Source organism: Acanthopagrus latus, chromosome 16, assembly GCF_904848185.1.
Source record: "Acanthopagrus latus isolate v.2019 chromosome 16, fAcaLat1.1, whole genome shotgun sequence".
In the NCBI taxonomy this organism is placed as follows: domain Eukaryota; kingdom Metazoa; phylum Chordata; class Actinopteri; order Spariformes; family Sparidae; genus Acanthopagrus; species Acanthopagrus latus.
In genome coordinates this window covers 19236193-19380371 of record NC_051054.1, presented here as the reverse complement: position 1 = coordinate 19380371, position 144179 = coordinate 19236193, and the positions used below count along the sequence as shown (strand labels likewise).

The 144179-nt window shown below is 41.3% G+C and overlaps 3 long non-coding RNA genes across 4 annotated transcripts; 1 reads left to right on the top strand and 2 right to left on the bottom strand.

Moving 5' to 3' along the window:
• Positions 1–51381: 51381 nt before the first annotated feature.
• Positions 51382–122406, top strand: LOC119004325. Of its 2 annotated transcripts, XR_005070180.1 has the most exons (4): positions 51382–51540; positions 52263–52428; positions 121361–121498; positions 121776–122406. It is a non-coding gene; the product is annotated as an uncharacterized LOC119004325 (long non-coding RNA). The 2 variants fall into 2 exon arrangements; XR_005070179.1 differs by lacking the exons at positions 121361–121498; positions 121776–122406 and adding an exon at positions 60140–60267 and having other exon boundaries at positions 51383–51540.
• On the bottom strand, positions 70787–72135 carry LOC119004328. The gene is made up of 3 exons (XR_005070184.1): positions 72093–72135; positions 71882–71931; positions 70787–70870 (listed from the first exon to the last, which is right to left on the bottom strand). It is a non-coding gene; the product is annotated as an uncharacterized LOC119004328 (long non-coding RNA).
• Positions 122407–133818: 11412 nt separating the features above from the next.
• LOC119004324 lies at positions 133819–136003 on the bottom strand. The gene is made up of 3 exons (XR_005070178.1): positions 135876–136003; positions 135321–135419; positions 133819–135194 (listed from the first exon to the last, which is right to left on the bottom strand). It is a non-coding gene; the product is annotated as an uncharacterized LOC119004324 (long non-coding RNA).
• Between the last annotated feature and the right edge of the window lie 8176 nt (positions 136004–144179).

Here is a 144179-nt window from a genome sequence, read left to right as displayed (position 1 = left end):
ATAATGTTTGGCGCCACACCAGGTCTTGCAAAATAATCTGAAGAAATCACCTTGGACTTCAGACTTTCTGACATTTCTGACAATTAGTAACTGAGAACATATTTGTCCAATTAATAGATGATGAGAATACATTTAAGCTGCAGCATTAAATGTGTTATTTCTATGTTTTGAAACACAAACAGTATTTCACAAACCAAACAGCATGAAAACACATCAAGCAGACTGGACCAGACATCACTGTACAAACTGTACAATAAAGATCTTTACATCTTTCCAGGATCTTTGACCTGATTTTCTCTTGTATTATGCACTGCATGCAGTGTTCTTTTCAAGGAACCATGCGCCGTGCCATGAACTTAGCCATGTGTTTGTGTGCTGCAGTCCTCTCTGCTTCACTCCATGTTCTCTTCTCCATTCCCACTGAAAAAAACATCCAGACAAAAAAATCTATGGCTGTCTTAAACTAAATATAAATGAAATTCAAAATCAAATGAAATTAAACATGCAATTATTGATGAGCTCTGTTTTTACAGACACATGCAGACAGGTGAGCTGCAGCCTCTCAGGTGAGCTTTGGTGTCAGAATAAAAGATCTAGCCATAAGATTTTACTGTGACGGAGTGCCATCTCTAAAGTGCAAAACTCGATACTCAAACAGAAGGATGAAATGGTGACATGTATTTTAATTCACACACTTGAGAGTAATGTAGTACTCTTGATCTTGATCTTTTTAACTGATGGGTTAAAGTGTGACAAACAACCAGCAGGGTCCTTTGCCAAGTATTAGTACATTTAATTATACGTTTTTTAATTTACCATCTGTATCTGAACCCCCAAAATAATAGTACAATTAATGGACTACTGTAGCCCTTCTATAGACATGTTTAAAATGGACTCTGTTTTAACTAAACTAAAAACGTTCCTTCATCCACCTTTTCACCTTGTTTCCTCTTTCTCTCTGGGACACAATCAGTGGTTGTCGTGGGACTTTCAACTAGGAAAGATAACAGTCAACTATTAGTGCTCAGTATTAAAAAAATCCTAATGCAGAGACTAGTGTTGTTTAAATCAGCTTCATAAATGAGGTTGTACAAACACTATTCTTGATCTACTTGTGCCATTGATCTCTATGGAACAGATATTAATCTTAGACTATTTTCACCAAACCATGTATCCCAAAGCCAGAGCAATAACGTGCCCAAGGCTTCCTTTGCTCATGCAAACATTTACTTGCCATTTTAATTGCTTTTTTGTTTGTTGTACAACATATTTCACCTCCTTGTTAACTAGCATGAGAAATATGCTTTTTTTTTTCTTTTTTAATCAATATCCCAGTAACGCTCATTTTGTTTGTTTTGTTTTCATTTCATGTGTGAACATCAGCTCTCCATGAATAAAATAAGAAGCTTTGAGTTCTGCCACAGTGGATGCAGGGACCACGATACAGCAGCAGATTTTAGACTTGTGTGTAATATAATAACTGGTTTGGATTTGATGTGAAGGCTGCTGTCCTTGATGGATGGTGCATTTTTGTGTATGTCAACACTGAAGGTTCATATCTCACAAACATCAGCTGAGCTGCTGCTATCGTTGGACTGAGGTGCTTTATTGTGAATTACTGCCGTGCAGAACACTTACTGTAATACACAGTGACAGACAACTCAGATCTGCTGTCAGATTGAGTGTCATTGATTGTTTTCATGCTGTCCTCCCCAACAGTGTATTTCAAAATAAAAACAGATTCTACGTGAATCCCTGCAGGGACACAAGATGCTATTATAAAGTATAAATTGAGGAATGCATTTGCAAATGCTTATTTAATGCTTATTTAAGCCTAAGAGTTAAATGCTGCCATTATTTATGTTTTCTTTTTTTGTGTTTTTTTTATCAAGTGCACTATTCTCTACCAGAACAAAGTAGAAAGAAAGGAGTGAGCACAAGGTTATCAAGCTGATAATAATGGGGGCAATGTACATAACATCATATAAATGAGATTTTAACAGTTTACTACTGGTTCTTCGTTGATTCAGTAACTTAATCATGATAAACTTGGAGCAGGGGAGTTTTAAGTGGAAGTGGGTCCGCTGAGACAGTATGCTTATGTACGCAGTCAAGGGCAGGGTGAGTCATCAGAGCACTTTACAGAAAACTGAGTACAGGGACTTTGGTAAATACTAAGAAATCATATTTGTAATGTATTTGAGAGACCCCCAAGAGAAAGAAGAGGATAACAGCTTGGAAAGCATATATATATATATATATATATATATATATATATATATATATATATATATATATATATATATATATATATATATATATATTTTTTTTTTTTATTATTCAGCTGTTTCCTTAATATGTCAGTCATATTAAATACAACACTCTAACTGAATGAAGATACAACACTCTCTCACATTGCTACATGTCCCTCCTGGCATTGATATAAATAATCAATAGGTGTGTTTGTCTTGGGACGAGGTCTTTTAAGGCCATGCAAAATGCTTTCCTATCTACTGAGAGTCACACTGTAATCTGGGGTCCACTGGGGCATTTAGCTGGGGCAGATAAAAAATGATCACAGAGGGACTGATTTCCTAATGCTGATGTATGGCTGTGACAGGACAGGTGCTGCCTCCACAGCTTCCCAGCACCATGTCAATTAATCTACTCTGTCATGTGATAAAGCAGCCATGAATTACCCGACACTTCCTGTAAAGAACAGCCCATAAACTGCTGATTGGACACACACACACACACACACACACACACACCACTCATGCAGCATGTACTTCTGTCTCCCATTGGCTGGATATCAGTTAATATATGAAATTGGTTTGTTTCAGAAAATGGACAGACCTCTGCCAGAAACGTTTTTCACATCTACACAGTCGGACATTCAGTCAACTCGACTTTACTTCAGGGTTGTTGAATTCCACTTCATTCTAACTTTGATTTACTTGTCATGGAGTGTCCTGGTTGAGATGGATGCCAGGTTCTCTGCAATATCCCTGGTTCTATTCTTTCTGAAAAGCTTTATTTGCATGAATCATCTCAATGTTCTCAGTCCAGGTAACAAGATTTACTGTGTGTATGTGTTTGAATGTGTTTTGCTGCTGTGACACTTAAAGAGCGATGTTTTTTACTTTGGCGTATCTGATATCGCTGTAGTAGTGTTGCTCCTAGAAAATCATAATCAATGTTGTTCCAGGATTCGTCATTTCAACTTACAGTAACGTTACACAGTCTGCTTGAGCCCATTCTTGGTGGATGTCATCCTCTTGTGGCTGTAGTAATTATGACTGCTGCAAAAGAGGAAGTGAGGAGAAGTGGTATAAAGTATAAGGAGAAGGTTGGTGATAGGCGGCCAGGAGACTGCCTGTGTAAAACCAAAAGTCAACAGTGAGTATTTTTAGCTTTCATAAAACACTTAATTAAAGTAAGAACATTCGTAACTGAAGTTATGGTAGTGACATAGTTTTTTGTTGTGCTCTTCAAATCTGTCCTGAACCATTTTTGCAGTGTGTATATCCCACCGCCATTAAGGAATATTGTTTCAATGAGGGGTATAAAGGGCCTGCAACAAGGTTTAGGTAGGTGAAACGTTTCAAAGCAACATCCATATGAATAGCAGGATCCAAGGTTCTCCAGCAGAACATCGCCCAAAGCATCACACTGCATCCACTGGCTGGCAGCCTTCCCATAGTGCATCCTGGTGCCATGTGTTCGCCAGTGACACACAGGCACCTGGCCATCCACATAATGTGAAAGAAAACTTGATTCATCAGACCAGGCCACCTTATTCCATTGCTCCAGTTCTGATGCTCACATGTCCATTGTAACTGCTTTTGGCGAGTCTGCTGCCATGCAGCCTAATATGCAGCACACTGCGATGCATGTGTGTTCTGACACCTTTCTATCTGAACCAGCATTTTGTTCAGGAATCTGTGCTACAGTAGCTCTTCTCTGGGATAAGATGACATGGGCTCGCCTTTGCTCTCTCTCTGGCTGCGGAACACTGCGAGTCGGCAGTGGTGTGTTATCTAAACATTCAGAGTCTGAGCACATTTTTCTTACTTCCAACAAATCAGTTTAGAGGCTGCTTAATATCTGTGCATGTCTGTGGGGGTGGGAGGGTTGGGTTCTTTTAATTTTCTTCTTCTTGATTTTATTTGCTGTTTCTCTTTTTCTGTTGTTGTTTTTAATCTCTGTAAGGCACCTCGAGCTACTTTTCTGTATGAAAATCGCCATACAAATAAAGATTGATTGATTGATTGACCCCACCCACTGACATGAAATAATCAGTGTTATTCACTTCACCTGTGTCAGTGTCGTAATGTCATGACTGATTAGTGTACATGCCTATTTCCTTAGCTAGCAAAATTAGCCTCCAGCTGGACATGTAGGACATCGCAGTATAAATCTTTCAGATTAAAATAATGCAGGAAGTGACCCTTACAAATAATTTTCCAGAATTCTTATCTAATAGATACTTGATATCAATTCTTGCTAATGTTCATTTGTAACCAGCATTCTCCCACCCCGTGACAAACTCATAGAAAAGCACAAACAGGGAGAAAAGACCAAAGTGAGACATCAAGCAGATGGAGGGTCCACTCAGAGATTTTCTGGGCCCCGCCTTGTTCACAGTTTGCAACTTCCAGAAGGAAAAGTTACGGCTTAGCCTCAATACGTCTTGCCTCATTTATGTAAGAGAATACCCCGGGAACTATCCGGCTCTACGCTTCATTTTCCTACACTGTGTTTCTCCTGCATATTTTAGCTCTGCCCTGGGGCTGGAACCCACTTTAAACGGCCTCCCCTGCCAAGACAAGTGGCCAACTGAGAGCAGATCTGCTCACATACTTATCTTGTGCTCATTAGGTGCCTAGTCACTGTACTATCAGAGCAGGTAGTGTGTGTGTGTGTGTGTGTGTGTGTGTGTGTGTGTGTGTGTGTGTGTGTGTGTGTGTGTGTGTGTGTGTGTGTGTGTGTGTGTGTGTGTGTGTGTGTGTGAGAGAGAGAGAGAGAGAGAGAGAGAGAGAGAGAGAGAGAGAGAGAGCTCTCTGGTATGTGATCTTTCCTACAGAATCATGGCAAATCCAGTGTGAAAGGTGATTGACAGGAGGAATGCATCTACAGTGGTTCTCAGATCTCAACACAATGCAAATTAAGAAACTCCCCAAACATAAGATGGCCTGACCTCCAGGCCCCGTGTGCTGATCTGTTGTGTTTCCTTGTTGTTGGGTCAGCTGAAGTTTCTCTTAAGATTTTACCTCATGAAACTTTTACACACATGAGCTGATTTCACATATGAACGCAAGGTTTATATGGAACCAGTCAGATTTTTCTTCAGCCTTGACCAGTGACGGACTGGGAACAAAAAACAGGTCCTGGCATTTTCACCCACCAGCGGCCCATCAGCGGGGAGGAGGGTGGGAGACTCACGTAAAGAGCACACACTTTAGACAGCCTCAAATTGACAATTACATTTGATTTCACTAAACACAACTGCGATGTCACAATGGGCTGCAATTTCCAGTGTTGTTGTATTTCTCCCCTTAATGCTGTGCATATGTTGTCAAATTGATGAAGCTATTTTCTTCATTGGCTGGTGTTTTATCTGTTTGCATGTGTTTTCTTAAACTGCAGTCTACTGAGCTCCCAGAGCAACCATACAAATCTCTCACAGGGTGCGTGGTTGTTCTAATTTACAAAAGGAATTCCCTTCACAAATATCAACTCCAGGACTGACAAACAGTAGCTCTTTTCTGTAATCAGTTGTGACTGCCTGCACGCTCAGTGTCAGACAATTCAGCTGGAGAAAGTTCAGCTTCAAATAAAGAATTTGGTTGTGGCTCGTCATGTAGTGCCTTGCCCAAAAGCACTTCTGAAGTCTTTGGTAAACTTGCCATTGTTCGGTGAACAGAGGCTCTCACATTGGCTTGCATGGCTGAAAATGACAGCCAACATGTTGGACACACTTCACTGCATTTCTGTTTTACTCAACTTAAGCTGAATCTCTAAACGGTTGAGTCATTTCTACAGAGTGCTATGGAGGTCCGTGTTTCATATGTAGGCCTACGTGCCCAATACTTTGATTCAATAAGTGTCGTATGTAAACGAAACCACCAGGTTCAGGTTTAAAGAAGCTGCCAGCAAGATTGAGTGTGTGGTTTCATTCTCACTCCATATTCCTCTCCAACAGGAGAGTAAGGACCCAAAAAATACAGCCTTCCTCCAAATCTTTACACATGTCTCAGCGCTCAAGAGATTCAATGACAGGAGTGGTACAGTAGGAAGCAAGTTTGAGCACTTTATGTCACCAGGCCTACGCAGCAAGTAAGATCCGGCATGGACCTCCACTCACTGATGAGGAGAAGGGGAAGAGCAAGGGTAACACCTGAGTGGAAACACAAAAACACAACACAAACAAGCCCACAACACCAGGGCTATAACACACAGCCAGGACTAGATGAATCAGTTGTGTTCATTAGCTGGAATGGCAACAGTGAAAACAAACTCAGCAGCAAATCAGGACCAAGCACCCAACCAGAATCCAAAGTGGTCTACAGCTGCTGGGTCTTTATCAGTCTTCCTGCTTACAGATGACATGTTATGTAAAATGTGTCCAAGTGTTTTTTATTATCTGAAACATGGTGGCAAAAAAAAAAAAAAAACACAGCACAATGCATGCTGTGTGTGTACTGCTGTATTGACACAGATTCAACCTGTGACAGGTCATACACAAGATACACTCTCAGCTCAGACTCTGTGTCGCTCACAGAGAATATTGTCAGTACAAGCACAAAGGAGGGTTTTGCTCCTTCAGCTGAATGAAATCCCTCTGAAAACTCTGAACACAGCCTCCTCCTGACCAGGGGCCATATTCACAAACATTCAGAGAATCCTGTCAGAGAGCTCCTAACTCAGACTGAAACACGTAGCAAGGACTCCTGACTCAGGAGACATTTAGGAAACTAAGAGTGACGCTGAGCAGCCATTTATAAAGGGAAAGCTGTGACTGAGTGACCTGCCCATCTACTGCAGCTGGCTGTAAAGACAGTGAGAGTGAGGGGTTTCGTTGATGGCTTTAATCACATCCTTCATCCTCTTCTCAGCCAGACAAAATCTCACTTTCCTCGCCAGCTTGTTGAGTCTGCTGGCCTCCACAGCCCAGAGTCAAAAACAGTTCACTGGTTATCACAGGCTTAGTAGGGAAAATTGGACATGGATTCAGATTTTGTTTTTACAAAACAGATATTTTCTGTAGATCCTGTGCAGCAGTGTGCCACAGAGATATATGTACATTTGCAAACCTTAGCATGTGATTATTATTCAGCGTTATTTTAACAGATATCTTTGTTTCTTTACATTGTACAGATGCGATGATCAAACATCAGTAGAGAGAACTGGATGTAACCATCATTAACACAAATACAGGAACATCATTACAATCTCCTGCTGTGGACATTAATCAGGAGGGAAATTATAGAGATTAAAAGTGTATATTGTTTAACTGCAGTGAGATCATACAACTCTCCAGGTAGAATCCAATCTTCATCACTTCACTGTGGGGGGAACGTAGGACAGAGAGGAGAGCCAAAAAATATAGATGGTTCCTGCTCGACAGGACGGTAACAGCAAGAAACACAAACAGGAATCTTCCATAGAAAACAGCCATAAAATCAAAAACAATAAGAAGCCAAATGAGTAAAACAATAAAACCGTAGGTATAAATGAAGAAAACCAAAATGATGACAAAACTACGTGAACAAACAAAAACAGCTGGAGGCCAAATTCTATTAGATTAAAAATGAAAATTCCTTTCTAAAATGAGAACAGCTTTAGATTGTCCTGCATTTTATTTAAGGTTGCAGGGGAACAACCGGAAAAGTTTAGTAAAAACAACACAAATCTGCAACATATTAATTTGAGTGTGTTCACTAAGGGCGCACACAAGAAAGCTCAGAAACAGCTTTTGGGAGCCTTTTATTTGTGGCTGAATTAGACAGGACAGCTGAAGAGTGACAGGAGACTTGATGAGCGAGGGGAGCTGACTCTCAGCGAGGGGCCACAAGTTGGGTTTGACCATCAGGCTACTGCAGAAAAAGCGCAACTTGGACAGTGTGCAGGAGGTTTTTTCCTTATATTGTCAGCCCGTGGTCCTGGCAATCCTGAAGTGTACACAAGCTGCACTCTGTGGAAGATCTAACCAATACCTTGAAAAAATATTAATATTCAATACTATGTTTGATACCCCAAGGCAAATAGACATTACTTGGAGATCATAAGATTAGAAATAGATTCAAAGATAAGAGGCTTGTGTACTGTGCAGGAACATTAGCATAAATTATCTTACTTCTGAGTCAGATGAGTGACTCTGCTCTGTAGTCTGGTGGTGTGGCAGACTACAGAGCAGTGCCACTCATCCACCTGCAGGTGGATCACTGGCTGCCATCATTTTCCAGGATCTGAGGCGGACGCTGAACATCAGCTCTGTCATCAGCAACACCCAGCAGAGGATGGACTTCCTGTGGAAGATGAAAATTTCCAGCCTGCCAAACACGATGATGGTGCATTCCTACACTGCCTTCGAGTCCATCCTCACTTTCTTCCATCACCATCTGGTACGTTGCCGCCAATGCCAGGGACAAGGGCAGACTGCAACGTATCAGTTGCTCTGCTGAAAAGGTCATCGGCTGCAATCTGCCGACCTCTCCCATCCCGGACACAAACTTTCTGAGACTCTCCCCTCTGGCAGGAGGCTGCAATCCATCAGGACCAAAACCTCTCCCCAGAAGAACAGTTTCTTACCATCTGCAACTCGCCTCATCAACAAGGCCTGGGAGCCTGATTCTGATTGGCTACTTTGCTCAGGCTGTGAGACTCCTGAACTCGTCCTCAACACTTAGTCATTAGTTTAGTAGTTAGTAGTAGTAGTTTTTGGACATCGGTGTGGTATGATAACATCATTATTTTTAATCTGATGATCTTGAAGATGAATTAAAACTATGTATTGATGGTAGTTCATGAATTAATTTGTGTTTTTTTAAAGTTGTTCATAGTGAGCTATCACTCGCTAACCAGCTAAAGTGCAGGAGTTTGTTCTTCAGTTGTTTTTGGCTGTTACCAAACAGCTTCCAGTGCACAACCTGCTGGACTGAATTTGTTCTTACCTAGACATGCAGACGGGTGTCAGAAATCAACACTTGCCCTAAAAACTTTCAAGCATACTCACAACTCCTGACACCTCATTCATCTGCCCTTGAGACTTTGTTTAACAAATTCATTTGAGCAGGTACTTAGACTATCAATAGATTTCCTTGTCAATGTCAGGAAACTTCTCGAGAGTCTGCAGGAACAAAACCTGTCCCAGCATCTGTTTAAGCTCTTCCACATCTGATGCTGGAGAATGCAGGGGGACGTTCTCTGAAGTGTGCGTGAGCTGCTTCAGCTATTCATTCAAAGAGCTCAGGAATCCCCCCGCCTCTGTCATGGAGTAGCTCAGACAACAACAGTACAACAGATCTGGCTCACAGGCACGCATAATATTACAGATGATGTAACCTCGCCGGATCAGTGCACCAAGCATGAGAGATGTCATTGGCCTGCAGCATCAGCACACTGGTATGTGGTGTTATTGTTGGTGTGAACTGTGGTCCCCAGCTGGTCACACCCCATCCATTGTAACCCACATGGGGATCTGATATCAGCCCCGCAGCTCCTTTCTGATGGTGTTTTCTCAAATCCAGTAACAGCCCGAGGTCTCGCGTTGGCTGCGCTGCTGAGGAAACTGTGGACTGTGGAGTGGAGGTGGAAGGGTTCCTGAGGAGTCGACTGACATGACATGGATTTTTCAGGGCCAGGATCTGGCCTTGTTCCCTCAAATAGGGCACAGAAGCCTATTCTACAGCTCAATACACAAGAACAACAGTACTTGCGTTCATTCTTTATGAGCTAAGTAAGTTCAGCAGCTTTTAATACCGACATCAACAATATTTTTACTATATTATTTATCATAAGAGACATCTGACCAGTGTGGCATTTGGTAATCTGATATAACACTAATTGATGTCCCATCAGCAGTGGAGTCTGTCTGTCTCTTGGATCCAATCCATCTAGGGCTCAATCTTAAACTTGGCACACTGTCTCAGTCTCATTGCTAGTTTCTGACTGACACAGTTGTAAATGTACCCATGCCCATGTCTGTGCCCCTGGTACTGTTTGTATTAAACTAAGGCGTAGACTGATACATCTTGAGGCCAACAATGTGGACCATGGACCAACAATAAGATAAAGTCAAAGGCGAAGAGTCTAAATACAACCCCTTGGCTCTGTGCGCTTCAATTTGCAACTGTTGAACTTGTTTAACTATCATAATGGACTTGGATACACTCTATATGAACTTGCGCCATGAGCTTTAGACCGGTGGCCATATGTAGTTTAAATAGGGCCCATAGATCTGTGAAATGCAGGAGCTGCTGTTTCTTCCTCAAGAAAGAAGTCACATAAGATAATATATTCATGTTCTGTCAGTGTGAACTTGTACTAACAGCTGCTTAAAAGTAAGCCAACACTGCATCCTGTTAGAGCACACATAGTATCAGCCAGGACAGGCTCCTCTCATACTCACCACAGTATGCCGTTCTAGTTTTGCGAGCACAATGTATAAATGATGTATTTCAAAAAGAAACAAATTCATACGCTTCAGCATATTATTTCAAAGTGCACAGAATCCTGGAAAATGACTACATGCTTCAGGGTGGATAGATGATGTAGAGCTCTACAAAATAGTTTCCTTTGTCTTCCCTGGTGTACTTGCAAAAGGAAGAAAGCAAAAAAAAAGAAAGAAAAAGAAAGAAGAAGAAAAGGTGTGAGAAAAGCAGTTTTGACAACAGAGAATGTATTGAAGCCAAAAGTATGTAAAAAGCAGTGTGTACATATCCTTTCCCAGTACATTGTTTTTGTCCTGTATACTATCTATGTTACATGCTGACTGGGGTCTTTATATATAATATATGTGGTGAATCACCCACCTAGCTGCTCAGTTTTTCCTTCCTTGGAAAATAGGTGATGCCTTAAGAGAGAGAGAGAGAGAGAGAGAGAGAGAGAGAGAGAGAGAGAGAGAGAGAGAGAGAGAGAGAGAGAGAGAGAGCACCAACACCACTCTCTCGGGACATAGAGACGGTCTTTGGTCTTTGGTCTTGATGAATTTTGTCTGACTTGCCTGACCTGGCCTTGGAGCCCTCACCTCTGAAGACTTGAGATAAATGCTGAGAGAGTTCAGAGGCTTTGTGACTGTATATGTACTTACATTACCCAAGATATGATGGAAATCCTGGCAGCGCGGCACTGCAACAACAACGACTATGGAGACTGGTCCAAGCACAGAACCTTGTGGAAGTCCATGACTGACTGATTAGCATTCATGGAGGACTCACTGCTAACCTGTACAAACTGAGATTCATTTGATAAAAAAAAGGCTTATTGCAATTCCTTTAATGCCAATCAGATACTCCAGTACAGAGTACGGGGATAAATCTTTAGTCTGGTGGAATTAGAGGGCTATCACTAAATCAGTAAAATAACCAGGCTACTGAAAAGCTGTGAAATAAGAACAAGATCAACAGCCGTGGGAGTGTTCAGAAGTCCACATGTCCGACTGAGGACAAAGAGGAAAGCCTCAGCTGAGGAGGATGCAGCGTCACAAGATATGCATAGCTAAGCAGCACTCTGGGCTGGAGGAGGAAGTCTGTTATCTCAAACTCGTCCAGGTCTTGTGGGACTAATTAATTAGAGTTGTGCATGTTCTGATACTGACAGAGACAAAGATGTAGGGGAAGACAAGGAGAGAAAAACAGAGGCAAGGCAGAGCGGAATCGAAGGCCGTCTCACGAGAATCCAGGCCGCATAATTACAAGCATTCCTCTTTCTGTTGCTCGCCAGCAACCCCCAGTTGTTTTCCTCAAAGGTGTATGGCACAAGGCAAAGGGAATTATTGATAAAGAGTGGGCCTGTATTGAGTTGTTGTGTTGCCAGAACATGAGCATAGCTCATACCCAGACCGCCCGCTGCCTTCCACACTACCACCATGGGCAGAGTCATTAGCACGACGCCGTTACAAATGAGTGGGCAACAGAATCACAGTCAGGAAGGGATTTCTGGAAACATTACTTATCCAGGGATCAATTTTGTGTGTGATTAAACACAGTTAACTAATTATGGTGACAGCATGAGTTATGATTATGGGGAAATGATATGAATTACAACACGGCAGTGTAAAAACCCCGCCTTTGATTTATCAGGAGCGAGATCATTTGGGGGCCAGATGAGGAAAAATGGCATTAGCAGACGCAAAGCATATTAATGCATGGCTGATGAACATTCTGTTGAAAAGCATCAGTCATCATCAAGTTAATGTTGCATGACAGTCAGTGTATAAGAGAAACACTGGAGAGGAAGAATGGAAATCACAACCACTACTGGTCACGTCTTAGATAAAACTGAAGCTGTTCATTTGATTTGACGGTCGTCGTCGTCGTTTGTCTCACAAACTTTGCCTTTGAGTTAATAATAATCCGCCGTATACACAATTCACATTCACATTAAAGCACTGGTCCATAAAGAAAACCCCGGGGATAACACAACTTCTCATGAATGTACAAATCTGCTTTTACACAGATATACTGAAGTCACCAAATATTAGTACAGTACAATATTAACACAGTTTTACAGTTTTTCTAAACCAGTTTTAAAACCATAAACAATACACTATTTACATTAGCACATTTGTTAATTTACATTACCAAAATGTCATCATCACAGCAAATTTACAGCTTTAATATTACATGACCTGAATGAGCAGCAAGAAACATTCAGATAACCGAACCAACTGAACACCATTCATTTAGCTGATTTAACTGTTAAACTTAACCTTGTCTAAACAACTACAGTAGATGTAAAGCAGCCTCACTGACAAATGACAACAAACTCAAAATAAAGGCCACTATCTTGTTACACTAGCAAAAAGCCATTGCAACAGGCAGAAAACTGAACTAATTTATCAACTAACCTGACTGAACCGACTACTTAATGCATCAAACCTCCTCAGAACATCACAAGGAAGGCTCTTGGTTTTCTTGTGGTCAGATAACACACATAACTTACCTTTTTTGCAAAGGAAAAGCAGAGACAGGATATGTTAGTTGTGTTGGTTCAGCAGCCCTGCTACAACTAGCGCTCTCTGGGGAAGATGTGTTATTTTTGTCTGCATGGGATTAATGACAAATATCATTGTGATAATACCAGGATTGCATCATTGACACAAGGACCACAGCTGAACACAGCATATTCTTTTACACCTCATTGTGTGTTGACAACACTTATCAAAGTCTCCACTTTATTTGTAGAGGATGAAAAGGTGGTGTGAACTTGAGTTGAACCAGAAGATTAATCCTTTGCGGCTTGTGGAGAAATAGGCTGCAATGACTCAACAGCAACACCATACTGGAGATGAAGGTTGCAGCCTTCTGGTTATCCAGCAAATGATGCTTTCTACATCATTTTGCAAACGTCTTCTGACATGTACTGTTGAGTGTTTTTTCCAGTTAACCAGCAGTTGCTTTGGATTTTAATTCACATTAAAAGTGATCATAACCACCCCAAGATCATTTACGTTTTCTATCACTTTAAGATTCCCCTTTAGGACTGCTTGTCGTTCACCAAGCCAGACATAATAAGAGATTTATAACAAATTGAATATAGGAGAAACAGCCACAATCTCCTCAGCTTGTCAGTTTGTTAGGTTTAGAGTTAGGGTTGGGGTTAGTATTATGACAGTGTTGTAATGCTGTTGTCCATGCAATGTTCTTGCTCCGCTGGCAGGTGTACGGTCTGTTATCCTTTCAATGAGAGATGGGAGGCAAAGCCCCGATGGTTGGACGAGTCCCATCAGCTCAGTTACTCAGAGTTTAAGCTTTGTGCAAATGTAGAAGCTCAGTGCTCTCACATGGAGCAGAGGATGAGAGACTGTGTGGCCTGCCTTTGTCTTTGTAAACCTTTGAGTATCACTGTTCTCCTTTGCAAATGATATTTAATGAATGCACTGTCACTTTTTACTGTGATGAATAATTCAGTTTTGTGTTGCTGTAGTTCTCTGAGGCTGAGTGGCAGAACAGTTGCTGGCTGTGGAAGTAAACAACTTGAAACCGAGGCCATAAAAGCCTGTCCCACGAGACACGAGGGTGTTCGGCTGGATGGTGGCCGACTGTTGCCACGATGCGTCGCCTCATAACTCTAACTCCTCATAACATAAGTGTTTACATTGTTGTGAGCTGGAGTCGGAGATGTGAAAGCTGTGAGGCGTTTCAAAGACACATCCAAAGTATGTGTCTCTCTGAAGGCTCTGCTTGTGAGACAAGCTGGAATCTAATAAATACATTATTTGCTGTGAGAGGCAGCACACAGACGCAAAACTGCACAAACCTCCAGAGCCATTAAGCTCCACCTCTCTGGAATTAAACTGGATAACATTATGACAATATTTCTTCCATAGTGTTTGTGTTTGTCTGTGCAGAATGTGTCAAACTAAACACAAAGAAAGTCATTTACTTAAGTCTGTCTTTCTTTATAGACACAAACTGAACACAGTAACACACAGAGGTCATGCTGGTTAATCAGTCTTGGAGGCAGCTGTCAGACTTCAAAGAAAGATACAGTTTGCTGAAACCGGGATTTTATTTTAGAAGCTCCAGCCATTTCTCTGTTAACTATGGTTACATTGTGTTCAGTAAAGTAATTGTTCTGGTGTTGGGACATGGCCGGTGCATCACTTCATCACTACAAGTAGGTCAAACAATGCAATAAGTCACTTTTAAAAATGATTGTGTGAACAGAGTCTGTCTGTGCAGACCTTTTTTTTTTAAATTGTGGCCCATATCGCTCTTTTGCTCAGCAATTTAAAATAGGTCTGATGTTTAAACTGGAACGACAATCAACCAAACGAGACTCTGGCACCACAACACTGGCACTGAGCAACACTGAGCATATCAGTTAAATATTTGTGTTTTGCAACAGCTTCAAAAATCATTGTGATAGTTCTGTCTCTTGTCATAGGGTGAATCACTATCACTTGTTCCTGCACTGGTTCTGCATGTAACGTCAGTGAAGGTAGGATCACAGTGTGTAACTATGACTGTGCTTTTGGTGAAACTGGATCATATTTCACAAAGAAAATGTCTCCTGGTGTTCCCTCTGACGTCCTCTGCTGCCCTGCCTCAACTCTCTGTGATCTACAGAGTTTCCTGAAAGCAACCTGTAACTGCTGATGTTCAAAGAGGATGGTGACACGTTGACAGAGGAAGCTAAAGAAAAACAGACAGTAGTGAGAATGTAATATTAGCTGGTTTGCTAAGTTACAGGTCTTCTGCAGTTGCACTTATTATATGTTGTGGCTGTGTTAGCAAACTCGTTGTTGCGGTTTAGCTGTTAGAATGTTACAGCCGGGTGTTATTGTCTCAGTTCCTGTCAGGTTAGCTCAGTGTGCTGTTAGTGTTCTGTGTGCATTGTGTGCAATACTTGTTAGCATGCATGTTTACTTTAATACATAACACTGTTATGACATGCCGATTCTTGTTTGTAGTTAAATCTGACAAATTGTTAAAGAAACCTGGGACTTCTTGACACTTGTGTAGCATTATCTCACAAAACACAACTACATAATGTTGCTTTAAAGCACATTCTTTGATCCTGAACTTTTGAATGTTGCACTACTACACTGAGGGGGTTTAACTTCAAACCCCAGATTTCTGCTCTCGATGGGCTTTATTAAGAGGTGCATGGTATGAGGACCATGATGCAGGTGCATGTATGGCATGTCCCTTATACCAGTTAAACAGTGAAGTAACTGAATGCATAGTAAAGTGTAAACGGGTGGAACCAATTTAATAATAGTTTTCTTTTTTGTTTTGTTTGTTCGCTTTTTGGCACAACGTGAACTACAAATCAAACAAAACAAATCAGTTTGAAGCTCGATCCCCTTTAAAAGTCAGGGGAGCCTCAACCTGCCCCATTGCAATTGAAACAGCATCTGAGGGACAGGAGTCGTTGGCTGGCAGACCGGCTGTCACCGCCCTCTCCCAATCCCCTGTCCTATCGTCATCTCCATTTGATTCCATATGAGCAAATGTATTTGATATTCATCTGGGGAGGAGGATCGCTGCTATGCGTCCCCATGTGTGTAAAATTGTTGCGCAGATTACCGTCCATGCATGAGGTAAGTATCAATTACCTTACCCTCAGCATGCCCTCAGCAGCAGAAACAATAAGTCTGTTTCTCCATTAGAGCAAAATGATGTAGCTATTTTAAAATAACAGCTTCAGTATCATTTTGGTGGCACACTGACTTGTTATCGGGTACATTGTGTCTTAGCTACTCTGACGCTTACGGTTTAATCCTGGACCTGAAAGACAGAGATGAGGCAGGGCAGTCAGACACATTGTTTTTATTAAAACATGTTATGCGTGTGTTTATTATACAGAGAGAACAGTGATGTTACCGGAGTCAGATATACACAGAGTGGACAGAGTTAGTGTTGGGGATGTTTTTTGTACATGAATACTACACAAAACTGGACTAAACTGCTGAGCCTTTTGACAGCAGGTCAAAGTGAGACATCCATGAACTTTACATGGTCAGTGGTCGTGTATGCATTAACATCAGCTTACACCGCACTAACAGGAAAAACATTTCCATCACACTAACTCTAACAGTTGTGACATGGTTTTATAAGAGGCGAAGGCCCATTCTGGCTGCTACGCGGTGGATATTTCTGCAACACAATATATCTTTGACATCACACCAGAAGTGATGCTTCTTCACACTCTGTTGATAGATTAATTCAACATTTAATCTCAGGATTCACATTAAATCAGTGCACTGATATGCCCCTGAAACAGAAAAATTAGACTTTCTTTGCTTTTGCCAATTCCGTTTAAATGCTGCCAATAAACACAAACATAAGGGCCGTGCTGACTAAGGGGAGAGAGGGAAATGTTCTGTCTGCTCTCAGCATGATCAATTTAGAGGAAGACAAATTTGAGTCATGTTCCCTGTCTCTGATGCAGTGTTAAAACTAAGTGGTAAGAAAAGACTTTTCTCCCCCATTGAGAAATCAGTTTTGTTGTTTTTAACAATAAAGAGAGCAACTGCCAGGATTATGAGTACAGGATATGATAGTCTGCAACTATATTACACGTTGTTGTCTGTAAGTATGTTATGTTATGTGTGAAAAGTGCTTTTGTCAAGACCAAGTAGCTGACCAAGACCAACCGACAGGTGTTGACAAAATGTGAACTCAACTAATCGACTTCGAATATCAATTTCTGGAGCCATGCAATGCATTCTGGTAGGAAGGAGACTAATCTGTAGACACTTACTGTACATAATCAAATCAAATCAAATCAATGTTATTTATATTGCCCAAAATCACAATCACTTTGCCACAATGGGCTTTACAATCTGCACAGTGAACCACATCCTCTGTCCTTCGACCCTCAATTCAAGTGATGGAAAACTTATCATCTTGATGAAAAAAAAAAAAAAAAAAAAAGAGCCACACAACATCCAGTCCACACTGGTGACCTGGAGGAAGACGCACAAGATAATTAGTAACAGACAGAGAGATCATAGTGAAGAGGCTTATGAGGAGAAAACGGAGGAGAACAGGGAACCAGCAGAGCACAAGGTATGACGATCCAGATCCATCAATATGTGAGGCAGCAGGGTCATGAAACTGATCACTCTGATTAATAATGAATTGATAATTGCAAGGGATTTAATGATGATTAATGTTCACTGTTCCTCTACACATCAACAGGTCCCACACACAGTTCACATTCATACAGTAAACTTGCTTTGAATTTTGACCTACTGCACACAATGAAACATTTAAAATGAAGCAAATCATTTCTCAAATCATTACCACAAAATGTACGTGTGTTGTAAACCAGTCTGTATGCAAATCTCACTATCTTAATAATGTGCCTGTTAGATGCAATAAAGTAGACTGCACCTGTGACTATAGACCAGGCTTGTGTTGGTCTATGGTGCAGCAAAACAATGTTCCAGCAATGCAAAGTTCATGGTGTGAAAATGACAAATGCATTAGATGGAAACCAGCAGTGACATGCTTTACATGTGTGGCATATGTGACGGCCCTATATCTCTCACACTACTTGCTCAGGAACAAAGGCAATCACATCAGTATAAGACGTTACAGAGTGTTCTTTTATTTTTCAACACTTTCTGATCCCAAAACCAATGACAAATGACCCATGTCATTTAGTTTGGACAAAATATGTGTCAGCTGTGCCTGAGGAGCACACACATAACAGAAACCAGAGCAGTGCATGAGGTCTGCAGTATATGCAGCACCGGAACAATGTGGGCCTGCTTGACTGCCACCACTGAAGGACCTGTCATCTTAAATGCTCTGCCGTGAGCGCTTCCTGTCAGACTTCCTCCTGACAGTGTCAATGCCAATGTCAAACTCATTAAGCAGACATGTTGATGGCCACCTCTGACAGAAACTGATACCTTTGTTGTGCAGACAGCCTCACATTCAGTCCGCCAGACAGACTGACTTCATCCCAAGGGCAGCCAGTAAGTGGAGAGGGACAGCAGAGGCCTCGCATTGTTCAGGCTTTCGCTCCTCTTTCACACCAAACTGTAATCTCATCTCAGCGGATAATAACACACACACACACACACACACACACACACACACACACACACACACACACACACACACACACACATACACACAGTAAACCTCCACCCACTGAAAAAGGAAATGACCTGGTGACCTGATGAGATTGTGATGACCTTGAATTATTAAGTTTTGTCCTTTCAGAGGCCGGACACACGAGGACGACGACAGCATGCTGACTGACACTGCAGGGTTCTCTGATTGGCTGGAACTCCCTTTCACAAGAGCAATGAGGGCATCTCATTAGATCGCTTCGCTTTTCTGTATTTCAGGGAAGTGTTCACAAATAAGATTCACTTCGACGCTGGCTTTGGGGTTTTCATGTGAGATTGAAACTTAAATCCTCACAGTGGTGAGAGCCGATTTAGTGTTTGGTATTTGAATGGTCTTAAGATGGCTTAGGTCTTCAGCCTGTGCACGCTCAGGGCATCCTGGCATGACAGCAGGAAGATAGCATTTTCTGTAGTCCTGGCTGTGTTCTGGGAGCAAAGGAAACACGGGATGTGTTTAAAAAATCGACTCACGTAAGAATTGCGATTCTTATCTTCCACGATTCAGTATCTATTCACAAATGTCAAAAAAATCCATTTGCTGAATCTTAATTAGTAGCATGTTGTTGACAGAACGAACAGAATAGAACAGAATAGAAAAAACTGCAAGGGAAGTTCAGCTTCACAGAAGGCAGTGTTTTTTTTAATGTAATGACTGGATAATCACTGTTGCAAGACAAACATTAAGCAGTGTGAACTCTTTTGATGCTGTCACAAGACAAACTAGAGCAGCAGACAACTGCAAACAAGCTAACATACACCTCAGCACTCAACACGCTAAACAAACTCTGTGGTGAAGAAGATAATTCTGCCCAGTCTTGTTCTGCTCAGCATCTTGTACAAAGACGGAGCCCCTGGAGCTAACAGTGCAGCAGAGAGGTGATGTTGTTCGCTTACATGCTGCTGTGGTCTTTCCTCTTCAGCACCAGAAGCATCACACTGTCCGTCATGTCATGGTTATACAAGTGTGTTTACTCTGTCTCTTCTTGTCTACCGTGTCACACTGGCACAATAATGTTTCCTTTCCTGTGGAACAGTGAACCTCCCCATGTTCTTATTTCACTTTGGCTCTGAAAAGGCTAATGACTTTGGTATATGCCTCAGCTGTACTTGGTGTTCTTGGTGTTCAGTGCTAAATTGCACGTCAGCTGGTGTCATGCACAAAACAACTACTTTTTTTCATGTCTACTGCTCTGTTAATGGCATGTTGACGAAGGTGGCGTTCAAGCCATGTTTTCCAGGCAGCCATCTCATGTGTGTCAGCAGAACAAATACACTCTTGTAAATGTGATCCAACATGCATTTTTATCCTTCAAGTCCATTTTCTTGTTTTTAACAAGAGTAAGTGACTCTGGGTGCTGCCACAGCAGAGTGATACAGTGATACAGTGTGCCGTAACACCTCCTGTGTGGACACAGATGGTGCACTGAAGCTATTCCGCTTACACTAATACCACTATCACTGCACAGGCTCTGTGGACACTTTCAAAGAATTTTCAAAGAAAATGGAGAGTTGTTGATGAGCTGAGGAGTCTCACAGTCTGAGGTGTGAAGCTGCTGTGCAGTCTGCTGGTACGGCAGCAGATACTTCTGTATCTGTTGTCAGATGGCAGCAGGGTGGATGTCGTCTTTTAGTATCTCTGGACTCTGTGCAGACATCTCACCTTACTGATGTCACTGATGCTCTGTAGATGTTCTGGTGGTTTGGATCAGCCACTGCTGTCCTGGGCCGTGATGCACCAGACAGTTTGAGATGTTTCCAGGCGACGCACTAAAAAAAATGACTTCCTTTTTAACATGCTGCATTACACAAACATGCAAAACATTTTTCTACACAGAGGTTAAAAATGGAACATCAAACAACATGTGCATAAACCGTTCTGATGTATCCAGTACTGTAAAACTAGCACAAACAAATGGGGAACACAATTAAGGTACCCATGTTGAGGCAGTGACATTCTGTCAGGAGCAATAATACTCCACTGGCAGTAAAGGTGACAGGAGCAGCAGAGAGCAGGGAGGGCACGAGCTAACCTGCTAATCCTGTCTGCCCTCTACCTCCCGACATCTGCCTCCACCTCCGTCCAGGAGGCCGCCGCTTCATTTCTCTAATGTGAGCATCACACACTTTGCCAACAACAGTTGGCTGTGCCACGGCCATACAGGGCTGTGACCCACAGCCTACACACACACACACACACACACACTGGCTGAAGGGAACGGAGTGGAAGATATTACAATAGCACTATCCTGGGGTTAAGTAAGGAAACCATGAAGACGTTTCATGTTTCATAACATTTTGCTGACAAAAACATAAACAAGCACACACACACACACACAATGACAGAGATGAGATTCTCAGCAGCAAAATATGCTGTTTGTTTTATGCATTCCCATTTTTGCAACTCTTTCTTCCTGCTGCCGTCTAGAATATACATGCACCCACTTTCTACAAAAAAGGGAACGAAGATGAAAGAGCTCCTAGCAAAAGCCTAAAACTGCAGCAGGCCAATTTGTTTCTCACCGACTGAAGTATGGATTCAGTGTGATGGAGGAAAAAATCCTATTTTTCAGAAAAGAGAAGAAGACAGTCGTCTTTGAGGGGCACAGCACCAACTTTGAACTTTCAACTTTAATCAGTTTCATTTGGAGGAGAACTAAACGATAACTGCACTCGGGCTCTTTTTTTTCTTCTTCTTTTTTTTTTTTTTTCTTTTAGCAAGAAAAACTGATTTCAAATATACTTTGGCTGGTCCTTTCCCCCACCGTAAATCTACCCCATTCATTCATATGTTTATTTGTGCCTCCATCCATGATGTGAAATCTCCCTCAACTAATTAGACTATTCATCTAGATTGTTTGGTGTGAGTGGAACGACTGTGCTTTTTAAAATAAAGCTGACTGTCCACTCCCTCGGAAATTATAATGTGGAACTGCCAGAATTTGTCTTTATTTTTTCCAATTAAGACTTTTCATATTCATAACCCTGGGGCATGAGGATGAAAAAGCGAGGAAATAAAAAGAAAGAAAGAAAGAAAGAAAGAAAGAAAGAAAGAAAGAAAGAAAGAAAGAAAGAAAGAAAGAAAGAAAGAAGAGTTCACAACAGAGCTACACAAGAGGATTTTTAGACTTGCAGCTTTGTGTGCCTGCAGCTCAGAGGAACAGAGAGGCACCAGGGGGAGATGTGCTGGAGCTCAGTCAAAGGCAGATGAGGGCTGCAGGGAGAGCGGAGTCACAGGTGTCCTGGAGGAGGACGCTGTCTCTTTGTCGCAGGGCAGCGGCCTTGAGCACAGTTTACATTTCAGAGTTGAACCCTGAACATCTCCCCTGCTGACATCTCCCTCTATCCACTGCTGGAACTGCAAACCATTATAAAGTTAAGGTTTTTATTCTGTCAGTTCCTGCTCCATCTGGTTTTTGTTCCAAAATGCAGCGATGTATGACTCTACTGGATCAGAAGTGGCTGGCGATCTTGCCCCAAAAAAATCCAGTACCTAATGATTTTAAAGACAATCCCTGATCTGGATTACAGTCATTTTGCTGAGTTTACCATGAATTTCACATTATATGCTGTTAAAACACAAAATTCCATCAAAGATACTACACAGTCACCGAAGGAAGAGCCATGTGAAGTAATTCATCCAATCAGTAGAGCCGTTGGTGACATCACTCTACTGGTTTGTTAACACAGACATGCTTGTCAAAAAGGTTATGTGGAGTTTGGAGAAATAAGTAAAAGTACATTGACTACAGTGCATTGGCTCCCTACTGACCCCCTACTTGTCAGCGTTTTGTAACAGGGGACATTTCCATGCTCGATATTGTTTTGTGCTTCAGACAGAGACACTGTAGCATTACAAGGAATGCAAAGCTGTTGTTTTTTAGGTAACAGGTGGTTATAATAATAATAATGTTGTTTTAATTACGTTTGAAAGAAAACTTTTTTTTTTTAAGTTATGACATGACTACAAAACGATCGTTGAGGTGCCATGATGGTCCTATGGCAACATTAAATGATGTTCAAGGAACATCACTAACAGTATGAGATTGTGCTCTCCGCTAATCCTCTGCTGTAAGGGTTTGGCTTCCACAGCTACTGACTACTGGCAGACTCACCACAGTAGCTACTAAACACAAAAACACATGCTCCATTATTGTGGTTGCAACAAGACATTGCATTGCCTTATCGTGGCTACGCAAAACTTACTCTTGAGCATCAGACATGTTAGGTTCCATCATATCGCCCAGATGCTATGGTGATTGTCCTTGGAAGTGGACGTTCATGAATTTAGGGGACAGAGTTTTCTCACGGAGCACTGCAGGGAGAGCCGTATTTATTTGGTTGGTCATTCTCCAGAATGACTCAGCCCACCTTTAAATGAGGTAATATGAGCTTGTTTGAACTTTAAGCCTGCTTCTCCCTGCAGAGGATGTAAATGCAGCCTCCCTCCATGATTAGAGAATTTACGGTATCAACACTAGCCACCTTTTTCCCTACAGTCTCATTTAGCCCATTAAACAGAACGCGATGAGGTGTAATTCAGCCAGAAATTAGGAATCTTATTTCTAATGACATTGAATTGTTCTGGCCTTAGCTAAACGCCTCGCCCTCAGCACTATCTGCAAGTCTAAGCCCCATTCAAATGATGCCCACATACATTAAGAGGCTTTTAACTGCCCTGCCATCCATGTGGAAGGCCCCGAGCTCCAGGTGAGATTAGATGTGACTGCATGATAATGGAAGCGCTAATGCAATGACAGCCAGATTCACGCCACGCAAAGGTTACAGCCCAGGCAAATTCTTAATCAGCTCAAAATGTCAGAGAGCTAACCTTGGGTCCAAATCAGGGCGTATCCAGGCATTAGGAGGCAGACCACGGCTGCATGCCGATGAGCCAGGAGGCAGGTTGGGGGGGTCAGAGAATCCACCGGCCAAACTTCCCTTTGAAACAGGAGATGTGTGTTAGACAGCATCATCCATGACAAGCATGGCAAAGGCATTTCAGTTTCTATAAAAATTCATGAATCTCACTCAATTTGGCTGATTTAAAAAGACTCTGTATTAAATCTGAATGAATCATTTTCAATTTATCAAACGTGTGAATAACTTATGGAAACTGCTTATGGTGTAATAACTATGTTCTGTCGAATACACATGAATGTTTTTGTCTCAAACACTAGTAGTTGCTAGTAGTTGTTATATAGTAACCCACCTGTCATTGAGACTGTCCGGCACATTTTGGTTATTCACCAGACAGCTCAGCTACTTTCAACTTTATAGCTGAAACACATACTGCCTGTGGCAGAAATACTGGCATCATCACTGGAGAAGGCAGCAGTTGTCTTGGAATACAAGCATCACGGCTGACTGCATCTTTTGACCATCCAAACTGACCCGCTGGACCGGACCAGGGAGAGTCAGAATGAGAGCCATGCTAATCCAACTTAGTCGAAGGCTGCTCCTTGTTGATGTCTGGTCACATGATAGGCACATGGATAAAATGGGACTCAGGTTGCTAAACAACATGACATAACAGAATGTTGTGCTCACTGAGAACTGTCTCCACCACAAGGTTTAATATCGATAGGCGGACCGTGTCCTGAACCAACAGACTGCAGGACTACAGCTGGACTAGAAGAGGTGGATGCTTGGTGCTTACACAAAGTCAGCATTGATGGGCAGTGTTTCCCAGATGCAGAACTTTTGATATGATGAAGCCAACATTATCATCACCATCTCGCTTGTAACGTTCACCATGACGATTCAAAAAGGGGGGAAGACAGCTAATAATTTGAAAAAAAATGTGGGGCCCCACATATAAATAGGACCTTTCAGCTGGGTTTACACTTCAATATGTGAGCCAGTTTCCTAGAGTCCAAGGACATAGCCTGTCATTCACTTTAGTGATTGGAAAGGTGTCTGGGACACTGTGATTTGTGATTTTGGGCTATATAAATATAAATATAACTGACTTGACTTGGATTGACTTGTGTCTGACCTGATTACTGAGTGGACCAAAATTCAGCTTTGGTGGTTGTTGTTTCCTGGCTTCGGATGACATTCTAACCTATGGCTTTGCACATTGATGCAAAAAAAATGAGTCAGTACCTCTTTTTTTGTTTGTTTGTTTTCACTTTACCCGTCTGAAGTTGCAGAAGAGCGTCTTCATGTGTCCTATATGGAGCAGAATATAGAAGCCAGGTTGGTCGAGCTGTAGCAACAGCATAGAGCTTTAATGTTTCCTCCTCCACTTTGTTGATGCTGCTAATCACAAAAGAGATACAATGCACAGTGTTGCCAACTGTCCTCCAATGTAAGTAGCTATAGCAGTAGCTCCAAAAGTCACTCAATGACACCACGCCACGCCATTCATTCATTTACATATTGATGCCATCATCACGCATGCATTTGAATACATTGCAGTGAGGCGAGGTCAGGTGTTACACTTAAACCAACGCTGTAATACTGTCAGTCCCACCATACTAAGTGACACTTGAGGTGCTTTCATCAATCATACTTACACTGACTTGCGCAACTCAACTATTTCATTTATACTGTCTATACTGTAATCATGTGTAACATGTATAAGATATAGTGTGACTTTACAGCTAGAGCAAAGGTACATTTGTTTCAGTCGATGCAGTTCTATCATATCTATGATTTTTTTGGTTCATTTGCAGCTGCACAGAACTTGTTATCTGCTCATTTGTTTCTGAGCAGACAGTATACATTATTATTAGGTTCATGGGGAAAAAAGCTATAGCAAAAATAAAGAAAATCTAAATACTGATGTTGTGAGGATTTACCATCTGCTTTGAGCTGGAGTGGTCGTGTCATTTTGCAGATTTCTTGATGCTACATACAGAAAGGTCAGAGGATCACAAAAGTCAGAAGAACTCATCTTCCGTGGAACACAAATGTCTGTAAGAAATGTCACTCCCTCCAATCGGTGCAGAGATATAGCACCAGGGGCTGTCGAATGTGTGTTGTCCTCACAGAGTGTTGGCAGATGTGAAGGCGTTCTCTCCTGTGGATTGTGGTTTCACCCTGTGGTGATGTTGTCTGACTGCTGCTCTGTTCACCACGCAAGCCTCAGCCTGTCAAACACAACTAGTGGACAGGGTGAGCAGTTTATGAACTCTGAGTGCACCTGAAGACCTTTTGTTTCGTATCACCTCAGTTTTGGCCCTAGGGACCTCTGTCTGCCAATCATCAACTAAAAGGTGAAATTAGGTCATGAAGTGACATAAAAAGATTTGGAGAGATATATTTATAGACAGATAAATTAGTTTACATACATTTTTTTATGTGTTCCAAAATCAAAGATCAAATATAAGATGCCAGCAGCATGTTTCAGACAGGTTGTAAAGTTGTGGACTGCTCTAAAAACACCTGCACTGTGAAAACACCTCTATCCAAACAAAGAGGGGTCAGAATGACCCCGGCTCTTGGGAAGCAACACATGAGTCAAACAACAATAAATGCAGCTAAAGTAAGCTAAAGTAACATTTATTGCACAAAAAAAGACAAACAATGGATGACAAAGAAAACCAAAGGTGGGGGTTGGTGGCCCAAGCTGCAGTGTAAGAGAGAGTGGGTGGAGCTACCCAGAGCTCTTAAAGGCCACCCAGCAGGTGCCAGAGATCACATGAAAAATTGAGAGATTAGCCTTGGACGTAACAGTATCACCAGAGTAACTACGGCTAACTGTATTTCTCTTTAATCACCCATGACTGCTGCTACTGTTAGAAGCCAATCAGTCTGATTTACTGGATGTAGACTGTCGGCATGAGCACCGAGTTCCCTTAACACTATTTTGCATCCTGGGTCGAACACTGCCAAGACAATTGTGAGAAGTTTAAAGACAGTTCTGCTTTTTTCTTGCCCTATACCAGGATGCGAACTGGTGAGAAAGAGGTTTTCAGGCCTGGGGCTAGTTAGCATGCCAACTGCCACAGATGTACCTCTGCAAAACAATACATGCTGGTTGGACAAAGGCCAATCTTTTACTAATCTATGGACTAATCAGTTGTAAAAATAATCATTAATTGAAGCCCTGCATAAGTACCAACAATAGAGTGTTGCGGTGGAGTGTCCATCAACCTATTAGGACTGTAATGGAGCGCAATACACGCAACAAGGTAACATACGACTAGCTTTAGTGAAATTAAGACCTGAAAAGATCAAATCAAGTTGCTTCTCTTCAGGAAGATACCTGAGTGAGTCTTGTTAGTATGGGCTACACTTCAGAGTTTTACTGTCCCGAGCTGCACTAAATGTTTCAGAGGATTTTCCACTCTGACAACAACAATATTCCAAAGAGTCAATCAGAAACTGGTCTTCCCACCAGCTCACACTGTATCTAACCCTAAAATAATGCCGCCTGTCTGCCTGAATGTCTTTATTGTGTGAGGACTGGGTAGGAGGGCTTGACAAGGTTGAAGAGAATCCTCTCTTTATATATCCACCTGAGCTCTGTCAAGGCCCCCCTCCCAGGCTCCTTTGCACCTCCCAGAATAGACCAAGCTGGCAGGCCTGATTACACTCTGCACATTTATCAGTTTCCAAGGCTATCATTATCCCCCCGGGGAAAGTTGTGAATCCGCTGCTGTGGTTGACAGGTGCGGGACAATTCTGAGATTATTTATAATGACAGCTCCACCTCAGAATCCACCATCACTGGCAGCTGTCCTCAGGAATGTTACAGTAACACACAGACAGGCGTAGACTTATAATAGCAGAGCACTTGAAGAAGCAAAAGAGGAGAGCACAAGGCAAAAGCTCTTAAAAGATACATGAGTGGAATAAATAATGTTAATAATCTGGGCCATTTATTTTTCATCCTGCGATGTGCCTGATCCTTAAAAAGAGATGCATCACAGCAAGTTCATCATCAATCGAAGCTTTAAAACGAACTAGTAGAGCAGGACTGTACGGTATAACCACAGCTGTGAACTCAAGTCACGTGACAGGCTACGGCTAGAAAAATGAAAAGTAACAAACATTCTTTGACTTCATGACTTCGACTTGAGCACAGCAGGTCGTATTGCAAGCATATGTGATCTTTTTTCAATTCAGAATGCTTCAAACATTAAGAGCTCTGAGGTATAACAGTCACACATCTTTGAACCTGTGTAAGAGTATAGGCTTCGCTTCAAAGGGATTTTGAAAATTCAAAACAGTAACAGCAGGAGCCAAAAGCAGTGAGATCTGGGTGTATGTGCTGTATGTAACACTGCAAGCTACAAAGATGCATCTGCAAGACACAGAGGATAACACATGTGAATTAAGACAGGAGAGGTGGGTGGCTTCTCCCCGCAACTCTCATCCATACAACTCTTCCATTCCCTTTGAACTACAGCGGCGACACCCGAGGAGGTAGCGGCAGGAATTCCTTTTAAAATTTTCAGAATCAGTATTAGAAAATTTGTAGCATAATACTCCACAATACCAGTTTTGGACATAATCAATTAATCAATCATAATCAATCATGCTGCGCTCAAGACAATGAAGACTTTACCTTGTGTGGTCTGTTACCTTTTCCTCTATAGCACCATCATGAGGATATTGAGGATGAGGAGGAAGTTATTGCTATTAAATACTCAGTGTATACACAATTGTACATATGTAAAGTTGGCTTTACCAACTTGAACTTGCAAGCGGGACTACAGCCATGAAGTATTTATATACGTAGATCGTAACAGCTGATATTGTGAAATGTACCTTAAAGACATGGGTTGTGTACAATGACTGTCTGGTGTGAGTACAACCTTAATGTAAGATGAATGTCAGTATCGATACAAATTTGGTTTATATTGTTCAATAAAGCAGGAGAGGAGGTCTGAACATTTCAACAAGTTTAAACTTTGAACACAGACTCTGCATTTTTTTTCCCCTCTGTCACACAGGAGAGCCTCGTGACAGTGAACTGTTGAGCAATATAGTTGTCCTTGTGTTGGACTACTCAGGGTTTAACTTGTTTCAAAGTGCTTCCGGTACAGGACCAGCAGACCTGAAGCTGGAAAGCACAGCAGCGCTCAGGCCAGCATGGAGAGGAGAGAGGGTGTGTGCAATGGTGATCCCTCCAAAAGGCGAGGATGTCCTCCTGGCATTCGTCCACAGTGAATAAAAGTATGAATACAACTTTCTCACTGTGAGTCTTGTGACAATGAGTCTGCTTGTGTACGCATGGTGTGAGTGTGTGTGTCTGTGTATGATCCAGGCCAACTGTGAACACTTGCTTTGTCAGTCATTGACCCAAAGCTGACCCAAACTCATCTGACCCAAAGGTGTATATTCCAGGTCGATGTGTTAGTAATAAAGGATGCACATTGTGAATGGACTGAAACTGTCACATGAAACAAAGTCAACTCAGGCAAAATTAAAACTGAATCTAAGTAATTGTCTATCAGCGTTTTTCAGGCCAAGGACCACTTTACTGATAAACAGTTGGAGCAGTGACCCCATCATATAAAACTGATTGGATTAGGAAATGTTGGAGCTTCCAACCTACACAGCCTCTCGCTCCCTGCGATCTTCATCAGCAGGTTTACTGGCACCACCAGTCATCAAACTCAGCACAATGGGTGCAAGGGCTTTCTCCCATGTTGCAAGAGATGCAAGATCTTAACCCTTTACCTGGCTCTGCTCTATCAAATGTTTTTTTATTGCTGACTATGCTGCTGTTTTTATCAATGCTTGTTGTTTATTGATTGTTTTTGAACTTGGTGTAGTGAGATTGAATATAATCCAGGTATTATCGGGTTTTTACATCTGAAGTACTTTGAACTTTATGCATGTTGTACTGTGAAACATAGAAGTCTGAGAAGTAATGATCCTGTTATGTGAAAACAACCTCAATCAGACATCCTTTCATGCTAACATTTCCAGCATATCCCCACTGTCTTATCTGTGCAGTATCTATTTCGAGGAGGATAACACCACGCTTTCAGCTGTCACAAAACCATTTCAGCAGTTTATTGCTCTCAGCAATGCCTGTGTTTTTGCAGTCGAGGTGTGAAAATGATCCCTCCATCCTCTGCTGGATTGCCGCTTAAGACAGCATCCTGGTCACGCTGCGTCACACTGCATAGATAAGCCGCTACTTCAATAGAATGTGTCATACTGTACGTCTTACTTTAAAAAGAGGTCAACACAAAACAAGGATTAAGAACACGGTATTTGTCTTTTTAGATAACGTTGCAGCTGTTTTTCTCAGTACAACATGAACAAAAGATAAGAACCTCTGCAGGCCAACAGCTGTCAAACGTAACGTAACCTAATTGATGGTTTTGATTTACATCTCAAAATACTATACGATATTTAAATCCTTTATAAGCACAGTGTTTTTTTTTTCACTTTCTACATGATAACACTGCTCATGAATGTGAATAAAATTGAAGGAGCACAAATCTTCACCAACAGTGACATATATCATGTGCAAGAATTCTGCATACAACTGCACCTTTGTTCTTTATTTTGTTGAGTTGTGTACTTACATGTTCAAACCAGACAAATGCTCAGTCAAGGTAATGGTGCATTTCATTTGGTTGCCTGTCTCTGTTACTGTCGAGAGTCAGAGTGACCAAGGAAAGCAGCAAACGAAACTACACGTAAAATGAATACAACTTGATAACATGACTTAATCCATTAACATTTGTGTCCGAGTCAGATGGATTTGAAGCAGCAGTGGTGGCTGTTTAATGCTGTGCTCACCACAAGCAAAGCAGTTTTTCGTTTTGAGGTACTTTTCACTTTGCGGCACAGCCAGGTTACTTTAAATTATTATTAACTTTAAATTATCTGATTTCCTGTACTCCTCTCTGTAATGTCATGTAATGTAATGTTCCAAGTATATCTGTTCCTGACGATATCTGATGTGAATCTGGTTGTTTATTCCTGCAGAAGATCTGGCTCTGCACCCGGCTCCCCTCCACAGCTAGCTGGCTCTCAGCAGCTACTCTGCTGCCCTGCTCCATCAAGCTGTAACTGCACACCACTCTGCAAATATGTACTATTGGCATTGACAAACCCCTTGCAGCAGAATTACATAAAGTGTGCCTTAGATATCAATCCTATCACTGACTGTTTCTAGATGCTGTATTGTAGGCAACTGGACTTGTCTCAGTTTCATGAAGATGTTTCACCTCATGTCTAAAAGGCTTATATAGTTCTAACTAACTGGAGGGGATGTGTGTGCTTTTAAAGTGTCCTTACAGAGTCATTAAGGACATGTATGAGCTCTGAGTTTCAGAGTCATTAGAGTCGTTGGCTGTGGCTGGTAATCAACAAGATCAGACTTTTTCTTTAGCATCAAAGTAATACAGGCAGACACCACAGAGCTAAATTACCACTGCAATACAAGCGTAGAAACGCTTCTTTATCACCTTCTTTTGATAATTCATATTAATTTAACTAAAAAGTCATATACCGATAACACAAATAATTAAAACATGCTAAGAATATATCACGCTACTTACATAACACACACTATTAACACTACTTGGTGTTATGTGTTTACCAAAAGCCCAACTCCAATGTTGTGTAGAAAATATATAAACGTAGGAAATGTAGGAATTATGTGTAAATGCAAGTTTACTGGAGGATCTGTTATTTTTTACTCTGGGAGAATGAATGAGAGCCCAAAGAAAAGTCCTGGTGCCTGTGTTGTGAGCTATTAACTGGAGGAAAAAGCTTTTTTACTTTGTGTGTGTGTGTGTGTGTGTGTGTGTGTGTGTGTGTGTGTGTGTGTGTGTGTGTGTGTGTGTGTGTGTGTGTGTGGGTGAGGAAACTACATTGCATCTGCCCAGTCCAAAATCAATACCATGTAATCCACTCGCAATCTACTTCCAAAATGGCCTTCTGTGAACAAAGATACTGAGAATTAAACTTAAGTGAAGTGCAGGCTGTGGGGTTCCGCTGAGAGGAGCTTTTCATTTGTTTAATGTTCCCTAACAATAGTCCTCTTTCTCCAGTCATATGAGTGTGTAGTATTTTCTGCAGAGTGGATATTTGTCCAGCGATCATCAAATCAGACACTTTTCAGGGGGACACTTTACTGAACTTAACTGAGAATTACTGTTAATGTAGTCCATTGTAATTGTAAGGGTGGAGGTAAGAGCTGGTGCTGCTTTATCCAGCTTTCTAGGCAGTGATGTCATCTTAGTATTCAAACCGCAGCCACTCAGTAGACGTATTTCTCAAGCGCCTGATGCACTCACTTGCTGTACATAGTTTGTGTTAAGCTAAGAATGAAAACAAATGACATACATTCACTCGTGAATAAGCAGCAGTCACATTATGACGGTATGAATTGTGCAACTAGGTCTATTTAGAAGCCAACAGTCATGTGGAGGCTTGGCTATGGTAGAACAACAGAGCTTCAGCTAGGGCACTGACGATATCAGATTTTCACTTGACTACTGAAGTGAAATAAATCAGGATAACAATAAGAGATGAGAGAAATTTTGAAAAAAAAAAACTTCAGTCTCTGTTCATTGTGTATTTTGTCTGTTTTTTTTTTTCAAATGAACAACACTTGTTATATGAGTGTGGGGAGGTGGAGTGTGTGTGTGTGTGTGTGTGTGTGTGTGTGTGTGCGTGTGTGTGTGCGCCTGCTTTTTTTGTTATTATTATTATTTTTTAATATATTATAGTATGATATTATTTTACCAGTGCCTTTTCAGTGAAAGAGCTGAGCGCAGCAGCAGCTGGACACCAGGTCCATGAGTGCTGAATTTGTGGTCTGGCCAGCCAAAACAATGACCCAAAACAGCTCAATATGAGCAACCTGAAGTACCACACACTGTCCATCACAGGCTAGCTTCAACCAATAAGATCAATGGTAGGTTAGATCAACAGTAGGAGAGTGCTCAAGAAAAGCCTTTAGTTCTTGCCTCTGCTCTTTCGATGAACGGTACACTTCAGTTTTGTAATAACTGATGCCATAGCTGAATCCACATTAACCTTTTTAGGAGTCGCAATTGTGGTTTTCATCAATCGCTTCTGTCACTGTTTGTCACACACACTTGTAAACGCGTATGTAAAATGTGTATTCTAAAAGGATGACTGTGAAATGATTCCATTCACTATGTCATGGAAAACAACAACACATCAATGTCACATACACATCAATATATGTCCTAAGAGGACATACTAAATATCTCCAGAAAGCAGCATGTTACAGACTTGCTCTTTTCCCCATAATGTTGTGCTAATGAGGCTTTCACTGTGATTATATTTGTCTGCATGTTTAATGAATGCATGATCATGCACAATACTGACTACGTGATCTTGCGAATCCAGCTGCGTCACAAGATAACACTATGAGTGAAATGCCGGTCATAGCCAAATAAATTGAAATCTGTGTTTCCAGGCAATTATAATAAATGTCATAACCATCTACAAAAGCAACTGTTCCAGGTTCAGGGTTATTTGACATAAACTTTGTAAAACACTTGATTAGAATTGACCCTAAGCAAGACATGTTTATCTGTTGATAAGTGACCTTTAATTATCACCAGCCATATTATAATGAGTGGACTTTGTGCTGTGGGGTTCAACCACCACAGCTATGATTCACATGGAGAATGCTTTATTTGTGGACAGTCTAAATTTATGCAAGATATGTTCAAATCTTGTATCTCATTCTGTCAGCTGTTTTTTTTTTTTTTTTCCACACACATCCTTATTATTAGCTGACATTTCCCAAGTACAACCTTTCTCCGACCTTACAGCACACCCAACACAAGTAGATGTGATTAACATAGATTGCCACATCTCAGATCACACCACCCTCAAAGCTTATTCTAAGCAAAATCTATTAACCTTGACACAGTACAATATGCAATTTGATGCACTTTAATATATGCTGTTGGCTCCAGTCCCAAAAAAGCTTTACGAGAGGAAAAATCCACAGCGGGGTCTGGATGTGAAAGAAGGAAATACCAGTGAAAGGGGTAAGCCAAGATAAGCAATCTCAGAGGACTCCATTCTAATAAGTAAATAAATAATTTAATACCTTGTTTAAATACTCTCTACTCTGTATGACTATTATTTTATAGACTATTATATGGAAAAGCAGCCTGATTACAGCAAATTACAACAATCCAGCATTAAATGAACACAAGCTTATTTAATTTTCCTGCATCCTATTGAGACAGGATTTTCCTGATGTGGGCAATGTTTCGTAGGTGATTTCATCAAAGATAACTCCCAGATTCTTTACTGTGGTGCTGGAGGCCAGACTAACAATGGGCTGGAAAACACAGGCTTCATGGGTGAAATATGAAAGGCAGGGTGCAACGTGAGTGCAGGAAGAAGGCTTGAGCCAGACCACTAATAATAATCTTGCCAATAACAAAAGGTCCAATATATCTGGGTGCCAACTTTTCCTAGTCAGCCTGTGGGAGGGGCTCACGAGAGGACCTCCTGGTTGATAGTCAGGAGCCGGGATGTGATGTTCAGCCTGCCATCCCAGTGAAACTGCCGCAGGTGCTCTTGGCCTGGTGGAACCTGCAACTTTGGTGTCCTGTTCAGGGACCAAGGGTGGCTGGAAAGGTAACATACCTGTAGCAGAGCTGACCAGGGAAATATGAGCATACTCTATCCAGGAGAGGTGAGTGGACCAGAAGGCGAGTGAGTCGTTTATGCAGGACTCCATGGCATCTCGCTCAGGACGGGAGAGGCTGTAGAGATGGCTCGTAGGTAGAATGCCACCAAGAAGCAATGATGCCGTCAATAATGGAACAGTGATTGGTTGGGGGTTGGCACAAGGTATCTTTCACCATCACCGATTGGTTAGTCGCCACCCGTAAAGGGAGAAGTGATAACAATGTCAACAACACGAGCAGAACATGCTGCTGCATGTGACTTGCCTGAAGACTCCCCGCTGCATAAAGCCACTTTTGATGGCTGGAGATACAAAAAAATGACTTTGAATTTGTTGAACATAAGGAAAATAACTTGACTAAAATAAATGAATAATAAAATAACTATCCTAAAGAACACTCCTTCTTTGTATACTCTCCTTCCATCTTATGCATTTCAGGCAATTTTATAGAGCAAGTAGAAAGAATGTAAAGAGTAATGTAACTAGTAATGTAACCAATTACTTTCCTCAGGGAGTAATCATGTAATGTGAGGCATTACTAGAGTAATGTGTACTATATTACTTTTTTGAGTAACGAGCCCCAACACTGCTAAAAACTTGGTAACCACTTGGTCCATGTGGCCTCTGAGATGCTCCAAGGGTCTGCTGGTGTTGTCCTACCATGACTCTTTGGATGGCGCAGGTGTTTGGTCTCCGCTGGGTCCATGTGGCTAGATTGTTCTGTTACAGCTGTGGTTTTTGTTGAACCTAAAAGACAGAGACCGGAGCCAGAGAGTCAGACCAAATGTATTTATTTACACAAGCAAATAGAGATGTGAACCAGGAAGGCAGGCCGGCTGGCAGAGTGGTCTGGTTGCAACGAGGGGGAATTCCGGGTGAGCAGGTGAAGGTGCGAGCTGAGCAGAGAGGTGCTGAAGGATCTGCACATGTGGCAAGCAAGGCACACGCGTGAGACAAAGTCCAGTCATAGAAATGCACAAGAGCCAAATACACGTAGTGAAGAAACACTAAAAAGATGATATACAAACCCTGACTGCCACAGGCACACCGTGACACATCCAGGTTTTTATATTTATATACATATATATTGGAAATTGTTATTGATCTGAGGCTTAAAATCAGCTCAATGCAGTTCATTTAATTCCAATTAAATGTTTGGATTTTGTAATAGAATGTGATGTCAGTGTTGTCAAGTACAGCACTTAGATTTAAAAAGACAAGGCCTTCGTCTGATGCAAATCAAGGGTCTAACTTTGACTCATGTTGTCTCTGTTCTATGATGCACTCTAATATCTGACTGGAGATACTCAACTGATCAATAAATGCTTTCTCAGGAACAGTCTAGATCAAATGGTTTTACATGTATTTCTAAGTTTCTTGGGCTTGAGGGTAAATTGGTTCCAAATGAAGATGACAAAAATGAATAACCTTATATTTTTTAAATGTTGCTCTGATGACAGGGTTATTTCACACCCTAATGGAATGTGCCAAAATGAAGCTATACCTACCAACATAAAATAAAACTCATGAATTGACTGAGATTACCAGGATATGCAAGCACACATAAATTACTCATGAATCTAATCCTGCCTGCCTTCATGCCCCTTCCCTGCAGCTAAGATTTCCTCTTTTCTACACTTTCCCAATTCATCCACAGGTCCTTTTTTGCCTGAGAGGCTGCTCTTGCACATCCAGCAGCCTCTTCTTGCCACTTAATCTCCTCCAGAACCAGCTTCTTTCTGCTGTTGTCATGAGCATAGCATGCAACTTTTGCCCCTATCATATTTAATATATGCAAAAAAAATACAGTTCAGATTCAGAGGTTGAATTTAAACACACCTTTAGACAGACATTTCATACTTATTGCCACCTATTAATTATTTGGACCATTATTTCCTTTACCAAGGACATTGTGGTTTCATCCATGTCCGTTTGTTTGTTTGTCAGCCAGCAGCATTACATAAGAACAACTGGACTGATCCACCAAACTTGGATGGAGCATCCATTAAGCCTTTGTGTGGATTTACATAAAGGGAACGGATCTTAGATTTCTTTTCTCACCAAAGTTTATATTTTGAGATAGGGTGTTTCTCCACAATTTCATTCATTTTCATTGACTAATGCATTGTTCAACAATCAGGTGTATTAGGTGACTGGTATCTGTGAGAGAGTACAAAAAGGTGCAATCAGGCCTTTGTGGAGGTATGCACTCTACTGAGTGCCTCTCTAGTCATTATTCTGTCATCATGTTAAACATTATTGTATACTACATTTCCTTTGGCAGTATGTCTGATGAAGTCTGCTGGCTGTCACATTAGTCAGTCTGCAGTATGGATATGTAGTATATGTGCTGTATGGAGAATGTTTTGGATAACAATATAATCATGTGACAGATGATGAAATGTCCTGAATATCAGATAATGATCCCAGGTTGTTTAGCTTCATACAACATTATTACAGTTCAATATTTCACTTTTTAGGATAGCTCTTAAGTTTAAATAGGTGTTACCAAGGGTTGGTGTGGAAGGGAGACAGGAGGACAGAAGGACAATCCTGCTGTGGCAGAAGCATCAGGATGTCCCTCACAACAGTTTAGATCAGTACCATTACTGTCATAACAGATGCACTTCACCTGTTAAGCTGGCGAGCCCAGCAACAACCAATTATAGAAAAAAACATACTCATAACATCTGCTCTTTACTGTGGGCAATTGTGAAATGTAAATGATAGAGATCTGGTTGACTAATGCAAAAAAGCCCCAAACTGTTGTATTTAGATGTAATGAGCAGTTACGATAATATGAGTCAAACGTATAGTTTGGAACCTGAGAAATTTCAAATGGCACATCTGGAGATTGTGCCTGAGTGCAGTAAAACCTCCCTCATTTTGCTCTGATTCACTTACACACATTTTGGCTAGAGATTTTGAGCTGCAACGGCATCATTCCTCTGGGATATTCGCTCTAAAATTGTCATTTTATTTAGGCAGAAATACAATAGTTCATTCATGCTGTGTGCCAACTTACTATGCGCAGACACAGTGACATATATACTTACACACCTTAATAAATACTTAAAGTGTGCCCTTGATTATGATACATTAATTATTCAAATAGATACTTTGTAGTTGCAGAGATACACTCTGTGGGCATGTCATTTTCAAAGAGAGACCCAAAATAGATCTTTTCAAAAATCAACCCCTAAATGCTGTCTTTTTACAAATGCCACTGATTCCTTGATAAAGTCAAGGGTTCCATATTTTTGCATTTGAAAGCCAGTTGAGCATTTTCCAGTTCCTTCCACCCTTGGGTCTGGGCCACCAGCACGCTCCAGCGTAAGGTTGGAGATAGACCAGGCATTCCAGCCCTCAATGCATAAGATCATGCCAGCAGTGCTGGATGCCATTATTTCCCTTGGCCCAAACAACATTCAGTTTCCTTACACAAATCTACAACAAGCCAAGATCAAACAGGCATTTCATGCTGGATTTCCAAATAAGAGGAACTGCACCCACATAAATAAAATGAAAAGCAACATCACAGACTGACTTTAATTATGTTTAAAGAAAGGCGTTTCATTTCATCAATGTGCAGATAATCTGCAAAACAAACGCTGTGGCCTGGTGGCCTGGAGGAATGTACGACTCCTTCATCATGCACAACAGCTCTGCGGTAGTTCATCTCCAAGGAGGAGCTTTTGAAGATGGACGGTTTATTGGTGTGTGTTTCAAATGTGTATGCTGGGGTAGCCATAGTTATTCAAACATATTTCATCTGTAGTTAATCAGGTTTGTCCTCTGCAACCATGGCTGATGACTCCCTTAGCCTACCTTAGGTCCCGACAAGATGAGGATTATAGCCGCGTCCATGCACACAAGAGATCCAAGACTGAGCGCTCAATAGGTCCGCTGAAAGTTGATGGCTGTGCCTGTCTGGCACAGGGGGAACACTGTTGGCCTGAAAAAAGTCTGCCACTTCATAATGACTTGCTGTCTGCTCCACACCCTGACCATCAGACAAGGAGTTCTGCTGGAGGAAGCCCCAACTTACTATGCGCAGACACAGTGACATATATACTTACACACCTTAATAAATACTTAAAGTGTGCCCTTGATTATGATACATTAATTATTCAAATAGATGCCTTGTAGTTGCAGAGATAAACTCTGTGGGCATGTCATTTTCAAAGAGAGATCTTTTCAAAAATCAACCTCTAAATGCTGTCTTTTTACAAATGCCACTGATTCCTTGATAAAGTCAAGGGTTCCATATTTTTGCATTTGAAAAAATGACTGATGCAGAGCCCCTACCTCCTCATAATGTGCTGCCACTTAGAAACAAGCACATTTTATTACTGCTCCATAGAGCGTGTCATCACTTTCTCCTTCACCTGCTGGTTCCACGCCTGCAGAACACAGTCAAAGTCTGCACTAAAATCACTGGACAAATCCCAAAGCAGACAATAAGTAACCTGTTGATGGTCACTGAATTTTTCAACTTGCTGCTGCCTCTTAATGCACAACCCAACCTACCTCAATGTTACTTTGCACCTCATGTGAATGATGTTAAAATCTTATTTTAGTATATTTAGAGTATTTTATTCCGTCTGGCTTGTTCGTATCTTCACCCACATGCCTTTAATTGCCTTCTGGGGACAAATACAAGCATTTTGAATTGAATCTCTAATGGAAATTGTTATTCTGGACCATCTGCAGTCACATTGTTTATATCTAATATGTCTAATCTTCCATAATGAATTAAACAAAGTCATCCCCAAGTAATGAATGTGTCTAAATTAAAACACATTAATTTCTGAGTGATCCTCAAGTTTGGCCCTGCAATTCATCTTTACTGTTTGTTTGTTTGTTTCTTAATTAAATGGAGCTTATGAGTGAGAGTTTTCACCAAATCCATGTCTGACTCTGTGCTTCAGTTAATGAGGTCTGTGTCTGGTCAGTAAGAGGATGAACTCTGTGAGGCATCGGCTGGGAACCCCGACTCAGGACTTGGTGCTTCACACTTCATGCTGGCAGAGCTCCCAGAATGTGGCTTGTATGTGATCAGGCGGGGCGTTGGCTGGTTCTGAGCAAACAGATACAAAAATTAAGCAGAAGCTTCCGAGGACATGGAGTCGCTGACTCACTGTTCTCTAAACCTCCCTCTCATAGCTACTTTGAAACAAAAATCAAGATCCTGTATTCTTTAAAATAATAATAATAATAATAATAATAATAATAATGATAATTTTGAGACAATATCTACATTTTGGATGATGGATGTTGGATCCTCAAAGTTCAGTACTGACCACATTTCTTCATAATCAAACTTGTTGAGTTGAATCATATTTTAACATACTGGAGCTGTTCATTATGCGTGTTTTGTTACTGTGAAAGCACAAAATGTAAAAAATGAAATACAGAGTCAGCGTGCTCCCAGTAAAAGAGTTGTTAACATAATTGTTTCTTCAATAATTATGTTGATGCAGCACTTTCCCTCCTTTCACGGCCCTGATTAATTCAGTACCTCAGGCTGTTGGGAGCAGTTTGATTCTACTGAAATGATCAATACATATTTGTAGCTCCATGCTTGGCTGAGCGTCTCTGCCTCTGGATCGTCCATACAAGGAAATAGAACACCGTTTTCACTGCTCAGCAGAAACAACAAAGGATGCTGTTCTGTTTAAACCCTTCTAAAGTTAAAAGTGACACTTTAATAAAGCATTTCATGTATTACTTTCTGAAACTTATTTACGTAGTTAGTTACAGAAATTGGTTCTGCAGCTCACTTCTCCAGGTACTGTTGAAAACAAATTAAATTCATAAATCAGTGTTTTATGCTTATCTTTGCCAATACCACTGTTTTCTTTTTACCTAGTTCATATGATTGAGTCTACATCTAATGTTTTTTTTTTTTGTTTGTTTTTTTCCATTTTCAATATCATTCTTGAGAAAGCTGCAGCACATGCAGCTACAGTTGTCCCAGCTGCTGAAGGTGCATACTGTCCACTCACCCCAAGGTCTTCTAACTCACTCTACAGTACTGTTCATCCAAGAGCAGAAGGAACCATCCCTGGACAAACATGTGAAATGTTAATCTTAATTATCTGTTTCATTTCATTTTGGCCATTCAAGGATATCAGTATATCAATATATGAAATGCTGGTCTTTAGCCCTCTCACTGCCAGATAATTTTGTCTGTTCCTAGCGGTGAATAGTCGACAATTCTTGAGACTGTGCTTTGAGAGTGTTACTTCATGTCTGTTCTTCTTGTTCTGCCTCCAGCAATCGTCTGAGCCTCTCCCCCTGCGCTATCCACCAGTCGCCACCACTGGAGGCAAGTCAAGCCTGAGCTGGAGCTCAATATCCCTGCACTGGGCTCCTACACTACAACCTGCCCATCATTACAATAAATAACACATTCTGATTGTGTTAATGCTTTTACTTTTATCATCTCAATGTTACTTTATTGGTGCAGAATGCAGACAGGGCATTGTTATGCTGAACAGTAATTTTACAGAAATCCTCTTCTGTCTAGTTGAGGTTTTGTTTGATGGAGTTGTCATCACTGCTCCTGCCATTGGTCATGGCGCTTAGACATTCTTTCTCTTTTTAAATGAAATAGTCGCAGCTAAAAGTTCACAATTAAGCCTGAATGGCATTCTCAATTATAAGCCAGAACTAACAAAACTCTCAGTTACTAGGAAAAAGTTTAAAGGACAGAGTAGGACCAATTTCTGTCACTTAAGTCCCTTAAGGCCCTATTATGTGAGCCTGTGACTGTACCATTAAGTCTGAGTTCATTGCTCTCTTTGCCATAAGATTACCTATCTCTCAAGTTTGATTATAAATTTGTACAGAGCTGTGAAACGTTTTAATTACGAATACTATGTTTTATTTGGGAGTTTATTGTCATCTGATCCTCCGTGTTCTAAAGAGACAACTGTGTGCCTATTGTAGTTGAGTTAATGTCGTTAATCACTCTGCTTGTGTATTCTGTTCCATGTTCATGAAAATCTTGATATTGATTTGGGGACAATGACTTGATTGGTTAGCTAGCTAGTCTTGTTGCTAAACATACTGTCAAATTATATTTACTGTTTCTCAACCGCACGCAATGTTGTTGACTTTGAATCTTGCTAGCATAGTGTTAGCTTTCTGGCTCATCGCTGAGGGGACTAGAATATCTCCCATTGCCAAGTTGTATCTAAGGTCCGTCCTATTTACTGGAGGAGTGAAAAACGTGTCTGTTGCATAAGAACCTTACGGGAGGGTAATGATTGTTCCAAGTATTAGTCAAACCCTCAGGCATTACTAGGGAAACTAAGTTATGGTTGGTGAAAAACTTTATATTTTGATTGTAAAACGCATGAAAATATAAATTAATGGTCTTAATTTCTTTTCTTTGGCAAGTGACCATGGTAAAACTGGGATAATGCCCTTCGAGGTGTCCATAATCAGGAATTAATGGACAGCACGGATGCGACCGTCCGCGCAGCGTCGTCCATTAATTCCTGATTATGGACACCTCGTTGGGCATTATCCCTTATTTAATCTTGTTCAAGTTTAAACACCACAGTGTGGTCATAATAATAATTATCATTTATTATAAAAAATCATAATTATTCGTTCAGCTGTCCAAGTGGAAGACTAAATTTGACTGAAACCATGTTGAGACGTGGTGTGAAGTTTCTGTTTGAATACTGAATACTGAAGATTATCAAAGGCCTCAGAGTTCTCAACATGTCCTGCAAGTTCTAGGCTCGAGAGCAGCCGGTGAAGACACTAGGCTCACTGACTAGTTCTGTGCAGCTTTCATATTCTCCTGGCACTGAGTATTTGGTGCACACTGAATTAGTTGAGCCACAGTTAGTTAACATTTTGTGCTTCCATACTGCTGGGAACAAGCGATAATTGTTAAATCTGCGATGCCACCACCCTTTAATTCATGTAGGTGAGTCTCCCTGCATTAAATATATGTTACCAGGACCAGGGACACACCTCAGTGCTGTGAAACTCTGACTTTGAGCAATGCAAATACAGACAATTTTAAGGTCCTATGGCGCTGCTGAACACGGCTCCATTCACTCCTGGTCCAACCCCAGAACCTCAGAAAGCAAATACATGTATGACTATAAATTCGTTGTTTGGTTTCTATATGTTTTACAGTTCGGTACACAATTCAATATTTCCCCTGAATCATCACTGTGTTATGACTATGAGGTCATATTGCTGGTTGATGTTAGCGCTGTATTAATACTATTGTGAGCTTCAATTTTCATTTCGCATAAACGATCATGACATTGTCCTGCTGAGCCAACGGCACTGCTAATTCCACTATTCTATTTGATTAAAAGATAATGCATGCACATTGTAACGCCTACAGCTAACTCTAGACCAGGCTGACAGACGGTGTTCCTGAGAGACATCTTTTGTGTAACATGAGAGACTGCTTTGAAAAATAATAACATAGTATTGTAAGGGATACTCTCCTTGTTGAAGTCTGACAGTTGTTAATTCTCTGAAGAATTTCGACCTTGGCATGATGAATCAGATCTCTTTAATACCTGCAGCATGGAGGGAAGGCCCACCGAGCTCTCTGCAGTCTTCAGTCATGACATATAAACAGAACAGTGGTTACATACTATATTAAAGTTGATCCCCATCCCTCCCCAAAGCAAGGATCCTCTGATGTTTGGTGTTTGATGTTTCCTTCTTCACACAGTGACCCTTCGATGGTGTACAGGACAACAAGAGGCATCCTTCCTGTTAACACCTCGTGCATTGAGAAATGCCCCTCATATGAATTTCTGACCCATTCTTACCCTGTCAACACCAGTTAAACAGACTTCCCTGTTCTCTGCCATTCATCAATATCTGAAACCAAAACTATTTAATTCACATTATTTAAGTTATTTCACAAATTCAACCTTTCACTTATGTTTTATTTACGTTCAAAGACATAATATGGTGGGACTCCAAGCAACAACGAATTTCATTTAGTGGCCTGCCACTTTGAAACATTACCTCATCTGTCAATATCTGTGTAATTCTATCTCACCACATAAAACAGATTTTCATCCACAATGTGGATTATTAACTGTTGTGTTCACCACCAGCAAAGCTAGTTTGACCACAGGATTGTGTTCATTTGTGTTACTCATGCCAGACACAGCAAGATTACTTTTCTGTAAATTAGCTGTAAGCTAACGTCCACTCTCCTGACTCAATGCATGTGGATGAGGCAGAGTCGGAACCGTGACAGAATATTGATTCATATTTGCTTATTTTGCGCTTTGATCAGAGATTTGTGACCAGTGTGTGGCTCTCAAAACTAGCCCAGAGGCTCATGCATGTATCTACTGAACAGTGGTATTGGTTTTATTCAGATTCCCACTGCAGATTTAACTTTCACGGACAACCTTTTTTATGGCTTTTCATTAGGTATTTGCTGGGGCATGAAATGTAATCCTTTCTAAACTGAACACAAAGCTGTGTAAATACACCTTGACTCAATAACCCCAACCCTTCCTGAGTACACCTTGCTATCTGGAAAAAGGCATTTAGTAACTGAAGCTTCTAATCTAACTGAACAGACAACTGTCCGGCCAATCCAAAACTTCCTCACTTATTTCAAACACAATGTTTTCTATAATGCTTCAATGTGTGTGTGTGTGTGTGTGTTTAAGAGGCATGCAGCGTCTTGTTGTGTGATCGATTGACAGCAATATTTAGTCATGGATTGTGCTACAGAAAGCTACAAACACAGACTTTCTGGGATCTTATTGGCAGAATTCTTGAATTTGAATGTTATGTCTGTCATCAACACAAGCCATGATGTGTTTAGTGATAATTAGCACGTTAGCAGCAGAAGATGCTGAAATAACATTACCTGCTCATGTTCAAACTGGCATTGCAAGCAAGTTATCATGCTGACCTAAGCATTTCTCAAAGACATAGTTTTGATTTGTTAATGAAAAGTTGCTAACTGTTGTCACGAATCTGCATCAACGCCGTTTACATCCACAAATTCAGTTAAGGTAAGGCACCAGTCAGAATCTCAGTCTGACAGTACACAACTAAAAAAGCTCACAAAAAAAAAAAAAAAAAACTGCTACACTTGAAATACCAAAACATACAATAGACATTAGTAAGCAAAACACACAATACAGCATAGGTAACTGTTGCAAACTGTAACTTAAACACACATTGATCAAAAACCCAACTTACCTTCAAAGTCATTTGTAACCTGTTCAATCCCACCTGAGTCAACTGCTTCAAACGTTTCTTGTTTTCAGCTATTAGCGTATAGAACTGGGGTTCCCAAGAAGTAGGTGGTCATTCTGCTTGTGGAGTGTGTCTTACCTGTTGATGATCTTTCTACAGTTTTCCCCAGGTTTGTGATGGTATTATTGATCCATTGTTTCTGAATGGAATTAGGTATTGTGTTTTTGCTTGACTTCCCCATCTCTCAGCGTATAGGTTGAGCACTCAATTGTATTTTCCTTTCCTTGTCCATGCTCATCATAATGGTTGTTGTTAGCATGTGGTTGGTAAGGAAAAACATTGTAGGTGGGTGAAACATCAATTGTAGGTGGATGATTCACAGAATTGTTTTGTTTCTGTTTGGACCTGGTGGTTATGTATTTGTTGAAGTCAATAGACTTTTGTCCTCCAAAATGGTGTAGTTGTGTACAGCATTGTACTTGTGTAGCCTGTACAAGTTATAGCCCAGTACAAGCGCTGGCAATAACGGCTGTGCTGCTGAACTCTCCGTAACTGGACATCATAGATGGGCAGACTCTTTCCTTGTGTCAGCCAGCAGGGTGGTGAAGGTAGATCAAAAGAGGCTGGTGATGGTGGAGGTCTGGATAAGGCATCCAAAACAGTGTTATATTTTCATGTATTCCACAGTGAAAGCAAATTCCTGTAGTTTGAGGGCCAGCATGTGAGGTGTAGGCATGCTGGATCTCTGGATTTGAAAGACCCATAGCAGTGGTTGGTGACTTTAGTAAAAGACCTACCACTTTCCAAGGTCGATACCCCGGTTGAGTTTGTTTTTTGCTAAGGAGATGCCCAAACCAAAGATGAGGCTTCAGTGAAACCATCATTTCCCCCACTACTTTCTTCATCGACACAAGCAAGCACCGACACTAGGAAGACAGAAACACTTTCTCACTGTCTGTCCATTATACAGGCAAAATTCCCAAATGTAATTTGTATCCTATCAATCCCATCCCTGCAGTAAGTTGCTTAGTCCTATCAGTCATTGTCAAAATAGATGACGAGGATGGGCATCCTAACAAACGTCTGGCTTTTGCAGCTCGATACGCTGCCAGGGCTTGTCAGGCTAGCTATGAACACTCTTAGCTGGTCTGTCCTCCCCCCTGTGTGTGAAAGTGGAAGCTATACTGCCTTTTGAGCTCAGTGTTCTTTAATCAAGAGGTGTTTGTGTGACGTACAAAGCTGCATCCTATATTAACATATTCATTTGTTCAATAAAGCCTGAATTAGACATCCCTAAAGCAATACTTTCTACATTCCTAGCCCTTATAGTATACTAATCCAAAGTGTAGTATATGTATAGTATATATACATTTTTGAAACTTGATTTGCATTGTTTAGAAAGTTCAGTTAAATGCATAAATGTGTCAAAGTCTTTGTTGATGTTTGTAAGCTTCAGCTGCAACATAGTCTCCGTGGCTCTCTTTGAAAACCTCATAGACGATATCACAGGCTCCATTGATTAACCTGACAAGTGGAGGAGGTGAGTTCTAAGCACCCTTCAAGCTGCTGACGATGAATCAACATGGCTGATCAATAAGTGAGTCTGCCACTTCCAAAAGTTAAAATAAAGAAAGAAAAAAAAATAGAAAAGGCAAATAAAAATACTCTTTGAGGTTTAGGAGTCAGCAGTTGTGGTCCACTGATTAATAATTTAATGATGAATCTGGGGAAGAAATGCAAAGATTTTCCAACAAAACAAAGCAGAATGTATCAGATCAGATCAGATTGCACATCATCTCCGTATTAGTGTCTGTACCCCTTTATGCACCTTATCTCTTAGACTTATCACATTGATTTTTATATTTCATAGTTATTAAGGTATTGGGTTAGTTTCTTATATTAAAAACTGCAGGTAAGCCACACCCATTTCTGGTTGAAGCACTGCCCATGTACGACTTAAGCCACACCCTTCACAAAATGATAACTGATACAAGATAAAATCAGATGTTATGGCATCCTCTTTCGACTTTTTCTTCGCTCCTGACATGATCCAACTGATTTTGCAGATGACAAGCCTACACGGAAGGCGCTCAGCTTCAGGAAGGAGCGGTATGGAAGAGATTCAAGCATGCATGTGTGTAGGTTGCCAGGTTGGTGATGTTTCCCTTTGTGACAGGGATTTTGAAAATGCTAATTCACAGATAGCGAAGGGGAGAGTGCTGACTAAAGTAATGTGACAGGCCCACAGTATACCCACAGTCCACACCTGTTATTTCGAACTCAAACCTCAAAACTGCCACATTAATGTGATATAGGTCTTGGCCTCTGCGAGCGTGGCTCAGTAATTTATTCACAGCGGGGTTTTAGCATGGTTTGTTTTGATCAGCTGTTGATGCATTATTCACCCTCTCCTATGTGAGCTGATTGAGCCCGTTTCAATATGTTGCCAAGGTTAGATCATTCATTAAGCATGCAGTACATAAATCAATAGCCAAATTGGGCCTTCCTGACATTACCTCCCCTGGTGAATAAAGAATGATGAATGGATTCCCACAGATGAGAGCAAAGAGTCACCACAAGTTTGAGGAATGCTCTTCATTATGAGTTATGACTATGTATGGTAACGGCCCCTTCTTTAAATCACACGTTTAAATGTTGATGAAGAGGTCAGCTCTGCAGAGATGAGACTGGAGATGAAACATGCAGTGAAGGGAAGAAAATCAATTTAATTCAGTTGTATGAAGCTGGTGATGAAATGAATATGAAATATTAAAATGTGTGCTTTTAAGAGCAGAACACATTTTATTAGAGTACGAGCAGGAAGCATGAACACACAGACAGCAACCTGTAGCAGGTATTACACAATCCAGTCTCCAGCACATCCCTCATGTCTACTGACAGTAGTCTCCAGCAGCACTGATCTAATCTCAGACTGCTTCAACGATTGAGGCTCAGTATTCAGTGCTCACTGGTATAAAATACCAACAATTTGTTTGTTGGCCTTAATCACATCTCCCCGTGGCGAAGATGATATGCACAAGTCTCAGATGTCAACATGTCCTGTTGAAATGGATTGAATGGAAAAATGAGACTGCTGCAGTTGAAGCTGTGATGACACTGTTGGAACCGCACAGCTGCCCAGCTTTCACCAGGAAAAAAAGTAAGGAAATCATGAAATCACTACTTAAGGATGTGAATTACAGTCACTATGTGGGTCTCAAGGGGTTAAAGCTGAGCTCTGTTGGCGTGCACACCGTCTGAAGTGGGTGCACAGGCTCGACGTGCATGGGGTCGAGGGTGTGAAAAAGATGTCTTTTGAAATCAAGTCTCCAGCTACTTCAGTTGTTTTGGAGAATGCTGCAACAGTGTTTTCCTGTGAAGCTGCAGACATGTTTGTGGATGTTTGTATATAAATGATTCATACATGTGAACAATGTTCAGTCCGGTACATCACTTCAGCTGGCAGGCAGAACACGGCTGTCACAGATATGTCCACCAAAACGTGCTTGTTTCTGCCTCTGACAGGCTCAGGTTGTTATTCCCAGGATCTGACAACCTTACGGAAATTACTCATTCATATTACTCTTTCTCCTCATTCTGTTTTGAATTATCTTTTTGTTTTTTTGTCTGTGAATGTAGCATGAAGAGGCTTAAAGCTAGTTTACTTTTGAAACCCCAGCTTTGTAAAAATGACACATAGATATAGATTTGTGTGTTGTAATCTGCTGTCTGTGTGACTGTGTCAGTGTTGCACACTCTGGCTCCCAGTGCAGTTTGCTTTAATTACATGACATGTTCCACACCGAGCACTGACAAAAGAAACAAAGACCATTTTGCAGCTTGATCTCACCAGATACAACGGCAAACCGATTGGATCTTCTTTTAACCTTTATTTCACCAGGAATATTGACGTTGAGATTCAGAGTCTCTTCGACAAGACAAAGTCCTGGCCAAGACGGCAGCATGAATAATGTAAAATAAAAGAAAAAGGAGACTATAATAATCCACAAATTGCGTCAACATGATTAATTTATCACTTCCAACAATATTTGTGTCTTTTGGATTGCTGTCATGGTTTTGACCCTGCGCGCCTCAAACTCCATGTAAATCTTTCATTAATTTATTATGATTTGACATAAATAAGTGAACTGCCTTCTGTATCTGCATCTGGGTCCTTTCTCCATGGACTCCCTGTTCTCATGTTTTCCTACATGTGTGACATACAGTTGAACATACTGAAACTAGGAAGAAAGCCAACAAAAGCAGTGTTTATGGCGTCACCCTCCTTACTCTATGTTGTCAAGCACAATGCTAACAATGCTACCCACATAATTGAAATATACTGGTCCCCCTTCATTCACCACTGGACAATAAAAGTTGTAATAGTCCTATCTATCTGCTCTGCTGTGTCTTTATGTACCAGAACCCTTTACTGACAATAAATCTGTTTAACGCCGGCCTGTAACAATAAAACACAGCAGTTATCACTCTTTGGAGCTTTATTATGATTTGTGCATTGCTGTGGCACCGCCATAAATCATATCTGTGTGGCTGTATGGCTGGGCTACAATGTAATCTACACACAGTCAGTGTATGTCATCGACGCCAGCGTTTCTTGTTGCTGAACTTTGCCGTCTCCATGGCAACCACATAAATATTTTTTCTTGCACACACAAAGGCCGTCCTTCGCGGGCGCCCGTGCTAAAAAATGTGCTTCCATCTGGTGACAGGTGTGTATTGTCTGCTGCAGTCATCGCCACGGAGCACACAGCGCTGATCTTCCCTGTGCAGGATCCTGTGCTCGCACTCACACACTCGCTGTTTTTATCTTTTTATACCTGCCTTTATTTCCCCCATTCTACACAGCTCTGATATAACTCCCTTCACAGACTGAACCACAGAAAGAAAACCGTCTGGCACAGAGAGGACTTCATCAGTCTCACTGTGGACAGTGCCGTAAATGATTCAGATCCCCGCAGAGTTGCTTTCAGCTTTAATGGATCATCATCTAAAGAATCCACATGGATCAGAGGCAATGACACCCGGGGTTGTGCCTTAAAACAGACACTATGAATGTGTCTGATGCCCTATACATCTCACCTTACGCCTCATTCATCACACACTTCATGATGTTGAGGAAACAAAGCCGGTGTTCTGAAATTCAGCCTGCAGCAGCTTTGATGGAAGTATGGAAAGTTTCTGATGATGATTCAACTGAGAGCTTGTCAAATGAAGAGCTGCTCCCTGGAAGGTATGAACGAATTCACTCCTCAGGTGGTTAAAGCCATTCGTATTTCAACCGGGCTTTATTTTGTTCCTTAGCAATTTAGTTTTGTTAGGGTTACCGTTAGAGCAGCTGTGAAGTCAGGAAGGTATGTGCATGTAAATGATTGTTGTATATAAGAGCATGAAAGTTCAGTCATCCACAATCACAAAGTTACATTTGTGTTTAAAATTGAAAAAAAAAAAAAAAAAAAAAAAATCTCTATTCTCATTTATCAACTTGAATTGAAGCACACCATTTCACACAAAATTGTGATATACTGTTTATCTTTGCTGATGATGTATTTTGGATTATTTAGCTTGTAACACTGTTATAAACTCTGAAACACACACTCTGGTTCTCCATGAAATGTTTTTTTTTTTTTTTTTTTTTTTTTTTTGACCTAACAAGTCACTGATGTGATATTGGAAGATACGCAATTGTAATTGCACACGTTTTAAATCCCCACAATCAGATATCCATCATGATAGCATATTGTTGTAAACACATAAAAAACATGATTTGGGTTAGAAAAACAAAACATGATTTGGGTTAAAATGGACCCTTTTACAATGTTAAAAACATGTTTGACAGGTCGCTAAGCTATGACATTGCAAGAACTTGACTGGCCAGTTTCAGTGCCAACATTAATTAGGATGTTCGAGAACGACACCAACACGCGTGACATCAGATGGTGCACCACAGATCACCTCTCCCAGGGGCCTCTGACAGACATCAGTGTGAGGATACACCACTTCACCCCGGCCTGTGATTATGGAACACATCATTTGTCCTGTTAGTCTGAGGGACACCACACTATGTTGAAGTAAGAGTGTGTGCTGCCACTGCTGTGCATGCGTGTGACCTTCCACTGTCGGTCATCTTAGTGAAACAAGGGATCAGTGTTCCATCCGAGGACACCTTCAGGGAGAAAAGGGGAAAAACTCAGCACACAAGAAAAGAAATGTGAGCTCTGCTTTCCCAGTGCCAGCGTTTGTCTCTAATTCTCTCCAAGTGCCCTCGAGCAGAACGGTGAAAGTGCTCATATTGAGCCTGGCAATGTTTTCCACTGTGATGGAAAATTCTCCTCGTGACTGACTTTGGTGCCCAGAAAACGTATCCACGCATGGCCCTAAACAACAGCTGAGTAGAAGGTGAGGATATTTTATTTGGAGGCCATGTGTTCAATTGGCAGGACGTGTGTTCTGGATAAGGCCTCACCTTCAGAACAGCCCCCGGGTACATCACCACGACACCAAGCCGCAGAATAAATAAGTCAGACCACAACACTAAACTCAGATGATATTCATATATTTGTAACCTGCATAAAAAAATCAGGTCACTAACCCTATAAACGTCATTTAAACACGCTCGGTGTACCTCCTGTACTGTAGGGGGCAGCGTTCCCCCGTGAGTGAGCCTAAGTTAGGTATCCCATGAAGAAGTGTGCACCTGCGGGCGAGGCAATTTCCTCCCTAAAAACAGGAAGCAAGCAGACAGCCCTGCATGAACAGGCACAGATGTCCGTAGGCAGACCCGAGTCACAGACAGGTCCGGTTTCATCCCGATAAGCTGTGAGCCGAGGAGGATAACCCCCTTTGATGAGAGTTTATGTTTGATGAGCCTCTGGTGAGTTACCAGGCTGTAAGAAAAAAAAAAGAAGGATATATTGTGCTATTAACTTGGTTTAGACTGGTCTACGTTACATAAAAGATGTTTTCCCACAACTCGTGTGCACTTTATATTGTAGTTTATAGCTTGAGAACAATTGCTAGCATGTATGCTAATGCTAATCACAACCTCAATATGCTAATCGCTAGCCCGAGTTGCTAATTGCTTTATTGTTGTGGTGATTATCTCATGAGAATTGCTAAGCTAAAGCTAAGTTCCATGTGTTGCAATGAGAAGATGCTTTTCCTTTATTTTGTTATGCCAGTTGAGTGACTCATTTTGTGTATTAGCCACTACAATGGGTAACAGTGCCATAAAGGTGTGGTATATTTCATGTTTGCTTGAGAAATTGCACTATTGTGTATAAAAATTGTAATTCATTTGATGTTAGAGTTAAAATAGCAAAAAAAAATGATGCAGTTAAATAGAGGTTAAAAAGGATGCACAAAATGTGTCTGTTTACTGTTTATGGTAATTCATGGATAATTGGTAACATTTATAGTTAAAACTAATTCATGATAATTCATTTTAGTGTGTATATGTATTTCCTTAATGTTTGAAAATATATTTATGCCCATAACTGAGAAAATGTTGAGATCTCATTAGAAACTGAGACAGAATCAGATGAAGATCCTTACAACTCTGCACTTTCTGTGTAGGTTGTTTTTTTTTTTTGCTAGCCTGATCAACTGTCAGAGAAATAAAGAGAGAGAGAGAGAGACGATCGGGATGGCGAGCCCTGCCCAGCGATTCTAAGAGAGAGAGGGAGAGAGAGAGTTGGAGATGAGGTGTGGCCAGCCGCAGAACCTACCTTGAAGACTCCAGATCATCTGAATCACGCATTCTGTGAGCAGACAAGACACACACTCCTCACCTACCCGGGTAGTAGTAGTAGTAGTAGTAGAGATTGAGGATGAAGTAACTGAATGGACATTGATACAGAACACACACACCTTGGTATTCCCTTTTCCAAAACTGAACTTTATTGCATCGGAGAGCATGACTCGAAGAGACTTTTATTTTTATTCTTTCTTTATTTTTTTTTTTTGTGGTGCCTTATTTTTGTAAATGAAAGCACAGTTGAGCTGTTAATGTTATTAGTTGTACAGTGATATTAAAATGTCAGTATGTGAGTAACTCCCTGGTGCAACTCCTATCGGGCCTAAAGTGATGTGATGTCTCCTTAACCTGAAAGTCAGGACCAAAGGTGCTACATGTATTTACAGATAGAATTCTTACTTCCCAGAACATCTCTTTATAGCAACTCTATCATGGCAACATGATGTCATGTCTAAAATATTGAAATGTGTTTTATTTTGGTGATGAAACTTATTATACTGATCCAGTAAAAGTTTGGAATGGTTTCTTAATGCAGTGGAAAGGGACAAGAGAGACTTAAAGAAATGGCTTGATATCGACAAGTTATTACTTAACTCAGGTACAATGTATCTTTATATATTTGATCAACTCAGTGAGCAAGCAAGAATTATAGATACATGATGTTGAAATTGAAAGGGTGTATGAAGATACATTTCCTGGAAAGACAACTGTTCATAAATTATGTAGGAAACTTAAAAATGTTAAAACAAAATATCTGTTGCTGTGGTTGTTTTTTGTGTGATTTTTGGATGTGTGTACCCACAGCCGTGGCCAGAGTACACTGACTGGACTGAACTCAGGAACAGGAAGTCTCAGTTTATGTGCTATGAGGCCATTTGAGAGGAAACAAATGAGAAGTCTGACAAAAAAGTGAAAGATCTGTGTTTGCCTCGGCCATGTTTGGATCGAGGCCGTGACCTTGGCGTGATGCATGCTGGTGTAAAACAGAGTCATGGGCCCGCTCTGAACGCAGCCTTTAAAATATTCTTACTCGTGACATTTACATGGACAGAATGCATTATGACCCTTAAGGCTATTGATTCTCCTCCACATGTTTACTGCTCTTACTCTGAGCCAGCAGAGCAGCTTGTAAAGTTTCTTTTGGCCGTGTCTCTAATACTTTGAGCTGTCTGTGTGCTGTAGCTGCAACATTACGGGTCTTTGTTTGAGTAAACCCCTTAGAGCAACAGATAAATCTCTCCTTCCTCTCCAAGAAGTTTGGCTTTTATTGCAGCCCTCTCCTTTGTCTGCCTGATGGATTATAGTGGAGAATTTATGCACACTTGACTTATAAATCTTGATCAGGGGCTCTTAAGCGTCATAAATCACTACTTATGCCATTATCTGTGCCTGACTGTGGAGAAGCTGCAGGGATGACGTGAAGTGTTATGGAACACTTTTTAAATATTTAGCATGTCCCTATTCATGTATTCAATCAGTCGTGATAAATCAGGCTACGCTGCAATTATAGAAGTTTCTGAAGACGTCACAGCATTTTTCTATATATTTTTTCTGCTGTGATAAAGGCACTGTTTTGTAACACACCTTTCTTGGCCATGATTGTCCTTGTTAGCCCTGGGAAAGACTCACCACCTATAGGATGGCTGTCTGCAGCCGAATAAGGGGCCAACATCTGTATTTAAACTGGTACAGAGCCCAGTTCTTGGCCCCGGCTTCAAGCACAACACGCCATTTGTTATATACCTACACCCCCTATTCTTGGATTAAAGAGAAAGTGCCACTGAAGCAAAAGTTGCTCTAGATAAACCAACAGCTGTCTTTTTCAGTTCCCTCTGTGCTCTGTCTTTCTGAACAGGCCATGTGCTGTGGTTATTTGGTTTGGCACCGGGATGATGTTCACATCCCCGCTCAACTGAAGATGACAAGGCTCCTTGGCCAATGTTTAACCCAGACATCCACGGCTGTGTTGAAAGTATTTAGCGCATGGGGGATTCTCACCGCCCTCCTGTTGGGATGTTTGTTGTACTTTCTGCAGTCTCAGCATCAGTGGATATGAAAGAAATGTCCAAAAAAGAGAGACAAGGGGGCAAGGGTAAATAATGTGCGCTGCTCTGATGGAAAGTTTTAGAGTTTGAGTGGATTACAGTGTGGTTAACTAGTGTGTCTCGCAGATTTGGCTTCATTTTTAAAGTTGGCCGGCCTTAAGGGAAAAAGCAGATGCTGATTCTGCTGAAGGCATTTTAAGATCTCACCCGATATTGTGATATTTATTTTGTGATATGTGATATTTCTGTAAAACTCCGCTGGTAGACACAATGCCACAGCAGTATCATTCACTAATTAGACTCCCAACGTCCTCCAGTAATGCGTGATTGTCTATACCATGACTTCCAGTATGATGTCCTGACTGATCTCTGACCACAGCTGAAACCATCATCTTCACTGTATTATTGCAAATATATGTTTGGCATCTGCTCAGGTTTGCATCGTTTATCAGCAGATTAACACCTCTTGTATAATCACGTATGAGCCCCAGCCACCAATCTGATTTGGATTCCACAGAAATCATTTTCCCGAACGAAGCAAAACACGACAGGTTGATGCTTACTAATCTGTTTCATATTTGGAATTTGATTAATGTTAATGGAAAGCTTGTGCTGTATCAAGGGGAGATGAGATGTTTGTGTCTGCGACTGAACCGCAGCCAAGGATCTATGGCTGCTTGTGCTGACAGAAGCCTGTGGAGGATGTCTGATAAAAGGCCACATTAGGCATGAAATAATCTCTAAATCGCCTAATGCATATCAGGATCAAACAGACGGCATGGGGAGATGGGAGGCTGCTGATGATTAGGGAAAGGCGTGGAGAAAGGAGGGGAACAGGGAGGCAGACACAAAGGAATGTCAAGGGAAATCAAATGTGGGGAAAAAAAAAGAAATATGTTCACATTGCAACCTTTTTTTTTTAAAAAAAAACAAAGCAAAAAAAAAACTGACAGGAGCCCGATTGTATCTGTAATGATAGAGGATCTCGTCAGGTTTTTTCACCTCTTCTGTATTGATTTTCATAGCATGAAGTTTCAATGTTAGCAATGCTAGTTTGGTTCTAAAGTCCCTCTCACCAAAGCAATTGATGTCATCTAAGAACAGAAAATGTTGATACAACTAACGCTACATCCAAATAGAACAGTCCTTCAAGACAATGTCTTACAGTCAGTGTGACAGTCCTGGTATTATCACTGTGCCATCTGACATTAATCTGATGGAGATGGGGTAAGCATTGTTGTCGCAGTTTGTTCACACCTTTACGCTACACAAAGTACAAAGTTGTACCAGACACCCTCATCTGGCTAACATGCCATGTTTAAAGATCGCAAATGGACGGTTTGCTCCTGTTTGCCAGATCTGAACAAGAATTAGGCCAGACCATGGCCACATGTCAGCCAAGAGTGAACCGGATACATCAAAATTGGTTGGCTTTGTTTGGCTCATCCTCTCGTCCTGACGCTTGACTTTTGCTCATCCTCCTTTTTTGGGCTCTCCGTGGTGAAGCCTCCCTGCTTGGCTATGTGGCCGATGAGCATTTACAGGTGTGGGCTTCCATTTTTCACTCTCTACTGAGCGCAAGCTCCGGGATTAACTCTAACTGAGAAGAAAGACTGCAAAGTTTCCTATAAGCCACAAGTAAAGCCTTCCATTTGCCAGTCTGTCACCACAGAAAAGTAGGAAGTAACCATCTGCATGCATTCAGTCTGAGAGCTATGCAGAGATAGTTCTTCAGTGAGTTTTGCTTTTAATGATCTGAGTGAAGTATTCTCCTTTCTGCATTTTTGATTATCTTTTGATCTAATTTATTTTCTGATTCTGTCGGCAATAGTTTAATAACTACATGTACAAATAATTCATGCCTTGTCATTAATCATTGTATATTTGTACTGTACATATACACATGTATGTTTAATGGTCCTTATTCATCATCCATGTCCCTTAGAAATTCAATCAGTACCTTGAATTAAATCGTTGTATTTGTGTTTTCCTTGATGACAGAGATGGAGATCAGTGTAATCAGAATTGACAACTTTCAGATATAAGAATGGTCATTTTGACATGATTAATTTCCCTCCTAGTTAATTGATCAACTGATTAATTAATCAGTAGAATCTGACCTGGTGACAGGCATTAATTATAGGTATGATATTCAAACAGAATCATTTTGCTGATGGTCTTGTCTGTTGAAAGTCATCTCTCGGCATATGTACGTAATTGAGATTTTTAAAAGATGTTTAAAAACTAGTTAGAAGTTCCTTGTAGCGGGCTTCATCAGTGTCTGCACAGAAAGCACTAAGTGGTTGAATCAGAAGGTAACATGTTGAATGCTGGGTTCACCAATACAGGAACGTGGAATATGGAATCATAGCCATTTTTTCTGTGTATTTTGTTTAGTTCTCTGGGATCCATTGTGGAAGGTGTTTTCATCTTTTAAAAGTAGAGACAGACAGGAAAAGTTACCACACTTCAATTATATTTTACAAATAAATGTTTTAAATCTGGCACCCAGCAGTCCTACTGTAGCTTGGTCTATAGAAACTGCTTCCAGAAAATGAGATTGCATGTGTTATGCGTGCAGTATTTTATTTTTTTTTTCTCTATCATGAAATGATTCTTTTTTGGCTAAAGCTGTGACACCACAAAATCATATCCTCTCATGCTGTAATGACAGATCCAAATTGGACCTATCATTAAGTAAAGTAATATGGCCTCAGGCAGTATAAGACATGTTTGCCAAAAATTTCAACACACAAATCTGCCATCTCAGACATTCCCAACACATGTGTAATGGTACATCATCGGAACACCAATTACAAGTATGTCAGTCAAAATAATTATAGCGGTGAAGAACCGGACAGTTTTGGCAGTCTGTACGCGAGATCCACCAGGACGAGCTGTTCCTGAGGAGATGTCATGTTTTCAGTCCTGCTGGTAGCCAGGCTCTCGGGATGGAAATGTGGGTTGGTCAATTGGTCCAGACAAATATATCTCTACAGATATTTGATATTATTTTATTTCATACAGAGTTTGTATTGGTTCACACAGTTCCTGCAGTGCCAGAAGGAGGTTGACTTATTTTTGTTTTGCACAAAATGTACTTCCAGCTCCTCAACAGACAGCCATGACATTTGGTACATAATCTCAAGGTCCCCAAAAGATGATGTAGTTTGGCACGTGCACATATAAACCATACTACCATGTTTTTCATTTTTGACAAAATAATATTTTGACGTGCTGATGCCAGAAGAAGAACTCAAGGGATCGCCAAAGTCATTGACCTTCATCCTCTGGTGACTATGAGTATCTGTTTTCATGGGGGATCCAGGCTCACGTGCAGGTCAGAGCCTTCACTTCCTTATCTCCTTGATGGATTCAAACAGAATACTGTTCAGACATGGTTTCCAGAGGATTCATCCTCATGACATTGGTGCTTCTTTACTTTTCCTCCACAGGTTTTGAGTTCAGTACCTCAACCACTATGCCATGAAGTATAGTAGATATATTCAAGGCATTACTCACATTCACATTTCCCAAAAAATTGTTGGTTCAGAATCAGAGGAGGGTATATTGTTAATTTCTGTTGATGACCAGTGACTACAGAAAGCTTACAGTGGCCAGTCCACTGTCAGAGGACTGTTTTACCTACAGTGTGAATGATCCATACTGGACAGGTGAAACAGGACATAAAAGAACATCCTTGCAGCTGGCTCATTTTGCCCAGATGTCTCTCAACATGGCTGTTTGAATGTGCCAAATTCCTTTGCTACAGTGCAGTCTCCATTTCTGTGTACCTAATCACAGAACGCTTACATTCCCTGCTGTGAGGCAAAGCAATAACACAGGCCAGGAGACCAGACTGGACATTTGGCAAATATTATTCCAGCTCCATGCTGCTGCCTCACTGCCCAGCAGGTATCTAACCGTTTATTTATGTTCATATTAATTTGTGTTGATCTTCAAAATGGTTTCCCTTCTCTTCTTTCTCCCTCGTGTTGTCTTGGATTATGTTGAGGGGAGCATACTGTGTGAGCAATCATTGCACTCCCTGAGCCCTTCCTTATCCATCAACACCAAAGACGAATAAATTAGTAACATACTGTAAACCAGATGTAGAGAGGAAACATGAGAATGTGGTACTTTTGCATGAGCCCATTTGAGTTCACCACCAGCTAATTACCAGCGCTGATGAGTCAATTTGCTGTGAAACGTGCTTGGATGGTTCTTTTTAGTTAGTGAGAGTGTAGATTGAGTATCTTAAGTTCTCTAAAGTGCACAGGAGGAATCAGATTGTTGCTCCTTGTTAGAGTATAATTCAAGCTCCACAGGGTTCAAAGTTCATCCTAAAAAAATTGTGCACACATGGACAGGCCTCAGTTTGAATGTCTTAGTCAAAGTTTTTGTTTTCCTGACTTCATGTGTGGCTTCACTTTTATTGACACTTTTAGCTCCTGTTGGTCACACAGCTGATTTTTTAAAACTCTTTCCCAACTCATCAGATACTGACGGTTGGCGCCTGAAGTGTCAGTATTTGACGGGTTGGGAATGAAACTCCTAAACTTTAACTACTTTGCAATTTCAGCTACATTTAGACAGCAGTTTCCTTTATTTCAGTCAACCCTTAAAGTTATTTTGGCACCACTTTCTCATAAATCCCTTTTTATGAAAGGTTTCTTCATTGTTACCAATAGCTTTGTTGTTGTGCAATTAAATATTAATTATTATCCCAGAGATGAGCTAGAATACCATTTTGTGTAATTGTTCAACCAACTATTATCTATTACTATTATTATCTGCACTTGAAATGGATGATGCTTAAACTGTAAATGTTATGAACTTAAGATAAAGTAATATGGGTTGATCAGAAGCTATATTTTGAGGACTTCTCTGCACAGAACAGTCTCAGTATTGAACTTCAGGACAATATTTTGTATCAGAAGAGTAAGCAAACTATTTCTATAACAAGTTTGTTTCATGCAAAAACCAAATGCAGTAAGAATGATATCAATATGTTACTGAGTGTTTGTATGTTTGTATGAATTGTCATTTTGATATGTAAACCATAGCACCAAGTAATATTAACTAAAGTAGTTTGGTGGGTGTATAACTTTTTAAAAGCAGGAAGAATGCACAACACCTTCACCAGGATGGCTGGCTTCAGCTGAATGAGGGTCGATGGGGGCTTGGACACTTCATGTTCTATGTTGATGTGCTTGATTAACTTTTCCACACTCCTGTTATCTGTCGGCTGATGTCGGTGTTTGGTCAATGAAACATTATTCAAGCTGCTTTTCTAGCTTGTTACCAATGCTCACTAGCCAAACTGATGAATGTGTCTCATTGCTACTATTTAAGGTCAGCTGCAGATTCATCACCTCTCTCTTTCCCTTTCTTGCTTCCTCTAATCAGCTGATCATGGGCATATTGTTTTGCTCCCTCTCCATTTAACCAACCAGGTTTGGCCACTATCACTATCAACCAATCATGTCACTCCGGCGCCAGATTGTTCCACCACTTCACATGAAATCGAGTGCCTCTAGCTATTGTGTTCAGCTTCGTGTTCAAGTATTTATATTCTACGTCCCACGATTCCTATCATGTATATCCTCTGTGAGCTCATCTACACAAGCTCGCCATCTCATGTGATTTTCTTTGTTCTGCTTCGTATGCAGAACCTCCATCGTCTCTCCACTCTGGCTTCCTGCTACCCGAGTTCCTCCTGCACTGCTCCCGGACAACTGTTTACCCCCCATGAACTATGGAACTCTCTCTGTGCTAAAATGAATTCCCTTACACCTTGTTTTAAGCCTCCGATCTCTGCATTTGTGTCCAAAAAGAAACCATGGCATACTTTATACAACTAGAATCTGCCATATGATATGTTTTATGTCATTAGGTGGATCTTTGCTGGAGGGTGGTGGGCACTGGGTGCAACAAAATGAAGAGAAGGTTAACTACTGTTCCTAAAAAACAAACATACAATAGTACCTACACAGTTGGTTGGAACTAAGGGCCCGCCACTCACTGGGCAGATAGCCAATCACACTTATGATAACGTGTCAACACTTGTGGTAGCCAGTCAGAATTCAGAGGGAACCTTTACAGCAGCATAATTCAGATCAAACTGATGGGTGTGGTCTGACCCATGAATACTGAGGACTCATATATTGTAGTAATGACTACGGATGACTAATGGGTTGGAATGTCAACATGTTGATGGATTGTTGATGGTCTGTTGTCATCCCATCACGTGATGGTTTCCGGTTTATGTTTTGGGACTGCAACTCCCATGTTGCTTTGTGTGTTGCAGACTTTTTTTTGGTTAAAAGTTATTCACATTTTGATGAATTTGTACCATAGAAAGTGATAATTATCTAGTAGCAGTTACCTGCTTTGACACTGAAAAAGACTGAATCTGACGAGGCGAGATGTGAAGTTATACAGGGTCCATTTTAAGTAGTCTATAAATGGATTTATGAACATGTATCTGTGAAGGACATTATAGGAAGGACATATTCATTCTTCAAACCTTTTTTTTTTTAAATTTACTAGTGAGGATAATTCTCTCACTGTTGTTACACATAAACACAATCCCACACACACACACACACCCACACACACACACCTCCCCCTCCAGCGACATCAATCCTGTACATGTAATGTAAAGGCCCCCCTTGGCTGCACACATCAATTTGCCAGACAGCCGATTCTTCTCGCCTTTCATATTGAAAATCACAATGTGCTTTTTCATTAAAGCTCATGACAGAACCAAATATGGTACCTTGGGCAATCCATCAGCACCGTGTCACTCAGCCCCATCAGAAAATGAAGTGGCACTTGAGACGTACACTGTGCCGCGTGTAAATATCAGCATCAGCACGTGTTCTCTTGACTTCAATTATGACAACATGTACAATATTCAGCAGGCTTCGGGCCACGACATGAACCACTGCTCTTGGCAAGGACTGACACCTTTTCATTCTAATAGAGACTAATGATGAAACTTATTTTATGATTTACAGTTTGAGTCAGTCAATAATTTAGTGTTTTCCACATTCATGTTTTAAATCTTGCCTTAAAGAAGACCAACATTTAAGTAAATACTCATAGTTGGAGACAGATGCTGAGCTGCTGTTTGTCTGTGTTAGCAAAGCTGTCGACTCTTGAGTATTTGATCAAAAGGCAAGTCGACTGATTGCGACAGAGCTTTAGCTGGTGGCATGTAGAAGCCAGGCCTTACTGTCCTGGGCTGAAGTTACAGTGCATATGGAAAGTATTCACAGCGCTTCACTTTTTCCACATTTCATTATGTTACAGCCTTATTCCAAAATGGATTCAATTCATTTTTTTCCTCACAATTCTACACACAATACCCAATAATGCCAATACGCAAAAAGGTTTTTTTTTAAATGTTTGAAAATGTATTAGAAATAAAGAACAAAAATATAATATGTACATAAGTATTCACAGTCTTTGCTCAGTACTTTGTTGTGGCACCTTGGCAGCAATTACAGCCTCAAGTCTTTTGGAATATGAAGCCACAAGCTTGGCACACCTATCTTTGGCCAGTTTTGCCCAATCTTCTTTACAGAACCCCTTGAGCTCCATCAGGTTGTTGATTCAAGTCTGGCTTCTGACTCGGCCACTCTAGGACATTCACAGAGTTGTCCTGAAGCCACTCCTTCGATATCTTGGCTGTGTGCTCAGGGTTGTTGTCTTGTTGAAAGATGAACCGTCGCCCCAGTCTGAAGTCAAGAGCGCTCTGGTGCAGGTTTTATTCCAGGATGTCTCTGTACATTACTGCATTCATATTTCCCTCAATCGGGACTAGTATCCCTGTTCCTGCTGCTGAAAAACACCCCCATAGCATGATGCTGCCACCACCATGCTTCACTTAAGGGATGGTATTGGACAGGTGATGAGTGGTGCCTGGTGTCCCCCAGACATAACACTTGGCATTCATGCCAAAGAGTTCCATCTTTGTCTCATCAGACCACAGAATGTTGTGTCTCATGGTCTTTGAGTCTTTTAGGTGCTTTTTGGCAAACTCCAGGCGGGCTGCCATGTGCCTTTTACTAAGAATTGGCTTCCGTCTGGCCACTGTACCATACAGGCCTGATTGGTGGAGTGCTGCAGCAATGGTCATCCTGCTGGAAGGTTCTCCTCTTCACAGAGGAACCCTGGAGCTCTGTCAGAGTGACCATCGGGTTATTGGTCACCTCCCTAATTGGTTTTCCCCGATCACTTAGTTTAGAGGAATGGCCAGCTCAAGGAAGAGTCCTGGTGGTTCCAAACTTATTCCGTTTATGGATGATGGAGGCCACTGTGCTTATTGAGACCTTTAAAGCAGCAATAAATCCCTCTGTACCCTTCCCCAGATCTGTGCCTCGAGACAATCCTGTCTCGGAGGTCTACAGACAATTCCTTTGACTTCATGCTTGTTTTGTGGTCTGACATGCACTGTCAACCATGGGACCTTGTATAGACAGGCATGTACCTTTCCAAATCAACTGAATTTACCACAGGTGGACTCCAGTTAAGCAAATAAAGGAATTCTGATTCTGATTGCTAAAATGCCTTAGCGTACATGTTTACTTCAAGCTCTCAGCGTTCAAGTCATGAAATTGTGATGTTTTTTTGTTCATCCATGATTGTCTGTGTCGCTTCTCTACAAACATCATCATCAAGCTCACAGATTACGAGTCGTGGAACTGATCAGTAGTACTGATGAGTCAGCATACAGGGACGAGAGGTCCAGGATTTATAGACGGCAAGGCTGTGGAGAGAGTCTCCAGTAGGGTGAGAATTTCATAGTGCCACACTTTGGCCTTGATGCCCCGTGGGAAAAAAAAATAATAATAATAATCATTGTACAGCCACAGTGGCCTTTATGCCCCTGGCCCTGTCCAAGTTCCATGTAAAAAGTACCACTGTAGCATAGTGGGCTTGCCTTGCATTAGAGCCACCCAAGTGGTGGAGTCTCATCATCACATCGATGATTTCCTGTCAAAGCCTGAGCCTTTCAAACAGCAGCAGCATCTCAAAACGGAAGAATTACACTTACAGCAAAGGTACACAAGCGAGCTAAGTCAGTTTTGATATGATGCGTAACTGACTTATGTGGTAGGATTAAGTTCGGTAAAGTTGGAAATATATTCACAGATTCGAACTTCCCGGATCAGTAACTCACAAGCAAAACATTGTTAAAACACAAACAATGACTCTTTCCTACCATAGTGAAGTAGACAACGAGCTATAACCGTATTCTCATCAAAACGAGCTGTGATCTGGACAGGACATCATCATTGGTCTCTTTGGTCAGCCGTATATGAGACGAGGGTGCAGGGACCATCTACAAAGAGCAACACCAAAAAGTGATACTACAAAAAATATTCAGTTACTTCACTAATGTTCAGTGTAGTGTCACCAAAGTCACCCCCCACATTAGTGGTCTCCTGCTGGTTATTATACAACTGTTTGGAAAAAATGTGAGTTGCCATAATTTTGGGGAATTTCTATCGGGAGAAATAATCAAAAACACTAATATTCAGTGTAGTGTCACCAAAATTACCTAACCCTACTTAAATAAATAAATAAAAATATTTTCTGATGTAACATTAACTTGATATTGGTATTAAGACATTTTGTAATACATAATCCATGTCGTATTATAAATAATGATGTTGTGGTATCAATCTGAAAAGTGAATCATTGATATCATCATCATGGCCTTGCCAAATGGCCTTGCCCCTGAAATAACAAACTTCCAACCCTGGTCTCTAGTATTAAAGCACACCAACCTGTAAATCAAACAAAAAAGGCTGAGAAGAGGCAGACTGCCCCAGAGCCTACTGGTGAACTCTTACTGGTGCACAGTGGAGATCATCCTGATGTACTGCATCACAGTGTGGTCTGCTAGCTCCATCAGGGAGGAGCAAATGGCTCAGCACAGGGTCATAAAGAAAGCACAATGCATCATGCATGGTGTCAGCTGCCGGCTGCTGAGGACATCTACCGGGCCCGATGGCATGGCAGGGCAGGGCCTCCACATTCATCTTTGACCCAACCAATCCTGCTCACCATCTCTTCATCCTCCTCCCCTCCAGCAGACGATTCAGGACTATATATGAGCTCAATGCAAGACTGACAGCTTTGGGGACGAAGCTGTCATTCAAACTGTTGAACAGAGCCTAAATCTTGAATCTAGGATGTACCAAGTTAACAAATAATGTCGCATTGCATCTGAGGAATTGTTGTGGGAGGCATAAAATAAGAATTTCTAAATAGTTTAGCTTTAATGTCATTATAACAACAAGACTCTTGCTGAAAGTGTTCCTACAACTGGTGTAAATAAACAGTACAATGATATAATAAACAGACACTGACATTCTTAAAAGTATTTAAATAATTTATTATTGCAGATACCAACTTGTGCTGTTCTGAGAATCCTGTGACAGTATATTAATGACTTTATTAACATTTTATGTAGTAACAGCAACATAGATGATGTTTTTGAAAGTTAAACACACGACCCTTAAGTCAAGTCAACTGACGTATTTTTTCATTGTATTGAAGTACTTTGCAGAGAAATTGTAAGTTAGATTTTATTTTTTTAAAACTTCATCAACTCAAAATCTTCAAATCGATCCCCATTATAAATTCATACAAAACGTTCCTCTTTAGAAAGTGGTCCCCAGTCTTTCAGTGCAATGCAGAGATCTGCAACATATTTAGCATAGCTTAGCACAAATACTGGACGCTGAGGGAAACTTACATCCTAGCCATACAGCAGTTATATGAGTTTACCAAGGAGGATGTATTTCTACATATGTATCTCGTCTAGTGACTTTACTGTAACACACTTTGTAATGTAGCAGGTAGCGTGTCCTTATAGTAACTCTCCATTTCATTGCAAAATCAGCAGCGACTGAGGCACACGTTCCCGATGAAGTCATGGACAGATGGTGAGCATCATTTTTTGTGTTTGCTTTACGCCACCAAATGTGCTGGCTACATCTGGCCTGGCACTGAGTGCCGAGCAGCAGCAGATGTGCTGCCGTGAATACCTGTCAGTCAACAGCAGTGCAGCAACATAAGAGCATCGTTTAGCCTCACATGTCTTTTTTAAACCCCGCTGGTGGATAGAGACATAAACCTGGCTGCAAGTGGTAGGTCAAAACTGGGCTGGCTAGGTTATTGTCAACTGAAGGTGTTTTATGTTTTTTTCTTTATATCTGCCGAGGAGGTTATATTTTTAGCTGTGTCTATTTGTTGGTTTGTCAGCAAGACAACAAGATCTGTGTAAATTATAGGGATAAATTAATGAAAATGTTAAAGAAAGTGAGGAACAAAAGCCTGGATATGCACCTCTATCTGGAGTCTTAGCCAAAAGTTAAAGGGACAAACCAACCAACTAATGGACAAGGTTGAAAACACCTTCCGTATTCGTTTGGAGGCTTAGGTTCTGCCATTAAAGACAAAATGAAGCAAGTAGAGTGTCAGAAAGAGATAGAGGTGGTGAACGCTGTGAGGGTGGAGCCACTGAGACTTGAGGAGTTAAAGGGTGGCCTGAGAACTCACTGTGAAATCGCTTGAGCCTAAACTGTGCCTTGGCAATGTCCCATTACACACACCTACAGCCCTTGTATATTGCCAAATACACCTGATGGTTTTCTTACCCCTCAGTATTTACATCATGTATTTGTAATGTAATGTAATGTATCTACATAAGGATCATTATCATGATTCTCATTATGCACTCTGAGAAACATACTTACAGCAGACAGTAAAAACAAGGTGGACACCCCTCACATCACTGTGTGAACACAGAGGGTTTTTTTAAACTATACAGTAGAGACAACCAACCACACAAACGGTTCTGAATAAACTGTGCTCACTGTTAAACCTTGATCATAATAACAAAACCAAATAAAGCACATTTTCTATGCATTCAAATTAAAGCTTAAACATGTTTATGGACCCACTTATTACTTTTGTTTCCGAAAGTGTTGTGAAAAAAATGATATCGATCTTGTGTCTGTGTGTTAAGTTTGCAGCTTGAATCTGGAAGTGGTTAGCTTTGCTTAGTAACTGGCAGTATCTCTGAAGACAGCTGAACTCAGGCTGAACCCCGCTGGGTCAATTTCTTCTTCTTCTTTCAGTTCAAATAGTCACTTTTGAACTGAACACCACAGTGTGGGACGTTCTCACTCCTTTCTGAATGTGTATTGTACATTCTAGTAACAAAGCTCCACCAGCCTGTCCTCATCGGGAAAAAGACCATGAAGGTCGACTTCGAAAGCAGTTCATCACGACCCATACTGTAATAGGATTAGACTTTAATTGGTTTCTCATCTTGACTATTCAGTAACACATCGCTCTCATTGAGTTCAGTTTTCACTTGGAAACAGTAGTGAGAAGATTCACCGCTCACATTTTGTTGGATGGCACTGTTTCTGAAATGTCTGCTCCCAAATTGATTTGCCATTTGCAGGTGACATTTTAAACTTCTCAGCAACAGCTTTTGTTGTCCTATCTTTATCCTGTCTGCACAACCTGTGTGTGTGTGCACGCGCGTGCGTGCGTGTGTGCGTGTGTGTGCCATGGTATGTCAGCATCACCCCTTAGCAGACCTTTTGGGGATTATTATTACTCTGTACATGTTTGTCAAAAACGACCTAAAATGATATTTATTTATTTTTTTAAGTTATTTTGATGAGAAATTACAAATAATGGCAAGCATAAATATATTTTGTATAAGGTGGCAAAATCCAACTGATAACATTGGAGGGTGATTAAATGGGCTTAATTTGGGGGCAGCAGAGCTTAATCTGACCCAGGGTCCCAAAATATTCTAGCACCGGCCCTAGAAATTTCACAGATGAAGAAGAAAGGTGTTAAAACACGTGTCTATCACATCATCCTGATACACAAAATTAAATTAAACTAAAGTGGTTTATTTCTATGGTTTCAACACGGGGCATCTCCAAATCATCATCCATCATCACTGACATGAGTAAATACAGAACTGCCCAGAGCTGATGATTCTTGACAGTGACCCGCTCAGTTTATTCATTTGAAATAAAACACTGTCTGTCAAGAATTAGCCTTGTTACAACAGGAAGCAGCATGTCACATACACAGTGATACAGAGCTGAACAAATGCATTTAAACTGGACAGGTCAGAGAATTCAAGTGCGATGAACTTAAGAGGGAGGGAGGAGAAAAGAGGACAGTGTGTGTGTGTGAGTGTGTGTGTCTCAGGTACACAAAAACAGGACTCAAATGCAGATACAGAGGCAGAACAAAAAGCCAGCTTTAATAAAGGCTGAAATCCAAAATGAGATCAACAAAAAGGAAGGTACCAACAAACTGACAATGAAGACAATCCAGGCAACCAAACAGTAAAACAATAAGGATGACAAACCATGAATCCAAGGGGAACAATACACAGACACGCAGGATGAAGGTACGGAGACAACAGGAGTGAAGTGAGGACAAGAACTGAACAGAAAACAACAAAGAGTGAAGGAACAACACAGGCTTGAGTACAAACTGAACGAGATGAGGGGATGAGCTGCAGGTGGAGAGACACTGGGAACGGGACAGTGCTAATGAGACTGATGCCAGATGAGTGTGACATTGTAAATGATGATTTTACATTTCAAAAACAAATCTTAGCTCCTGAGTTCATCTGAGCTCATTGTTTGGCTCTCTGGTCCTCTGGTTTAGTTCCATAACATCCTCTTTAGGTAGCAGCAGGCACAGACAACTTCCTTCAGGAGCTGAGACCAAAACCAGAACTAAGTCCATGCTAGAAAACACCCACCCCACCTGAGCTGCTGTTCACCAGATACACTTAAAAGGTAAAGATGTATCAAAGTAGTGTTCAGAACTACAAAATAAGCTACCGCAGATTTGTGAATATTACCATTAGCCATTACAGCAATTGTTCCCTAATCATACCAGTATTCATCACTCAAGAAATTACTGTTTTAAAAAAAAGTGTTTTTTTTTTTTCTATTTGTCTAAAATATCACTGTGTGCATGTTCATCCTGTCACGTCTCACAGTGTATCAAGCTGTGCCGCGTCTCGCCTCGCTGAATTAAAACAACAAGCTTAATGGAACTCAGATGTGTTGGCGGAACCATGAAAAATACCCTTAACCAGAACTATATCAAGCACCAATCCTTCAGTATAGTGAGACTGACAGAGAGACAGGGAAACTAATCTTTAACCAAAGACTTTCAGTATTTATCATCATTAAGCAGCAGCTCTGTGAGCAGGAGGAGGAAGTGGACAGATGGAGCAACTGCTCTGCCTTGTTGTCTTTCCTCCAGCTTCTCCTGCTGCTCAGCTCATGGACCTCTGCCCAGTTCACTCCTAATCTGTAATCTATAAAACTTTCTGAGTTGGTCTGAAAATCTCATCAGTCTCCATGTTTCTGTTGGTGAGCAGAATCTCCAAGTAGAGACGCGCTACCTGCTCCGGAGTCCTCTGGTGCAACAAGAGGATTACCGACATGAGCAGATGATTACTTGGAAGGATTTCTCAGGATGGGGATACAGCCGTTGGCACCCGAGCTGCCAGAACCTGGCTCCTCTACTCGCCCAATCAAAGCACTGCACCTGTCTCTTCATTAGCCCTTCCTCTTTGTCTCTGCTCACTGTTGGCAAGTACACTCAGACACTCCAAATAAATTACAAATTGTCAGGGCCTGTGCCACTTCTGATAATAATGTGCAAGAGCCAAAAAAAAAAAAGTTGGTTTGTGGAACAAAAGCATGTCAATATTAGTGCTATGAATATAAATGTGCTTTGACATGAAGCTTTATGTGCACTGTCTTCACCAAGCTCTGTTGTTGTTTTGGAGTTTAGTTCCCGTCTTCTTATCGAAGCTTCTCTCTGTATTCCAGTCGTTACGAGTCTCACGCTTTTGATGTTTGAGAAAGAGCGCCGTCGTTCTTGTCTCACAATAACACGCTGCAGCGCCTGAGACAGCTGACTGATAAGAGTTCACCAGAGCTGTGAAGAAACAAAGAGAACAGCGTGTACAAAGAACCTGAGGGTTGCTGTCTGCATGTTTTAGCCGACTTGACTGTTGTTGTCATCGCCCTGTGGTCCCTCAGCCTTACGGCTGGCGTCAATCTATAGACTGAAAATCACTTTTAAGAAAACCCTGTCAGCATGCTTTGTAATCAGCTGTCAGCAAATGCAAAACATTCATAATTTAAATGAAATGGGTAACAGACAAGGGGCTCGATTGATTTTTACCCAGCGTCTTAATTAATGTTTTATTAATGCAGGAGGGGCATCTAAATGTAGCAGTTTTATTGTATTTACCAGAGCTGGACAACGTTGTACCTGACACCTGTGAAATGAATGAGTTATGTGTTTGTAATACCTCACATGGCAACAGCAGTCTATATAATTCAGCAGTAACCCGGAGTACATGGCACTGACAGTGTAATCAGAACACCATGGGCCCTGACCAGGCTGGAAATTCTGATACATCCCATCATCAGTCCAATTGCTCTCTCTCCAATGTTTGTCCGTCCACTGAACCAGGAAACTCCTCACCGCTTCGAAAAACATGTGCATTAAAAAGCTATCCCAACCCTGCAAAATCCAGATGGTCTCTCTGTGTGTTAGGAACTGTTGGGCTCTAACAGTGATTGCTGTTTGTCTACCCCAAAGTGCTGGATTAAAGGCTAGGATCAACCAGGGTGCCTTTTGGCACATTCTGAGGCTTTTATCATTGTGCCACTCGTCCTGCTTCATCAGCTACTGCCAATTCACACACTGTGCCAGTGACGGCAGGACTTTTATGGCCTGCTAAACAGGTTGTGGGAATATATTAACAGGCGACAGGGATGACACTCTTACCTATATTTTTTGCAGACAGGCCCTGCAGACTCAAGTCATGTGATGCCAACTGTTAGAGTCAGACTTGTAAGTAATGTTAGCAGCCCGGTTGTAGGGATTTCAAATGCGGCTGTATGGTTCTTTAAGGACTGCAGAGGGTTTGAGCCTGTGACCTGGGTGATTCCCTGAGTTTCCCTCAAGCACCATGAAGATGATAGTTGTGTTTTTTATTGAATATCTCAACAACAAAAAGGGCAGATAGCCATGAAATCTGTTAACATTCAAGCTTCAGACTGCAACACTGCAGCTAACTAGAGACTGTTTGTTGGATCAACTTGATTATTATTATTATTTTTATTTATTTTCATTTAAATGGATTGAAGTGATATTCATCAGTGACATAACACCAGCAGCGTTTCTCTATAAACATGTATAAACTGCAGCTCTGTGTGAATGTGCAGTGGTGGTTCTCACATGTCCTCTGGGCAGTGGCACTTTTACGAGCGGCGTCCTCTCGAAGGTAAATGATGGCATCTGTGCTGTGATAAATTGGATTACACATTGCTTATGCTTTGATGAAACAACATAATGAGCAAAGGTGTGCGAGCACAATATATCCCTGCAACGAAAAGCAATTACATCTGGAGGCCATCCAAGTCAACCATACTGCACACTGAGCACAAAGTGTTCACTGAGCGCAGGCGACTGGGACATTCTGACACAATCACCATGCAAGCATCTTTCTCTGAGTGGCTGTCAGAATGTCTAACACCCCTTTTAAATTAGAGGTTACTGCCCAGAGTTAGAATAGAGATTTAATAACAAATACATATTTTCTTATCCTGCAGAGTCACAGGTGAAATATACACATCTAACATCCCTCACATATAAAATTTAACTTAAAAACTGCACTTCTAATCCCCTTGACCTGACCTGACCTCATAAAAGTGGAGAACAACATGTACAGTTGAATTAACAAAATACATTCTCTATGAAGTAAACTGCTGCATTTAGCTGTGTTGCACCTGCTGATTATCTGATTATTAATTTTCATGCCCACAAAGTTTCTGTTATACGCATATTTCCACTAGAACCAAGCCAAAGCTGTAAACTGTACCTTGCTGAGCTATTAATGAAGAAAATCTTCATTTTGTAGCCTTGATATTAAAATTAGGGACATGGTCTACCATTCAGAGACATCCTCCGTCCCCTGCTGTCTCGGCACCGTCTGTGTGTCTGTGCTGACACGGCTCTGAACTGCCGTGGTCTTGGCTGACAGGAGACTCCTGAGGCAGGGAGTCCTCTACCTCATACAATCATTTATAATGCTGCTACATGAAATATTGCTAATTGCTAGATAACCTAGACAGCCTATCTAATATGCAACCAATGTAGTGTGTTCGTTATTGTGTGTGAACCCAACCACAGACGCAGACAGACAGGTGGGAGTATTGGGAACACTGCTGAATCTTCCATTACAGCCTAATCTGCATTCACCTCCAGAACTGACGGACAGAGAATACAAAGAATCTCAAGCTCTGACGACTTACTTTATTTCAGTGTCCATCAGCGGCGTATTGGCTCACTTGTCCTCATTAATCTTAAATCAATCATATTTAATCATATTATTATGATGCTCATAGTACTGGCTCTAATTACACAATATCTGAGATGTTGAGAGGGCAGAAGCAGAAGGATTGACTGAAACTAATATGCGTGGTTGGCTATTGATATCTCAGAGGACCACCATCCATGATTTACCTGCAGTCAAATGACTTCCTGTCCCCACCACATGAAGAACAGCTTGTGAAGCAGCACTGTGTTTTCACTGAGGTTCAAGTGCAAATGCACAACAGACACATAAACACACTTTCCTCTCTCACACACTGATGAATTATTTGTGACAGCCCCTCACTTTTGCGAGGAACAATGTGAATCCTGCATTGATTGCTCCACTCTCGTCTCCTGTGCCCTGCTCTGCTCTGCTCGACACCGTGTCTGTGGATGGAGAGCAGTTTTGTAGATGCAAGCTCCTATTGCAGCTGCAAGGTAGAAACAATTAGATATGGCCCAGCTGCTAGAAGGGTGATGACCAGCACACACACGCACACACACACTTGGATACTTTGTTTCAACACCCAGGTAACGTACAGAAACACACATGAAACGGGGCCATGTCATAGAAACCGAACTATTAAACTGCTTTTGCGTTTTTTACTTTAAGAATAGCATGTCATGTATTTGTGAAAATGAACTCTTCATATACAGTCATGGTCAAACGTTCACTGGTGAAGAACATGTTCATCATGTTAGTGTTCAGTTCCAGTGATTTCTACAGCTCTCATGTGTCTGTGGAACACAAACTACTACACAAAAAACATTCATGAAATTGGGTTGGTAATTAATTTATTATTGGTCTTCTGCAAATGAGACCAAATCTGATGGATCATAAACGTACAGTAACTTGAAGGATGAATTTATGTGATTGTAGAAAGTTCTCAATTACATGTTCTCTGTATCTTAACTTCTTCTAACTGGTCCTGATCGATCACAGCTGATCATTTTAATAGGACTCGTTCCAAAACAATGCAATGAGAACGTTTAAGGAGCTCAACATTGATCTGAAAGAGCACATTATTGATTTAAACATGTCAGGAAAGTCACTCGGAGCCATTTCAAAGCAGTTACAGTTCCAATTAGCTTAGCATGTGAGCGAACAGCACACACTCTGTAAGTGTGTCATTAAAAAAAAAAAAATGTCAACATAAAAACGTTTAATTCTGCTCCTGACTAATGTGTCTGCAGGAAAATTAAATGGACAAATAGGAGCAACAGCAACACTGACTTACCAGGAGATGAACCTCAGAAGGTCAGACCACTATAGATAAAATCAGACTTAAACACTTTCATGTTTGTGATACAGCTCTGTATTGTATAATGATGTGAATGACCTTGAACCTTGAATAATGGGTGCAAATCAAGTCATTTATAGACACTAATATCTTTTGGCCAATGGCAAACTGATCGGCGACCCACTGGTCAGAATTCCATCTCCTACTCACAGAATCATGACTCAGATCCTGTTCACAGAGTCTGCTCTGGCTGTCTTGGACCTACCCTTCTCCTTCCCGGCTTCATGTGTGTGGTCTGTTTCTAAATGGGCCTCGGTAAGGGGCAGCACATTGACATGCCAAGGCAGTTGGACTGTTTCTGTTGAATACCGATCAGTGCCATGAGGGGCTCTGGTTATTTGGATGGCATTTAAATCTTATTCATGTCGATTGAGATCAGTGTCACAAAAGAAGGCTCGATCCAGCTTTGCTTAAGTAATGAGATTGTTATAAAAGCATAGATTACTGCCAGCCATCACTGCAGCCTCTACATTATCTTCACTTATGCATGTCATGTCTAATTTTAAAGTACTTTTTTACATCCATTGATTTAATTACCTTGCCTTAGTTTGTCCTTTGGACTTCTTGACAACAATGTCATTTTAATTATATCTCTTTAAAAAAAGGAAAAAGAGTAATGTCATTTTCACCGCTGATGCAGTGATGAGACAGCTGAGCGGTCGAAGAGACTCCATCCTGATTCTAGATGCAGTCGTATCATTATTAATGAGAGCTATCACTTTGACCTTGGAGAGACTAGTAGTCGGATGGACGTGCTGATGAGAACAAATTAGTTATTTATACAAACACATATGAAGATACTGTATAGATAGGTACAGTATATTCCATGCTATGTGTTAATGTCACGACACAACCGTTTTAACACATGATTTTGTCATCAATCTGGAGTCTGTCCTCCACAGAAACTCTGCTCAGCTCGGGGGTCTCACTTATTAACATTGGATGGGCGCAAAATATGACCTTAGAGAGGCGCAGCATACAGTTGTGTGCAACTGTAAGTAAACTTTGACCAGTGTACAAACTGCTCATGTTTGATTCCACATTATCATAAACATCAAACCAGCTGTGGCATCTGTACATGCACTTGTTGTGTTTGAATCTTCTGTGAACATCTCTGCCTCTAGTGAGAGTTTGATCTGGGATGCTGTGGTGGACACAGGTCTCTGTAAAGATGTGAGAACAATGGTCTCTGGTTTCACATTGCTTGGCCAGCTTGAGACCCCGTTTGTCCAAACTTGTCAGACCTTGACATCATAATCAAAGGTTCACATCCCATCTCCTGCTAAGCCAATGCTGGTTTCCTTGGTTACCTCAAACACGTAGTTTTAAATATAGAAGAGTTCATAGAATACTTTTGTAACTGGCATATAGTCAGTTCTGAACAGCACTGATAAACATCTTTTTTTGTTAGCAACACTTGTATGATATGTTGTCCTAGATATGTAATCCTCTTTATTTTCTTGTTCAGTTGAGTGTTTAAGATCATGTAGGTTTCAGCTTTCTCTCTGGAAGCATATTTTCACACATGCTGTCACACCCTGATTCCACTCTTCAGGGAGCTTGAGGTCAGATTGTTATGTAGTCAAAGGCGTGCGTGACACTCAGTGGATCACACCTTTGGATTTCCACCAAAGTTCATCTCCCTAATCATGGCATGTCGTGGACAGGCAAACGGTAGCACGCCAGATCAAAAGCGCACAAGCGACTTTCATTTCCTCAAACTGAGCATGAAAAGGCCTGCCTCTCAGGGGCAGATAGCATCAGGGCTGAGCAGGTTTCACAGCCCATGTCCCATCTAATGCTGCTCTTGTCTCCTACATTTGTTTTCGCCTTGTTAAAGTAGTCATCTGTGAAAGCAGGGATCCTTGTAAAAGCACAGAGCAGTGACTAATGATGAGGCTATCTACGGCACGGCACACATTTTGTTGATCTTGTTTCACATGAAAGATAGTGATATCAGCTGTTTAACCCTTCTTACCAGTAAAGCTGGGTCTGCGTCTCAAGAGGATACGTTTTATCAGTCGTCTCAGAGCTGAATGATTAGATTACTCAAGCAGTGAGCAGAGCCATTTATTGGAGCTCTGATGACTCAGTAATTACTAGATCCCTGAACAGCAGCTGAAACCCCCTCCCTCCACATCTTATCACAATCACAATCAATGAGCACTGAGCCTGAAAGTCTTGCCAGAAATCAAGCTACTTTATGCTGTGATTGGCCAGGTGTGTAGAAGTGTGACAGGTGGGTGAATCTTTTTTTTTTTCTTTTTTGTCATTCTTAACAACTTTGTCTTTTTCTGAGTGAACGACTTCGACACCACACATGTTTTCCTGGTAGACTGTATCACAGTGTGTGCGCCTTTAACAACAGTTTTCCATTCATCGCACCGGCATTACAAAGCGTGACCTTTCCACCAGGATGCTGTTGAATGTACTCTCGCACTGACGTCATGAGCCTGTGAGAGATGAGCAAGTGAGTTTATTCCTCTGTGAAATATGTATGAGACCAGCACTCCATTCCCTTAATATATCAGCACCAACACAAAGACACATGCAATACAAAGAACTCTTGAACAAAGCTCTAAAAGGCAGTGGGATGCAGCAGGCTGTTGGCTCTACCCCAGAGCTCTGCCAGTGGAGCAGCGTTTGAGACTTTAGACTTAATCAAACAACACTTATCACTGAAACACAGAGACCTGAAAAGCAGCTTACATGTGACAGCTGTATCACGGTGCGAGTTGTGGTTCTGTTATTTCCTGTTGTGTTATGAAGTTAGATCCTCCAGTGTCATGTCTTACTTTCTACTTTATCCTTTTGTCCATTCTCTCACCCTCACCTGTGCTCTCTCAGTTAATCACCCCTTGTGTGTTGAAGTCCTTGTTCTGCCCTCTCTCTTGCTCAGGTTGTTCAGTTTCCCTGACTCTGCTGTTCTGTTTTGCCCTGATGTGTCTCCCTTTCACTTCTTCTTCCGTTGTGTGGTTCTGGATTTTTTCGTTTGTGAGTCTTCATCGTATTCCTGGTTTGCCATTTATACTTTTTTTTTTTTTTTGCTTTTTTTCCTGGATAACTTGTTTCTAGTATTGGATTTGCATTTGTCAGCTTTTTGTCATTAAAGCTCAACTTACGTTTAGTTCTTGTCCGCCTGACTGTCTTGTGTTTGGGTCCCCTTTGTTTTATAGTGACAAACTACCTATAACTTTACAACTTCTACAAATTTATTTTCAGTGACAGAAAAAACGTGGAGTTCTGGCACCATAAAAAAGAAAAAAAGATTTAAAAAAAAGAAAAAAAAACACTCTGTAATTCAAAATAGATGTTTTCATGTTTCTGAGAATCAAGGAATTTAACAATAATTCCTTTGATGCAGTTCATCTTCCCTCTGTCATTTTGAATGGATGATGCCATATCTCAAAATGATACAAGAGTAATAACCAGATGGATTAGTGGACAGGGCTTTGGGGATCAGCCACTTGGTGACTGGGACATGTTACTCCAACTTAAATGGTTAAAATGTCTTCCAAATATCAGTCCACTGTAGCGGGCGCCATGAATGAAAGGGATAAAGGCAGTTTTGAACAGTTTTAACTGTTGTGGTGTTTGTGTTGAGCATTTTCTTGCCTCAGGTGCAGAATCTTTACTGAGTCAGTGCTTAACGACCCTTTGATGCTTATCATGCGATGCAGCTGTAAGTTCTAGACCTCACGCAAGATCAATGCAATACATCACACTCACAGTCTGAATGCAGGAGGGATTCATCTGAATAGGATTGAAATTTACATTCACCTACTTTTTCTCCCAGACAAAGTAAATTGCACCTGTGTCCACCTGAAACAACTGTTCCACTATTAAACTGTTGTATAGTCTGTGTGCAGGGCCGTAGCCAGGGTTTAGAAATGATTGAGGTCCAGAATTTTGTCTCTGTTCTTCATTTAGTCTCACCTGCAGTAGCAAAGTAGAGGTAATGACTAAGATAACTATTTATAATTGAGTACAAAAGTACCCTTTTATTTGATGTGGATCTGACTGATCTGATTATTCTATGGGTAAAGGTAAAGAGGTGAACACACATCTGCATTTATTTGTGATGAAATGACAAATGATCATCTCCCGATTAGATCTAATACCATATATACACCAGGACAATATTCCCAGTTTGTACCTTTCCAGTGTGTACAAAATATGACATTATTAAACTCTGTTTAGTTAAAATTATATTATTTGCTTGTTTTCTCCTTTGTATTGATTTGGGAAATAAATGAGCAAATTGTGTATGTGCATAAACAAACATGTCTGTTATGCCAACAATGTCATACAAAGAGTGTTAAGCGTCCTTAAACTTTGATAAATCCAGTATCGATGCCTCATGTCCCAGTTCCTATCTCAGACGATCACAGATCAGGTTTTACCCCTTCCCACACATCTGGTCTGTTCAATCACAATCCAATGAATACAATTAGATTAGAGATGTGGCCACTTCAGTCTGTTATCTTTTTGAACATGTCTCATATCAGATGACTCATCAGACTTCATGACTTCATTTTTCCCTTAAGACCCTCTGTGGTTGAAACATAAGCAGGATTTTATGTAGGTTCCTCAGGTTACTGGAGTGGTAGAGGTTGGTGTTGAGCTTGCAAGTGACTGGGCGGCAAGGTAGCAGAGCAGCTGGAACTCGGGGTTGTGCAGGCTCCAGGACTGGCGAAGAGAGGCAAACGTTAGCCTCAGAAGGATCGAGGTTAAATTCACGAGAGAGGTCACTCCAAGGAAAGCGAACAGCGAAGCCATCTTCACCACAGAGCTGCCAGATTGGAAAACAATCTGGCAGCTAGTGAAGAGAAGATGGGGGTCTGATTGGGGCAGTTAACAGGACCAGTTCCTGGATCCAGTTGAACACGTTGGGCCTCTCTGACAATCAAATCAATTTCCCACAAGGCAGTGCCGACTACACAGGAATGCTTTAAGATGGGAGAGGACATTAGGTTAGATGTTGCAGGAGCCAGGACAGTAGGAAAGAGTGAAGTTGAAGTGGCGGAGGAATAGGGACCAGCGGGCTTGTCTTGAATTCAGCTGCTTAGCTGAGTGCAGATAGGACAGGGTGTGACAGGAGTGGTAACTTGGAGTCCTTGAGCAGAGAGAGATCACTGGATTATTACTCACAGTTGCTGGAGAAGCTGCATGAGGTGGAATCACTTGACAGGAGCTTCTGCTTAGCTAGGCGTTGAGAAGGGTGACGTTTGCGCTGAGTCCATGCTGTCACTGTGGAAGCAGCTCGGCAGCAGCTGAAGGAATGGACAATCATTATAATTGGTCTGATAGTTTGTGTTGTCACTCGTGTCACAAAATGACTGGCAGCCTATCGGGACACTCAGTCTGGGCTTCAGGGAGGTCAAACAAAGAGATAACTGGAGTTTTCAAGTGCAGTGTTACACACTAGTCTAAGGGTGAGTCAGAACATGTGACTCTGGTCTTCATTCAGTCTCTTGACCGGGGTGCTTGCTGTAGCATGTAGCATGTGACACGTGTCACATGTGATATGTGATATCACGATGTGGTCAAACACCACTCCAGGGTTCCTCGCACAGGGTTTCTGTCTTACAGGTGTAGTAACAAAGGCATACAATCTAAATGATCTTCTCTACATTCCTGCAAAAGACATTGAGGGTCCCTGTAATGTGCATTTTGATCAAAAAGGTCCGCAATACCACAATGTAAAAAAACAGTATTAAGAGTAGTGAATGTTCTGCATTTAAGACACTTTGTATTAATGCCTGAGCTGCCTCTTTCTGCTGCAGCAGCATGAGGTAGAGCTAGTTTATCTACTTGTCTCCCCTGACCAAAGGTTCATAATTAGATCATGTAACGATCACAGAGCAACACTTCCTCTCTGAATAAAGCTGTGGGATATGGTGAAGTGCTTCACAAACCTAGTTTTGGCCTTGAGAATAGAATGTTTGATAACAGATATGTGTTCCAAAGGTCAGAAATGAGTATCTAACCTAGAATTACAAGCCTCTCTTTATAATTGGAGTCAGTGTTTGGACCCGGTTGCTGTTAGGCCCTGAATTAAATGTAGGCACTTAACTGAAGTATACTACAGTATGTAAACACATGCCAGCAAACTAATGAACTGAATTTGATAACATTTTCTGATGTGGCAAACTTCAAACCAATTAAAAACTGCAAAATTTGGACATGTTGCAATGAAGCATCTAAAATAATGTATCTTTTTGGGGGGAAATCCTGCTTGGCCAGCATGTAACATTAAGTCAAATAATTTTAATGAGCAACTGCTGCCTTTGCATACCAGTCAGCTTCCTAATTGGAAGGATGACCTGAAATACACACCTGTAGGGCATGAGGTGTCACGGCAGAAACTGAGATGTTGCATGGACATCCACCTTGTCTAGACACAGCAGCAGTGGCAGGTCAGTGACCTCTCCAATAAGTGCAGACATAATAAATGAACATGACACTGTTGGAGGGGCGCTGGGCTCTCAAGGTTAGACTGGACTCTTGAGATTTCCTCTCTGCAAATTAGCCAGAGGTCTCCACCCCTTGGACACAGTGCATCATGTTTCCGCAGCTTGCTCTGTATGAAGGCTCTGCAATTATGCCTCAACTTTGTCAACAACATGTGGTATTATGAAGATTTTGTGGCAATTTCATAGTGAAATTAATAGTCTGACAAAGATTGTGGTGTGAAAGAGGAAGGTACGCTTGCAAATGTGCTGAAAGGAGGTAAATTGGGTGACTATTGATCAAAAAAGATACGCTCAAAACAAAGGAGATTGATGATCTGTTGTCTGTATCACGAGAGCGATGCTTTTATTTACATCACAAAGTTGCTGTTCTTTTCCAGTGATTTATTTGTAACATGTCAAAAATTATGTGAGTGAAAATCGTCTTGTTTTGGAGGTCATAGGTTGTAGCTTCCAAATTTTGTATGCTGCCGCACACACGCGCACACGCACACACACACTGCCTTCTCCAGAGATCTTCACAACCAGCACATGTAGATTGTGTTAATGGGTTAGAGTTTGCTTACACGTTTAGAGTTTACTGTCAACTTTGTCTTCACATTTTTGTGCGTATGCAAGCTTTATCAAAAGGACAAAAGCGTGCTGCCTGTTGCATCCAGGTATCACTATCATCCTTTCAGCAGCCCAATAGCACACTCAGTGGTGGAATGCCCTCGGCTGTGAGTAGTATTGTAGTAAGGCTTAAGGCAGTATGAACCGAGTACACGGCTGAAACACATTTCCAGTATAGAACATTTAGAACATGCACATTTTACAAGCTCAGTGTCATTCAAGTCAAATCAAAGTCTAAGGAAAATTATCAGTTGTGTTAACATCCTTTATGAATGAATGATACTCAACTCAACTTTATTTATAAAGCACTTTAAGCAGCCATAGCTGAGACAAAGTGCCGTACATAAATACATGTAGTTATTGCCCACAGAGTGAATTAAATAAAGAATGAATGTGTCACTTCTTCAGGATGATGAATCCCGGCTCCAACAGAGCTTCTCTGAGGCCACAGAGGTGATACACAGCATGTGTTCTCCAGTCTAGCTGTGTTCAATGAGGCTGCAGAGTTTGGACGTATGGAGCCAAAAAGTCTTAAAGTCAAAAACGTAACTACATAAAAATAAGAAGGCTACTTACTTTCTTGTATTAGGAAAATGGCAGGCTTTGTTTGTGTCTTTATGAATCATTGCAGTATTTTCTTCTCAGTTCAGAGGTCATCAAATGTCGTCATTGTCTCAAAAATAAAGTATAAAATGCTAAAATGGGTAGCAAAATATAATTTGACTGCCGTACATATACCTGGACAGACTGCCAAATTAAAGTATATGTGTGAGAAACACTAGAAAAACTACACATTTAATCGGCTAAATGTATTGGGAGACAATCAAGGTTTAAGGTGTCCTGTGGGCTACCCGGTGCTTGAAGGCACCGTGTTGGTTACCCCTCTCAAGAGACACATGCTGGACAGGAAATACTTCATTTTAAATTTCAAATTTTGTTCTCTTCACAAGCGAACACATTAGAAGCTTATGTAATGAAAGCCTGTTGGTCATCTCATGCTGAGTTGCTCATAGGGGCACCATTGATCACAGGCTTTGAAGCATTGTGCACCACATGGGGCAGATAGGAGAGCGATCACTCCTCCACCTCCCCCTCCAGGTCCAAAGTTTTCCATTATTTCAATCAGGCCAGCCATCAAAGACTGTCCCTCTCCTGTTCCCTGGAGCACTGCCCTGCATAGGTGAGGCAGACGAGTGAAGTGGTAAATGTGTTCATTTGTAGGCGGCTCTCATTTTATTGACTTTTTCAAGGCTGCCTGATAGATGTTACAAGGGGCTAGCTCAGCAGGCAGAGTCACTTAACCAAAGGGCATCTGTCAACCCCAAAAATGGGTTCACACATTAGAAGTCACCGCTGATCACTTATTAAAAAATAAGTCTCATGTGCTGAATCTCACTCTTTGGACTTTAAGATAACTTAGACATTGTTAGGCCTTTCTGAAAAGATCTTCCATGTTTCTCATTCATAACAGAAACACAGAACAAAAATCTAAACGCCACAGTTATAATTTGAGGGTTTGGCTGCACCTCAAGGAGACACATTTTTCAATTCAAACTACTTGTCCAAGTCATTATTGAATGAAAGGAAAATAACATTTTTGGGTATGTTGGTCAATGTCATATAGAAACCCATATGTGTGGTTTCAGGCCATCCTGCTTCCTTTGCTGACAGTGAGGCTGTCAGATTTGGTACTATTGTGCATGTACAGCAACAAAGACGTGTGCTCACAGGTTGTATCTGGCAACACACTCTATAGCCAGAGATGCTGCACAGAAATTCTGGACTGATGGATACACTTTTGTTGGCTAAGAAGTAGTTCCAGCAGTTGTCATTTGACTCAACAGGGACTAGATATTGTCAGCACTTCACCAAAAATTGCTCTAATGTGCCTTCAACATTTGTGGAAATACAGAAAAAAATGTGAGCACATAGATTTTCTCTTTGTTTCGTTTTGCGTAGGATCTTCCGACTCATGTCATCTGAACATGTCTTATCATTTCAGAGCACTGAAAAGTCCAAATGACAAAATCTATTAAAAAAAAAGATTGATGTGATAATTTTCAAAAATCCAGAACATGTTTATACGAAACAAAATATTCTGCTTGCTGGTGTTTAGCCTATCACAAATAATTTTTTCACTGTGGTGAAAAACAAGTTTGCTCTTGGAATTCCACATGCACCTGACAGAGTGGTCTAGCAGTACTCGACCAGCATGAGAAATTTAATTCATATAAGTACAATAACAAACATGAAAACGTCTCTTACTCTATCATAGTTTGTCCCAGTACCACTGCAGAGGCTGTTATTGCAGTCAGCCGCTCAGACGAGTGATGCACACCAGTTTTGTCCTTCCTTTTTATTTCATTAATTCCCCACACATATTACTTCAATTTCCATGCTGTACTGTTGAAAGCACAATATTGATGACCTCATGATATGGTAGCCTAATAATCACTAAATATATTCTGTGGGAATCACACTCTCTCACACACATCAAATACTGCAATCATGAATGCAGGAAAAACAGGGAACAGTAGAAAGTAGCAGATTATATACCTCATCAGTGCACTGCATGCACTACATCCAAAAGACGTTCAACGTTCAAAAAACGTTTCAATCAATGGAATTCTGAAATAGAGATGTCAGTTTTTCCGAGCTGATGGAAAAGCTGCTCTGGAGTGACAGATGTCTTGAGTGGTACCCATCCAAGTCCTGCATCATAGCGGCCCGCCTGTATCCAGAAACGGATCACAAGTTAATACCAAGTGGAGATGTAATCTACATGGGCCTAACAATTGTGAATAACTTAAATCATAATGGGAAAAATGACAGAACTGTTAAACCTTAATGAATGTTTGACCCATCAGTTTAATAATAGTTACTGATAATAGTTATAGCCTTGTGTAATCAGAAATGCTCTCAGAGTGACGCTGAGTTTAAACTGGCAGTAGATTCACAGTAGAGTCCAGGGTGAGACGGTAATCTGTAGACACATGATTAAATGAGAATGGAAGACAAGCTTCTTTCTTATCGCTGCTCCCCCGGAAGCTCTTTTTCTAAGATCATGAAGCAATTAACATTCAGTTGAGGCTTTTGTGTAAGCCATTGAGGCCACTGTGCTACTTTTCTTTCATTCACTGAATTATTAATCAGGCAAAATTATTAATTTGCTTTCCAGCATGAGAGGTTTGAGGAAGGGAGGCTGTGAGTTGGACCACAGGAGCGATGATCTCGCTGGCTGTCAGACCCAGCCGATGGAGTCATAATGCAATCTCAGGCAAGCAGCAGCAGAAATGGACCTGTCACAGCCCTGATGAGCTGACTGTAGGCAGAGATAGGAGGAGTTGAATCAGGGTGTTAAGCTCCATCCTCAAATACAGATTAAGTCAACATCCTGCATGTGATGTATAATGACATGTCAATCATGTTTTTCTCTGTACTATCTTACACAAGACCACATTATTTTTCAAGCCTGTTACCACAGAACATCTGGCTTGCGTCAACCTGTTTTCTGATCAGAGGATATGTATCTGTAAATGCAGCCGAATAGAGAATGCGTTCAAAGGCTTTGAAACATGTGAGCTGTGGATGGTGTGTTACAGTAATGTTTTTGTAGAGCTGTCTTGTCAACCTAAATCACAGAGTGGAGCTTCAACAGAAAGAGGTCCTACACCCCCCCAGAACAAACTGTGGTGTCAGTCACTGTTAGGAAAGCTCTTCCCACACATGAACTATCTTTGAAAACAAAATCCAGTGTTTGGGACGGCAGCAGTGATTCAACCTGTTCATCACCTCCATCTCACCCATCATGTATCACCTCATTCCCCTTGTTTTACAGGCTTTTCTGGGTAATGACACACTTGAATCTCAAACCATGGGATTTTTGCAAGTGAAATTCTATGTGAATACACTGCTCAAAACAATTAAGGGAAGACTGAGATCACACATTTACATTTAGCAGCCACTTTACTCCAAAGTGACTTACAGTAATTCATGTATACATTCACACACTGATGGTTGTGGCAGCCCAAGGACACGTCACCATGCAGACTAGAGGAATCTGACCAGCAACTGTCCGATAACACGATGCTGGCTCTACCCCTGAGCCATAGTCACCCCACACATCAGATCTTGAGCTAATTATTCATGTTTTAAATCATCCCTGAATTTAAACTGACTTGGTGTTATACTATGACCATTAAGTGCTCCCTTCATTTTTTCGAGCTGTGTATATCTAACGTTTTGCCCTTTTTATAAATAGAGCATTGACCTTTAAGTTGAGGGATTGGTTTGTCAGCCTGTTAGCATAATCAGCTGTCAAATCTTTTTAAACATTGCTCAACATCAGTACAGTTCTGCAGGACATGTGTTCTGGTCTGTACTTAGAGCTGTCCACTTGTGATCTGAAATGTGAACAGAGTCTTTTAAGATCCCAGCTACAGTGGCCTGAAATACTGTTTGCATTTTAATGAGAGGCCACAACCCAGAGGAAAATGTGTTGTGTGGCTGTGTTTCAGCTCAAAGAGTATCAGTTAGCTAAATGCTAACGCCAGCATGGCAGTGATATCCTGATGTTGAAGCAGGTATAATGTTTACTACATTCATCATTACTGTAAGTAACTGAGAGTGTACAGTCTATAGACTACCACACGCAGCCTTCAGTATCCATACTGCATGTAACATGTGATTTATTATCAGTTCAGTGCAATGGCTTCTGGCAATGTGTCGTCATATTGATGAAACAATGAAATGTATGCAGCCATAACCGAGCTTTGCCCAGAGACCACATTTCAAAATGTGTTCTTGTCCCACATATGTTCTTTACAATATTGCAGTGACTGGGGTGTTGTGTGTAGGGCGAAGCAAGGATATCAGCAAATTGTCACACTTTGAATCCAATACTTGGCCAGGTCTACGATCTAATTAAAATTAAGTAACAAAGGTACCTTAGGAAAAGGTGAGGGCTGAATCTTAATTAAATCTCCAGCTCCAGCTGCTGTTTAATGCATCTTTGTGTAAGATGAACACATAATGTAATAAAGTCAGTTGCATATTAATCATAGCTAAATGCTGTCTAGCTGCTGCTGCTACGGCTGTTTCCACTTTTCTGTTGGTGGGATTTGGTCGTTCTTCCTTCTGCTTAGCAGTCTGCCAAATAAACACAAGGTCAAGGACAGTAACAGTCAATCTTTTAACACTGCTAGAGAATACTAAACAAGCTTCAATTAGCATTTCTAATAAAATCTTTGGAATAAAAATAGAAAATCCTTCAGCTAGAAATATTCACGATCCTGGGTCTGCAGCAAAGTATTGTCATTTTGAAAGTTTTTATTTTTGAAAAAATGTAAATGTGTCTGAAAATACCCATTAACATGAATCCAATATATTGTCAACAGGGATCCATTTGTAAATATTAAACATTTATTTTTCACAACATTTGTGATAGGCTACTCATAATTTATCCTGTAATCATGATGCTGAATGTGCAACATTCATCTTGTAACTGATGGAGCAACAAACTCTGACAAACCCTCCACCTCAAAAACCGCTGGACAAAGTGCAGAGGGTGAGGCAAACATGCTCAGCAATAGCCATGCTGCCAGGGCCGCTTACTCAGCAGCTCTGGGCACAAACAAGGTTCAAGGTGACTTAAGTGTTATTACATAAACACAGGTTTGTATAATGCAATGAAGGTTTGTAATACTCCTTAATGCAGCACACAAAGAAAATATTCAGTGACCAAAATAAACATAGTGTATTTGCATCAGCAGCAACAAGGTAGTTATGGTGATATGGTCAGCATCTTCGTATCAAGGTTCAGGTATCAGGCTCAGATTTCACATGCCGTTTTTCAGTATCACCACACTCCAGGTTCCTCCTTCACTGCCCATGTGAGCGCTGAAGTTCCCCCCAGGAACTGTGGTCTCCCTAGATGGAAATGCATGAGAAAAAACAACCGACTGGAAGAATCCAAGCTTCCCCTCAGTGACTTACAGTCACGTAGAGTCGACTGACCTCGCTCCTCAGGAAAATCTTTGCCGCTTGAGCCAGCCATTCATTTGGGGTTAGTGAGGTAACTTTGGGTTAATCCTTGGCTTTCAGAGTTACGACACCAGTTCACTTCTTCTCTTGGTCCCTTGCATTTGTGATTGTCTGCCTTGAGTGAGGCCAGATTATGAAAAGATATCCTGGGTATATGTTCAATATGTTGAGCTTTGCAGTACAGTTATCAGGATTGCAGTGCCATGGGTTCACTGAGGCCTCAGTTCACAAGCATTTCCCTGACTCTGACACCACCAACATCTTTGAGACGAGAGACGAGAAACAGAGAACGGCAAGAGAAAAGGAGGGGGGCTTGTCATTGTCATTAACAACCCTGGACATGACTGATCAAGAAAATGGATTTGTGGACCTTTTAAATTGGGGGCTACTGCTGTATTTGGCAAGAGTTCTTACAGAAATGTTGAGTGTATAATCTGACATGCATTTCTTAAATAGAACCACTTTGGCTCTTGTATAGTAGACTAGATTACCTTTGATTGAGACCTAATTACACCAATTACACCCATTTAGCCTCAAGTATAATAATTATAATTCAAAGAAATCCTTAATGCCCTATGATGCTAGAACATTAAAAAAAAAAAAAATCCTCAAATGTTCATTTAGGAGGAGTCAGTAGGAGTCTGATGGACAGTGATAGTTGAACCACCATGTTTTGTACATTTGCTGTCAATACTTTAATCCTGACACACCATCAAAGACACAGACATAAAAGTGTGTAAACTCATCTGTCAATGTGTTGGATTTAAACCTGATTAGATCTGGTTCAAACTGGGTGTCATTGTAGGAGAGCACACCATATTGATTCTACACTGCTCCAGTTTTGTTTGGTTTGATTTATTGGAGCTTGAGCCAACCCCACATACACCTTAGTGTGTATGCCTTATATAATAAATATATATTTATATATAGTATAGTAATATAGTATATATACTGTACAGCATATGCACCCAGTGAGCAGCTGTCTTTGAAATGCATCCTAAAAGGCATCCAGTTTTGTATTTTTTTTTTCTTTTTTGTATTCTGCAAAACAATGAAAGTGAAGCCACTGGTTGACCTTGAGCTTTTGCAATGGACTATTTTAATGTCATCCCCTGGAAAACATTCAGTCTATGCTGTCTATTATTTACCACTTAAACTGAGTTCAGAACAAAGATTTGTTACACGACAAAACCGTTGCATTGGTAGGCTGGTCGAGTTTTTGACAAAGGAAATACAGGATCAACTGATCCATTCATTGTAGGAACAACCACGTCTGTATTAATAGATATTCTTTCCTGCGACAAGGTCACACTGCACTTCATCACATTGCAGAGCAGCTGGATGTTGCAATAAGTCTTCTGTGTGAGTATAACCTAGTAAAAATAACCAAGTGGTAAAGGTTGATAATGGTTTATCTGATAAACTGTCACCAGCTTCATATCTTCAGACCTGGCACAGACTTTAAACAACTGTGAACTGCTCTTGCAGGACCACAGGACATTGGACCCCAGGGTTCTGCCTGACAAAGATATTAATGTATCAGTGCACGGATTTATGTAATGCTTGACACATTTCCAGCCTGAATTAACAATGTTTATCATTAATTTTTGGATATATGATGTCTTTTTGAATGTATACGTGTGATATTTGGTATTATTTAAAAGCTGAGTACCACCTTTTAGAATCTGTACATCTACACCTGTGTGTGTGTGCACTCCGATAAAATAGATAAAAGCAGTTTTTCATGGAGTTTAGGAGAGACTACCTCATGAATGGTGAGTCTCAGGATGTCTTTAGTGTATATGTGCTTTTGTCCAATCCATTAACTCACCACACATTGTCTCTTTGCTTGTTGTCCTTCGTCATGGTGTTGCTTTAAAATCCGCTTGAGATTTAAAAGTGTGCTTTTGAATAAGAAATGACAATCACCGTCCTGCCTGGTAAAAGTAGTTATGATTACTAACTAACCAAATTAAAAGTGATCTTGTTTCACTGTATCACAGCTTCCTCAGGAGAACTGAGTAGGGTTAGGGTGCCAGGGACTGCATGAGGGATCATCCAGATCTTAATATATTTTGACAGAGCAGGTAAATAAGGTTGTGGGGGTCATCTGGACTGAACTGAAAATTGCACTGTTAAGTGTTAATGGCTTTTCAAAAGAATAAGTCCTGAATGATGGATCTCATTTTAGTTTGAGTTTGAGATTGCATGCTATTGTCAATTGGTTTGTAGTATTTAGGATTGTTTAATTACCTGTTGGCTTCAATGGCATATTGCTGTTCACCAAGGATGGCAATTTAAGAAACCTTGTCAGTAGGTTTTATGATAATGTTTGGATTTAGTTGTAGCACATTATTGTATATCAGTCTATTTGCAAAGTTTGGTTATTTATCACTGGAGGGGGGACAAAGGAGTTAAGGCTATCTGCAGGTCTGAGCAAATAAAGCCTTTCACCCTGTCAACCAGCTGATCCCAGGTGGGCTTCCAGATGGATGGATGGAGGGTGATGGAATTGTGTTGTGATTGGAATTATTAAAATCATCTATTCGTTTAATTCTCCTGTGATACTGCGACAGGTCACTATGCAGCCCCTCCCTTTCAAAGGAGGATGGATTGGGGATGAAAGTTAGTCCCCCTCTCCAGCAGGCTGATATGGGCCAGATAAGGCTGGAACAAAGTAGAAAGGTTTAAAATACTGGACAACGAACCCCAGGATAGGTCCACAGAAGTCGGGGAAGTGGGTACCACCCTGGTGAAGACAGGACTGGGCACAGACCCCCACAGGCAGAATTAGAGGGTTCAGAGGGAGGGGAAAGGGAGTGGGGAAAGGGATGTGAGAGACCGGTTGGACGCTTACATGTTACAGCCATTGATTTGCAAGAGGTGGCAATTGGGTTGCTGTCTATTTGGAAGTCTGGGCTGTGGAAGGCAGGTATAGAACTTAAATTTAAATCACATAAAGACTAAGTAGGCTTTGTGCCCTAAAAGTGCCAGTCTGTCAGTCAGTTTTTTTTTTTTATTTATTTTTTTGTTTTAATCTGGTCTTGCTTTGTGGTAGGTGGGATTTTGCGGAGCATATTCTATGTAGTGCCTGGTACTAAGACTACCTTTAAAAGTGCTTGACAATGCCACCTCCCATTAAGGGGCAGGAGGACCCTTAAACCTTTAAAATCTACAATACAATTTGTTACCTACTCTGACTTCCCCGAAGAGGAACTATTTACCAGAGGCGTATCCTGTGCAAAAGTTAAGTTGGCTTTTTATTACAATATATAGATACAATTTCACTAAAATATAGGCATGAGGCTATATAAACAAAACAACAATCTCATTGGACGGTTAAAATCAATCAGTTCTCCTCACAAGGCAGGTCAGCTATACACAGCAACCATAAAACGGCTGTGGGAGGCAGAAGAGGGAGACAGCAAATCTACCACCACATGCATGCACTATACACGTAATGGCACCACACACTTAACCTCTATTTATATGTTATTTATCACAATGAAATACATGCAATGTCACGACCAAGTATACACACCACTACAGAGTGTCACCCGTGTGGTCACACCACAGAAAGGAGGCTGTGTGTCAGTGTTTCACAAAGTAAGGCTGTGGGCACAAAAGAGAACAGAAACATTAAAAGACATCACCATCCAAATGACTACTACCAATACATCAAGTATAATAGAAAATGTATTATAATTGCCTCAAGCCTATAAATCTAATACACAACAGAAAAAGTAAATTAACAGTAGAAAACAGTGGCTGGCCTGGTCTTTGCAAAGGTACACAAACTCCTGTAATTAAATAATGTGGGAGCAGAGGGAGCAATTCAGTGCATCAACAGTGTCTGCGGGTCTCTAGCCACAGCATCCGTCAGTGGTCACGTCAGTCCTGAAAGTCAGTTTCGCTGTTTCCAACGTGACGGACAGGACGCTCCCGTCTAGCTTTCACCCTGTATGAGAGGGAGAGTACACCATACTGGGTGCTGCAGCCATGTCAAAGGGCTCTCCACTGAGACAGCACTTTATCACTTCCTGATTGACACCTGGTCACATGACCGCAGGCGATCGACTGGTCACATTGACTATGTCAATGACAAGTATCAAACATTCCCCACATCTATTTAACTGAAGGATCTGTGTTTTCAGGATTCATTTGAATACATGCTTTGGATGGAAAATGTCTCCTTGTGGAAGGGCATGCATCTGTGGGTTTGAAGTAGAGTTTGGTCTCCAGGGCGCCAGCTTACAGGAAGTCTTGGTTTTTGTAGATTACTGTATCAAGAAACTGGATCTCAGTGATGTAGGTTTTCCATTCTATTTTTCTTAGTGAATGGTGTCTGTTGAGGTAGTGTTTACCATCAAACTGGTGAGGCCCAGGTGTTACATTTGAATTAGGTGATCTTGGATCTCAGTGGGTTGAACCTGGAGTATTTCCAATGTAAAAGATCAGTGTCCTACTGTAGGCTGTTTAGGCCTACGGGGAAGAATAAAATCAAATGAACTAATAAAAGGTTGCAAGGTTGGGCCAAATTCAGCCTGTTGCCCCTTATGAATTGCAGTAAATGTAACATTATTATCTATAGATCTTCTAACTTTATAATTTTTCTTCTGGGTCAATGAGCACAAAACACTTTTTGCCAAGCCTCCTTGAGTCCAAACTAGCAAATGACCCCTGCTGTGGTAATACCTTTACCCCTGGTTATGTTTTGTACACAATCACCGACATGAATATAGGTATGTCCAGCACCTTGTTTAAAGGGTCTGTGACATTCAACAAGATCCGGAGCAGTTTTACCATCAAAGTAATTACTTCATATCATAAATCTGTGGATTTAGTTTAGAATTTTCTTTTGTCTTTGTCTTCCTCTTATGTAACTCATCATTTTCAGCAAAAATCTCATCTGTTGCATTGGCCATAGATTGGAGGGGCCACCACAAAGGGTGCCTGACCTGCCCATCAGAAGGATCTAACAATTATACATTCACACACTGTTGGCAAGGACACACTGGCATGTAGATGGGAGGAGCTGGCAATTGAACCACTGATCTTCACTGATTATCAAATGATTGCTCTACCTCTTGAGCCACAGCCACTTCAGATTAAAATTTGAATTTTACAAATGCTCATCTATTGTATTGGCCATAGATGGGAGATGGCAGGCTGATTTCAATTATAAAAAAAAAAAAAATCTAATTAATTACAGGATTTCTAATCAATTAATCTAATTAATCATATTTTAATCTCATATCTGCTGAGGGTACCCAAATAAAGAATTCAAATTCTAGGACATTACAAAATTGTATTGCATGACTAATCAATTGAATACACTAAGAAGAGAAGATTTGAAATCCACATTTTTTTTTGGTGAAGTGTGTTTCATAAATGAAATTTAAAAGAAAATGGTCAAGCACATCCCAGCAAACCAATTAGGCCAGGTGCATTATTCAAAAATGCAATACAAATACACACAATTTGAAAGTAGTGACCGTCCTTAGCTGACACAACAACAAGCTAACACAACCCAAACAGCTACAGAGACCGAGGAGACGCTGCATGCTCTGGATCTCAGCGGCTGTCCAGTCGTTCATCTTAATGTCCGTGGATGAAGTGATGGACTGACTGCTGTGATCAGCTGTTTCTTGGTTTTAAAATTCCCCAGTTGTGGGTCGCACAACAGTGCAGGTCATTGACACCTCCGCCCACCTCACTCAGAGGCTGGCACATTTCTGCCTCGTTTTTAGATAGCAGGCGAGGTGGAAATAAGTGTACCCCTCGAGGCGGAAAATTGGCGGACCAAAACAGACCCCCAATTTGCCGCCATCTGTCTAAAACCGTGGACAGAGCCGCCAAAAGGACGGGCAAATTGGCGGCTTGGTGCTCTGTCTAAAAACAGCGCATGTCTGTTGTCACCCTGCTTTGACTAGCAACGCAGGTGGGAAGTGACGAACACGTCCGGACAAGTTCCTCGGTGCTAGTGCTACCGTGATGTGCCACTGCCAAGTAGCCTATGGGTCATTCAATGGGCCAAATTTAAAATGCTCACGCATTGACTTGCCACTCAGAATCTCAGAATTAATTGCATTGATTTTCATAATGCGTTAATTTGCAGTGTAATTAATTCATCTAATTAACTCGTTAAACTGACAGCCCTAGTAATTTTTTTTCTCTGTTCATTTTTCTCTAATTTAACTGTAATTGTTTTAGCCAATAAACAAAAATACAGGCTTTTGTTTCATTGTTATCACGCAGGCTGACAAATAATTCACAAGTGAGCAAAAGCAGCAGGTGGCAAAATCTCTGTGCCATGATGTTCACACAGCACAGCATTTTTATCAGGCTCTGCCAGACAAGCAGACAGGCATCCACTCCAGAAAACTGACAAAAACTAAAGACTAAAGATAACAGCAAAGATGATAGCAGCAGTTAAGATTAGGGGGGTGAAGAGCTTGTTCATGATGATGATGAGCCAGGGTCAAATAACTCATTGTCTAAATATCCCAGACATTGATAAACATCGATGCGGTTTGTCTATGCCAAAAGCTGTTCTTGTCCTTCAGGAGGTTGTATTCCTTGGAGACATGCCAAAGGCTACCAAAGTGTTGTTAAGCTCAGATGTTTGAGAAACAAGTTTGTTGACTGAACCTGTCGGTGTCAGCTGGCAGGGTGTGTGCCAACGCCTCTAGATGAACTAAATGCTTGGTACATGCAAGCGCCCTAGCCTGAGTCGACTGCTGGGTCCACGACAGCACCCCCAGCTGAGACAACTGCCAGGTGCATGGCAGAGCCTCTAAATGAGCCGACTGCCGGCAGCATGCCAGCCCATCCGATTGAGTTGCCCATCGGGTCCATACCTGCACCCCAAGCTGTGCTGACTGCCGGGTCTATGCCAACACCCCCGACTGAGTGGACTGCCAGGAGCATGTCAGTGCCCCTGGTTGAGACAACGGCCTGGATTATGCCATAATCTCTGACTGAGTTGACTGAGTTGCAAAGAAGCTGGTATTCCTGTCCCACTCCACGCCTTCCGTCTCTACGCAAGCTTACTGTGGTGTTTGAAAAAAAAAAGACCCTTTCTCCAGTAGCTCTGTCTCAGCTGTGAAAGATTCAGTTAGTGCTGTAATGGCGTGCACGTTACAACACTCATGTAAACAGATCAGAGCAGCCACACAGCCTGTGTGAGCAGCGTGTATGCAGAGGTTCTACATGACACTCATTACTCATACAGGGAATGTGGACTTGATCCATATTTGATCAGCACTGCCTTGATTGACAGGTTGCTGAGCAGCATGTGTACTGATGCCGCTTTCTTTTAAACTAGAGACAGTGAATGTTGTTAACAGAACCTTTGACTTAAATGTTTGACTAGTTTAGTTTGAGTGGACAATGAATGCCCTTGCATATTTCTGAGTCAAAGCCTAAATAATCTGTCACAGTAGACTGCCTGAAAATGAAAAGTGGTTTCCTCTGGTTCATTAAGAGGCCTCCACTGGGTGTAGTTGATCCACATGCCCCTTAAACAGCTGGACAGACACAGAGGGGAATAATTAGTGAACTGAATAAATGGAGTCATCCGTTATGTTTTGTAATTGGGTCAAAAGCCACTGTGAGCTCCAGAGAAATGTTATCGTCTTTTCATAAAAATTGTTAAAGATTAAAATGTTTAGTAGTACAGTACTTTTATATCTGTGTGGTTCAGGAATTACCTGTGTCATGTGCGTCATTATGCAAATAGTTAGTCAATGAATTCATGTGTTCATCGTGGGCTGTGAGACAGTCCATTCTCTTCAGATGAGTTGTGGCAGCTTATTATTATGTTGTAGGTTATTCTGGATTTCTGTATTTGCAATGTATATTAAAAAACTTGAAAACAAATATCATACAACTCAGCCAATATTCATCTTCTCTTTCAACAGAATATGAGGATAATCTGCTGCTCTACTCAGCCAGCAATATGTCTGGAGTTGGTCATTTATAGATTTTAGATTTGGCTTTGTTGAATGTGATTAACAACGCAGGTGGTCTGTGCGGTGATGATGAATGACAGTCGTAACAGATAATAATACCAGTCCCATGCAAAAGGGTATTAAAGGTGAAGATGTTGACTTTGCATTTAGACCCTCAGCAGCTGAGGGGCCAATAAAGTACAATATGCTATTTATGAACATCAAAGTTGAAGCCAAGGAAGTTCAGTTACTTTTTCATCATAGCTGCTCCATCCGTCCGTTGTTCTCTCCTTAATCCTTTTTCCAGAATCCGTGAGGCTGTGAGCCTTGAGATACTGAGGAAGACACAGAGGAATAATAATGTCTCCTGATGGAGGAAACAGAATTCAACAACTGGCTGCCTCTGTGTTCATGGAGCAGACTGATGTCCAGCTCCTGTACAGATGCTGCACTGCCTTTAAATGAGCCTTCAGGACTTCAGTAATGGTGCACGTCCACAGGGGCGTTCTTGAATGTGAAGCCCTGTGATACTTCTCATCATTTGACATGTGAACAAAACAGACAACATCCTCCAACAACCAGTCTAATACTTACTGGCTTACTGGCTGAATGCCGCTGTGTGGTCAGGGATTACAAAACACATCAATGTGGTGCCTCGTTTGGAAATTTTCTCTGGTATTACAAGAATATCTGAGCAAAATCTGGGTTTCTAAAGGTATTTTAGGTGAGAACTGAGCTGTGCAGTTGTCTTCAATTTAACTTGAAATAATTAGTTTTCTTTTTTTGTTGAAGATTTACAGGAGTGTCGCACCAGACTCCCCTGAGTTGCATGAAGCGGCTAGATCTCACCTTGATGCATATAAAGAGCAGGCAATGTGACGCCCCGTCTCTCTATCACGACACTCCTTTACCAAAATACATTGCACAACTTCCTACTTAGCCAATGAATAGGAAGCATGGAAATGATGGATCCTGCGGACACCTACCACAAGGTTGTAATGTATAAACCACATAGTCGTTCATAGTCCAAAAATACCCCCATCATGTCCAGGCCAGCTAAAGCAGCAGCATTGGTGGTGCAGACAGACACTGGATTGTCCAGTCATATCTCTGTCCCAACTTATCAATCAAGCTCTTTTGAAAGCAACATAAGTTATGTAAGTTATGTAATAATAATAATAATAATAATAATAATAATAATAATAATAATAATAATAATAATAAGTTTCATTATTATTATTATTATTATTATTATTATTATTATTATTATTATGCTGCTGCTATTTGACTACTGCACAAGTTGGAGATTTTAAGCTGTTTAGATCATGTGCTTTTCATGCTTATTCGAGTTTCAAACATTCCCTCTAAAGACACATTTTGGGCAATGAAAAGATGTAAATGACGATCGCAACCTTTCCAAGCGTTATCGCTTCAGCGCGCAGTTCGGTCATCAAAGGTAAATTTGTATTAGGTGGGCACACAGCTCCAGCTCTTCTTTGAGCGACTGACATCTTTTATCCTGTTGCTCCTCACAAAAGGAATCAGATTATGCGAGTAGATTGGCTTTCATATTCTATTTGATAAAGGCAACTTCAAAGCTTTGAGGGATACTTGCCAAGAATCGTAGTGACTGCCTTTAATTCCGAAATTGAAAAGCTCAGGCTTCAAAGAACCGACATCATCTGAATGCTTCAGTGCATCAAAAAGACTTATTTCCTGAGTCAATTAGAGACAGCTCAGACAGTCACTCTAGAAGACAGGGAGGGATGTTACTGGCTGCAGTTTTATACGTTGTGGAAACAGGTGTTTCCCAGCTCTGACAGGCTTCACACTGATTAGATTAGATTATTACAATATTATGATATTTCTGTATGAAAAGCAAATTGAAAGCTAATATTTTCTCACTGGTGATACACAGAGCAGGGACAGAAGGTGTCAGTCTTATCTGTGTTGTAACTCACATCTTACGCCCATAATCAGTGCTCGTGTTTCAAAGCTAAGGAACATTCGGCTTTAACAAGTTCCAACTGATTTGACTGTTTGATTTTCTTTATTGATAGAAAAGGCAATACTTGAGTTTTGAATGTTCCTACCAGAGCGAGCAGGTCAGGAACAATCTCAGTCTCAGCCATGGAAGCAGCAGCACAGACTTGCGTTTGATTTTCTGTGGAAAGTAAATGCCAGGGGAGGGCGGAGCCTACTGTGAACTATGGGAACCCATGGGGAGCAGCGGCAGGGCAGGTTAAAGACGCAAACTCGAATTTATCGATTTTACTGATTTATCACCCAACCCTTACTTTGTGCTTTTATTTATATTGTTAATATAGTTGTTGATTACTATTTACAATATAAGCAAAGGCTGTAGTGTCATAAACTAACACAAAGATGATCCAGACAGACTCATAATCATTTCACAAAGCTAGTACATTCAAACGAACGCACATACACACACACAGGTATCGGGGCTCTAATCTATCCAACCAATCACAGAAGAGGCTGGAGGATAAGGGGAGTCTAGACACAGTAAATCAGCAGCTGGGCCGGTCCACATAGGAGAGCCCTGACACTGGCCCCTTTCACACAGAGAAGCCACATTATCGCCGCAGTGGTGGTTCGCCAATTCTCTGCCGTTGGACATTCACACAGAGCAAAGCAGCTCCGGTGTAAAGACGAACCGCTTTGTAACTCACACAGAAAGCCGGCACTGCAGCTCCTGAAGAGGCGCGATGGTACAGCTCATGATGATGATGTCTGGGTGTGTTCACAGTGTGTTCCTGGTGTCCTCCTGTTAATCTAAACCTGAGGACAGTATATAATCATATGGATGCTATTATAATGTGTCGTGATTGAGATCCTGTCCCACCAAACATCCTGGAAAGTGTCAAAGTTACGTTTTTCGCTCTTGGGGCATAACATAATTAAGTAATCACCATCAGTAAACTGAACACTGTCTGAGTCTGTCACTGGCGGGAATGGAGGCTGTTTTCTGTGGGACAGTTCACCGAAGACTAGGTCTGGAGGACAGACGGGAGGACAAGCAGGAGGACAGACGCTTCTCCACATATACAGTACCTGCAGTATTTTTTTCCTCATACAAGTTGCCAAAGACCGTTACAGTGACTACAGTACTTTAGTTTGGTCCTGTAATGTTGCTTTGTGGGACATTCTCTTAATTAAGTTGAGTGAGGGACCTGTGAAGTTATCAGACAGTCCAACCAGCACACCCTCGATACATGCAGTCGGTTTATCCATTCACACTGGTTCGGTTCGCCGATACTACGCCTCGGATTCTACCTCCAGAGGCGGATCAACGCTGGAGCAAAATTTCACCCCTCACCACCTCCAAGAAATTCACACAGAGGCGGAGAATTGGCGCAGGATCCCCACGTGCAAACGGCAGTGTGAATGGGGCTAGTGTTATACAGAATAAGGGAATAACATTGAAAACTCAGTGTGAATGGGCTGATGACTGCAGACAGGTGGCACCTGCATCACATGTCCTGATGACCTTTGAGATGTTGGTTCTGTCTGTTCCCACCTGAGGGACCTGCTATCTGTAAATAATAGGTTTATTTGAAAAAAAAACAGGGACAGTGCACATTAATAACAGTGCTGTAAATGCGCCAGAATTAGCCAAGAGGCTATTTTTCATCTGTAGTCCTTAGACAGATGTTAAAGTCACCCTGATTTCCTGAACCCACTGCAGCTTTCATACCAACCCCATGATGGAGTCAAGGATGCCGTCATCAAGGCCTGCTCGCACTTTTACATTTAATTATGTAAAGATTTCTTGAAACTGTAATTACCATTGAACCAAACATTATTGAAAATATATTAATACATTAATTGCTTAATTCATAATAATAATAATAACAACAACAACAACAACAACAACAACAACAATAATAATAATAAAACTGTACTGGACCAATAATAGATACTGTAGCTCAGTAGCTCCCTTAAATTTTGTTCCATTACTGTTTTAATTTTCAGTTGTTTTTTAACATTGTTACTGAGCATGCATTGTTTGATAATGATACCCTTCCTTCAACAACAGAAAAGGAAATGTGGGGTTTAGAGCAGGCTGTGAGACGATCCCTGACGTTATCTCCCAAACAGCCAGCCAGACCAGACAGGCCACACATCAGCTCCTGTTTTCTCTCACTTTCACTTAGTCATCACCAACTGCAGCTGCTTCAGGCTAAAGACAATGTTTAGCATGTATTGTTCATTAAATATCTCATAAGAAATTGCCACATCATGTGAACAAGATTGTCGTAATGTTGTTGTTATAACAATAATCTGGAAATAATTAAGTCAAGATGCCTCATGTGTCGCTTTTTACATCTGTTTTTCTTTTCTTTTTTTTCTTACAAGTTGGGAAGAGACTCAAAAATCATTAAGTCAAAGATGAACAGAAACCAGAAAAGTCTGCAAATTAGGGAGACAGTGAGGTCCAGGAGCTCTTTACCTTCCGAGCAGAAGATAAGATCAACGGTCGGATGACAGACACAGATAGCAATTGTTGCATCCATGCACTGACATGGTGTAGAAATCACTGCCCAGTGTGTTTGGGTCACCACATCACTACACTGCTGTAGTTTCAGCTGTCAACATATAATGGCAGTCTCTGTTTTGGAGGCATTGCACTCCACAGCTCACTGTTCTACAGAATACATACAGTAACATACACTGTACGTACTGTATGTATTCTGCAGACACAGGTGCTGGTCACAAAGAACCACAGTCAATACATCTGTTGTCCTTTTCTGGAGCAGTTCCTGCTCATTGTTAGCTCATGAGACGGCTAATGGCACATTCAGCTTTTGAATCCTCGTATCTGTATGCAAGGTCCCAGTGTGGCATTTGGAGAGATATGCTTGTGCAGCATGACATTATGACAGCCTTGACATTTCCGATATTAATGTTCCACGCGATGTTTTGCATCATAATGTGTCTCCCTGAATCAGGAATCTTATTTCCTTTACCTTTGTTCACAAATACGAACATTTGACTGGAGCTTTCAACACAAATACTGACAATTAGAGGGTTAATTTATACAAACGACACTAACAGCTATGTTCTCTTTTTACTCCTGCCTGCAGTTTTACCATCATGTCCTGGACATAATAACATAGCTCCCAAGTATATTTGGGGAGATTTGTGTCCGGGAGAGAGAGAAAAAGAGCCCGCAGGGGAAAAAAAAAAAAAAAACTGCCTTTCACATGTTAGCCTCTCTTGCATCATCACCACCACCTGCAACATTTGGCTGATCCAGTCCAACTGGTACAAATCCACCACCTTTTACACTAGGTTTATCTCATATCCATCATGCCAGGTAGGGGGAGAGGTGGTGTCTTGAGTTCAGACAGGAAAGTCTGGGCCATAAGTTGTAGTTATTAGAGGGGAGTGATCAGCCTGTGATGGGCTACTGGTCCCAGGATTGAGGCGGTGGGAGAGGCTGCAGAGGTTCATTACAGCTATTTATTGTATATCTTACCTTCAGCTGCATTCCCATCCAGGTACACTCCCCGGGGCAGCCTGGACCCTTATCTGCCTCAGTCTAATCAAGCTTCCCTCCATTTGGAAGCTTTTCAGGAGCTGGAAGGCAATAAACAGCAGCCTGACTGCCTGCCATGGGTCACACTGAACTTTAGATGGAACTAGAAGTACCACCTCACAGTTGTATGCCTCTGCCAACCAGTGAAGATTCAGTTTATATCCACGTCTCTCTATAATGTTTCATTTCATAGATATGCTGACAGTTACTTCTACCCTCAAGGCAACCGCTTTGATACTCACAAACTCTCAAGGACATTAAACTGTTGGAACTCACTAAACTTTGTTCAACTAAATGAAAGCAAAACTGTAATAGTCTTATTCAGGCATCCATCTGAGTGACTTTGCTGACATAAAACTGTGGCCAGATGTTTAGGAAGGTTATTTCGACAGTGACCTGAGCTTCAAGGAGCAGGTGAAGAGAGCTGGGAGGTCCTGCTTCCTTCAACTCATGTGTCAACGTTGACCATGTTTGTGCTTATGCAGTTAAATTGTTTCAAGTATGGCTATTGTTAATATTTCTGACTATTATGTGCTGTAAATCTAATGTCTGCACAGGGTGTTTAATTTCCTTTTTCTCCTTCCCGTGTCTGACGGCAGTGACAGCAGTTTGAGACTGTTTGTGTGAAATCACTGGACATTTTATCACAGATGTGCATTGTTTATGAAGAAAAAGCCGTTTTTAGACATGGTGCTGTTGTTGCAGTCCATGTTTGCGGTGACCAAACCAAGTATTTTAAGCCAAATCATGAACTTGCCTAACCCTAACCCCTACATGACCATAAACACACCTTTCCACCACCTCAAGATGAAATTGAAAATATAACATAAAGAAATGTAAAGTTCAAGATATATGTGATTTGCAGAAACATTTAATCCCAACATTTATTCTTGGCGTTGGTTTTGCATGCAATGATATTTCATTTCGGCTACAAATTGCACCATGTTTATGAGAGCATGGTCATGGTGGAAATGTCATTGTGTTATGCTTTTTTGAAACCTCCTCAATCATTCCAGACAGAGTGACAAATCAAACAAGTGGCTTACAGTGGGGAACAGGTAGTTTGTCCCCTGCGGTAAATGTCCGAGACACACAAGGATCTAAATTAATCCTGGATGGAAATGCGCGCAGTGATCTGGAGAGCGACACTGAAACTTTGGGTTGGCTCGGTTACGTCTGTCTCTCTCCCTTTGGTCTCCCTGTGGCTCTGTGAAGAGCAGTAATTACCTGTAAATCCGTGTCAGTGCCAGATCAAGGAAAAGTCTATTGTCAGGGATTATATGGTCAATACGCCGGCCCTCGGCACTGTCAGCCTGTCTCTCTGATAACATCACCACTTCATCCGCCACACTGGTGACTCCCTTCCACCTGGACCTCCGCCGTGTGACAGGAATCTTTAACGCCCAGAGTGTGAGAACTAAATGTCTACACATCAGAGAATCAAGGTGAGGTCACCTGTGCACTGAATTTCAGCTCGCTTCTGTGCCTCAACTAGTCGTACATTGCCATGATTAAGACAGGATGTGTGCAAGTCAGAAGAGACAGGATACAGTTCCGGTGTGTCTCGCAGTACGTGAATGCAAATGAAGAACAAGCAGGGATTTCTAGTTGAGCAGACACCAATCAACCAGTCAGTTTTTGTTGTAAAAAGTTTGATGGGTGGTCTGTCTCTCTCTCTCCCTCTCCCACAATCCGTTTCTGACAGAGAGGATGGATGGGCCAGTACCACATAACGATTCATTCGTCTGAACGTCAGGTCTGCCAGCCAGCGGTTGTAACTTGCACTGACACAGCACTGTGCAGAGATAACTATGGTAACAGTGTGAGAAGATGCGCTCCATTTTAGTCAGTGTAAATATGAGCAGTCAGTTCAATTTGTCAATGCACCACCACATTCATGATTAATATATTGCGCTACTACAGCTCAGTACAGTTTGGAGGTACCCTGTTCTGTGAGCACTTTGAGTTTGGAGACACGGATACTTCACGTCATTTAGGAGCAACACCTATGTTGTACAACGGTAGCCGATGATATGAGCCAGCGATCAGGCAGAAACCACCTTGGAGGGCGTATTCATTCAGTATGTCCTTGTGCAGCCGTTTGAAACACGTTCTTTCATCTATGGATGCAGACTGTAGGACCACCATACCTAACCCACTGGTGAAGTCATGACCCAGAGACCAGAGGCAGACAGCACAGGCCAGTCACAGGGCATGCTGTTTAGCATGGCTAATGCTACAGGGGGAACTCATCTCTCTGTTTGGTCTCACTGTGTGGTTCCCGTTTGCAGAGCCAAGTCTGAGTACAAACACTGCTTTATTGTCCAGCACACACGGGATGGACAGCTGCTGTACTGTGAGGAAGTATTTGCTGAATTTGACAAAGTGTATTAGATAGAGTGTCTGACAGCACTCTAAAGTAACCAGCGAGCGTCTGTGGATGTGCCAGTATCAAGCAGCTTGTGGGCTGCTTTAGGTTCCCAGCCTGCTTCTAACTCCTCTCTCTGATGTATTTCCCATATGGTTTGGGATTATTGGATACTAATGAGATGTCCTGTCTGCTCATTTAATCCTTTCTTCTCTCCTCTTTGAAGGAGTTAGTCCTCTGTATAACTATATATTAGGCACATTACCGCTGTTTATATAAAGGAAAACATGATGCCAAGAAGGAATTTGTCACTTTTACTGTGCTGGTCTTTTTCATGTTAATGTCTGCAAAAAGCATTCATATGAACAGGTTTTAGGAACAGTGAAGCACTGAGGTATGGAAGCATGAGCTAAACCTAAAAGGCTATTTTGATGATGATCTTTACAAGTAATACATTTGTGTTTTTGGTCTATTCATGAGTATGTATAGTAAATATGCATCATGTATTGATGCATATATAAAATATAATTAACACCAGTCTTATTGCTTAGAAAGCATATTAATATAAAGCCTCAATGAGCTTGTCACTGAGTTTACATGCATCACAGATAAGCTGTGACTTACTTACTCCTGGTGCCACATTATAAAACTCTGACAGACAGGAACAGATACCAACATACGCTGTGCATAAACATGGTTTTCATTCGCTGTACGCATGTTTTTTGTGCCTACCCATCAGAAATCATGCCGATCAATTATGGCCTTTTTAAAAATGCACAGCGATGAGTTGAGATGATGACAATATTCAGATATTTGAGCAGGCTCATGATGGATGGTGAGCACACTGACAGATTGAAGAAGGCTGCCCCCCTCCTCCCAGATCCACCAGGCCTTGTATGGGGTTTTATCCCCATCTTCATTTTGCCACAAAACCCTGCCCTCATCTCTAAATATCCCCTGCCTGAGCTTAGAATTGCTCTGTGTGTGCCCAAACTGAATGCTTGCACTCTGATATATTGCTGCTTGCACAGATTGCATGCACTCGAGCTTCAATTTAAACATTGTCAAAACTGCTGAGTAAATGCTTGATTCCCCTTTAAAGTGTGTTAAGATTCATCAACACCACAATAAACTGTAACTGTGACAAAAGAAAGTAAACAACTTCATGTTAAGTACACCATTTTTTTTTAACATTTCTCACTGCAAGTTGCTTTTGATCACCTGTTTGAAGTACAATTACCTAAAAGCTTTGGAAATTACATGTTAAATGCATTTAATACAGCAGGATCCCTACTGCTGTACTGAAATCTGAACAAAACTCTCCTCAACAATCCATCTGTCCGGATCATGTCCTGCTGAGGGGATGCATTTCTGGTTTCCTGAAGCGTACGCTGGTAGTGGGGTTCTCAGGTCACAGTGTCCATCGTAACGCGTCTTCTTGTGGATCCTCTGCTGGCTGTTGACTGAGGCATGACACCTGCCGAGCAACAACTTAACAACTCAAATGAGATGATGTTCATGTACAGTTATAACAACATGACCATTTAATCTTCGCTTGTAACTGTATCATACCTATACATACCTATCCATCAAGTAAATGTACACACACAGCAACAAAAACTGGTTCACCAGTGGGGATCTGCTGTGGCGCCTCTAAAGCCAGCTACAGCGCCAGTCTGTTGGTTTCCAGTGATGCACAAAAGAATCAGTGTGTGCAGGAGTGCAGAGGTCTCGTCAGCACAGAGAAGCAGCCCGAGTGAGGAAGAGGGCTGAAACCCAAACGCACAAAACCTGTGCAAGCAGCAATTTATCTGAGCGCGTATACAGTTTGATCACAAGCAGAGGATATGTGAGTGAGAGTTCAGAGTTCCGAGGGTAAACTCAACATAAACTCATTAAACCATGTTCTCAAATTTAAAGACTGCGCTCGTGAATAAATAAAACACTGCTTTATGTTTCTCTTCTCCTCCCTGGGTTCCCTCAGATTCAGGGTCACATCAGACACACTCTCTCTCTCTCTCTCTCTCTCTCTCTCTCACTATCTGTGTGTGTGTGTGTGTATGTATGAACACATTTGCATACTGTATTTGCTGTTGATAAACGATTTGCATAGAAATCAGGTAGGCTGTCCCGACGTGCCTTCCCCTTGTCTCTGCTCCTCATGCGGTGCGATGTGGGTCAGTGAAGTCATGGGATTTATTATTTCAGCTCCCCAGAGAAAATGTGAAAAGGCCGCTGAATGTCAGCGGAGACTTCTGGAGTTCACGTGATTGGCAAGTCTCCAGACTGGTGGCTAAGTCTTGGGATATGACTGCAAATAACCAATTAGTGTGTAATGAGCCAAAGTAAGCCTACAAGCTCATGAAGACAAAGCATGTAAAAAAAAATATCCCACCACATCCAACCTCCCTGAAAGCCACTGCCCCAAGATGGGCACAGCACATAGTTGTCATCCCTAACTGTACTCATCTACTTCATGTGTCATTCACACGTCAGAAACCACCTAAGATTCTCATAATGAACTTGGGCTATTGTTAGCAATCATAACTACTGACTTCTCGTCATCCTGTCCCCACAGAAGCTCAAAATGTGGATTAATCCACTGCAAATTCTTCCTAACAAGTGCAGTACCTACTACCGAGTAAAGTTTGATTAAAAAAAAAAAAGATAAAACTTCCCAGAACTCCATCTGGAGGGGACAAAGAAGTGGAGCCAGCCGAAGGAGCTGCCTCAGTCAGTCAGTAAACACAAAGATGCAGAGGCTTCAGAAAAATGACTTTTATCATTACATCAGACAACAGCTCCTGAAAGGAACCACGGCTGCAGCAAAGAAAAGACATGATGTACATTTTTTTTTGTATTAACTGAGTAAATACTTATACAATGACACACATGAAATGATTATCAGACATTAATATTTACTGTATACGAGCGATCAAAATGCTGACAGTGAGTTGAATGATGAGTGGGGGATGGATGGAGGAAGTAATCTATTTGGTTTATAATTTTATATATTCTAATAACATAGTGAAGGAAGAAGGGGGATTTGGAGGTTGAATTTCTGTCAACAACATTATTATAATTATGTTGACATCAACGCAGTCATGATGAATTTAAGAAGATGGTTTGAGTTTGGTTACTTTGTGACTGTATGGACCCTATATTTTACAGACTTATAAAAATGTGTTCAGTTCATCATCTTGTAATCACTTGGCATTTCTGTTCTGACATGAGGCAAGATTTTAGTTTGGAAAACTTTGCCATACATTTTTTTTATGGCATTACAAGGTTCATTACGTGTGTTTAACTGCAGCAGTGCCACTGTTAGATATAGTGTACGGGTAGTACAGCTTGAAATTCTTGCAACAGGGATGAACAAGGAGCAGCTCCGGCCTCTTCCTGAGTAACGATCAGACCTGCAGAGCTGGAAGATCCTGCTGTACTGAGCATTGGACCAACTGACAAGTAACTCTAAAGTGACTGAAGATCTCAGTTAGTCGTACTTTGAACAAGTTTTTTTTTTTTTTTCTCTGCAGTCCATGTTTCCACTTTGAGACACTATGAAATCATTAGTTTTGGACACAACTGGTTCCTACTTTCCTCCTGAAAGAGGGCAGATGGTACTGTGATGTATGTATGATGACTACTGACATCATCAGAGTGAAATAATGAATAAATACTGTCTGTGATAATAAAATTACAGACGCCACGAATCATATATGACAGAAAACATTCAAAACACATCACGGTTCACTCTGTGAGTGCTAACATGCTCTAATAAAAGCAGTGTGTCTGAAGTAAACTCACACACCTAACCACACCTTTGTCTTTTAAGGAGCAGAATTCTAGTCCAGCCGTCCCCGGTGATGAATCACCACCCTGCTCTGTATCCTCAGCTGATGACCTCCAAAAGTCATTAAGCAAATATGGTGGGAGAAAAGAATGCAACGATGCAACTGAGGCGTGGCAAATACATGGATAAATGAATACAATTAATTGGATCTTTTACGCTTTTAACAACTTGCAACAACACATTTGAACAGAAACAAATCAAATATATAAAATAAATAACAAAAAGGGTTTGAACTAAGCATCGAGAATGGATAAAACACTGGGAAGTAAGAGCTAGGTCCTAGAAAGCTAAACTGCAAGCATGGCTGCAAATGTCATATATTTTACTTTTCAAAAATATATGCACTCAACCATTACTGAACATCTCAGCCAGCAGCCATCTCAGTCGATAGAAAACAAGATGCTAGGGACTAGGGCCTCACACGTACAAAGGAATTACATATGCATGTTAGGAATTTTACTCTAAAACAACACACAGTTTAGAGATTAGCCCTGAGGTTGACCTTATGAATCTGAGTGCAGTCTTTGGATAGAAATTCAGTAAAAGCAAATGTCAGTTCTCTGTGAAAGTTTTCATCAGTTAAGTGCTGCAGGACAGACTGCACCACATTCTGTCAGTGGCCGTAGCACAGCGCAGTCACCACCAGTGCATTACATCTCTCCTGAGCCTGCATCCTGCATCACTCTGCCAACTCACCCTCTGTGTAATTGGAACAAATGGTTTATTAATATGTTTTGATACCAATCAGGTCAAATGACCTTGGCAGCGTGGCGAAGGAGAGGCTGGTGGCAGCAGAGGAGGGTACATTATTAGGATGGCAGTAGGCATTACTCTAAGCCACTGTATGCTGATCTAAGACCTGCAGCACACTTAATAATGTGGAAGCGACACGCTCTCCATCACTCTTAATAGAGATATTGTCATAGTACTGCCACTGCCAAGGCCTGCAGAGCCAATGGGGAATATATGGAGCCTGTAATCTTTATCTGTCCTACTTTTCCTTTGTGTGGGGATGACTTCTCTGATACTAATGTCCGTCCACTCATTCCCAAGTGGCATTTCTTTTTTGGCACCAAATTATTTATCACACAGTACATCTTATCAGTTTAATGATCTGAGAGTGGTTGAATAAGTAGAATTTTAATAGAATTGTTTTTTTGCCTGTTGTGACTGTAGGCCGAGGATGTAGAAAGTTTTTTGTCTCCGAAGGGATTCATGTCCATGTACACAGGAGATGCAGTATCTCCTAATGTAAAAGGCAGAATGCCATGACATGTAGTGAGCACATGTATGCTCCGCTGGCTCATGACAGACGTTATATTTTTACCCAGTGTTTTATTCATGTGTGTGGCATAGCTCTGTGGACGGCAATGTCATTCTAATGGTCTGTCAGTTGGTCCACCACTTTAACCTTGTCGATGGTTTCATCTGCCAGCACCTCCCTTGTGGCAGCTGCTGCGAAAGCATGCTTATGTAACAGCGATGTCATTCCAGCTGCCATTATCAACGCATTTTAATACGGATGTATTTGTATGGAAATGTTGGCTCAGTGGCGCCCTCTCTCAGGTGGTATGTTAATTTTTCTAACAGGAAATGTTGCCAGTTAATGAGAAACATGTTCAATGGTGTACAAATAACCAATGCAAATAAACATGGTATATTAATGACCAAATGCCCTAATTTATGAATATGTATGCAGCAGTAGGTTATGGAAATGTTTATGATGAGTGGGTCCCTGTGCTTTCAAGTGTGGAAATGTTCATTTAACGGCATTATGCACTGTCTGAGTTAGCTAATTAGCTTCTGCGTTAAAAGAACTTGCTATGTTTTTGTTGTGTGCTGTGTATTAGCTGCCTTTAACGAGCTGATGGTATGACTCGCCAGCACATATTCTGTTCCTGTCCAAAGTGTAGCTGAGCACGGTTACATTGAACATCAACTAAGATATGGTGCCGTGAAGCGAGTAAGGGCAAGTAAGCAAAAGGAGCGACCGGTGTCCTCCAACCTACACGTTCAGACTCTTGTGCACAAGTGCTGGAAAAAATGAAGAAATAAAATAATTTGCATACTTGCATACATAAAATGAAGTATTACCTTCTTTTCTTTTTAGTTTGTAGGAAAGGGCCCTATTTCCTGTGCAACGGTTAGTGCATGAGTTGTTTCTTGTAAAAAAAAGACTTGGAGGCTTGCAAACTTATTTGTAACTTAATTCCTCACAACCTCAATTATGAGCCGTATTACAGTCACATACTGTATTTGCCAAAGCTCCCTAAAGAGAATATTTATGCAGTGGTTAACTTTCCTTGAACAGAGGAAGAACGGCACAGTGTGGAAGCCTGGTGGATAATGTCAACCAAGTCAGCCTCAGGGTAATTTTATTCAGTTTGCATTAGAAGCACTTCCAGTGTTTTACTAATTTCACCGTTGAGTGACCTGCCTACAGTAACCCATTTGTTTCTGGGCAGCACCCCATGGTGCAGCTTTTAACTGGAACAAATACTGGAAACTGTATTAAAATAAGCAGCTCAACTTACAGTTTCTCTGTAACTAAAAATTCAAGCCAATCCGTTTTGAAATTGTCAGCTGATGTCAGAGCCACTTTGCTCGCAAGTTCATTTAAGAGTTCACACTCCATGTGCTATACACTGCCCTTCAACTAAAGAAGAAAACAGCTGAAAACAGACCAAGGTTAGCAGAGATACACAAAAAAAGTCCATCGCTACACAATCTGTACAGAAGGCACTGAAGCACTAAAGAATCGGGATACTGGGAGCTGGCACTGTACAGTACAGACTTCATCAGAACAACCATGTCCTCTCCTTGGTGAAAACAAATGCTGTTGAATTACACAATGCTAATTAATAACGCTAGTAGCACCATGCCTAAAAAATAGCTGTGCTGCATTGGGTACATTAAACAATAAAGAAACAACAGTTTACTTCCCCAAAGAACAAAGGAGAGTGGAACAGATCTGTAGCTTCAAGCCATCTGAAGGGAGCATGAAAATGGTGGACTGTGGGTCCTCTCCATCGATAATGTCTGTCTGTGGCAAACACTTCTCCGCAGGTTAATTAATGATGTCACTGAATAAATAGACATACATCTGGAGAACTCCACAAGCACGGCTCAGATTCCTGATAAGAGCAACATACACCGACTGTAGCTCAGGAGGTAGAGTGGGTCGCCCAGTGATCAGGAGGTTGCTGGTTCGAATTCCCAGTGCATCCAGTTGCATCTGGAAGTATCCTTGAGCAAGATACTGAGCCCCAAATTGCTCCTGATGAGCATCCCCAACTAGTGGGTTGGCAGCACGGCAGCCTCTGCTTTCAGTGTGTAATTGTGTGTGTGAATGGGTGAACGTGACAAGTGTAAAGCACTTTAAATGGTCAACAGACTGGAAAAGTGCTCTGGAAATGCATTTACCATAACCACCAACAGATGAAGCAATTAATATCGATCATCCAACATTTGACATGCGCCACCCACCCAAACACTGCTGAAGAGCAGGCACAAAGGACTGAACCAAGGAAACCAATGTGTCGACCCTGCCCTCCAAAATTCCCTGAATCCCAATCCCATTGAGCATCGGTTGGAATCTGTTTGTGCTGAAGCAAGCCTGATCTATGAAAGCCCCACCCCACAGGACCCAAGGGATCCACTGCCAACATCCCCATGTCAGACACCACAGGACACCCCCCAGAAGTCCTTTGTCTATTTCTTGATGGATCAGACCTGTTCTGGCAGCACAAGAGGAACTTGCAGAATACAAAGCAGGTCAGCACCTCTTTGACCAAACCCTCTCCCAGTGGTTTGAGAGTGTGTGCCTACTGTGCATGCCACTGAACCTCCATTACAACTAACCTACTCCCCTATAGCTCTGTCCACTGCTTTATATAAATCTGTCATGAAATGATTTCTGCTGAATGTGATTTGATAAATATCCCTCGAATGCTGTCATTACAATCAATCTGTTGCATGCAGTCATTCATGTAAACACCGTTTCAAACCTCACAAATGCTGCGAGCAGCTTGGCAGACAGTCTGATGCAGCAGCTGTGGCACATTGAGGCATTTTGAAAAGGTGATTATCAAACACTCGATCTGCCCTCGGACGGATGATTGCCCAAATGCTGCCCTTTAGTCCCATAATGAGCCATATTCCATGTCAATATACTCTGAAAATCACTCTTCATCAATCATCCATCATCGGTCATAGGTTGCCCTACATACAGACCAGAAGTGAAGGTCAGCCTTTTGTCTCAGACTGACTTCATTCAGTCTCAGAATAGATGAGCTAGCGGGGCTGAAATGATGTTTGATGGAGTGAGGGAAAGATGACTTGATGCAGTCAGACAAATGGATATAGATGTAAGGCTTCAGACTACGTAGATCTCAAAAACTACTGTTTCCTAGAATAAAACAGCTCAGTGCACTGTGTATCTTAGCAGTCAAAGCTAATATTGGAGTAAGCATTTCCCTCTTTTTTCTTATACAGTGTCTGTCTATTCAGAACTGCACAGATAATGAAACAGTCAATCAAGTGATTCTGTAATGTGTGGATTACTTTACTTGCATAATAATTCACTTGTTTACTGTACAGAGATGAAGCTAAAATTCCAGATCCAAAGCAAACACTCTGTCTCTAGGGTTTTACTCTTGTTTATTCCTTATCTTCCTTTAGAATACTTTCTACTGCAGTTTCCTCCAGGGGATCTGTGGAGTTTCTCAGTATAATCTAAGGAATGGCAGCTCTGCATTTATTTATATACTATTCATTCTATTACTTATCCATTGTCCACTGTCTACTCTGTTTTTCTCACATAACCAGATCTTCTCTGTCTCTGTTTTTAAACCTTATCCTACAAACTTCTGTTTTTCATTCAAATACCTCAGATCAACAGCTGCCATCTTTTTTTTCGTGAAACTAGGAATTTAGTCTACATCTCCTGGCCTGTCATCTCGTGTGCTTAACGTAAGCTGTGTTAGTCCCTTGTGCGTGCATTCTGTTTGACATTGATGTGCAGAACTGGAGTTTATATCATCAACACAGGCAGTGTGGGTTTGTGGCAAAGTTCAGAATTGTTACACTGTCCAAAATATCAAAATAATAAATCAAGAAAAATCTGACCCTTATTATTTTCCTCACATGGCACAGTTTAACATCTCCACAGCTCCTCACCTGCCATCTCGCCCAGGTGTTCATTAGCAGTAAATAACAAGCGAGGTCCGTCATCCCATGTGTGACATCACTAACCTCATTCACACTTAAGATCTGTTAAGAAGACTCATCATCATGACGGTGTCATGCTGTATCACTATGTGATAGATACAGGGAAAAGAAAAGAAAGGTGTGACGAGTCACACAGAACAGTGTGTGTCCCATCCAACCACACCTCATCTTTGTCACCACCTCTGCTGCTGGCTAAACTGATGTTCAAAATATCATATATGTATCTTTTCAGAGAAGTTATCAGTTTCTTTTTTTCTTTCTCATTAGAGCAAAAACTGCAGAAATTTAGCTTGTTTTTTTCCCAATTTCTTCATATTTTCCAGTCGTCTTGAGCACCACGGTTGACCTTCACATCCTCCGAGGTGTGTCCAATCCAAAACTGACCTTTGTATTACTTCCTCCACACTGAGCACAACTACCACGGTGATTTGTGAGGGTGGCACTCTGAGACACTGAGGTCCAGCCGCGGTGCCTGTTGGCAAATCATCATCGTCCTGACATTCCCCACACGTCTCACAACATGGTCCAAGGAGAGCAACTGTGAGTCTGAGAGCAGGCTCACCTGGAGGCTGCATCAGAGAGAGGGAGGAGAGAATGGCATCTCTGTAGTCATCTGCTGAACAAAACCTTTGGGATAATCTAAGTATACATTGTGTTTATGATTATTAAAGAAACGTAAGAATGACAGTTCAGAGTGCTAGAGGTTTAAAATATGAACATAAATGTGTTCAGTGAATTTGAAGAAAATGTGCACCTTGGTGATCCCATGACTTTCCATCTACCATCAGGGGTGAGGAGTGACTTGAGAGGAAGGAGAGAAATGTATTTACTGACGTGCACAATAAAGATGAGTAATGTAAGTGGCCTATGGGGATAAGACCCCATCGTGATGTCATGGTGTTAAAGGGGGTAACGAGGCCATGTGTTGTCTACGATACCCCCTTGATGGAGTCTAGACCCTGGTGGTGGTGACTGAATGGGGTGGAGGAGCGTTGTGATGAGTTGCGCTGGAATGACAGCTGACAGCAGCAGAGAGGAGAACAGATTTAATGTTCGAGAGCAACAATGTGATTGGCTTAGAAAGATCATGGCACAGTCAGGTTGGTGGAACAGAAGAGTAAACACCCACGAGCCGATGACGACGCGAGCAGGAGACGAGGGAGAAGCGTGAGCGACGAGGAGCTCCTGAGTGAACTTCCATTTTTTTTGTTTCTTTTGTTTTCATCCGGCTTCCACTGAAGCGATGATGTTTCTTCTTTTACTCTGTAGAAAAGAAAAAAACACCTGTTGTCAATTTAGCTCCAAGTCAGACGGATTGTATGAAGGCACTGTGAAATACGCAAGTGTGTCATCACATGCCAGAAACAGAAAACACCATTGTGCTCAGTCCAAAATATGTTAACAGTAATAAAATAAAGCACACTCACAAAAAAAACAATGGCTGTGGATCTGTGCTTCAGCTGTTATTTTTATGGTTTGTGGTTTAGTTATTTTGTACAAATCTTTCAAAAAAAATAAATAAATACACTTTAGCATTGCAACACAACCTGTGACAAATGTGTAATATCATTCTAACTTGGATTCATGATTCTACTGTGTTTGTAATCAGGCTGAGCAGGAAGACCAGAATACTGTCTGTGGAGGCTGCAGTTGGTCCCTCTGTAGTTCATTAAAAACTAAATTCATTTAAAGCTTCCCTCTCCACCAACTCTTATGGGACATATCTGACTCCTTAGCAGCTAAATGCTCCTGTATATTCATCAGCTCATCTCTAACTGAGTCTGTCTGCTGTTTGCTGCTGGGTAGGTAGAGTACAGTGAGCTGGTCTTTCTAAAAAAAAAAAAGAGACAGCTGCCCACAGCTGGAAACCACCTTCAAGTGACCCCTTGGAAAAAAGGGACCCCACGAAAAAAATATAAGTCTAGTTTGTGTGTGTTCAGCCGGTTTACGACCTCAGATCCATGATCGTTGTCTAATGCTGCTGAACTGTCTCACCTGGTAATTAAAGCACAGTCAGACGTGGGTTTGTCAGCTGTCCAAGCAAAATCATTTGACCACATTTTCCACAAGAAATGCCCATGGGACATGAAAGGAGAGTGTCACAATAATGAGATGACAGCTCATGTATCTATGAATCAGTATAGATTGTGTTTAGGTTTGAATTGTACAGTTTGAAACAGTTTTGTTAAACTTTTGTTTAAGATGACTTAAGAATCCTCACTGGTGATTGCTTTCATACTTCACGTATTCTCATCTTATGAGTTGAGGTAAAATGTGTACCTTCACACTGGCTTCTGAGATCAAGGAGACTTTCATGTGTAAGCGACAGCGTCACTCCAAACCTTTTCAGTACTGGAGAATATCAGAAGCGAGAGTCTCGATGTATCAGGGTCCAGACTTTCAGGTCTGTCCTCATTATCCGCTGCCGCAGTATATTCACACCTAGACAGACTGCAGTTATTGTAAATTCACATCTTCCATTCCATTTCACAGAAAGAGTTGGAACTCAGTGATTTGCTCTGAGCAGTATGATGCAGCAAAAGAATCTCTCAAGGCTGTCCATTGCAATTTCTTTAACTGCTCAGACATCCTCAATAATTGAGGTTTACTTTTACATGTACACAATGACAACGTGTCATGAGTCCTCATCAAGAATGGTTCACAGTGTCACCATCTCTGAATGTCTGGATGTTGTGAGTCTTGGCAGAGTGCTTTAATATGCACAACACCTTGTCCAATTCAGAGAATGTAAGAACACAGTGCTGTGTGAAATGTGGAACAGGCACCTCGAGGCCAAACGTAAGTCTGTCGGGAGATCAGCTCAAGTCTCCAACCCAGGAAGAAAAGTCTGTTTTGTGGGTTGAGAGTGAGTCTGTCCCTGAGGTCCAGGGGCAGCGCTGGATCCAGAGCCTAATTAATCACGAGTCTGTGAATTCAAAGATTTCGGAGTCCTCACGAGTACTCCTTCTTTTAGGAAAAGCACAATTCTCCGCTGAAACTGAGACATCAGGGCTGCAGCTATCATGTCATGTCCCTGCAGAGCCATGGAAGTGACGAACACAGCGGAGACCCCGCAAGCAATCAGGATGTTCTTGTGTCAGATTCTCATCAGAAAACCATATCAGTTTCAGCTGGAGGAGGATGGAGTTGGTGGTGAGGGTGAGTGTGACAGTGGCGGTGAGGGTGGGGGCTGTCACTGTATCTCTCTCAGTCTGAATAGCATGCCTCTAAGCTGACTTTCCAGACAACTGTCAGGTAAAAAAAAAGCAGCATGTTGCTTTGTCTGCACATATTTCTACCAGTTGGGAGCTGTCATACAGGACGGCTTGAGTAATTGATGGGAGTGTAGAAGTGAGTGAAGGCTGGGGGCTGAAAGAAGTGTGCATCTCTCTATAAAAGCAAGGAATCTCTGTCTGTCTGTCCGTCTGTGTGTCTGTTCCTGAAATATCTCTGCGGATCAGGATCAGACTGACCGGAGAGTTTCAACATGGCTGCTGCTTGGTTCAAGAGTGTGCCACGTCGGATTTGTTTGGACTACAATGATACCATTAATAAGTTATTTCATAAATGCTTTACAAATTCTGCAAGCGTTGTCCACCGGAGTCACCACAGTCACGTGCGTACCAGAGCCAATCACTGCAGAGCTCAAACCCACGAGAACAAGCAGATTTTTACCTGCAGCGGCGCGAGCTGGACCGGGATTTTCCCGGCGGTTTGTTCCCTGTCTGTTCTGATTCCGATGGATTAATAAGACTGAATGAGTCCGGATTGAGTCTGTTCTGGTCCTAGGAGATCCGGAGACGCCAGGACAACAAAGTGGAATCGGAATCGGTAGCTAGCTCCTAGCCACTACACCACCCACACGGCCCAAGTCCCGAGTTGATGGACGCACCGGCAGGTCCAAAACCAGACTTTGGGTAAATAATGTCTGCTGCGCTTTTTCACAAACATTGCCGTCATGTTTGCTTTGTGTTTGGTGCAGGAAGAAATGGTAAAAACAGGCTTTTGTCATGAAAGTGTCCAAGCAGCAAGTTTGGTCGTTGAGGAACAGGAAGTTGTAGGAGGGACAGAGAGATTGATGAATGACAGGCAACGACGGTCGTTGTAGAGACAGCGATATTGAGAGTTGAGAGATTTGTGACATTTAGCATGTTTTCAGTGCATAGTTTGTGTGTTATGTAGTTTGTTTAGTGTGTAGTGGTGTTGTTTTTTTGTTTAATGAGTCAAAACAATAAGGAGATGCTGAATGTGGAGCAGGCAGTGCAGCTCTTCATTCAGCTGGAAGGAGCTCAGGCAGACCTGAGCATTGCCTGCATTTAAATGTAAATAGTTACATCAAACTGTACATTTTTAAAATGTATGCACATATTTAGCAAACAACAATTTATATTTGCATTACAAGTATTAAAAAAATGGTTTGTTAAACATATTTGTGGTTTTCACAGTAATAAAATGTAACTTTTTCTACTCAGATTTCTTTTGATTTTAGGTCCATTGTGTTAATACAGTATGTCAAAATAAAAAGAATAACTGTACAGTCACACGTGAGGCTGTGCTGAAAATAATGACACCAAGCAAATAGTTTTTAAGGTGAAATATAATAGCAAAATCAAAAATAGTCAAAAACAGCCAATTATACCCTGGAATACCGGATTTCACAACAAACCTAAATATCCTTGACGTCCCACCTTCAAACACAGCCTCATTTGGCCATCCATGAAAAAGCTACTTAACCTCCCACTATTCTACAGGAATACATATGTCCTACTGGCACTGCACTAGTTTTCTTAAAGAAGAATAAAGGGAGACCAGGAGGATTGTCCACACTGTAGATGGGTAATAACTTTACACTGGCCTAACCTCTGTGGTTAAGGGTTCTTGGGGAGGAAAGTTCAATGCCTGGCCAGGAGGATATTGCTTACCCACAATCCTGTAGGCATTTAGACAGCAGTGCCTCTCTGTGTCAAGGCTTGCCACCATATCAGTTGTCTGGGTCTGAGCTTTTGTTTGCACTCAGATCACGGACAAGGGGGAGCAAATGGTTATCTCAAAGCCTGGATCCACATCTACATTCGTAGCGTGGGCTGCTAGAGGCTAGCTTAGCTAACGGGCCTGATAGAAGTAGTGCTCCTATACAATGAGGGTTACAGATGGAGTTGCTAATGTTATCCAGCAGTTATCTCTCGGCCCGCAGAACACGCCGGTACATATTAACACACAAAGACTGGTAATCAGTGTGGTGCCTCTTTGTAGGCACATGCTGCTGTATTATCAAGTGGAGCGAGAGCAATATGCTTCCAGGCTCATGGACAGCTCATTTCATGCTGAGTACTGTGGGTTTTATTAAGTAGCGAGTGACCTTCCTCCTATTCGCTGACAGAAGAAAAACACTCACAACCTTAAAGGAGAAATTTGCAAGAGATGGCGAGAAATGTAGTTTCAACAGTAAAATAATGACGATTGTCAACAGTGTCAGGAAATGACAGTGCCGACGTCCTATCAAAGACATCTATGTACTATGATGCAGAGATGTATACTAAAGTTAACATGCTAACCAGCTAGCCCCGGGCCATTCTGTCTGCTAATAACACTTTGAGCTGAGAGGGAATAGTGTGATCGCCCCCATAGTTTTTTCAGGTCTTTCACAAGCTCTCTTAGCTTTTAGTGTAGCACAAAATAAATACATAAAAATAGCAACATGTCACAAAAGATACACTCTTCCAATTTCCTCTGAAACGGAAAAAAAAAATACAACCATACACAAGCTGTCTTGAATTAGAGCTTCACTCGTTTAACAAACTAACTGAGCTTAATTGCCTATTTTACTCATCTTTTTTACACTTCATTCAAACACAACATAAACTAAATAAAATTGACAAGCATCCTTGGTTTGACTTTCTACAATCATTTCTGGTTTGGTTGAAAGTAATCCTCAGTTCACAGTGTAAGAAGTGTTTAGTGCCAGTTCACGATCCAGCCGTGTTCACCCTCAGGCTAATAAACCAGGATGAGTTGAGCCATGCTGCCTTCACTGTTGCCAATTCCTCAGTAAGGAAAGTCCCTATTGGCTGTCCTAAAAGTTGCTAAATGACGTCATCACCTAATTTGCAAAATTGGCCATGTGCATGTCCTATAATGGACACTGAAAGGAGAGAGGAATGATGTTGCAGGAGAGACAAAATGTGAATAAAAAACACCCTTAATATGTGTAGAACTACAAATGAACATATTTGGTGCAGCAGTTTATTTTAGACAAAGAAAATTTGAACATTTACATCCCTGGCTTACAGTCAGGGATCAATCATCCGCAGCTTCATGCATGCGTGGTTGATTTGCAGACTCAACACGGAGGGGTGATCGTTTCCTGCTCTGACTCCAGCGGAGAGGGAGTGCTGCACGAAGACTAGGCCACCTGTGAGTGCTTTGGGAGGGGAGAGGGGCCCACAGCAGCATCCACTTGAGAAGAGTAAGGGCGATACATGCTTTCGCATCAGAGTCTCCAAAAGTCTCCAATAACACCAGAAAAATTCACTAGATTTGTTGCTCGTTGCGTTTTTGAAAAAGAGTCGCAAGAGGGGTCTGAAAACTTGCTAAATGTAGCGACACAGCCATTGGCAAGTTGGCAACAGTAGTTGCCCGTGGTGAATCTCCCAGGATCCGAGGTCTTGGTCTGGGTAAACTTTCACTGTCTCTGTCTCCAATGCTATCTGAGCCATGTACAGTGGCTCACTAAGACTAAGGACAGTTAGCAAACAGCAGCAGCTGTCAGTAACTTTGTCGACTACAGCTTGTGCATGACGTCAGCTGTTTTTACTGTATCATAGGAATACAGTATTTGAGTGTGATTCCCGAAGAGCATTTTTCATGATTATTCATCTACCATAACATTAGGTCATCAATATTATGCTTCAGCTTTTAGTTTTTAATAGTAATATCAAGCAGGGGTCTGGGAAATCGTTGTTTTTGAAAGGCTAAACACCAACAAGCAGAATGTTTTTTTTTGTTTTGTTTTGTTTTTTTTTAAATTACAGTTCGATTTAAACATTTCTTTGAAAAAAGTATTTTTGATCCATAGACTCCATGTTGATTAACTAACTAAAATAGATGCACAACCTCATATGTTTTTAAATAAAGCATATACCAATAATATGCCCTTTAAAAAAAAAAAAAAAGATACTGTAAAGATAAAGATCTCTATGCAGTGAAAATAAGATGCATTTCTCATTATTGATCAAATAAAAACTTACGATTGAGATCTCTGTAATATTTTGGTCATAATCACTGGACACGGCTCTCTATCTATGCCTCAAGTCCCGTCTGCAGAGAGTCTGATACATGAGGGAGCAGCACATGCAGCAACAGGAATTAGAAAATCTTGTAATTTTAAAATCTTTAGCAGCATAATGACCCAGGATGGACTGACTTGTGTCTCATTTGTGACATGACGTGACATTTTTAGAGTAGGTGATAACAGACAGTGTGACTGCAGTTGATCGCTCATTCAAAGCTGCTGCTTTCAGTGCAAATGTTGTTTTAATGTATTCCCTACTGTGAATATGTTTGTACCTGAGAATGTCAGCGAGCAGAAACTCATAAAAGACCACTGGGTACACATACTCCCCATCAACCACTTTATATATTAACATTTTTAGATTAAAGTCTATTTTAACCTGTGAAGTACTCTGCTTTATTTCGTGTCGATATTTAACAGAGTGTATCTCTGCAACTACAAGGTCTGGATCAGAATACAAAATTCTTTCTAAGAGGTACCTGTGTGCCGACATTTTACATTTTCATTCACATCACTCACAATTCACATCATCACAGTCATATAGCTTGTCCTCAGGCAGCAGCTGTGAAATGATTTCAACTGTAAGTAAAAATACAGTTCTGTCATCACAGAAGATCCCAAAACTCAAAAGCCCATCCACAGTTGTGCACGAGATGATTTGCCAGAGCATGCAGCTGCATTTCACACATTAACTCTGTCGGACAGCTGCAGATATTCAGACTAGCTGTCTCGGTCATATGGTGACTGCAACATTGTGGGGCTGAGTGCAGCTCTGGGAACAACCAGGAGACTGTCTATAATAACGTGTAGAGCAAGCAGAGGGCATATGAGATATAAAAAAAAAAAAGAACAAAACTTTAATATGTTACAAACAACAAACAAAAACATGCCATGTGACATTTAAAACAACATATTTCCTTGACACGTGACCTTTTTTACTCAGATAAAGTCAAATTTTGTAACAGGCATTTGTTCGAGCACCACACTCAGGTCAAAATACCAAATTTGCACAAAAAATGTCTCAGTCAATTAGTCAGCTTGCAATTAACTTTGCAGAATTCTCCCCATGATATGACGCCTTTTTAATCTTCAGTAACCTTATGAGCTTTATTCTAGCACCACTCAGGTACAAACACTGTACTTCCACCCCTCAGTAAAGGCTGTGAGAGGAGAGACATCATCAGTGTGATGTATGCTCCCTTGGGTTTAATGAGCACTGCAGCTCCTGTGGGACCACTGAACCTCACAGTGTGGACATTTAGTCCTTGTTAAATTAAAGTCAGAGCTGCTCTTACAGCAGTGCTCGGCTTTAATGACATTAACCAGCAACTGGATATGATCCTTCCCTCAGCAGACCAATCACTGACGGTGACACCACAATGCCATCTTTGACTTCAAGCCTTGGGCAGGATAAAAACTAACATATGCTAGCCGCATGCTTGTTACAGTTGAGTAAGTTATATTGTCTCATATCCAGAAAAGAGAGCACACCGAGGAGTCATGAGTCATTATAACACTCTAATTGCCTGTGAGTTTAGAAATTTAAACTGTTAGACTTTAACAGCTGACATCATGCTTTTGAGTTCATTTCTGTCTTTTCCTGATATACATGGAGTTATCACCATATAACTGGCTGCTTTTATTGTGGTTCAGCAAGGATGCTATGTTATAAACAGGAATAGAGTTAGAGTTAATTTTAATAAGACTTTTACAGGGAACTTAAGCTGATCGTACACATCTTTATTGAAAAACAGCCAAGGGTTAGTCAGACGAGTTCAAGAGCAGAGAGGACAGCCAAGAGAGTCAACAGAACGAGATTGTTATACTGATGATAAAGCCAGTATTAGATGCATTTCCATGGAATGAGTCTGTGTGATGATTTAATCCCCCTCCACATCCAGTGGTTATGATTTGCAGCCCTGTGTACTGTCGATGTGTCGGCTCTGTATGTCAGAAAGTCCTGAGATTTAATAAACAACTCATTGGGTTTCATTCCCCTGTCTGGGCTCACGCTGATGAGAACTCTCCAGGACTACATTAAACCTCTCCCATCAATTTCATCTCCCTCAGTCTATTCACATGAGGGGAGTGATGAGAGATGATCACAGCATCAGCTCTGCAGTCACGGACAACTCCACTCTGCCTTCAGAGCTGAGGGATTACTGTGGCTGCATCGCAAATTACTGAGCAGCCAGTGATTAGAAAAAGAGAAGACATTGGTAAAAACAAGTAGAAACACATCGTCTGTCAGAGTAAACACATGCTAGATTTAACAAGGGCTGATTGAAGGTGCAGAGGAAACTAATGCATTACTGAGTAATACTTTACTATAATAAGATTATTATGAGAATTAGGGCCTGAGCAGGTCCCGAACTGCGAAGTCCCTATTGTTTTTTTTCGAATGACGACTTTTTTGTCCCAAATGATAGCATTTTTCACTGCCTGAACATACACCAAAACTCACCAAAAAAATGTGCAGAAAAATTTCATAATCTGTTGTCGTCCTGGATTTTCACCACTGGATGAAACTTTGCACACAGCATCTATGGACTCTCCTGAGAAAAAGTTATTAAAATAATTTTTATATTCCATACAAAAAAAGTCAATTTTCTGCATCTTCTCCATAGATGCAGAAAATTGGCTTTATTTTCCAGGGAATAGGTAGACTTAAATTTCAAATCTGTCTTCCAAAGAATTGTTTAAATACTTACCAGAATCTGAAACTTCTTGCCACCAGCCCAGGTGTCTGCCGCCAAGACTTGTTGGCGGGTCATGTTGGTGAAGACGACCGGGCGGTGACCTGTAAGGATGCTGAGGTATCCCATGGCATACCCCATGAGCTCGCAGTGTTGTTTGCCAAATGTGCCATCCCCAGGTAAGAGTTCTAAATACATAACACAGATACACAAGTTTAGTCAAGTCAGGTTTATGTCAATTCTCCTCTCTTCATCTCCCAATTTTAATATGTACTGAACTGTACTTACGAAGCAGTTTGTGGCGTGCCCAAAGGATCCGGCTGTTTTGTGGTCATCCTTTGGGCAAGCCACAATCTGCTTCAACAAGGAGGCGTACCAGTGGATAAAAAAACTGGCATGTGGGGATTGCTGCCTGAGCAGTGAGATCACCTACGTTTTCCACACTATCCTGGGCAGGGCTATGTGCCACGACCGTACCACGGCGGAAAAGTTCTACATGGCGCTACTGGACAAAGACATGGCATACCAGACCTGAAAACTCTGCATCAAGGCCCTTGACCAAATCCTCCAAGGACACCGATGTCACAGACGACTCATCGTTACCGGCCGAACATTCGGAGGATACCCCACAGTCAAGCTCCGATGACGAGGGACCTGTCCTCCAGGATGAGTCTGACTCCTCCTCTTCCTTTTCCTCTGAGGAGATGCTTGTCATGGCCCTATTCACCCTTTCCTTGTGATTGATTAAACACAGTTTTATTCAGGGATAAACCCCATGTAAGGATAATATTAACTGATGCATTAAAACTATTAAGTTAACTTTTGGGGAAAGGGCCCCTCAATGATAGGAGCCTCATTATGTCAGTTATCATTTCAGTTGGCATTGTGCAGTGGTGCACATTCCCAATCGAATTTAAAGTAATTAGAGTCATAACAAAGTAATTGCCGAGCTGTGAACCTGGATCCACTAGGGCCCCTGAGGACCCAACTAACTGCAGATGTTTCGTAAATAAAGAAAAGGGAAGAGAGAGAGGAGAATCTTGTATGGTTCCTCCATATACATCTACAAACTCCACCATAACTCCAAGTCTACGCTCGCCACATTATATGACTCAGCGGGTCGCCCGTTTTTCTCACTTTGTCAATATTTTATTCTTCCTGTGCTTTCTCACCATTCATCTTCACTTCAGACGCTTGCTGGCACCTGAGGGGCCCTCAACAAAGGAAAGCAATCTGCAGCGAGTGGAAGGGAGGGCAGGGGCTGATCACCATGGAGAGATGCTGAAGAAAGGTGGCGAGAGGGAGAATAATGGAAATATAGTTAATATTGTTTTAGTCTTTCATATGAAAAAAGGGAAGTAAAGGTAGAGCCACGGTCAAAAGTTTACTTCTACGTTTAAAAAGCATGTATATCATGGCAAGCTTGAGTTCAATTGATGACCCAAACTGTATATTTCTTAGATTAAAAAAAAAAAAAAAAAACATTTCCGGGTTCACAACGGGGCTCTATAGGCTGACAATGCTACCCATAATTATATTTTAATCAATAAAATCAGCATGACCACAAATATACTGCTTAGTATACTCTTTGCTGTAGCTGTCAGTGGCTTTAACTAGCTAAAGTTATCAAGTAGCTCAGTCAGTCGTCGAGCTAAATTGCCCCATTAGTTAACAGGAGTTTGGATGTACCAAAACCACGGTTGAAGGCTTGACACCAGACTGGGACTGCCCACAACCTTAGAACGACAGGGGAAACAGTAAGTGCAGAGGTGATTTACAGCTGCTCCCATCAGAACAATGAGTCAACGTAAGAGGCAGGAGGCAGGAAGTGGCAAAGGAGTAAGAGATAGTCCAACATCAGCAGCAGGTGAAAACATTCCGTAGAGCTGGAATATTATTGGTTCATTAACTGTCAAAATACCCAGACAAGGGTTTTTTTGTGTTTGTTGTGCCAATCTGAATTTAGTGTGAGTGGGGTTTGTTTGTCAAGGGTATCAAATCATGTCAAATCAATTTTATTCATATAGCCCAAAATCACAATAACATTGTTTTAGTGGGCTTTATAATCTGTACAGTGGATGACATTCTCAGTCCTTAGACCCTTGATTTGAGTGAGGAAAAGCTTGCCATGTTGATGGAAAAAAAAAAAAAAGTGGGAGAAATAAAGATTGAAAAAACCTCATGAAGAGCCACAGAGGAGGATCCACTCACCGGATGGACAGACATGTAATACATGTCGCATGTACAGAACAGAACAACACAATATGTTTACAATGGTTAGATTGACAGAGGATCTGACACAAATTATAACTATGTGAAGTGTTTGGATCCAGGAGACGACTGAACAGGACAAGGCATCACCATCACCAAGCCCGAGTGCAGCATGACCTCCTGTCCACCGTGGTGACCTGGAAGAAGACACTTTACAGAAATGCAGATATGAGGAGAAAACAGACGAGAGCGAGGAGCCAGCAGAGCCCAGGGTGTGATGATCTATAAGCATCAATATGTGAGGCAGGAGGAGCCAGGAGAGGTAGATGGTCCCAGGGGCCAGTGTTCCATCAGAAGGGAGCCTGACTGAAAAGAGAGGAGGAGAAAGCTATATAGAGTGAGAGAGCAACACAACTTGCAGCTTGTGGAGACAGAAAACAAAAACAGAAGTTAGAGAAATGTGATGTTAATCAGAATAAACAGATTGTCTCTCGTCGGCAGGACAATGTAAAGTCTAATACTTTGGGAACTCATTGAGACTGACACCTACCCAAAAAAAGTTTTGTATGTCATCAGCAGCACCTTATAGTCTGATCTGACATCAGTCGGGAGCCAGTGCAGAGACACTAGGACTGGTGTTATATGATAAAATGTTCTTGTGCATGTTAAGACTCCATCTGAAGGCTTTTAGTGCTCTCACGCTGTTAAGGCCCCGAATTAAACACAAACAAAGACTCAAACAAAAAGAGGCCAGTCACATATAAAGGACGCCGAGTCAACACAGTCAATTTTAAATGTTTTTATTTAACAAAAGAGACAGAGGACACACACACACACACACACACACACACACACACACACACACACACACACAGGGCACTGACCTGGCCACACGTAAACCCCCCACCCTGAGCTTGTGAATACTGTGGAAGCAAACTTGAACACAACAAAGAGGGGAAGGAAAAAAAAAAAAACATATTCACAAGCCTAACAGCACAACAACGTGTTGGCCAGGTCACTGTCCTGCTTCTTTCAAAGGGCTATCCTCCATTGTCCCTGACTTCCAGCATGCGTGATTGTGTGCCAGCTATGTTTGTTAATAAAATCATTTAAAAACACTTCGCTGCTGGTGGTGCTTGGAGGAAGAGGAGAGTCTCATTTTCATGTTGCGCAAGGGTTTCCCCTAGGCCCTTTTTCGTAACAAAGACCCAAAACAAAGGCATGAGCCAGGATCTCTGTGTCCACCGTGGACAGATGGAACCTAATTTTAGTTATGTTGTGCAGGTGGTAAAAAGCGAACTAATTTCTTTGATGTGCTGATCGAAAGAGAGTAGAATCAAATGTACCACCTAGGTCCTTGAGAGTTGAACTTTGATCAGGTGATGGTAGCTCTTGACACCTGCGTTATTTCTCAACATGGCCAAAGACTTAAACATCTCAGGTTTATCTGAATTCAGGAGCCCTATATAACTATATATATAGTTATCAAATACATTTATAAATACACACACACATACGTGTCTATATATATATATATATATATATATATATATATATATATATATATATATATATATATATATATATATATATATATATATATATATATATATCTCACCTCTCAGCAAATAAGAACAATAAGGCCCAGAACGGAGCCCTGGGGAACTCCATACTTCACATCAGAAAATATTGATGTAGTATTATTGTAACACATTGTGTTCTTTTGTACAGGTCAGCCAAGCTCGAGCCAGGCCAGTGATGCCAAAATTGACTTTCTCGTTGGGCTGGCAGTATTCCATGATCTGTGGTATCAAATGCAGCGCTGAGATCCATTAACAGAAGCACTGAGGCAGAGTTTGAGGCCAAAGTAAGTAGAATGTCATTTACCATTTTAGAGAGGGCAGTCTTGGTGGAGTGAAGCTCTGAAAGCTGATAGCTGAAAGGTTCATGGAGATTATTTTTATGTAGGAATACTGAAGTTGCTGGGACACAACTCTTTCAGGGACATTAAGAGAAGAAGGGAAGGTTGGATACTGGTCTAGAATTATTTAGAGATCCTGGGTCAAGATGTGCTTTCTTAAGTAGAGGCCTAACCATAGCAGACTTGAAACTAGCAGGGACAACACCAGTCATGAGTTAAAATTAACATTATTTAACATTGTAGGTTCTAGTGCTGGCCAAAGGTGTAAGATATTTCCTTTCTTGACAATTTCTGAGTTATTGTTAGTGTTGTTTTATTAGACTAAATACACACTTTTACACTTTTATATCCTCTTGCTAAAACTATGTGGGCTGTCACACTGTCACCATACAAATTAGAGACACAGCTAGAACAAGGATAGCTTGTTAGCATGCTGACTTAAGTGGACGTCTCTGCAACACAGTACACCGATGTCTTTGACATAATAGCCACGCTGTTGATAAAGTTGCTTCATTTGTTGAATGTTTTAAGTGAAAACTAGCACTGATTATGCATTCAGAGGAGCGAGATTTAAGGTATGTCCGGATACTGCTGCTCTTGGATAGGATAGAGGGTTGGAATACTTTCGATGACCCTCATCTTCTCTGTTCTCATTTACAGCCTATTTCCTCTGCTCTGTCCTGTTTCTATTAGCTGCTGCAGCAGCCCATTTGCCCTGCAGGCATCAATATAATTCCACCAAATCAAATCTAATCTAATCAATTCAAATAGCAGTGACACTCTGGGTTTTTCCGACTAACAGTGTGATAAATTATTCACTGTGGTTGTGCTTCTCTGCTTATTTTCCCAGGTAAAGCTGCACTGACTGTAATCAATAAGTGGCCATTTATTTAGTTGAGTCTGAGTTCATTTCAGCTTCCTGTCAGGGAGCCGCAGGAGGGCATGAGTCAGGTGACACTATTTAAGTTCCATCAATAGTGTGTGTGTTTGTGTATGTGTGTGAGTGTGTGTATGTGTGTGTATCCGTGTGTGGTTTTGTTCTTGAAAGAAACCATAGAATTGTAGTGCTTAGCATGTGCAAGGTTTTTTTTGTTTTGTTTTTTTTTTTGGTTACCTTGTTTTGGTTTATTGAGGTAGATTATAGGATTGAGTCTACATGAAGGAAGAACATAAAGATTTAGATCAAATCAGTTTTACTTTAACATCCCAACATCACGATCACATCATACAAAGAACGACATCCTCTGTCCTCAGACCCTCGATTAGAGTGGGAAAATACCCACTCTATTAAAATAAGAAAAACAGAAAAAAATGGAAGACACCTCGAAAAGAGCTGCCGAGGAGGATCCCTCCAAACACTACATGTACAGAACACAACATGATCAGTCCTAAACACAGTTGCTGCGTCCTGTGCTGTGACTCTTACTCACTTGTTTTCAGTGTGAAGGTTGGGGGAACGCAGCCCGTCATCCTTGGCACACTGAGTAAATGACAGGACAATATTGTACTTGTCCAGCTTGTTATATATAGAACCGTAGAACCTCCGAATCCCTACGCAGTTGCGCTAATGCATAGGGATACAGAGGTTTGATGGTCTGTTAAGTTTAGTTTTTATCGAAAGTAAACCTCTTGTCCAGCAGCTGGGCCTTGTGTTGTATTTCACCGCTCGCAGATCAGCTGTTGCCCAGTTGCAGTAATGCATGGGGATACGGAGGTTCTTTGGTTGAGAAAATGTAGTGCCAAAAGAAATGGCGGTCTGACGGCAATGTAAAGTGGTGTGAATTTTCTCTATACAACATTCACTTGAACTGTTATAGATTTTTTAAGGTGAGCCTTGTTTTAGGTGGTTTATTTTGCTTTTTCCCTCAATGCCATTCGCTGCAGTACAAAGCTGAGTGTCTGGGCTGGAGCGGCTCTCTACTTCTCCAAACTGAGGCTGCGCTGATCGGTGATTATGGTAGGAAACAGTTTGACTATAGATATGTACTTTATATGACCCCACTTCAAAAAACACAAACTATCCCCTTAAGGTATTGGTAATCATTAGGGATGAGGGAGTACACCATTATCTGTCTGTACATGTTCAACCAACCAAATTATCTGTATCCGTACGCTGAGTGGGCAGGGCCATGTCAGGACGTTGATTCATGCCTGAAATTATGATGGGTTAAAGGTTCTATATTATAAAAAAAACATGTTTTCTCTGGTCTCTACATATATAAGCTGGTCCTCCCTGAGCCTGCCAACTTTCAAAATGAGGACAGCGAACAATTCCTGCATGGTCTCTGCAGCCCACCAACTAGCTGTTCAGATTCAGCTCCTTTCGTTAAGTAAGGACAGGAGTCATTATCATAGGCCGGCCTCCTCTGCGCAGTGATAGGAGATATCCAAGAGGGGGACGTTCATCCCCGAGGTGAAGTTCTGTGTGTCCAGTGGTAAGATAGCAGTGTTTCGCAATGTCGTCGCTCAGAGTTAGACACACAAATTTCTCTGTTGTTGGCTGTAAAAATCAACGCCAAGTGCCTATATTCTGTCCCAGCTACAGAACAACAGAAGAGACAGTGACTGTGTTTCAAGACAATGTGCCGGCTATGGTTCGAGTAAATTTGTGTGTGTGTGTGTGTGTGTGTTAACCACTTCACATCAGACTGCTTCGGTAACAAGGGTCAGTACAAAGCTGGCTTTGCCTCGACACTGACCCTCGTAAAAGGATCAGTCCCAACCATACCGGACCCAGCAACTGCACCCGAGCCACTGAAAAATGTCGCCGCTGATTGATAGTATTTACAGTTGCCTATGAGTATGGTGAAGTTAACTGGAAATTGGCTAACTAGTTACAGTAGCTCCACTTCGGTCTGTTATGCAATTGCATTTGAAGCAAGTTTAATGTTAATGATAGTACGATGGAGCTTGGTTGTCACAGTACAATGTCTGAAAACATGTGCAGACTGGAGACAGACACGATGCGAACAGTGTCCAAGAGTTGGGAGAATGTGTTGGAGACAAACACAACTTTCCTTAGCTATTAGACATTAGCACACAGCTGAACATCCTGGGAACGGACATTGACATGGTGACATCTTACCTGGGAGTGCATCTGAACAATAGACTGGACTGGCCCGATCACAGTGCAGCAACATACAAGAAATGTCAGAGCAGACTCCATCTGCTGATTAAGCTGAGGTCTTTTGGAGTGCAGGAGACACTCCTAATTACTTTCAAGGTCTCTGTGGTGGCATCAGCCATTTTCTATGGAGAAGTCTGCTGGAGCAGGCCCAGCTCCATCCTCGGATGCCCTCTTGACACATTGTAGCCGATGGAGAAGCTGTCATCGCTGCTGGCGAAGGAGTCCCACTCCCTGCAGTGTGTCCCACTATCTCAGCACTGGGCCGCTCCTTCAGCAACATACTGATACACCCCAAGTGTGTGAAGGAGACGTATCGTATGTCCAAGTGTGTGAAAGAGAGGTATCATAGGTCCATGTGTATATCAAAGACCTTTGGCTAAGAGGACACTTTGTTATCAAATTATTTGTGGAGGTGCACAACGTCCTAAAATGCATGTATTATTACATCATGTACTTTTATTACACTTAAATTATTACATTTTGAGCTGTTATTACATTATTAGCCATTATGACATTATTAGTGGCCACATAGGACACAGGTGAAACACATCAGGGAGGGGCAGACAATAACAAGAGAAGACACCCAATATAAAACAGGAAACAGAACATAAAGAAAGAGGGAGAAACGGAAGCATGATCATATTACTGACGAGATATGACACAGTGATTGGACTATGATCTCACCGACAGTCCCGCACAGCAAACAGGTGAAAAAAAAAAAAAAATGTAAGAAACATGAACTTGTATCTGCAATCGAAATTGGCATTGGCTGAATGATAATTTATCCTATTCTGCACATTATTAGTTGTGAAACACAAAACGTGTTGTTTAATTATAACAGAACATTTTTGGGGTGTTATCATGCAGCAATTTAACACCAGTTATCTCACTGAGCAATTATTATACCCACAAATGTAAATGCCACCATGTTGACAAAAGTCATGCAGTCAGTGGTAGGTAAAGAAGTTGGGTGGCTGTCTGCTATTATTTGAGACAGCCATTATATGACTACTTGCTTTATATGAGATTCTACTGTACTTAACTGTAACAGTACATTGCAACATGCAACACTTAATTTATGACGTTCAGAATTGTGATTTAATGACTCTGCCTCTCTTCTTATTTGGGCTTGCTTTGGTTGGATCAGTGGGTAGGTACTGCAGTGACATTTTCTTATGAGCTAGACTTCCACCCCTTTAACCGCTTAATTTCCCCATTTACACTGGATAGGCTTACAGTATCCTCAGCAGGGTTAAAAGCTTCTCATTTTTAATATAGCAACACCTGCGAGGGTCTAAGCGAGTAATGAGAGTCTGGAAATAAATTAGCCGGGCTTTATTGAGATCTGTCACCGGTGAAACAATGGCTCCACTGTGCCTCCAGAGTTCCCGCAGTGCTGGGGCCGTTTCAGCCCGTCCAAATCTGATGCCTTCACATCCTCAATTTCTCCCCGCCGACAGTCCTGGGCTACCTCCATCTCACACTTAATTACCATTTCATTTTTCATTTGCGTCTAGAGTTGGCCCCTGAGGCCTAGGTCCGCGGCCCCTTCCTCAGATGATGGAGGGGAAAAAAACAATCAATGGGAGCTGAACCCAAGTCATAAAATGAATGCTAATGACTTGAGTCTCTAGTACCTCTGGGAAAGTGAAAATATAATGTGGGATTTAGAGTGGCTTTTAAAGCTAAGAATGCCACAGCCCCACATGAAAGACGGGCAGTCCTCATGTTATTATTAATCTACACTACCAACAATACAATTTTAATTCAGCTTCCTGTCTACTATATTTTGATATCCCACAAAGCCTAGTCCAACAAAACAGATGTATTTACATAACTGCACAGTCATTTCTCTTCTACCTCACTGAACGACTTAGAGAATTAAGGCACATGGGCTTACTGCAGGGTTAGTGGTTAAGGCTCACACCAAGCTGGGGATATGTTTGAAAGCCTTAACTAGTTAAGACATGTTAGAGTGAACTACTAGAGTGGAAGTTACAGTTTAAAAGTAAAGATAATAATCAGTTATCAGTGATGAGAGGATTAAGCCAGTTTACAAACATGGTCCTAAATGAATGTTCTCTTTAAAAGGCCCATACACACAAAATCAGCCATTGTGGCAAAAAGTCAGTTTAGGCTGAAAATTTTAATCAGAGTCAACTTTCCCACATTGCGCAGACTATCAGCATTAAACGCAAACACATTTGTCATGTGCATTTGCTCAATTTGGCAGTTTAACACACTTTTTAACACACTGTGGATGTGAACAATCATTATAGGGCTGCCATGCTTACACCTACCACCTGGCTGCATTGGTCCATAGGGCAAAATGTAGCCGGTTCACCATAATGCTTCTTAAATTGTGAGATGATTTGATCCATTCTTTTCTATTGCCTGTGTTCACATCATGTGAGTGTCAGCTTTCTGGCTGCAAGAACAAAAAACATGGCTACAATTCCTTTGATTCCCAGTGAAAAATGCAATATTGTCAGATAAGTATTACATTCAAATGTGCTTTGATGACATTTTTATCAAGAAACATACACTTTATTACCATAATCCTCGCTCAGAGAATGTATTTGGTCTTTAGTTTGTTACGCCAGAAAATTGTGGGGCTGTCACGTAAGATAGTGTTGCTATGGTGGTTGCTATAGATGCTGCTATGATGGAAACCACAGCTTGCAAGTTGTTTGTGGCTTTCTGTATTGTGTTGTCTGGGCTGTTATACTACTTCAGTTCTTTTATGTAACAGTTTGATGGTGCTCTTTCAATAAAAAAAAAAAAAACAGCGATTTTCCAGCACCCCAGAGATGATGTATTTTTTTTCTTTTCTGTGGATTTCGAATGGCTAGTATAACACTGGCGTTAATCGCTATTGTTCCACCAGTTTTAAAAGGTATAAGTTGTTTAACAAGATAATCATGAAAAATCAATAGAGGAGGGAACCTCTCTCTGCAGCTCAGATAAACAGGATGGAGACGCTGGAAGAGTTCCAGAGAGAGGAGGCTTCTCTTCTGGATCGCCTAAAATGTGATACCTTGGTAAGATGTTTCCAATCTCTAATGCCAACTAAGCCAAGTGTTTTCATATGGAGACCGCAGTGATGCGGAAGCTACAGGCTGCTCAAAGTTGAAATTGAGTCTGTCAAAATGATAGCCTGTTTGAGCTGACCGTGATAATTTTGCATAATCGTTAGATTCTACAGTCAACAAAATTCTAGTCCGTTGCTAGAAATGTCTTGTGAAAATGCTTGAATGGAAGCATGGTTTTATAAGAGCAGTGTGGCTGTATTAACATTAACAGTTAAGTTGTGTAGTAGTAGGAGTAAATGTACAGTTTAAGTTTCTGTTCGTCTCTGCAGCTCTTTAGGTCCAAGACAGTCCCTGGTCCTGCATCCCAGGTGCTGGGTGAAGTGAGGGAGGTTAATCCTTTAAGTACAAGATGATGTACAGCGAGCCAATCATTATTGCAAAATTAACTCCAACAGGGTGACACAGGATTACATAGATACTTTTCTTAATAAGTCAATAATTTGACACCAAATATTGATTTGATTGATTAAAAAATGATTTTAAAATGATTGTTTGCCACAGGACTTCTTTCTGTGGCTTGAGGTGACAAAATAGAGCGGTGGGAAGTGACGCAGACAGCATTGTCACTGGTTGCTACTCTACCAGTCAGGACCTCACACCTGCATGCTGCTATTGGCTGGGGTGTACATGCTGACCGCCCAGAGGTCAAAATAATAAGAAAACAATAAAATACAGGCAGTTTTAAAATGTTGCATTCATTATACAACTGATGACTTAAAAAAAGAAGAAAAAAAAAATCACACTTTATAAATTGCCAATTAATTTATTATTAATTTATTTATTAAAACAAATTAGTCATTTTAAATGTATATTTATAATGGCTCATTTGTATGCATAAGGTCAAACACATGTAAGTGTAGCCTTCCTTTGCTCTTTCAGAATGAAGTCATATAAGCAGGAGTGGAGAGCAGTACTACCCAGTAATAAGGTTATGGTTATGTTCAACAGAAAAAATAAGCAATAAAATAATGGCTAAAAAGATTTGGTCCTGCTGTTTCCACATTAAAAAACAACCTAATGCAGAGGACAGATTAAAGAGAACAATATAAAACAGCTCTCACTAGAGGGAATACAGTGCTGTCAGTAGCCAGGAATTATTGTACAGATGTTGTGTTTTGCTGTAGATTGAGCTAGTTTCAAGATTCAAGACAGTTTGTGCAGTTGTTTCCTTGCCTCTCTAACCCTAACACAACACACAACCCACAACATATACAGACACAACACTAGCTATCATTAGCTTACAAATGAAGTCTGTGATTGTTGTTGCATTGAACTGTTTCACCTTGAATGTTATTTGTGTCCCAAAACAAACTGGAGTCCCATTGAGAATGTGCTTATTTTACCATTATCTCCCTCAATTACCTTTTCATCAAGGCTTAGTTTGACATACAGGGCTGTGAACCCCTAATGAATATCAACTAAATCTGATAGGACTGTGTCCTCCTTATCAAACCCCAAAAGTCTGACGTTCTGTCTCTACACTCTGGTCTCCTGCCAGCTCTGTTTGTGTCAGCCAGTAGGTAATAAAGCCCTGTGAGGGCACTGAGTTATTTCCAGAAAGTGTCCCTTTTGCATGGGGACATTGGAGAGAGGGGTTGTTAAGAGCTGCTGTGACAACAAGCTCAGTCAGTCCTCAGCACTCTGTGACATGAGGAGAAGGGTGTTTGATGAATTGGTCTGGGTCCTGGAGTCTCCAAGGCCTTGTTCCAGGGCTGCAGCGAGCTGCCAAGAAAGCACCTCTGGGGCTGTGGAAGTGTGGTAGTAATAGAAACAAAGTAGTGGGAGTCTGGGTCCATGCCCTAAACCATCTGGCAACAGCTGTGCTGGTATACCGCTCTCAGATGAGCCTCAGAAAAAAAAAGCTACTACAGTTAATTACTGAGGTGTTGCCTGGAAAGCAGTGGTGGGCCAGCACCTGATTCATCTCTACACAGCTTTTTAATTTGGCTGTTTGGCTCAACATCCAGTTGACTCTCTTTTTGTCACTCCTTTAAAAAGGGAAGGACTAAAAGCAACACTGACTTAAGTTTCTCTTGGTAATGTGTTACTGTGTTGCAGTCAGTATTAGGATATACCAATATAGATTATATAGAATCAGTTTAAAAGATTGAAAAACAATTTACAATATGTAAAGCAATAAGCCTGCAATATATTGCATGAAGTGTATATTTTATAATACAAATGTTGGACGACACTATGTCAGTGAACCAACAACAGTCCTGGACAAGAATATAGGAATGAACACCATGAATAATATAATCAGTCTTTGAACACCACCAACATCATCTACTGGGAAGAGGTCAAAGGTCATCAACCAGTGGACAACCAGACAAAGGTGGACACAGGGGTTACCATCTCCCCACCTGTGTATATGACACCTGTACCTCTGCCCATAGAGAAGAAGTATATAGTCTGAATCCATGAGCCTTTACATTTATAAGAATATCTTAATGAGCAAGCCTTGAGCACCTTGAGCTGTACATCTGAATCTGTAGCAAGATGGTTTTTAACCCTTTTACATTTCATGTGACAGAAATTGTCACTCCTAATTAGGATAATGCCTTGGACTGAAGAATTGCCATCCGCTCAATAAATCTCATAGTGGAGGTTTAGAGTACATTGTGAGGAGGCTGCCAATCATCCTGGATCCTCACAATCAATGTCGTAAGATTGAATATTTCAGCATGGTGCCTCATCCAAGGAAATCTGGAGTTTTCCAGAACCCTGTAGAACTCCAACAATTGGAGCTGCTGGTGAAGACTTTATAAGGCACCAACACATTACATTTTAATATGCTCCAACTGCACAGACTCCGTTACTCCTTCCACAACAGGGAAAGGGTTGAAACCTCAGGTTCATGTCCTGCCATGGTGGTGAAATCTTGAAGTCGCTGGTTAAACCCTGTGATCACTGATTTCCCCATCTTTACATAAATGTTCATGTTTGGGTAACAGATCATTTCAGTACATTGTTGCTTAAAAAGTCAAAACTTGACAACAAATTGTTTCATGTATGCATACATTTGTGACACAAGGTCATCTTTTCCTTGCAAGCTTTTTTTCCAACACGTTCAGATGAAGTGTTCTGCATGAACATGCCTAAAAGTGTGTGTTCACTGAACATTTCTGGTGAATGGTGAACTAACGATGTAAAAACTCATCAAATCTAGCACAGAGACCTTCCTATGACCAATATTCCCATATGGTGATAGCAGGTCAAATATGGTTTTGAAATAGCTCAGGAGCCACTCAAATTCAAGTGTCTACACATGGCCCCTGGGTCATAGTTTGGACCTCTAACATATACAACCATGTTGTCCTGCAACAGAAATGATCATACAGGCTTACAGAAATATTTTCATCCATGTTTTTGATCAAAAACAGATCGCTGAAAGCCAGTGTAGTCCAAGAGGATGATGAGATCGCTGATGGTTCCTGGACTATGCGATCTTGTCTTCAAGGACAATTCATCATCCAATAAAGAGAATCAAAGACCTTCTTTGGTGGTCAGAGAGATAATCCATCCTGAGTGATGAGCCAGAGGAGTTAGCAGCACCACACAGAGCAGAGAGAGAATTTCATTTATCTCAGAGATCAGATCAATGAACACTAAGCATGTGTGATGTCTCCCTCTGCCCTCCCCATGCTTACCAGCCAATGACACGATCAATTTGCCCTCTCGCTCTCCCTCACACCCTCAGCCACGGAAATCAATCTCAGAAGGCCACTCTCCTTGTCTTAACACCCTGCCTGCAGACAAGAGGCTGTTAAGGACTGAGACCGTGTGTGCGATTGCTACAGTTGTGAAGTCAGAGTTATATATCTATAATACAGTTTAATTCCAATAGAGCAGAGTTTGCACCGGCAGAGAATGACCATTTGGAGAAGAAAAAAAAAAAATCTTTCAATAAAGCACTGTTTAAACAGGGATCAATGAGAATTTTGATTTTGGCTTTGGAGGCGGTGCAGCCATTTATCCCCACTCTCTCTCCTTGATCTGTTCTGAATAAGTATAGATCTACCTCTACCACTTTTCAGATTGTGAAGCAAAGGACATGGATCATCAGAGGATGTAGTATGCCTTAAGAGAGCCAGTTTTAGGGCATTTGCAGAACATGTGATTATGAAAAAAAATGTTTGTATTACTGTAAATTTAAACTCTGAAAGTACACTGACTCCAAGATGATTAAGTGAAAACAACACTACCTCACAGACCCAGACGACAGCAGCTAGGCTGCTGGCTGCAGAGGCGCTGAAGGCTGGGTAACTGGAAAGACAGCCGCTGGTAGATGAAACAAGGTGGAGGCCACGCAGTACTCACAAAATCCTCTGGCAGCTGGTACAGACGGGACCAGGGCTTATCAGCAGGCGCTGATTGCCAATCTGCTGCAGGTGTGTGTGTGTGTGTGTGTGTGTGTGTGTGTGTGTGTGTGTGTGTGTGTGTGTGTGTGTGTGTGTGTGTGTGTGTGTGTGTGTGTGCGTGTGTGTGTGTGTGTGTCAGCAGCTCTGGTGAGGGAAGACTCCGCCCAGCCTCTCACTGCACCTCTGAAAGCACAAATCCAACACAGAAAAAAAATGACTGAATGTGACAAAACCATTAAAACCCTCACATCTCCAGCTGTGCATCAGTAGTCACAGGAAGGTGTAAACTCAGGAAAAAACTTTAGTTTGTTGGAACTAAAATAAAACACCAAAAAATGATACTTATTTTTTGTGCATAAACAATAAGAACAGAACCAACAAAAACTGTCCATTTATAAGAATTATGAATTGAGCTGCCACTGACTATGAGTGCAGTCACGTCTGTTAATTTGTTGACACCCACTTATCCTGCAGTCCTACGGGACTGTGCGTCTTCAGGTAAAGATCTGGATAAAGCCATATTCCCTCGACAATGCCCCACTCAATTTTCAGCTCCGCAGCCCAGTAAAACTGAGGAACAGCAGATCAGAAGATACCGTGCCAACAGGAGCCACAGCTGGATGAAGAGAATCAGTTAGTGTTAAAACACCCACCGCACAGGGACGAGCATTCAGCAAGAGAGTGATGGAACACAGCAGCAGCTCAGGTCGAAGTGCTAACAGCAACCTCATGGTTGGAGGCTTCTGTCATGGGATTACTCTGACAGTTCCTTTACTCTGTACTTCATCCACTGACATGATATATGAACTACTTTCCAGACAGGACATCCATAAGCAGATCTGAAGTGGAGCGGCCCGGTAGATCAGTTGGTAGAGCGTGTGTGTTATAGAACTGACAGTCTGCAGGAGATAGTGTCACAGGTTTCATGATGTAGTTTGACCTGAGTCGGCATCTGATTTAATCTGGTTAAAAAGTCAAAACTTGGTTACCAGAGACGCTTTGCGGTTACGCCCACAGACGGGGTTCACGTGTATCTGTGTTGTGAACTGTAGTCGAACTGGTTAAAAAATGCCACTGAGGTCAAAAGCGTGGCTCCATTTTAGCGAGATTGATGCTAAACGTGCGCGATGCAATATATGCAAAAAACTCATTGTTGCAACACAACTAATTTGATGAAGCACCTGACCATGCACAGAATCAGTTTAAGAGCAGAAAGTTGCTCAGCAGACCGCAGCCATCCACCTCTTAGCATTTAAGTGGACGTCACAGAGCCGGAGCGGCCTGATTCACAATCTCCACCACCTGACTCCAGTGTGTAATGCTAACTTAAGATATCAGTGTGTAGCTTTATTGTATGGCTATGTAGCTAGATAAATCAAAAGCTAACTAGAGATTGACAGTAACAGATAAAGCTTAGCTTGTAAAGATGTGCTCATCAGTTGGGTCGGCTGGTTAAACAGTTCACCTAACCTTCACTGTTATGTTAATGTTCTCCTCACAGTAGACACCATCAGCCAGGAGACATGTTGATTTTTCTGAAGAGAAACTGCGAAGTGAAAAAGGTCCTCAGTGATGTGTAATATTTTAAGATTGTTGAAAAGCGTTGAAAGGCCAAACTGAACTGGTGATTTTAAAATATTTGAAGTCGCATCTGAGAAGAAGAAGAGTCATATAGTGGAGTGAGAATAAAGGATTCAGAATATACTATAGGCTGACAGACTGGAGAGTGTTTGACTAAATGGGTTTGAAGTGGTTTCTGACTGACCTCCATTATGATAAGCTTTAAAGAACGCTGAATAGTTTGGAAAGTTTTTATGGGACTGAAATTGTAACATTACCTTAAAAGTAGACAAGATGTGGAATGTTTCAAAGTCTGAATGGTGTTTGTGGTTGAATGCATGAAAACATCCAAACAGTCCTACTGCACCAGTCCTAATTGAGCTGAACAGCCTGATGTTTGAATGAAGTCTGTATGAATACATCTGTGTGAGAATGTGGAAAGAGTTACGAATCAAAGAGTAATGATTATGAAAAATATCAAACAGGCCTGGTTGTTAGAGTTGCACAGTGAGCTGTCACTCATACTTTATTTGTGGTTTGCAAAGAAACTGACATGAACAAATGTGCATACATTTCACTTTACAGACTTTTAAGAGGACAGGGATTGAAACTCAACTTCCAGACTCACATTTTTTTTGAAAGTTTGAGCGGATCACGCAGTAGTGTTTTACAACTGCCAGCAACTGCCACCCTCGCGTTCTCGGTCTAAAACCAGACTGACTGATGTGCACAAGACAGAAATGCTATCAAACCATCAGACATTATCCTACAAAAATCTAAACTCATCATTTTTTTTAACTTGCATAAAGTTATGAGAACAACACTTCCATATTTTATCTTTTCACTGACCTTGGGTAAACAGATTTTTGCCGATAACACCATAACAAGTTAGATCCCACTGCGTTTTGTTTTTGTAAAGGACGAATGTGACGTGTGTGCCTGATGAGGTCACAGGTGCATGAATTCAGAACTATGTGACTCCTAAATTCAGATTTAATAGTTTCTAGCTTGCTAGCTAAAAATATACAACATCTGAAAAGGACAGCTTTGAAATTAAAGTTAATCATGTCCATCTCCACCACCCCTGAGCCAACTAAGATCACATCATGCACCGATCACTTGAGAGACCAGAACAATTCAAACTTTCAAAATGATGGAGTCACAATTTGTCACTTCAGTGGCTGAATTGCAAATTGTAATCCCTTACACATGTCTTTCCACAAAAAAAGTAGGCTATTGACGATACTGTGACTTGTTGTAAAGTAATGTATGTAATACAGCAGTTTATAATGAGTTACTTTCCAACACTAATAGCCGTATCCGTCTGACTGGGTTTGACTCAACCAATTATTTGTCGGAACAGCAGTAAAAGGTTAAATTGGAATTAATTTAATTAACCTCTTTAACAAGAGAATCAGCCATTGAGCTTGTTTATGTGTGCTGTTTCCTCACTGCGCTATGGACTGTTAAGGTTCTGCCTGATCTAAATTTAAACATCTCCACATTCATTAGAAAGAGTGAAACTATGAAGTGTCCTTGCCTCTCCTAACAGCAGACACCTATAATTGATCCACTGCAGAGCAAGAGTGTGATTTTTTCTTTTTCTTACTGTACGAGAGAAGGAAACACAGCAACACAGTGTAGAGACAGTCTGAATACATTTCGAATACACTATCCTACATCCCAATTAAGCTGTGAGCACTCAGCCACCGGAGGAACCGATATTGACCCGGTCCCCCATTAGCCACATAGAAAACTCCACCTAATGACAAACCACTGGCTCCCTGGCTGTGATCAATGAGCAGCCTCACTCAGTGTCTTGGTGATCGGTAAAATAAGGCTCATCGTTCCAGGACTCTGTTTAACTTTTATGGAAATACATATGGATCTTCACTGTATATGACAGAGCACGGATATGACATTACAAATATGTGACTGGTTGGTTCCGGTGATGTTCCTCGAGCACCCAGTGATTTCAGACTGTGCATAGAATACGTGCCTGAGACAGATGAGAGATTTTCTTCTTCATATTTACTAATCAAAAGCAATTATGTGAAAGACATTTACGAACGTATTTATTGATTAACCTTCTCACCACAGCGATACGAGACATAACACCGATTCAGTGTGTAATACTGCCACACACGTATCTGAACGCTTCCATTCACACAGCATCACCTTTAGATTTTCTTCACTATAACTGTGAAAAGATCACGATGAAGTAAATCTATCTAGTGAATCTGCACATAAAGAGAAATCCATAAATGTACTCCAGGTAACGCTGCGTTTCATATAGTCACGGCTGCTCCTTCTGCTGATGGAGAAGCCCAGCACAGAAGACTGAATAAAAGTGAATAAACATTAGCTCATCTGTGAACATGTGTGCCCGGTCACATCAGATTGTTTAAAGGTGTATATATCAACTGTGAAGTTAGTCTGGCGGCAGGAACGTCTCATGTATTTGTGTTACTCATCATGTACTGTTTATCTGCCCCAAACAGCAACATTACTTTACTTCACACGAGCTGTAAGCTAACCATAGAGAGCAACGGCACACAATGTAGGAGTCTGTGTCTGTGTGGTTAGATCCAGGACAACGCTTGGTGAATTCCAAGCGTACTCTGGTTCTCTCTCTTTTTCCCCCTCTCCTCTCTGTAACATTGTTCACGAGGTAAGACACATTTCCCCTCCAGCTCCAGTCAGCAGTCAACATTACAGAGCACTAAAACACTAGGAAATGGAGGTCAGGAGTGGCTCTTCCTCCCGCCCCGCTCTCCACTCAACACAGCAATCATGTTATTCTTCGATAGAAAGCCGTTTTATCTTCTTGGGGTAATGTCAGAATAAAGGTAGTGTTGTGAGCATGACTGAAGACAAAAGTCTCTTACTCGTTCACTGCCAGATGTTCCACTATGATCTCCAGCAAGCCTCTAACTCTGCCTGTCTGCTGTTTGGTTGAGCAGGTTGTGCTGCTGTTGCTGCTGGAGAGAAGCTAGATGAGAGCAGACTCACAAACTTAAAAGGTTTGAGGAGTTGAGAGAAACTGCATAGGAGGATATTTCTCTGTGGGCTCATCACTGCATGCAACCCCTTTCACATTACAAGTTATTATTTGATCAATTCTTAATGCAGAAATATTGATTTGAGCAGCTTTAAACACAAATAATTCACACTGTAGAAACACTTTACAGCAGACCTCGGCAGTAATGTTTTCCTAAACTTTTAATTGGTGCAATAAATAGCGTTCCAACTTTGTACAACTACAAGCCGAGGATGTGTGGGGAACTTTGTGAAAGTGACTCCTGTTTGCGGGGACTGCCTCTACAGTCAGGCTCTAACTGTTATTGATAGCCCTGTTGTGATTCTGCCTAAGACAGCACAGCTGTCGGTGCCCTTGCCCCAAGTAATCACATCAACTTGTAGGGATTAGGATACCTGTCTGACAGCAGGCAGAAAGGAGCGGGCAGGTACTTTACATATAAATGCACATTCACCCCTTGCATTAACAAAGACATAATTAGAATGTAGGGACATTGTGTAGATACCGACAGGCCGGCCTTCTGAGCAGTAAATAAGTGGACATAACAAGAGGACAACAAAACTGCCACTGAAAATGTATTTTATAGAGTCATGGCTGAATATTTAAGTGAGGATGAGGCAACAACTGTAAAAACTCACCTCTCCAGATTTCACAGTGAGATTTGAACTGTGTTTATCACTGGACAAAAGGTCTGTGGGTGTTTCAGTAATAGTCGTCAGATGGCACCCTCAGTCTGTCAGTGGATAAACGTGCACTTTTAGTGGACGTAACTATGACAGCTGGAGCTGACCCAGATTCGATGCAGGAAGTGTCTGTGGGCAAGATGCTGAACCCCAGTTTACTCTGGAGTCTCCTCCACCAGTGTGTGAGTGCATATGAATGGCTGACAGACGTTAAACAACAGTAGTGTCAATGCATAAAGTTTGCACAACAGTACGAGACGTGATCTCCTTTAAGGGGGCCACACCTGATTCCACCTACTCCCGATTTAAGCTGCGCAGCATGATAAAAACAAAGTGGAAAGCCACAAACAAAACAAATGAAGAGGAGTTATCCCTCAGGAAGTGAAACAAAAAAGAAGAAAGATGAAGAGGGGGGAAAAAAAACAAAAAAAACAAGACAATGGTAAGTTGAGTGGATAATAACAGTAGCTATCTATGATGCTAGTATAGCCTGAGCTGTGGTGGAGAGACACAGTCAATAATGTAAATATCACTTAATGTGTTTTGTTTATTTTGACGTTAATGTTAAAGGCGCTCTGCTGGCCGTGACTTTTGCATTAATGCATTTCAAATAGAGGTTAATAACAGGTTACTGTGTTATAAGTATCACTGTATTATATTTCCGTAGCATCATTGCTGAAGGTTCCAGCACCGGCAGCAAAAGAGGATATTCCAGATTCCACTGATTGATTATAACTGCATGTGTATGTACACCTCAAATAATATATGTAATATGCCTTGTGACATGTCATGACATGTTTCTTGTTTGGTCTTATCAGTTCCGTCACCAACAATAACCCTGCACAATGCAGGAACTGACGGCACAGTTTGATCCTGTCATGAACGAACATTCGAGGAGGATTCACAACAAAGAAACAAAGGTGCTCTACCTCAACAGCCAAATTCCAAACGAATGCATAGCACTTGGAAACAAAGTACTTGTCTAATGAGATGGTCAGAAGGGTGAAAGAAGCAAGGTACATCTCCATCATAATGTTCTGTACTCTTGACACAAGCCACACTGAACAACTTTATGTCGCCTCGAGAGACTGCGAGCCATCAGTCGGTGCATCCAGCTCTGAACAATGTTCAAGACACCACTGGAGAAGGTCGGTGTGACACACTCCTGGAAAATTCAACTTGAGCTTTGCAGACTGCCGCTGACATTCCTATGATAACAGAAGTAGCATAGAGATCAGCTCAACCATGTCCCAGGAGAGGCGTTCAGGACTAGCTCTTATTTCTATAGAGCACAATGTCCGAAGGTCTTTGGATCTGGAGGACACTGTGACAGCTTCTACACAAGCCAAGGTCTGTTAGCAGAATCGGTAGAATGCATGCTCAAAGGTTGTGGGATGGGCACTGATGGGCATAAGGTGTTTAGTTCCCTGAAATAACTTTTGAATCTTAAGAGACTGTATTTTTTTTTTTTTTTTTTACATTGTGTATATATATTTAATTTATTTAACATTTCCATCGTCCTGTATTTTTATTTTGAGGCAACTTAATTACTGTGAACACTGTTCAGATTTGTTATGTTTGAGTTCATGATTTGAGTTAAGAATTTTTAGCCACCATTTCACAATTTTTGTAATGATTTATGACATAATGATTATGAACGCTAGTTCTATGGGCCCCATCAGACTCTAGAATCGCACCTGGAGTGGTCAGTATGAGTAAGGAAGTGCTATACGGACTTTGCACCATTTGTAAATCGTACAAACTCAAGCATGGAAATGTGGAGCTCAGGTTTAAAAATATCAGAATTTACTTCATTCACTTTTACTTTAAAATCCATGATCTGTCAGGGTCCAGGAGTGGATATTACAGACATAAATGAATCTGTTTTTATTAATATGAATGTTTCTGGTTGGATTCTATAGAAATATCAGGCATGTAACTGTTAAAAATGTAAAGGGTGCCATACCAAGTTGAACAACTATGACAGGCTGATATCATGATGTTACTGCAGATCAATATTAGTCTTACCTCTGAATATACTGAGGTGACTCTAGCCATCCCACTTCTACAGACAGTGGAGGCAGCTGTGATGTGGTTGGCCTCAGTCAGCTCATTAAAAAGATTCATGTAGGAACAAGTGTTCCTCCAGAGCCGTTCTTCTATCACGTCCTGGGATAGAAACTTATTCCAGGTGCCCATAATTTGTAATTTAATTAACATTCATTAAAACAGTGCTGAATGAGCGGTGAACTTTCAACACACTCAAATGTGAGCGGAGAGATTTCCAGCGTGGCACATCTCTCACTGGACCGACCACCTGCAGGCTGTATTTACGAACTGTCTGACCCTTTGAGATCCATCTCAGTCTCTTAGCATCTCCATTGCTTGTCATTGTTGTCTGTTCTGCACTTGATACGCTAGTTCTGATAGGATATAGGCTGCTTCATTAGCTTCGTTTTAAACGGTGTCGCGTGCTTTCTGCATAATTTGTTTCACTAATGTATTCTGCTTCCACTTCTTTTGATTCTGGCTGACAGTGAATGTCTTGCTTGATTACATTCTTTGATTTGTGTAATTATTGTCATTAAGTGTAATCAGAGATATCCCACTGTAAAATGTGTGTGTGCATGTGTGTGTGTGTGTGTGTGTGTGTGTGTGTGTGTGTGTGTGTGTGTGTGTGTGTGTGTGTGTATCTCTAAGTGATTCACAAAGTAAAAGTTATACTTTAGAGGACTGAAGGCTGCAAATGCAACAAGACTGTTTGAGCTGGACTAAAAGAATAAAAGCCTGCTGTACGAATATTCTCAGTAACTTTCAGAACCTTAGTCAGATAGTATTAACTGAGTGTCAAAAGAAAAAAAAAAC